The following is a 144,179-nucleotide window of genomic DNA, read 5'->3' as shown; positions in this document are numbered from 1 at the left end:
TTAAACCTGAATAAAGGTAGTTATAATAATATGAAGGCAAAACTAGGTAAAGTGAACTGGGAAACTAGATAGTAAGATAAAACAGTAGTGATACAGTGGTAAATTGTTAAGGAGAAATTTGATAACTCTCAGCAAACATGTATCCCAGTGAGAGGAAAGAATCTCTGAGAATCACGAGTTTTCCACAACTAAAGAAAGAAGTTAAATGTCAAATCAAAGGAAATACTGTATAAACGTACTATTGATAATAATACTTTAGAAAGAAGGCTGGTCAGATTTTATGAGCCATAAAAACCTTACAAAACAAAATAAAGAGAGATAAACATCAAAAATAGAAATGGCCATTGTCAATTCAATGGTGGCCACTATATTTTTCAACTTCTGAAAACTTTTACTTAAAGTAGATGAAGAGATCCACCTTCTGGAATAATATTAGGTATCCTGGTCAAGTCAACCTCTACAGTAGGCATAGAAGGATACTGGAAATGATTACATAAAAATCAAACTTAGAAGTTTGTATTATTTTAAATATTTCTATCACTTTATGTGTGAAATTAACAATCCACAATATTAACAATTATTCAGTATGAATGAGTAAGAAAGTTTCTTGAGTTACAAAAATATTTCCTCGTGGAAACACACGCCAATCTAAAATATATATATGTGTAAAAATACCCGGTATAATATGTATTTGAGAGTTTGAAAGCAGAGGACAGAACTAGGTCATTCAGGCTGATTTTACTGATCAGCTGGAAAATGGTTGATTTGTTTACTAACTTTCTCCATCATTTGCACGTCCCTAATATTCTGAATTAACAAGAATCGAGTATTGCTGAAAACAGACGTTCTGTTGAAGCTTTCATCTTGCATTCATCTGGGAGAACACAAGAATGTCAAATAGCAAACAACTGAAAACTGCATGAGAAAATGGTACTGGTTGTTTGCTACAGCGAATGCACCATACTCTTCCCCATTTTTAAAATTTAATTCAAAAAACCTACAATGGCTGGTCAGGTTCCATTTGTCTACAGAAGACAGACTTCTGTCTGTGAATATACATAACTTCAAGTAACAGTACTTTAGCCACATTATAACAAAAACAGAAGTTGCTGGACAAGCTAAGCAGGTCTGGCAGTATCTGTGCAGAGAAATCAAAGTTAACATTTCAGGTCCAGTGACCCTTCCTCAGGATAGTTTTTACTCAATTTTTATTTAGCCACATTATAAACCTGATTGATAATTAATCCATCTCAGTTTGACATTTTCAATTGACATAACCCTAATTATTTTTGGGGGAGAAGTAAAAATATCCCCTAACATTGCCTGGAACAGCCTATTTCTAATTTTAAGATTTTGTTTCAAAATCCTGTACTTCTCCAGCAGAGGAAACAGTTTCTGCCTATCTACCCTGTCACATCCTTCACAAGGCTCATACATCTCAATTATATCACCCCTAGCTTCTAAATGCAAAGGAACACATGTCTCAGTTTTGTGAACGTTGAATCCACAGAATATAACAGGTATAAATTAATGCTGCTGTCAGCCCAAGTTCAATGTATTTTTCCTTTGAGAACAGACCACTAAACCCTGCAAATCCAGTCAATGATTCTTTCAGCTCAACTCAAATTAATCAGTTCTCAACTTTTTATAGCTCTCCATCAAGGGTCCATTCTTCAAAAGGTCTTTTTGGCAGGTGGATAATGCTTACATTTCAAACTCATTCTTTAAAAATGACTTTATGAAAATGTGTGCTCTCAATGTTTATTTTCACTCTTCTTTAATATTTAATGATGCTTACATATGGCTTCTAAATTGATCTGGAACTTTGCTTCAGGATTTTTATTGAGTGATCATGTTTCACATTCAGATGTACTTCAATGGCGACCATGAGACTTTGGAAAACTCATTAGAGTTCAGGCAGCAGGTTCCCGATTTAATATTCTACTCGTAGCCACACTGACGGATAAACAGCCGTAAAGCAAGTAAGTTCTCACCCCATTACGTCGCTACAACCTTTCCTTCAAATCCTCAAAATAGGTAACCACTGCTACTTTAAGCGAGTGAAATTGAATTGTTGTGAACATACGTGGGATGTCAATAATCACATCGCATGTTGAACTATCAACATCCCACACAATGCACACACCGTTCAATCATTCAGAAATATCAGGTGCCTGTCCTTTTCAAATGATATAAACTTCAAATGATGACTTTGCCAGGCCAAAGCACAATTCAGCAAGTGCCAATAGCAAGGAGAGAAATCCCAAAAATAGGCCCTTGATGATTTTCAGGACTTTGAACTAAGCTTGGAGGAAATATATCTGAGCTGGAAATTGAGTTTAAGTCTTCATGTGGCTTGCTGTCTTTTTTAATAGTCTAATTCAAATAGTCTAATCAGGGAGTTTTGCTTGCACATCCCTGATTTCCATCGCCCTGCTGGTGGTAGCTACATTTTCAGGTGTTCTGACATTCTGGAATTCCCTCCCTTAATCTTTTTATCTCCCTTCCCCGTGTCTCTTTTTGAATTTGCTCCTTAAAAATTGACCAAACTTTTGATTAGCTCTACTAATACCTCCTTGTGTGAAATTCTGTTCGGTATCTGTTCTGTTGGGATGTTTTATTTTTGTTGGAGACTGAGTTCCAGCAAGTCTGAGAAAGTACTCCAAGAAAGAATACTTGGTCACTGTAAACTTCTGCAAAATCGAGTTGCGGATGGTGTAACGCTTGTACTTTTAAAAAATAAGCAGTCCTGGTGATTCTGCTGCTTTATGATCCTAAAGAGGGCAGACAATCTCACTGTTTGGATTTATTCCAAATCAAAGGCTTTTCAATGGAGCCTGCATTAGGCTGAACTGTGTTGAATTGTCTTTCCACATTTGAACAGATTTATGAAAAAATATACATGGCAATAAAAAGTAGCAACAAGGACTCTTATTAAAAAAAAATGAACACTTGAAAGAGGATGTTGTAAATGAAATCTATTTTCAAGATTGTAATTTATCAATTTCAGAATGTTTTCTTGAGATTCAACAAGGCTTTCATCCCTTGGTCAACCTCCAACCTCCCCATGTTACACTTGAGCATTGTAATTTCAGTTACTAATTTGAAATTAAATAGATCTTAAATAAAAAGCTTTTGGATTGATGCAACAATTTAACTGATTTGTTCACTAATCTCCTTACTGAAGGCACTCTGCTGTTCTTATGTGGTCTAGCCTGTGTCTCTAGTCCACAAAAATGTGCTTGAATCTTAGTTTTCCTCTAAAATATCATAGCAAGCTACTCAGTTGTATGAAACGGCTCCAAAAATATATAAGAATTAAACTGAACAGTTCACATGGCATTATGCTAGCCATTGGATTCAGATACAACAAAGGAACACTCAGTGGATACATCCCTGCAAAATCCTCCTCACTAATATCTGGGAATTGCAGCAAATTGGAAGAGATGAGACAAGCAAACTCATTGAATCATGAGTAAAAATGTCCCAGACACTTCCATCACTGGGCATGTCTTTCACTGTCAAGACGTACCCTTCCAGAGGTTTGGCATAATGGTCTACAGTTGGGAGGGAATCCTCAACATTGATACTGGATGTGAAGTGTCATTGTATTAAGTCAAACATGGAAACCACCATCTCATGTCTAAGAGCCGAGGCATTGAAATAATACGCCTCTGTGCTCTGGAATCTTTGATTTTGGAATTGGTGTATTGGTTACCACGTGGATCATGCTGATACGTGGGTCCATGCATGCAGGTAGACCTATGACAGGGGATCTTATTTTATTATCTTAAAAGGTTTCAGTTGTCCCTTTGGAAGAGTCAGATTGATATTTAAGATTTATAATCACAATACATGGTCCGTCAAACCCATTGTAAGTATTTAGCTTGTCAAGTAAAGACTGCACCAGATTGTACGGGTCTTCTGGGTATATCTCATGTAAAATGGGTAAATATATGATATTGACTTTTATACTTAACCAGAATTGCACGTTCCTTTTGATGCATGTCACTTGAATGGAGGTAGAACCGTCAGCCTTTCTCACAATGCCCATGTGCTGTGTCAAATTCTCACGTGCACTTTCTGTCTCGGGTCTGCAAGTTGAACCATTGCATTACCTCTCGGACTTCAGTGACTTGCTAGTATGCCTGTATGGAAGTTCAGAAACAGCTTTGGCATTGTTCCTTGGTTGTCTTCTTCACAAGCTATTGTGGAGTGGTATGTGGTACTTTGGGTATCTCTGAGCGCTTGAATGTCTTCATATTTTAGCCTAAATATCCTCCTATAGAACATAGCTTGTGCAAGTCACAAAATGCAGCACAGTGTTTAAGTGGGTCAGACAATCTGCATTTTGTCAAGAACTGGATATTTTACTGACCTTGTTGACAGCTGAAATAGTCATCGCAGAATCAAGCACAAGTAGGCGTTGCTGTCCTGCTATAATTGCTATGAACTTGTACCCTTTTTCTCATAGAACATGAGTGGTGTAATCCTTTCCTTTATTCAGAAATGCCTTTCAGAAAGGCTTGATAGGGGTGACGGCAATGATCAGTTCTATCAGGCTTTTGATGCATCAATATCTATATATGTATTGGTTGATACTTTCACCTGGATGTTGAGAGATCTTTGAGGTGAATTGAAGCATATGTATTCTGAAGTGTACTCTGACCATGAGGTGATCTCCTAGAATTTCAAAAGTCTTCTCTGGACCTTTGCGGTCATCTCTCAAAATACTGGAGGATTTGATTTTTCTTATTCCTTCATTCCCCAAAGTGATTCCTGACTGGGAGAACTCAGTCAGTCTGGATTGGGAACAGCATCTCCACACCATCACACTGAACACGAGGGCCCCGCAGGGCTGTGTGCTCAGTTCACTGCTGTTCACCCTGCTGACACATGGCTGTGCAGTGATGCATAACTCGAATCATACCATTAAATTTGCTGATGATACGACTGTAGTGGATCTCATCAGCATGAACAATGAGTCAGCGTACAGGGAAGAGGTACAGTGGCTAATGGACTGGTGCAGATCCAACAATCTGTCTCTGAACGTGGACAAGACAAAAAAGATGGTTGTTGAGTTCCGGAGGGCATGGAGTGACCGCTCTCTGCTGGACATCGACGGCTCCCCCATGCAGATCCTGAAGAGCACCAAATGTCTGAATGTCCACCTGGTGGGGAATCTCACCTCGGCCCTCAACACCAGCTCCACAGCCAACAAAGCCTGGCACTGTCTCTATGTTCTGCACAGGTTGAGGAAAGCCCACCTCCCATTCCCCATCCTCACCACATTCTACAGAGGGTTCATTGAGAGTACCCTGAGCTGCTGCATCACTGAATGGTTCGGGAATTGCACCCAATCATAAAATCCTACAACAGATAATGAGGACAACTGAGGGGATCATCGTGGTCTCTCTTCCCTCCATTACAGACACTTACACCACACACTGCCTCTGAAAGGCTAAGAGCATTATGGAAGATCCCACACACCCCTCACTCAAACTCTTCTCCCTCCTGCCAACTGGCAGAAGGTGCTGGAGCATTCGGTCTCTCATGGCCAGACTGTGCAACAGTTTCTTCCCCCAAGTCATCAGGCTCCTTAACACTGCATGATCAGACTCTTTCCCATCTGAAATTCTTTGCATGACTTTGAATTGCTGCTAGAAACATGTCTAATATTTATCATTCTTCTGTTACACTGTGACTTGCATATTTTGCACTTCTTACATACTTAATGCCATGTACAAGCATATAGTCTGTGTTGTCCATGTAGCACCCTCTGACCTGGAGGAACACTGTCTCGTTTTTACTGTATCAGTTGTATATGGTAGAAATGACAAATAAGAGCTACTCTACTCTATTGATAAGAAGTTTGAAAGCCTAAATCTCTTTGTCAATTATTTGTTGTTCTAAGAAGAAAAATTTGACTCTTTCTTCAAATAACTGGAGTTCAAAGAGAATGTTGTTGGAACGTCAATCCATGTTTAGATGTTCGCTTTTCATCCTTGCTGTTTCACATGCTTTTAAATTTCCAGGTGAATCCTCTTTGTCTTTAGCTTCTGTTATCCTTTTGCTTCTGCTAGTTATCCTTTTGCTTCTGCTAGTTATCCTTTTTTTTCTGCTAGTTATCCTTTTGCTTCTGCTAGTTATCCTTTTTTTTCTGCTAGTTATCCTTTTTTTTCTGCTAGTTATCCTTTTGCTTCTGCTAGTTATCCTTTTGCTTCTGCTAGTTATCCTTTTTTTTCTCTTGGTCTCTTTATTGATACCTTAGATGTTTCAGCTTTAAGAGTAGCAGACTGGTACCTGTGGGCGATGACTGGGCCCAAAACGAATGAGTTGTGAAGCCACATGCATTTTAAAAAATTTTCATGCTGATTTTGAAAAGCAAGTTGGTGAAATTGATCAACGTCTGGAGATAGGTCAGGTTCTTCTGACATGCAAAACCTTTGTAGCTTGTGTGTTTATTCTGTATTTTGCTCTTTTTCTTTCTAGACTCTCTAGAGGTTGCTTCTAGACTTTCAGCACCTTTTAAAAGCCGCGATTGTAAATCAAATTTTCAGTGACCTCTTTTGTTTAAGGAGAGATTGTTAAATGCAAATGTGTCTTGCTGCAGTGCAGTTTTGGAAAAAATGACACTGGATCAATAGTCTTTGCTATATCCAGTTGGCTCAGATTTCTTGGTATCACATGGAGTGATATCCCAACACAGCCCTGCCACATTGAGAGAGCCCTATCTGGATATGATAAAAGACTGGAAATGGGAAGAGGCCTGGATTGACCACTTCAGTTGCCCTATCACCTACCCTACCATTGCTAAAATGCAAGAAAAAGAAATGGGGCTGGGACCCAGAATCCGCTGCAGATTTACAAATCCCCTGCCTGCCGTCCCGGTCCCAGGGCACAGGAGAAAATATAAAATTCCAGCGCATAAGTTACCTTCAGTTCCATGAGCAGTCATAATACTGAAAACAAAATAAAATGCAGGAAAACACAGCAGGCCAGGCAGCATCCATGGAGAGAGAGCAAGCTAACATCCTGAGTCTAGATGATTCTTCATCAGAGCTCCTCCAGTTATAATGCTGGTTCGGCTGGTCTGATTGTATGCAATGCTTTTACACTCAATACTGAGTTGCAAAAGACCATGTTCAAGAAATTATGGAATATAGTGGCTGTATTCAAAGGATGAATACTTTTAGTCTAATCTGTTCTCAAATTATTTCCAGCTAAATGTCAGTAAACAATCAGTAATCACTATGACCCTATTTCTGATATCAACTCTAAAACATCATAAATGTCTTTCCCAATTCTTCTTTAACATCCGGAATGTGGCAAAATTCCATGAGACATTTGTCACTGGGGCTCATTGCTCAGCAGAATGGTGAGCAGACACCACCATCTAGTGGCCACTTTGAGGTTAGCAGAGCTTCTTGTTTCAGGATTTGGAAATGCCCGGTGTTAGACAAAGTTAAAAATCACACAATACCAGGTTATAGTCCAACAGATTTAATTGGAAGCACACCAGCTTTCGGAACGTCGCTCCTTCATCAGGTGATAGTGGAGGACTCAATCCTAAAACACAGAATTTATCCCAAAATTTGCAGTGATGTAACTGAAATTATACATTGAAAAATACTTTGATTGTCTGTTGAGTCTCTCATCTATTTGATAGTTTCACTTCTTTCATGTGTAAATCACAAAACCTTTTTTTTAAAAGTTGCATTCTCGGGTTAGCTGTTAACAATGGTGATAGCTAGACAATATGTTGAAGGTGTTGGCCCCCTGTGTTCTCTGTCTATGACCTGATGTTTAGATTGGTTCTAATCTAAAAAGCGAGACAACAGAGTTTGACATAAATTCATGCAAATTTTTGAGCTCAGGGTTCTACATGAATTCATGCAGTTTTTGAGCAAAGTACAATGTAACCCTGCAAGTACAAATTCACCCCACAAAATATATGTGTGCATGTGGGTCTTTGTGTGTGTGTGTGTGTGTCTGTCTGTCTGGGTTGGGGGTTGTGAGTGTGAGAGAGAGTGTGTGTGTGTGTAGTGAGCGTAGAGTGTCTTAAGTCTGTGAGGGGGTGCATGTGTGAATGTGTGTGCGTGTCTGTGGTGGGGGTTGTGAGTGTCTGTGGAGAGAGTGTATGTGTGTGCATGAGTGTAGAGTGGCCTAATTCTCTGAAAGGATGCCTGTGTGAGTGTGGGAGCGTGTGTGTCTGTAAGGGTGTGTGTGAGTGTCTGTGTAAATGTGTGTCCGTGTGTATGTGTGTATAGGAGTGCCTGTGTGTGTGTGAGTGAGTGTGTGTGTGAGTGAGTGTGTGTGTGTAGGACTATCTGTGTGTGTGTATAGTGCAATGGTGGTCACCTGTAATGTGACACAAACCCAAGGTCTCGGTTGAGGCCCTCCCTATGGGTACCAAACTTAGCTATCAGCCTCTGCTCGGCCACTTTTCGCTGTTGCCTGTCCCGAAGTTCACCTTGGAGGATGGTCACCTGAAGGTCTGGGGTCGAATGTCCTAGACCACTGAAGTGTTCTCCAACTGGGAGGGAACATATTTGTCTGTTGATTGTTGTGCGATGCCCATTCATCCGTTGTTGTAGCCTTTGCTCGGTTTCCCCAATGTACCATGCCTCCAGGCATCCTTGCCTGCAACATATAAGATAGACAACGTTGGCTGAGTCACATGAGTACCTGCCATGTACAAGGTGGGAGGTGTCCTCCACGTGTAATGGTGGTATCTATGTCCACACTCTGACACGTCTTGCAGCGTCTACCATGACAGGGTTGTATGGAGTTGTCCTGAGAGCCAGGCAGTTTGCTACAAATGACGATCTGTTTGAGGTTTGGCGGTTGTTTAAAGGCAAGTAGTGGAGGTGTGGGGGAAGGTCTTGGTGAGGTGCTCATCCTCATTGATAATGTGTTGCAGGTCACGAAGAACAAGGTGTAGTTTTTCAGCTCCTGGGAAATACTGAACAACGAAGTGTGAATGCACACGGTTTCAGGACGAGGGACTAAGTTAGATAGATACCCCAGAAAGACTGAGGGGGTGACGATATGCAATTACTTCATGCCTGCTTAATTTAATGGCAGCATTAGCCAACCTTTATGTTGTCTGTTCATTAGTGTGATTGTTAATGTGCACTCAGCATTGACTGCTCAGTTCATCAACTGCATACAGGGGGCCCAATATTGTTAATTACTAACACCACTTAAAGTAAACCTGCAATACTTAAAGCTGGCCTGCAATTCTTAAAGGGGAGGTTTATTCTAGCCTCTGAAGCTGTTGTGATATTTGACTAATGTTGAATGTCAAAGAATATTGGGCAAACACTGTTAGAGAACATCTGTCCAACCATGGAGGTCTAAGTGCATGATGTGGAACAAAAGATAAATGGGCTACATCTGGTGGGTGGGTTGCAGTAAGCCGTTTAGATCCCCAGTGGGAATGGATAGTTAAGCAAATAATGCCAGAAGGGTTGCTGCTGTTTGTGGTGTTGTAACAAGTTCAATTATCTCAATGATTTGAGGATCTCATCTTTAAATGCCATATCCCACCATTGCAACACAAGCCTCATTCACCGCTCAGTTCACCATAACCCTCCCTATCACTCAGTGACAACCAATTCCTGACAATTAATCTCTTATGTAACATTCTTACTCCCACACACATAACATTTGGCAAATCATGCACCTTCATTTCTCAGCTTACGTATACTGCTTACGTTAATCAACTGTGACAGGCATATCGCTCATTTTGCACAACATTCATTCACTCACTTCCTTGTAGGACCAGAGGCAGCAGAAACTAACCAGGCAGGGACAGGCTTGCTTGCTCATTCTAAACCCCATGAAAGGGGACAGTCTTAGCTATTTTGGGAAGGAGCATCACTGAAACAATGGCTATCAGCTACTGAAGATGCAGTTAGCCTTTTTCTGCTGTTCTACTTCCCACTCAACCCACAATCTCTTTCAATTTACAAGCTGCAGAGGGTATTAAAATCCACATTGTACTTTCCACTCTTCCCCCGCTCCAACCTTATGCTTGCTTTTTTGACTGGAAATGACAACCCTGCCAGACGCAGGAGGAGAACAATGGGAAGGATGATGTCAGACTATTAGAGGATTGTATTGCAGTCGCTGATTCCCTTCAGACCAGGGAACATGCTGTGAGCCTTCGGACATCTGTCCTAATCGAAGTCCACCACCATCGTAAGCGTCCATTCCTTCACCCCTCCCCCGCCCCCCCCCCCCCACCCCCTCAATCTTTCAAATCATGTGTAATCTTCACATCATTTTGCTTCCTTAGTGTAGATAAATACAAAGTATTCATTTAATGCTTTGGCTCTGTCCAATTTCTGCATGAAGATTTGCTTTGGGCCCTGCAGAACTCAATGCTTTCCTAAGCTAACCTTCTACACTTCACATATTTTGACATATTTTTGGATACAATGTAATCTTGCCTGTTAATTCCTTCTCATAACCCTTCTTTGCAACCACAGAACACTTCCAATTCACTCCTCTACTTTGCCCAATATCCCTCATTATTAAATTGAATCTTGCTCCTGACACTTGTCATAAACCTCCTTTAGCTGCTGTATTTTAAGTTTATTTCCTTTGATTTTTATGACATCTTGAAAAATGTCCAGATTACAGAGGAGGAAGTGCTGGATGTCTTGAAACGGTTAAAAGTGGATAAATCCCCAGGACCTGATCAGGCGTACCTGAGAACTCTGTGGGAAGCTAGAGAAGTGATTGCTGGGCCTCTTGCTGAGATATTTGTATCATCGATAGTCACAGGTGAAGTGCCGGAAGACTGGAGGTTGGCTAACATGGTACCACTGTTTAAGAAAGATGGTAAAGACAAGCCAGGGAACTATAGACTGGCGAGCCTGACCTCAGTGGTGGTCAAGTTGTTGGAGGGTATCCTGAGGGACAAGATTTACATGTATTTGGAAAGGCAAGGACTGATTAGGGATAGTCAACACGGCTTTTTCTTAATGACTTGGATGAGGAGACTGAAGGATGGGTCAGCAAGTTTGCAGACGACACAAAGGTTGGAGGTGTCGTTGACAGTATAGAGGGCTGTTGTAGGCTGCAGCATGACATTGACAGGATGCAGAGATGGGCTGAGAGGTGGAGTTCAACCTGGATAAATGTGAGGTGATGCATTTTGGAAGGTCGAACTTGAAAGTTGAGTACAGGATTATACAGGATTATATTGGGGAGACAGGCCGCCAACTTGCGGAATGTTTCAGAGAACACCTCTGGGACACCCGGACCAACCAACCGAACCACCCCGTGGCTCAACACTTTAAGTCTCCCTCCCAACCCACCAAGGACATGCAGGTCCTTGGACTCCTCCATCGGCAGACCTTAGCAACATGACGGTTGGAGGAAGAGCGCCTCATCTGCCGCCTAGGAACCCTCCAACCACAAGGGATGAACTCAGATTTCTCCAGTTTCCTCATTTCCCCTCCCCCCCACCTTGTCTCAGTCCCAACCCCCGAACTCAGCACCACCTTCCTAACCTGCAATCTTCTTCCTGACCTCTCCGCCTCCACCCCCACTCTGGCCTATCACCCTCACCTTAACCTCCTTCCACCTATCGTTTCCAACGCCTCTCCCCCAAGTCCCTCCTCCCTACCTTTTATCTTAGCCTGCTTGGCACACTTTCCTCATTCCTGAAGAAGGGCTCATGCCCGAAATGTCGATTCTCCTGCTCCTTGGATGGTGCCTGATCTGCTGTGCTTTTTCAGCAACACATTTTCAGTACAGGATAAATGACAGGATTCTTGCCAGTGTGGAGGAACAGTGGGATCTTGGTGTGCAGGTACGTAGATCCCTTAAAATTGCCTCTCAGGTGGACAAGGTTTTTAAGAAAGCATATGGTGGTTTGGCTTTCATGAACAGGGGGATTGAGTTTAAGAGCCGTGAGATCTTGTTGCAGCTCTATAAAACTTTGGTTAGACCGCACTTGGAATACTGTGTCCAGTTCTGGTCGCCTTATTATAGGAAAGATGTGGATGCTTTGGAGAGGGTTCAGAGGAGGTTTACCAGGATGCTGCCTGGAATGGAGGCCTCATTTCATGTAGAGAGGTTGACTGAGCTCAGACTTTTTTCATTGGAAAAAAGAAGGAGGAGAGGGGACCTAATTGAGGTGTACAAGATAAGGAGAGGCATAGATAGAGTTCATAACCAGAGACTCTTTCCCAGGGCAGAAATTGTTAACATGAGGGGTCATAGTTTTAAGCTGTTTGGTGGAATGTATAGAGGGGATATCAGAGGCGGGTTCTTTATACAGAAATTTGTGTGAGCATTGAATGCGTTGCCAGCAGCAGTTGTGGGAACAAGGTCATTGCGGACATTTAAGAGACTGCTGGACATGCATATGGTCACAGAAATTTGAGGGTATGTACATTAGGTTTACCGTACATGAAGATCAATGGTCGGCACAACATCGTGGGCTGAAGGGCCTGTTCTGTGCTGTACTGTTCTATGTTCTATGTTCTACAGAGGGTGGTGTGGAGGGTTGTTTTTCAGGCTGGAAACCTGTGACCAGTGGAGTGCCACAAGGATCGGTGCTGGGTCCTCTACTTTTTGTCATTTGCATAAATGATTTGAATGCGAGCATAAGAGCATAGTTAGTAAGTTTGCAGATGACACCAAAATTGGAGGTGTAATGTACAGCGAAGAGGGTTACCTCAGATTACAACTGGATCTGGACCAGATGGGTCAATGGGCTGAGAAGTGGCAGATGGAGTTTACTTCAGATAAATGCGAGGTGCTGCATTTTGGGAAAGCAAATCTTAGCAGGACTTATACACTTAATGGTAAGGTCCTAGGGAATGTTGTTGAACAAAGGGACCTTGGAGTGAAGGTTCATAGCTCCTTGAAAGTGGAGTCGCAGGTAGATAGGATAGTGAAGAAGGTGTTTGATATGCTTTCCTTTATTGGTCAGAGCATTGAGTACAGTAGTTGGGAGGTCATGTTGTGGCTGTACAGGACATTAGTTAGGCCACTGTTGGAATATTGCATGCAATTCTGGTCTCCTTCCTATTAGAAAGATGTTATGAAACTTGAAAGGGTTCCGAAAAGATTTCCAAGGATGTTGCCAGGGTTGGAGGATTTGAGTTATAGGGAGACGCTGAACAGGCTGGGGCTATTTTCCCTGGAGGATCGGAAGCTGAGGGGTGACCTTATAGAGGTTTACAAAATTATGAGGGGCATGGATAGGATAAATAGACAAAGTATTTTCCCTGGGGTCGGGGAGTCCAGAACTAGAGGGCATAGGTTTAGGGTGACAGGGAAAGATATAAAGGAGACCTAAGGGGCAACTTTTTCACGCAGAGGGTGATACGTGTATGGAATGAGCTGCCAGAGGATGTGGTGGAGGCTGGTACAATTGCAACATTTAAGAGGCATTTGGATGGGTAAATGAATAGGAAGGGTTTGGAGGGATATGGGCCAGGTGGCAGGTGGGACTAGATTGGGTTGGGATATCTGTTCAGCATGGACAGGTTGGACACTATGACTCTATGACATTTAGATGCTATGTCATTTTGTTTCTAAGCGATACACCTGGATTTTATTGAACCAGCTGAATACTCTATGATACTCTGTTATTACAGCATTGCAACTCCTTTTCCAATCTATATATGCTGGGCTCCTTCGTAACCATTGAAATGAGTTCCTCTGCAGTTACTTTGATATTGTCCTTTTTTTTCCCACATCTGCTAAGAAACTGAATCATGTTGTGGTTGCCATTAACTACCTGACGTCTTTCAGTAGCACATTTCACTTGGCTTACCTCATTTTATCCAGTGTTAAAGTGAAACAATGTTAAATGAAGTGACTTTAAGTGAGGATTGAATTGTTACCTTTCCCTAGATTATTTAACTATGGATGCGGTCTCTGACTTTAATTATGAAAGTGGAGTAGACAGGATAGTGAAGAAGGTGTTTGGTATGCTTGCCTTTATTGGTCAGTGCATTGAGTATGGGAGGTCATGTTGCGGCTGTACAAGACATAGGTTAGGCAACTTTTGGAATAATATGTGAAACTTGAAAGGGTTCAGAAAAGATTTACAAGGATATTGCCAGGGTTGGAGGATTTGAGCTATAGGGAGGGGCTGAACAGGCTGGGACTGTTTTCCCTGGAGCGTCGGAGGCTGAGGGGTGACTTTTTGAGACATATAAAATCATGAGGGGCATGGATAGGATAAGTAGACAAGATCTTATCCCCAGGGTAGGGGAGTCCAAAACTAGAGGGCTTAAGTTTAAGGTAAGAGGGGAAAGATTTAAAAGGGACCTAAGGGGCAACCTTTTCACTCAGAGGGTGGTGAGTATATGGAATGAGCTGCCAGAGGAGGTGGTGAAGACGGATACAAATACAACAGGGTGGGTATATGGAATGGAAGGGTTTAGAGGGGTGTGGGCCAAATGCTGGCAAATGGGACTAGATTTATATCAGATGCCTGGTCGGCATACCGAGTTGGACAGAATGGTCTGTTTCTGTGCTGTATGGCTCTATGCCCACTCCCTAACACTCCCTAACTGACCTTGAACTGAATGGCTTACTAGCCTATTCCAGTGGCAGCTAAGAGTCAACCACATCATGTATAGGCCGGGCTCGAAAAGAATGGTGGGCTTATTTCCCTGAAGGACGTTAGTGAATCAGATGAGCTTTGACAACATGTAAATGGTTTCTAAACGCACCATGACTGAGTTGAGCTCTACATTCCAGTTTGATTAAATTCCATTAGCTGTTGTGATAAGGTTTGAACCCACATCACCAGAGCACTAGTCCGGTGACAGTAACAAGATACTGCCCCTCCCCAAACGTCTGACCTGCCTTTCATGAGAGAAGATTCAAGTTCAATTATGGTGCCTCTGGTATTCAACATATCCAACATACTTGTCATGACAAGTCAAAGAACACCTGTAAGAAGTATTAACATTCTTTGGTATGTTTTAGACTCTCTCGATTCATCCTTTCTGGGAACAGAAGCCACAATTGTGCTTCAGAACACTAAAACACTCAATGTAAACCTCAGGGAGTTGCAGTTCCAGAATGATTCAATGATTCAAGCAACTAATCTTGAAGTTGAATACTGGTTCAAGTGTCACCTAAATCATCAAGCTCCATTTACCATTTAAATTTTAAACCTTAGTTGCGTATCTACATCATTCTCTCAAGAATAGTGGATAAAATACTCTAACTGTTGGCTCTAAGCCTTGGCAGTTGGCATGTACATACTTGTGTACAATTAGTACAATTAATTTTGTGATTCAGCTCAGGGAATCCAACAAAGCAGTGAGACCGGTTCTGACTGAAGTATAGGTTGTTAATATGATCTTCACATTTGATGCAGTAGTAGATACCTTTATGACTGAACCCTGTGATGGATTTTTGTGATTGCCTGGAAAGATCTTGTAATAAATAAATATTTAGGCCATAGAGTCAAAGAAGCTTATATCATGGGAATAAAGAGTCCATTTGGTTCATTGTGTCTGTGTTGGCCATCAAGAAGCACCTACCTACTCTCGTCCCATTTTCCAGCATTTGGTCTTGTGTACCATAACTCTTCAAGTGATCATCAAAATATTTTGCTAAAATTTTGTGATTGTTCCTGCCTCCACCATCTTTTCCAATTGCGAGTTCCAGGTACCATCCTTTTGGTGAAAAAATTCCTCCTTAAATCTGCTCTAAACCTCCTGCATTTTACCTGAAATCTTCACCCTGCCACCCACCCCACCCCCAATCATTGATCACTGTACTAAGTGGTTTATTCGTATTGAGTCTATCCATGCCCTTCATAACTTTGTGCATCTCTATCAGGTCCCCCTGCAGCCTTTTGTGCTCCAATGCCAGTCTATCCAATGTCTCATCACTCCAGCCAAGGCAATATCCTGTGAATCTCCTCTGGACTCTCTCGAGTTCAATCACATCTTTCTTATAGTCAGGCGACAAGAATTGCGCACAGTATTGCAGCTGTAGCCGAACTAATGTGAGAAACAGCTTCATTGTAACCGCCTTACTCTTGGATTCAATGCCTTGACTAATAAAGACAAGTATCTCATTTGTGATCTTAACCATCTTACCCACCTTTCCAATTGCCTTCAAAGCTCCATGAAGGTGCACACCAAGTCCCTCTGATCCTCAGTACTTCCTCGGGTCCTCCCATTCATCCTGTTCTACTTCGTCTGGCTAGTCCTTCCAAGATACATGACCTCGTACATTTCAGGATTAAATACCATCTTGCCATTGTTCAGCCCATCAAATTATCCTGTCATCTAAGGCATTCCTGTTTGCTATTTACCACATCACCAACTTTTGTGTCTCCTGCAAATGCACTCATTAAACCTCTTACCTTCATGTCTAGATCATGAATGTGCTCAACAAACAGCAGGAGGCCCAGCACTGAAACAGCCGTTGTAAATTGTTCAGATGTATCACATTCCCCTTCCCTGATTGCTATTGCTTTCCTCTATCATGAATACAGATGGAAAGTACTCATTTGAAACCTCACTGATGTCATCCAGCTCCACTCACAGTTTACTACTCAGATCCCTAATGGGGTTTGTATTTTCTCTGGTTATCCCCTTGGTCCTAATGTACTGACCTTTGGATTCCCCTTTGTTTTGCTCACCAGTGGTTTTTCAGGTCCCATCTTTGCTTCCCCAATTTATTTTTTGTTAAGTAACGGCCCTGCATTTCCTCAAGGCCTTCTGGTGTTCCAAGTCCTTTGTAGCTACCATGTGCTTCCTTTTTTTTCTTATCCAAACCTGTTCAGTCCTTAATATCCAGGGTTCTCTGGAATTTTCCGTCCCACTCTCCATCTTTATGAAAACATGTTGGACCCTGTACTTGTACTGATTGCTTTTTGAAAGACTCGTCCCACACCAACATAGATATATAGGTGCTCCCAGCCCTCCTTGGCCACATGCTGACCTCTCACATTAAAATCAGCTTACCTCAAGTTCAAAACCTTTATTTCTCGCAAGGCTCCCTGCAGTAAAATAAATCCCTTTCAAGCTTGCTAGGTTCCCTTGTGGCTTAATTGAAGAGTACATTCTACCTGCCAAACAGACTTGGCTTTCCATCTGCATTTGTCTGTGGATCACCCACTGCTGTATCTCCGCTCTATATTCCAGTCCCTTGCCAAGTTAGCTTAACCCCACCAACCCCCCACATAAGGATGGTGATCACGTTCCAGTTCTGATGCAATCTGTCTGACTTGTTCCACCTTTCCCACAAACAGAGTCAGCGCTCCTAGAATCTAAACCTTTCCCTCCTGCTTTCTGTTCTATCTGCCTATTCCTATACTCACTACCACATGGCACTGGGAGCAATCCAGAGATTACAAACTTCAATGTCTTGCTTTTCGATCTGTAATCTAGCTCCCTAAGTTCAGGAACTTATGCTTCTTTCTACTTGTGTCATTGACCCCAGTGTGAACCACGACCTCTGACTGTCTGTCTTCCCCATTCAGAAATGTCCCCAGGGAGGAGTCACACCATCCTGGAGTCAGGTCTGTGGCTGCCTATCTGTGCCCCTCACTGTGGAGTCACCTACCACTGCAGCTCTTCCTCTCTGTCAACTCCCTCCTTGTTCAACAGGGATGTGGCTGCACTTCCCAAAGGAATCATCACTCTCACTGTTTTCCCACACTGAAAATCCATTCCTGAGTGAGGTGCAGTCTGGATTTTTTCTAACTACCTGTATGCCTCCCTTTCCTGACTGATGGGTCACCTTGTTACTTTCCTGACTGCACTCCCTCATGTGCTCTCCACATAATTCTCCCCCTCACAGATGCACTCCAGCCAATGCTCAAGCTCCAAATCTCAGTGCTGAAGCCAAGTTCAAAGGGTCAGCCTTCCTGCACCACCATTGCTGACTTAAATCAGCCATAACATACCATTAACCATACAACATCTCCCAGCACCAAACAGCAGATCTGAAATGACTTCCATTCTGTCAAGGTTCCAATTAAAAGTGACCTCTGATGCCAACTGTTGAATGGCTGCACCAATGGTGATATGTTTGGGAAGTAAATAGATTTCTACAAACTAAAGGTGTTAAAGGCTACAGGGAAGACAAGGGTATGGTGTTGAGATAGAGGACCAGCTACAATGATATTCAATGGCACAGCAGACTAAATGGGCTGAATGGCCTATTGTTGTTCCTAACCTACGAGCTGCCATGCCTTGCGCACAAGAGTTGCCAGATCATACTGCAGTGATATCAAACCCTTGTTCGATTCCATTTGGAATATTGTGCGCAGTTTTGGTCACCTCACTACTGGAAGGACGTGGAAGCTTTGGAGAGAAGGTTAACCAGGATGTTGCCTGCTCTCGAGGGCATTGGCGATGAGGAAAAGTTAAAAGGACTAGGATTGTTTTCACTGGAAAGATGGTGGCTGGGAGGAGACTTGATAGAGGTCTATCAAATTATGAGAGGCATAGATGGAGTGGCTAGCCAGAGGTTTTGTCTCAGGGTTGAAGTTTCAATTACAAAGGGGCTCAAGGGGGAAAAGTTTAAGGGAGACGTGTGAGGGAAGTACTTCACCCAGAGAGTGGTAGGAGCCTGGAACGCACTGACAGAAGAGGAGGTGGAAGCAGGCACACTGGCAACAGTTAAGACGCATCGGATGGTTACATGAATAGGGAAGGAACACAGGGATAGGGACTGAATAAGGACAGAAGGTTTGTTTTAGTTTAGTAAGGGCATGGTGATCGGCACAGGTTTGGAGGGCCGAAGGGCCTGTTCCTGTGCTCTACTTCTCTTTTGTTCTTTTTTGTTTGCTCTTGACTCTTATGTACTCGAGAACTCCCTTCTTTCCATCTCCTTGTCAGGACCTCAGGCCAATAGAGTCAAGCCCAGTCTGGTCCCACTTCACTGTGAGCTGATGTGCCAATCACAGCCAGAGCTGATAAAAGGGGGGTTGTCCCAGATACCAACAAAATGAGGGAGCAACAGCAATCTGTGGAAGATAATGATGAGGATCAGGATATAGAACAGGCGGGCCATTCCAAGAAAGCATGACACAGCACTGTGCCACTGAACCTGAGAGACCTGAGATAACCTCATCACCACTCGCTTCTATGATGCATGAGCTGAGTTTGAACTTGGTGTAGTTGCGAAACTTTCTGTTAGAAACTGGTAAACAACCCTTGGTTAGTGTCAAGGGCATGTAGACCTTGTTATATTTACAATCCTTGAACCATTGTATTGCTGAAAGAATATCTCGTGACCCACTCGATTGCACGTTTGATATCTGCGGTTCATTTCAATTATCCAAAAATAAAATGACTCACCGAATGCTCGGGAAAACAGCATCATCATGAAACAGTGAACTTAGGTCCTCTAGTACTGGATTCTGGTGGCTCTTAAGGCATCCATCAGGCTATGGTATTCAAGAATTGTACAGTGAAATCCTTCATGATAGGCATGAGAGGAATCCTAAGGAATCCCCCTTTGATTCTTCTATCATCCATAACCCTTCAATGCTTCAGTGTGTGCACAGACTGTTATGTTACCCTGAAATGCTTGAGCATCCTGGATGACAACACCGAATCTGGATGAAGACAGGGCTTTGTACAGCTTTGTTCATCAGAGCTGTGAGGGATCGGAGCTGCCCATGATAATTGTAGAATGATGTGTGCAGGCCAGGCCTCAGCACGACCTCTGCTCTCTGGGGTTAGCCACAGCGTTGCCCACATTTCAGTGCAACACTTTCTCTGCAGTCATCAACATGAACACCTCAAGGATTCCTGATGTCTGAGGTCACCTGCAGTCAAGGAGTTGGCTGCTTGTAAGAAATGAACCCTACTTGGCCTTACAATGCCCTTGGGATGTCTACAGAGGCTACCCATCTCTCACATAACTACATCCAACAGCAAAGTCTACATCGCAACAATCATTTTAATTGTGCAAGCGGATTTATGTTTATAAAAGTGAAAGATTATTCACTAGGATGTTTCACCTGAGCCATTAGTAAATGTCCTTCCTCTGCCTCCCACTGCATCAACATGCAGGCTGGAATTCCTGCAGCTGGAGTACAGGGAGCCCTCCCTGTGTTGGCCCAATTGCTGTAGAAGACTTGGGCTACCAACCTCTGCTTCCTCTGAGCCTCGAGGGAGGGTGAACCTCCTGGCCAGAGGAGGGCTCACCCTCCTCAGCTTGAACTTGAGTAGGATTTGGGACTGCAGGCGGTGGGGGCGAGGGGGGTGTGGGAGTTGGAGTGGTCAGAGTACAGTTGCAGATACTTCAGGAGTGTCCTGAGAGGAACCCCCCCACTGGGGATGCCTGGGTGTTGCCCCTCCGACCTCTGTGTGTCTTCTGGCACCAGCCTTTCTCTCTCTGCAAGGGGGGAACACCTGGAATGAGGTCAATGTCTTTGGGCTCCCTCTCTCTTTGCCATTGACACTGACCACCTGTGGCCACAGTAATGGAATACAATGCCTTGTGTGTACCTGGCAGGGTGTTGGACCTGGATCTCCATGGTGAGCGCCAACCTCTCCATGGATATAGCCAAACACAGATGAGCCAGAATCAGCGCAGTACAGATAACATTGGGTGGTCTCCTCCACCCTCCCACCCAGTTTACTGTCTGCCTCTGACCACCCTGCCTGTTGTCCCTGTGTCTGACTATACATTTTGCCCTGACACCATGGGCTGAGCAGATGCCTTGCTGAGTGTCAGAGATCTGGGGCAGTGTTAGCTTGACCAACTGCTGAGATGTGTCCTGAATATACACACTAACTGGGGGAGGCTGTTGCACACACAAGGCTTTAAAGGGCACCTTCTGAGGGCTCAGCGTCTTCTTGCTCAGAGGAAACATGCAGGTTGAGTCCGTGATTAAAAAAGCAAATGCAATGTTGTCTCTTATCTCAAGAGGGTTGGAATATAAAAGCAGAGATGTGCTACTGAGACTTTATAAAGCTCTGGTTAGGCCCCATTTGGAGTACCGTGTCCAGTTTTGGTCCCCACACCTCAGGAAGGACATACTGGCACTGGAACATGCCCAGCAGAGATTCACACGGATGATCCCTGGAATGGTAGGTCTAACATATGAGGAACGGCTGAGGATCCTGGGATTGTATTCATTCGAGTTTAGAAAATTAAGGGGAGACTTAATAGAGACGTACAAGATAATACATGGCTTGGAAAGGGTGGACGCTAGGAAATTGTTCCCATTAGGCGAGGAGGCTAGGACCCGTGGACACAGCCTTAGAATTAGAGGGGGTCAATTCAGAACAGAAATGCGGAGACATTTCTTCAGCCAGAGAGTGGTGGGCCTGTGGAATTCATTGCCACAGAGTGCAGTGGAGGCCGGGACGCTAAATGTCTTCAAGGCCGAGATTGATAGATTCTTGTTGTCTCGAGGAATTAAGGGCTACAGGGAGAACGCTGGTAAGTGGAGTTGAAATGCCCATCAGCCATGATTGAATGGCGGAGTGGACTCGATGGGCCAAATGGCCTTACTTCCACTCCTATGTCTTATGGTCTTAAACAGTGGAGCTGAGCATCTCTGGCACTGGTCTTTTCTTGGTGGAGATTTATTAGGTGCCTGCATACAAGAAAAAGAGAGAACCAAATGCCTGGGAAGGAGCAAGTTGTGCAGATTGAGAATGGGTTCAGGTTGGTGGCAAGGGGAAGACAAATACCGCACTGCAGGTTGAAGCTTGCTGGTTGCTTGGTGACTGAGGTCACTCATTTGTTACCTCGGCAACCCTGTCCTCATGTGACTAGATCTTTCATCGTTAATCCTGCAAAGGGTGTGGAGCCACCACTGCCCATCCCCTGGTAGCAACCCGACACCAGGTCAATCCTGCATCTCTCAGGGGTCGTGGGCCAATGTAGCAGAGAGGGATTGAGTTTGATTGGAAGAGCAGTTAGAGGTGATGTAGGAACAGGAGAGACAGTGAGGTGTCTCCAGTGAGTGAGTAGGAAACACAGAGGGCAGGGATGGTAACTCGCTTGGGAGGATAAGAGTAGAGTAGTCATTTATTGTCACGTGTATTTTTAAATATATAGTGAAAAGTGTTTAAGTCGCCATACCATGATGCCTGTATTAACAACAGAAGGAGTAATTAAGAAAAGATATTTAACAGGTTTAAGACATAGGTAAAAACAATGACTGCAGATGCTGGAAACCAGATTCCGGATCAGTGGTGCTGGAAGAGCACAGCGGTGCAGGCAGCATCCAAAATGCAGCGAAATCAACGTTTCGGGCAAAAGCCCTTAATCAAGAAGGAAGTTTCCAGCATCTGCAGTCATTGGTTTTACCGAGTTGATTTTAACCCTACTGCAAATCCTCTTGCAAGGATGCCTGCCTTGAAGAAGTTTTCCTCCTCTCTCTACAAGAATCTCAGGAAGTCCCTTTCCCACTGCAACTCCCAGGTTTAAGACATAGTCCATCTTAGTTCAATTTCAGGCCCTTGAGTTTGACAGTGCTGCTGCAAGCCTGCCTCGCTGGGCCTCTGGAATACTGAGCCTGTGGAATACTGGGTGTGTGGAATACTGGGCCTCTGGAATACTGGGCTCTAGAATACTGGGCCTGTGGAATACTGGGCCTCTGGAATACCGGGCCTGTGGAATACTGGGCCTCTGGAATACTGGGCCTGTGGAATACTGGGCCTGTGGAATACTGGACCTGTGGAATACTGGACCTGTGGAATACTGGGCCTGTGGAATACTGGGCCTGTGGAATACTGGGCCTGTGGAATACTGGACCTGTGGAATACTGGGCCTGTGGAATACCGGGCCTGTGGAATACTGGGCCTCTGTAATACTGAACCTGTGGAATACTGGGCCTGTGGAATACTGGGCCTGTGGAATACTGGACCTGTGGAATACTGGGCCTGTGGAATACTGGGCCTGTGGAATACTGGGCTCTAGAATACTGGACCTGTGGAATACTGGGCCTGTGGAATACTGGGCCTCTGGAATACTGGGCCTGTGGAATACTGGGTCTGTGGAATACTGGACCTGTGGAATACTGGGCCTGTGGAATACTGGACCTGTGGAATACCGGGCCTGTGGAATACTGGGCCTCTGTAATACTGAACCTGTGGAATACTGGGCGTGGAATACTGGGCCTGTGGAATACTGGGCTCTAGAATACTGGGCCTGTGGAATACTGGACCTGTGGAATACTGGGCCTGTGGAATACTGGGCCTGTGGAATACTGGGCTCTAGAATACTGGACCTGTGGAATACTGGGCCTGTGGAATACTGGGCCTCTGGAATACTGGGCCTGTGGAATACTGGGCCTGTGGAATACTGGGTCTGTGGAATACTGGACCTGTGGAATACTGGGCCTGTGGAATACTGGGCCTGTGGAATACTGGGCTCTAGAATACTGGGCCTGTGGAATACTGGGCCTCTGTAATACTGGACCTGTGAAATACTGGGCCTCTAGAATACTGGACCTGTGGAATACTGGGCCTCAGGAATACTGGGCCTCTAGAATACTGGGCCTGTGGAATACTGGGCTATAGAATACTGGGCCTGTGGAATACTGGGCCTCTAGAATTCTGGACCTGTGGAATACTGGGTCTGGAATACTGGGCCTCTGGAATACAGGGCCTGTGGAATACTGGGCCTCTAGAATACTGGGCCTGTGGAAAACTGGGTCTGGAATACTGGGCCTGTGGAATACCGGGCCTGTGGAATACTGGGTCTGGAATACTGGGCTCTAGAATACTGGGCCTGTGGAATACTGGGCCTGTGGAATACTGGACCTGTGGAATACTGGGCCTCTGTAATACTGGACCTGTGGAATACTGGGCCTGTGGAATACTGGACCTGTGGAATACTGGGCCTGTGGAATACTGGGCTCTAGAATACTGGGCCTGTGGAATACTGGGCCTGTGGAATACTGGACCTGTGGAATACCGGGCCTGTGGAATACTGGGCCTCTGTAATACTGAACCTGTGGAATACTGGGCCTGTGGAATACTGGGCTCTAGAATACTGGGCCTGTGGAATACTGGACCTGTGGAATACTGGGCCTGTGGAATACTGGGCCTGTGGAATACTGGGCTCTAGAATACTGGACCTGTGGAATACTGGGCCTGTGGAATACTGGGCCTCTGGAATACTGGGCCTCTGGAATACTGGGCCTGTGGAATACTGGGTCTGTGGAATACTGGACCTGTAGAATACTGGGCCTGTGGAATACTGGGCCTGTGGAATACTGGGCTCTAGAATACTGGACCTGTGGAATACTGGGCCTGTGGAATACTGGGCCTGTGGAATACTGGGTCTGGAATACTGGACCTGTGGAATACCGGGCCTGTGGAATACTGGGTCTGGAATACTGGACCTGTGGAATACCGGGCCTGTGGAATACTGGATCTGGAATACTGGGCTCTAGAATACTGGGCCTGTGGAATACTGGGCCTCTGGAATACTGGACCTCTAGAATACTGGACCTGTGGAATACTGGGTCTGGAATACTGGGCCTGTGGAATACCAGGCCTGTGGAATACTGGGTCTGGAATACTGGGCTCTAGAATACTGGGCCTGTGGAATACTGGGTCTGTGGAATACTGGGCCTCTAGAATACTGGACCTGTGGAATACTGGGCCTCTGGAATACTGGACCTGTGGAATACTGGGCTCTAGAATACTGGGCCTGTGGATTACTGGGTCTGGAATACTGGACCTGTGGAATACTGGGCCTCTGTAATACTGGACCTGTGGAATACTGGGCCTCTAGAATACTGGACCTGTGGAATACTGGGTCTGGAATACTGGGCCTGTGGAATACTGGGCCTCTGTAATACTGGACCTCTGGAATACTGGGCCTCTAGAATACTGGACCTGTGGAATACTGGGTCTGGAATACTGGGCCTGTGGAATACTGGGCCTCTGTAATACTGGGCCTGTGGAATACTGGGTCTGGAATACTGGGCCTGTGGAATACTGGGTCTGGAATACTGGGCTCTAGAATACTGGGCCTGTGGAATACTGGGCCTCTGGAATACTGGACCTCTAGAATACTGGACCTGTGGAATACTGGGCTCTAGAATACTGGACCTGTGGAATACTGGGCCTGTGGAATACTGGGCCTCTAGAATACTGGACCTGTGGAATACTGGGCCTGTGGAATACTGGGCCTCTAGAATACTGGACCTGTGGAATACTGGGCTCTAGAACACTGGGCCTGTGGAATACCGGGCCTCTGGAATACTGGGCCTGTGGAATACTGGGCTCTAGAATACTGGGCCTGTGGAATACTGGGCCTCTGGAATACTGGACCTCTAGAATACTGGACCTGTGGAATACTGGGCTCTAGAATACTGGACCTGTGGAATACTGGGCCTGTGGAATACTGGGCCTCTAGAATACTGGACCTGTGGAATACTGGGCCTGTGGAATACTGGGCCTGTGGAATACTGGGCCTCTAGAATACTGGACCTGTGGAATACTGGGCTCTAGAATACTGGGCCTGTGGAATACCGGGCCTCTGGAATACTGGGCCTGTGGAATACTGGGCCTCTAGAATACTGGACCTGTGGAATACTGGGCTCTAGAATAGTGGGCCTGTAGAATACTGGGCCTGTGGAATACTGGGCCTGTGGAATACTGGGCTCTAGAATACTGGACCTGTGGAATACTGGGTCTGGAATACTGGGCCTGTGGAATACTGGGCCTCTGTAATACTGGGCCTGTGGAATACTGGGTCTGGAATACTGGGCCTGTGGAATACTGGGTCTGGAATACTGGGCTCTAGAATACTGGGCCTGTGGAATACTGGGCCTCTGGAATACTGGACCTCTAGAATACTGGACCTGTGGAATACTGGGCTCTAGAATACTGGACCTGTGGAATACTGGGCCTGTGGAATACTGGGCTCTAGAATACTGGACCTGTGGAATACTGGGCCTCTAGAATACTGGGCCTGTGGAATACTGGGCTCTAGAATACTGGGCCTCTGTAATACTGGACCTGTGGAATACTGGGCCTCTAGAATACTGGACCTGTGGAATACTGGACCTGTGGAATACTGCGCTTGTGGAATACTGGACCTCAGGAATACCAGGCTTCTGGAATACTGGGCCTCTGGAATACTGGGCCACAAGACCTGGCAGGACCAATCTCAATGTTGGTCCCGGGAAAGGAGACATTGCTAAAAGACCCCAAAGCATTCCCAGGCCACTGGATACCAGACTGAAACCACTTCAATGCCAAAGCTCCCAGTGACCTCCACTGATGTCGTAACCAATGTGGGGTCCCCGTGCTTACCCCTCCTCCATCGCAATTCCAGAGTCCCTTTTCCAGGCTTACCAGCTGCCTTCCCACTGTCCTCCAGCTCCTGCTCCAGGCTTACCGGACCCCAACGAAGACACCGTCATCCTGTCTTACAAATGCCACCCCAAAAAATAATAAAAGAAGAAATGAAGAGAAAAAAAATAAAAAAAGACAAAATAAAAAGCGGACAGAGTGAATGGGCCAGAGGAGCCCGGACACTGCCTAGTCCACCACTGCTATCCAAGGTGGATGTAATGCATGCAATACTGAGGATTGTAGTCTCTGAGAGTTGGTGTGATGTGATTGCACTGGGAGGTTTAGAGTGAGTGCTGGCCATGCGATGGAAGATGGCGCCAATCTGTTTCCTGAGTGCCAAATCTCATTAACCATCTTGCTACACTGTTTGGCATTCTGCTTCATTAAAGGATAGTTCCAGGCTGACGGTGTCCTGCTGTAGCAAACATCTACAAATAAAAAGGACTTCCCTCCTCTCCAGTACCCCACTCAGCTCTGGCCTCTGGGTCTTTGCCCATGGAGTGGATGGTGAGCTGGACCATCTAGTAATGGTTGAGCAGTACATTGGTGGGGGGCAATTCTTGGTGAGCAGTGACTGAAGCGGTGAGCAGCTGAGCTTTTGGATGGCGTCTAATGCCGGAAGATTCCAACTATATGGCTGTGCAAATGCTCAAGGGTGGCAACCAAGAGCAATGCTGCACAATCAATCCGGGAAATCGCCAAGAGAATTCTCCACACGTTGGAGTCAGACCAATGCAGTGAATATTATTTTGCTTGTTGGATGTCAGTCAGCTCAGCTTGAGGCCATCTCTGTCGGAGCTCCTCAGGGGGACTGACCTAGGCCCAACCATCTTTAGCTGCTTCATCAATGAGTTTCCTTCTGTTGTAAGGTGGGGATGTTTGCCGTTGATTGTACAATGTTCATCACCAATAACCAATCACCAATCATCTCCTTAGATACTGAAGGAATCCTACATAGCAAGATTTGGAAAATATAAAGGTTTGAGCTGTCAAATAGCAAATAACATTCATGCCACACAATTGGCAGGCAATGATCACCTCCAGCAAAAGAAAATCTTACTTTTGCCTCTTGACATTCAATGACACTAACATTGGTAAATTTTTAAAATTAATTCAAGGGATGTGGACTTCACTGGCTGGACCAATATTTATTTCCCTTCACTAGCTGCCCTTGAGAAGAGTTGCCTTCTTGAAACATAGAAATATAGAAGATAGGGAAAGAGGAGGCCATTCAGCCCTTTGCCCCTGCTCTGCCACCATGATCATGGATGATCGTCCAACTCAATAGCCCAAACCTCCTTTCTCCCCAGAACCTTTGATCCCATTCACTCTGTTATATCTAGCCGCCTCTTGAATGCATTCAGTTTTTACATCAACTACATCCTGTGGTAATGAACAACTACTGCGTCCATTTGTTAAAGGTAGATCTACAATGCTGTTATGCAGGGATTCTCAGTATTTGACATAGCGACAGTGAAGGAACCATGGTATAGTTTCAAGTTAGGATGGTGAGTGTCCTCGAGGGGACTGTTCAAGTGGCAGTTTTCCCACACGTCTGCTGCTTTTGTCTTTCTAGGTGGGTATGGAGAGGGGTAGATCAGAAGACCTCCTTGTGCGCCTGTTCTTGGGCTTGGCCAAATTGGCTACTAACAGGCCCAGGCAGCAGAATAGAACATAGAATATCGAGCAACACAGCACAAAACAGGCTCTTCACCCCTCGATGTTGGGCTGACCTGTGAACTTATCTAAGCTCATTCCCCTACACTATCCCATCATCATCCATGTGCTTATCCAAGGATTGTTTAAATCTCCCTTATGTGGTTGAGTTAACTACATTGGCAGGCAGGGCATTCTATGCCCTTACCAGTCTCTGAGGAAAGAACCTGCCTCTAACATCTATCACTCCTCAATTTGTGGTTATGCCTCTGGTAGTCAATCCCTATACCAATAAAACCTAACACACTGTATACCTTCTTAACAGCACTATCAACCTGGGTGGCAACTTTCAGGGAGCTATGTACATGGACTCCAAGATCCCTTTGCACATCCACACTCCCAAGAATCTTTCCATTGACCCAATATTCTGCCTTCCTGCTATTCTTCCCAAAGTGAATCACCTCACATTTAGCTGCATTGAACTCCATTTGCCACCTCTCAGCCCAATTCTGCAATTTATCCAAGTCCCCCTGCAACATTCTTCCACACTGTCCAGTACTTCACCAACTTTAGTTTCATCTGCAAACTTACTAACCCATCCACCTATATCTGTGTCTAAGTCATTTATAAAAATGACAAATAGCAATGGTCCCAAAACAGATCCTAGTAATCGGAATCCAGGCTGAATATTATTCATCAACCACCACCCGCTGCCTTCTTTCAGAAAGCCAGTTTCTAATCTAAACTGCTAAATCACCCTCAATCCCAGGCCTCTGCATTTTCTCCAACAGTCTACCATGTGGAACCTTATCAAAGGTTTCATTGAAGTCCAAGTATACCACATCAACTGCCCTACCCTCATCTACATGCTTGGTCACCTTCTCAAAAACCTCAGTGAGGTTTGTGAAACATGACCTGCTTGATGAAACCATGTTGACTATCTGAAATCAAATTGTTGCTTGCTAAATGATTATAAATCCTATCTCTTATAATCCTTTCCAAAACTTTTCCTACAACAGAAGTAAGGCTCACTGGTCTATAATTACATGGGTCATCTCTACTGCCCTTCTTGAACAAGGGCATAACATTTGCAAACCTCCAGTCCTCTGGTATTAAACCTGTAGACAATGGGGACTCAAAGATCAAAACCAAAGGCTCCCTAGCTTCCCAGCAAATCCTCAGATAAATCCCATCCGGCCCAGGGGACTTGTCTAGTTTCACTCCTTCTAGAATTGATAACACCTCTTTGTAACTAACCTCGATCCTTTCTAGTCTAATATCTCGTATCTCATTCTTCCCCTCTCCAATATTTTCCTTTTCCTGAGTGAAAACCAATGAGAAATATTTGTTTGGCACCTCTCCGGTCTCCACAGGTTCACACACAACTTCCCACTTCTGTCTTTGACTGGCCCTATTCCTACCCTAATCATCCTTTTATTCCTCACATACCTATAGAAAGCTTTAGGGTTCTCCTTTATTCTATTTGCTAAAGACTGCTCATGTCCTCTCTATGGTTTTCTGAACTCTCTCTTTAAATTCTTCCTCGCTGATCTGTAACTCTCCATCTCCTCATCTGAACCATCATGTCTCATCGTCACATAAACCTCCTTCTTCTTCTTAACAAAAGGTGCAATTTCTGTAGTAAACCACGGTTCCTTTACCCTATCACATCCTCCCTGCCTGACAGGGACATACCTATCAAGGACACGCAATATCTGTTCCTTAAACCAGCTCCACATTTCAATTAACCCCATTTTGCTACCCCATTCTATGCAACTTAAGTCTTGCCTAATCGCATTATAATTGCCCTTGCCCCATCGATAACTCTTGCCCTGGGGCATGTACCTATCCTTTTCCATCACTAGACTAAATGTGACTGCCTTGGATGAGGAAGATGTCTTTGTGTCAGACAGACTGCATTGCTTTCATGCTTACATCTTAGCTGAGCATGTGGTGTCTACTGATACTCCTCAGATCTTCTGTCATTGGTGGGCACCACATCGGTTGCATTCTCTCCATGTTAACTGATGTCTTTATTCAGATGCAGTAAACTTCTTTTGGGATTTTGATTTTGTTACCGTTGCAGGGGGCTGTTTAAACTAAATTTGTTTAAGTTGTTCATTTGGAAAAGCAGAATCCAGGATGCCTTTTAGTTCCTGAAATTATATTCATATAAATGTACATCCTTTTCAGTAATATGAAAATAGCATCACAAGTACATTTCAGAATATTGGCCGAATATTAGTATCAGACAGATAGAGCTATAGAGCTAAATTCATGAACAAATCTAGCATTACACCAATGCTGGTATAATAAAGTAATTTCCAACAGCATGGTTTATTTTTTAATAGGCTAGAAATACATTGAGTGATTAATATCAACATGAAATTCATCTTCATAAACTGGGGTAAAGCATTTTGACTTCCATGTCATTGAACATCACAAACAGAAATAACCAGAATAAAGGGAGAACGTTCATTTTTTAAATAAACTGATGCCATCAAAACAAAAAGGAGGGGAATTTGAAATAAGCTGGCAGGTGATGCTGTAATAAAACTTTGTTGGAAAATGGAATGCACAGAGATTAATGTTCAAAGGTTAAAAGAAACCCTATGACTCTTAACACTTGCTGATGAGTTTGTCAGATTAGTTCAACTGTCTGACACTGGTAAAGTCTAATACATATGAAGCAATGACATGCATCTGTTACCTATCCCATCAGGAGTCAACTTTATCTTGGTGAATGTAGACAGAAATGTATGTCTTTATATAGATTTTTCTATTCTTCTATGTATGCAGGTTTGAAAGAGATAGAAGGACCTTTCAATTAACTTGGAGCCTGGGAATAACCGCAGCTTACAATGTGTGTGAAAGGCTTTACAATTACAGTTGGCAACAGTTAAACATTGTGTATTAAAATAATTGTTAGATCAGATCAGTTGGTAAAATAAATAACAAAGGAGACAAAGGCAGTCTGGTCATGTCATTTTAATTCAGCATTAACTGCAACCACAATAAGTTGTCTTTATACAGTGCCTTTAACATAATAAATTGCCCCAAGCAATTCATGAGCACATTAGCAAGCAAAATATGAATCCCAGCCACATGAGGGGCAATGGCCAAAAGTTTTATTCAAGACAGGAGTGTCTTAAAGGAGAGCAATAGTCACTGAACTCACTGATTGCAAATTTTAAATTGAGATCAGATTGATGCCTGAGATTGATAGAAAGTGCCAAAATTAAATTAAGGTAAGACTTTTTCAACAGCTGTCAAGGGAAAAGTCACTCCATTGGATAGATTAAAGTCAATATTCTTGATGTGGAGGTGTTGGTTTTGGACTGGGCTGGACAAAGTTAAAAATCACAAAATACCATGTGGTTTATTTGGAAGCACTAGTGTTTGGAGTGCTACTCTTTTATCAGGTAGCTGTCAATATTCCTGTAATTCATAATGTTGCTAGTATTTATAGGATATTGTTCTTATGTAATAACTAAACTGGTTGGTCTGGTCATCCTCTGGACCTAGATGATCTGATCTGGCTTCGTATCCCTATTTTCAACTCAGATCAGACCAAAGCCTGTCCCTTTATCTTCACAAAATTCTTCAGACCCAACATCTGATGCAGGATCCATCCCAACTGATGCAGTTCAGCATGGGCAACATCAGAGGCAATCTTTACAGAGGCCAAGCCTTATTCATATTGCACCAGCTACCATATTCCAGTGAGTAAATGCAGGTTAAAGGTCACAAGGGTTCACTGACAGCTGCTGAGAGAAGAGAAGAGCATATACTCAGTGAATGAGGAGTTAGCAATGGGAGATGGATGAGGGCCTTGGCTGGCATGTGGGTTACAGGTAGTGTTGTCAATCGGTGAGACTGTAGGGGGCAGATGGGCAAGGGTGTGGGTGACAGTTGGGTAAGGGTGGCAGATGGGTGGGTGAGAGTTTAGGTGATGAGAAAGCAATTGTGAGAGTATGGTGGCAGGTGGGTGAAGGTGTAAGGTGTCCAACGTGGGTGGAGTACTGATAGCTAGTGTAGGATTTGGGTGCCTGGTGTAGGTGCAGGAACAGTCGGGTTGGAGAAGGTTGGTGAGAGGGGGATGTACTGTATGGGTTGAGAAAATGTTTAGGTATGAGTGGGACATCGGGTTTCAGTGCTGGATTGGTGAGGGGGATGCAGTTTGGGGGTGCGACTAATTATATGGTTGGCCAGGAATTAGAGCAGCTTTTAATTTCTCTAACTTTTCCTGGTTAACAATTCAGGTAAGTGAATCAGACCTTTTGAAGTTAGAGTTAGGGGCATTTTCACAGAGTTCCAGATTTCAGGTGGGAGTTTGAACGCAGCCAGAACATCAGGATTGCTGTGGGATCCCAGTCGCATCTATCAGGTACACCCAAGTCCCCAAAATGGCCTGACAGAGGAAGACCTGAGCTGTGTGGTTAACCTTCAGAGAGGTACAAGAGATGAAGTCTGTAAAATTGCCAGCTACTCAAAGCACCTTTCAATTCTACATCAGTTCACCATCTACACTGACAGTTGTGATCTATACCTGTGCATTTTAACTTTTGATGTCTGAGTATTGGGGCTGGTTAGCTCAGTTGGTTAGAATATTAGAGTGAGGTTGAGGATAACCCCACAGTGTAGGTTTGGTTTTTGTTTTTGCCTGAGGTAGGCTTGGGATCTGCTTCCTCACCCGATCCTTGAGAATGGAAATCATGACAGACTGTGACTGACAAATATGTCCATAACACGGCTCAGAGTGAAGCGGCAATTACCCTTTGAACAGTTTACATGTGAGATCAGGAGAGCTGTACGTCTACAACTTCTGGAACCTTCTATCACTCCAGTTTCTGATTTTAAGGTCACAGAATTAAATATCCCAAGCAAAAAGAAAAACTCCTATAATTTTTACCATGAAATTATATAAAAGAACTAGAATGAGATGAAGAGCTAAGGACTGAGGAATGAAGAGTCGGATTTTTGATGTGAAATCTTATCCTCCTCTACTCCCAAAATCCAATGAACGCTCCTCAATATTGACATTTGATGGATCTGAATGATGTATATATCAGAAAAGTTCAGCTGGTTTGAAATCAATAATCCGGTACAGTTCTGTCTATCTTCCAGTGGCCCCCAATTGAAGAGACACCAACATGATGGCTCGTTTGTTCATTCCTAACTTTTCAGAACTTGTCTCACAAGAAGTCTGATAATGGTCCACAAGGCAGGATATAATTTTGTCCTCATTAACGATCCACATTTGATTCTATGGATTTCCTGGTTAATTTTTATATCGTGCTTTGGTGCAAGCCTTCATTGTTGACTTGGCTTTAGCTCTTTCCTTTGTTAATTGACTGTTGATAGATTTTGAAGACACCTGTTAGACAACTATTGGGCTATTTCTTCCACAACTTTACCAGCTCAAGTGCTTAGACCATGTGAAGTAGGAACTGGAGTAGGCCATTCGCCCCATCAAGTTCTGCCATTCAATAGGATCATGGCTGATCTGACCACATTGCTCATGTCATAGAGTTATAAATCTGCACAGCACACAAACAGATCCTTTAGTCCAAAGCATCCTGACCAGATATCCTAAATAAATCTAGTCCCATTTGCCAGCACTTAGCCCATATGCCTCCAAACCCTTCCTAATCATATACCCATCCAGATGCCTTTTAAATGCTGTAATTGTACCAGCCTCCATCACTTCCTCTGGCAGCTCATTCCATTCACGTACCACCCTCTGCATGAAAATGTTGCCCCTTAGGTCCCTTCTACATCTTTCCCCTCTCACCCTAAACCTATGCCCTCTAGATTTGGACTCCCCCACCCCAGGGAAAATACCTTGTCTATTTACCCTATCCATGCCCCTCATGATTTTATAAACCTCTATAAGGTCACCCCTCAGCCTCCAATGCTCCAGAGAAAACAGGCCCAACCTATTCCGCCTCTCCCTATAGCTCAAATCCTCCAACCCTGGCAACATCCTTGTGAATCTTTTCTGAACCCTTTCAAGTTTCACAACAAACTTCTGATAGCAGGGAGACTAGATGTCCACATTCCCATCCCTCACCCCCCCCCGCCATAATCCTGGATCCATCTTAATCTTAATCAGCATCAAGACTTTCACTGTTGTTGACATGACAATGTGTGAGTCTGTGCTTGAATACAACTTGGAATTGTCTCTGTAATCCCCTAATAAAAACTCCTCTAAAAATTCCATTTTGATCCAGAAACACTGGAAGCTGAGGGTGGCTAAATGCTGGAACGTGAACTTTTACAGCGATTGGAAATGATGATAAAAATAGTTGATGTAAATTTTTATTGTTTGCTGCCTAATGTAGCCTTGCATATGTGGAACATGGTAAGTAAAATCTAAAGAGCAGTTTTGAGCACCCTTGCAGAAACTACCTCATAATCCTTCCTTTCAGATTAATTTAAAATGAAATCCTTGGGTCATCCTTGTCAGCCTTCCCATTTCACTCCACTGTTAATAAAGACAACCATCATGGACATCACTCTTTAAAACCTGGTCAGTTATTTTGCAGGGCACTTCACTTAGACGATGATAGACACCTTCCCGCTGAAGGCAAACCCCACTCTCTCACCACCCAACGCCTGGAGGAAGAACGCCTCATCTTCCACCTCGGAACACTTCAACACCAGGGCATCAATGTGGACTTCATCAGTTTCCTCATTTTCCCTCCCCCCACCTTATCCCTGTTCCAAACTTCCAACTCAGCACCATCCTCATGACCTGTCTCACCTGTCAATCTTCCTTCCCACCTATCTGCTCCACCCTCCTTTCCGACCTATCACCTTTGCCCCTTCATCCATCCGCCTATTGCCTTCTACCTAGCTCCACCCCCTCCCATTTATCTCTTCACCCCCTGAGGCTTCCAGCCTCATTCCTAATGAAGGGCTCCTGCCTGAAACATTGATTTTCCTGCTCCTCGGATGCTGCCTGACCTGCTGAGCATTTCCAGCACCACTCTAATCTTGACCTTCCTGCTGAAGACAACAGCTTTGCTGAACTGAATAGACACCATCAGCTGTGCCTTGAGTCCTGCGAGCAACTTAGCAGAAATTCTTGGCCCTGCCATTCCATTACTATCATTTCGAAACTAATAGGTGCAAACCATCGCTTTGTGATCAAAGAAAAGACCTGCAATGAGATCAACAATGGAGATACGTGACTTCTTAAATTCCACTAGGTGTCACCTTTGTGAAGTGGATATATTCCAGTTGTTCATGGTTACTGTCCCCAGACCAACAAATTTTGAATTTAATACAGAAATGTAAAAGTAGGTTATCAGGCCCCCAGGCCTGTTCTGTCTTCCTATTAGATTATGTCTGCATTGTATCCACAAACATTCTCCCCATCTCGTTTCTATACTTACCAAAAGTAATCTACTTTCAGTCTTCAGTGGGATTGGGATATTTCACTGAGGTGAGGTGGGTGAGGGTAGAAAGTGATTAGTAATTAATTAACGGCATTTAAAAACCAGTTAGGGTTTATGGTGAGAAGCCGATTAGAGAGGTTCCCCCACTTCCACCACCCTTCGAGTGGGTGCGCTAGTCCTGTTTGCGCTCCCTTGTGGGGCTGTGCTGCTGAGTGTAATTTTTGTTTAGAGGTTTAAAATGTTGTTTGAAATATTGAGAAGCCCTGCCTCAAGATGGAGGCTCTTCCACACTCACCTGAAATAAAAAGCTCCAAGACCTGATACTCTGCATCCTAAAGGTATGGAAAGAAGTGCCTGGAAAGCCAGTGGATTCATGAATTGTAATCTTCCAAAATTCCCTAGATTCTGCAAAGGTCCCAGTGACTGGAAAGCTGCAAATGTAAGATCTCCATTCAAGAAAGAAGGGAAACCGAGAACAGGAAGCTATCGGCAAGTTAACTGAAAATCAGTCAATGGAAAATGCTGGAATTAGTTTTCGAAAAACTCTTTCTGGGGATATTAGTGTCACTGGCTGGACCAACATATTTAGTGTTTAGTTGCCCTTGAGAAAGTGGTGTTTACCAAACAGAAAAAACTAACAATCCACTTGAGGAGCTGTTCTCTTTCTTTTTAAAGATATTTTTATTAGAAATTTAACATTTTTACAAGTTTACAAAAATAAACAAAACTCTCAAATGCGAACATTGATATACAATTAAATCAAATATACAATAGTCAAAATTTAACAAAGGAAACAAAAAATACCGAAATAGAAAAAAAAACAAAACTCAACTTTCTACTAATCTAACCTACAACTAACCAGAGTGTATACTTAAGTCTCTTACGTGCTCAGAATGTATTAACATCAAATGTAATAAAACCCGTATTCGTGCGGGATTCCTCTCCTAAGGGGCCCCGGAGCAGCCAGGTTTGTAATCTCCATTAAATAAAAGCTCTTGTTAGGATGGCCGAAATATCTGCATTTATGTAATTCAAGAAGGGCTGCCATATTTTATGAAATACTTCAGTCTTTCGGTGCACCATATTTGTAAGGAGGTCAAGGGGAATACATTCCATAATTAATCTGTGCCAATTTGAAAGTCCAGGGGGTCCCTCAGCCACCCAGTTCACCAAAATATTTTTCCTTGCACAGAAAGAGAGAATAGAAAATAGTCTCTTCCCGTGCATGTCCAGGGAGAGAAAGTTCGAAAAGCCCAAAAGGAGAGATATAGGGTCCACTCTAATTTCCGTTCCTAAAATTTCTGTCAGGGTACTTGCTACTTTAGTCCAATATCTACGGATCTTATGACAAGTCCATAGGCAATGTACAAGAGTGCCCACCTCTATTTTGCATTTGGGACACATTGGAGATGCTCCTGCCTTAAATTTTGCCAATCGAGCCGGTGCTATATGGGCCCTATGAAGTATCTTCAGCTGGATAGCCTGGGTTCTGTTACAGATAGTAATTCTTCTAGCATTTTCCCAAATATCATTCCACATTTCTATAGAGATTTCTAATCCCAAATCCTGATCCCATGTTTTAAGCAGATTGTCCATATCTCCCGATACTTCATCATGTAGTAAATGATAAATAGTACTGACGGAGGATACCCCCACTGGTCGTAGGACATTACATTCTCTATCTGATTTATAAAGACTATCTAATAACGTAGTCTTCTTCTGTATATAATCTCAAATTTGTAAGTATCGAAAGAGGTCTCCATTAGGTAATCCGAATTTCTGACGCAGCTGTTCAAAAGACATCAGGACCCCATCTTTAAATAGGTCCCCTAAACATGAGATATCCCTGGATCTCCAGAGTTTAAAAGTGGCATCTGTAAACCCCGGTTGGAATCCCCATGCTCGTACTATCGGTGCACAGGGGGATGTTTTATGTAAATTACCCTCATATTGCCGCATTATATTCCAAGCATTAATTGTGTTTAGTATTATGGGGTTTTTACAGTGATCTGTAATGATTTTCCTCTTGTCTGAAAATAAGAGGTTAATAAGTGGATATTTTACTTGAGAGGCCTCGATGGCCAGCCAGATTGATTGTGGATCAGACAAGACCCAATCAGCTATGTAACTTAATAGGGAACTTAACTGATATTTCCTAAAGTCTGGGAAGTCCAGTCCTCCCCTTGCCTGTGGAAGCTGTAGCTTCTTCAGCTTAATGAGGGGCCAGATAAAGGAACCCAGCCAGCCATATAATTTACAAAGAGCCATCCTCGGCAGCATCACCGGGAGCATTCTCATAGGATATAGGAGACGGGGCAGGACATTCATTTTAATTCGTGCTATTCTACCCAACCAGGAATTGCCTTATCCTTTCCAGTAATTGCACAAAATTAGCCCTATACAACTGACCAAATACTGGAGTAATAAAAATACCTAAATATGAGAAACCCTCCAGGGACCAACGAAAGGGAAAAAGGGATCCATCCATTATGTAGGGTGTCATAGCCAGGCCACCCATTGGCATAACCTCCGATTTTGAAAAATTAATTTTATAGCCTGAGAATGCACTAAATGTATTAATAACTTGGATTAGAAGAGGTACGGGCATTAGAGGATTACTGAGGAATAAAAGAACATCATCTGCATAAAGGGTAATTTTATGTTTACCTGTACCAATCCTCAGGGCCGTTATATTAGGATCAGTCTGTATAGCTTCTGCTAGTGGTTCAATTATTAGTGTAAATAATAATGGCGAGAGAGGACATCCTTGACGGCAGCCCCTACCCACACTGAAGCTATCCGAACCTAATCCGTTGGTAACCACAACTGCTTTGGGATCACTATACAATGTTGAGACCCATTTGGTGAACACCTGTCCAACGCCAAACCTTTCCAATGTGTAAGACAAATATGACCATTCAACTCTGTCGAATGCCTTTTCCGCGTCAAATGAAACTACTACTCCTGGTATCTTTCCCTGATGACAGGCTTGAATCATATTCAAAACCCTTCTAATATTATTGGATTATCTACGGCCCTTAATAAATCCCGTCTGATCCTCCTTTATAATATGTGGCAGTCCCCTTTCTAGACTCAGTGCTAACATTTTAGAGAGGATTTTAAAATCCACATTTAGCAAGGATATCGGTCTTCTGGATCTTTTCCTTTTTTAAGGATAAGAGAGATATTTGCCTCTTTCAGCGAAGGCGGGAGACAGCCCTGACTATATGCATAGTTATACATGTCCATAAGTGGATCAGCCAATATTTCCGAAAATTCTTTATAGAATTCAGCTTGTAAACCATCTGGGCCCGGTGCCTTTCCGCTCTGGAGTTGCCTAATTGCATCGAGTATTTCTTGGACTGTTAGAAGAGCATTTAGGGCCGATATCTGTTCCGGAGTTAGGCCCGGAAAGGTCAAATTTTTTAAAAATGACTGCACCCTCCTAGTCCTATCTTCACAATCCTGCGATTTATATAACTCAGAATAAAATTCTCTAAAGATCGCATTAATCTTTTTATGATCATGAGTCAAAATACCTGTACTTTCCTTGATAGACGTAATAGTCTGAGGGGCCTTCTTTTTCTTTGCAAGAAATGCTAAGTATCTACCCGGTTTGTCGCCATATTCATATAACCTTTGTTTTGCAAATAATATTTCCCTCTTAGCCGTTTGAGTAAGCGTAGTGTTTAGAGCTGTCCTAAGAGCCATAATCCTTTGCAATTTTATAATAGAAGGTCTATCAGCGTATGCTGTTTCAGCTGCTCTGAAGCATGCTTCGAGCAGGCGCTGTTGTTCTCCCTTCAATTTTTTCTAGGTCGCTGAGTAGGAGATGATCAAACCTCGTGCGTAAGCTTTGATGGTCTCCCACATCATTGATGGGTTGCTAGCCGTACCTGAATTAATTTCTAAAAAAGTTTTAAATTCTTAGGAGAAGTACTTTACAAATTTACTATCTTTTATCAGGAAGGGGTCCATACGCCAATGCCGAGCGGATGTCCCATTGTTCCTCACCTTAGTTTCCATATATACAGCAGCGTGGTCGGAAATTGCTATAGTACCTATTTTACAGGATGATATGGAATTTAAAAAAATCGAGGGGGCAAAAAACATATCAATTCTAGTATGACATTTATGTGGATTAGAGTAGAAAGAAAAATCTCTGCCCTATGGATGAAGACATCTCCATACATCTACCAATCCTAATTCTTTATTCAGATCCTCCAGTTGTCTTGATCTGGGAGATACTCTGGCAGCACTCTTGGGAATCCTATCTATTTCCGGATCCATAATACACTTAAAGTCTCCCCCTATAATTGTATGACGGGCACCAAAGGCCATCAATTTTGAAAAAGCTTCCGTTATAAATTTAAAGAGGTGTGCCGGGGGGCAGTACAAATTTAAAATCCCATATTCCTCTCCATTTATGAGGGCTTTAATCAAAATATATTGTCCAGATTCGTCTTTTATCTGATTTAGGATTTTGAAAGGGAAATTCTTCCGAACAAGAATAACAACTCCCCTGCTTTTTGAGCTAAAAGAAGAAAAAAAGGCCTGTTCAAATCCACCCTGTCGTAATTTTATCCGACAGGTGTGTCTCCTGTAGGATAGCTATATCAACTCTTTCTTTCTTAAGATTTGATAATATTTTCTTCCTTTTGACTGGCGAATTACTCCCCTTGATATTCCAGGTGCACCACTTTACCGACTGATAAACCATAATCATCTGGGCAAATCCGAGACCCATCGGGAGGGGAAACCCTATCTGGAACATCCCGAGCATAGAGCATATAAAATTTACAAAGATAAAAGGCTAATACACTCACAACAGTGTAATAAAAAACTATTTCTAAATAAAAAAAATATAAAACGTACCTTCTCTCCTCAGGGCCTAGTGGAGGCCATGCCACCAGAGCATGCCACTGAGGTCTGAGGCTGCAACACAGGATGAACCAGTCTCAGCTGCCTGCAAGAACCCATAGGTCAATGGCCTTCTTAATTTTGCCAGTATAATTGCCCCCATTGTCTCTCTGGTACGTCACACTATCTCTGCTGTACACAGTTCCTACCAAGATGTGTGCTCTACCAGTCTCAGTATTGCCTGCGATGTCTTCCCCACTCACTCTCACCCACCCCAGCCCCTGATGCCACTAACCCTGCTCTGCCTTCTCACAGACTGGGACACCTCCCCACCTGCACCAACAGTAATAGCTGTACCACCCACTTTCGTCTTCCAGGATATCTTCCTCTGTCTCATTGCAGGAAGCAAACAGCCCACATTAATGCAGAAAGAGTCAAGCTAGATGGTGGGCTGTGAGGTATTCAGTTTCTTACCCCCGATATATAGACGATCCTGTCTCCAACCAGACCAAGTGGCTGACTGCCTGTTTCAAATGATCTAGACTGGTATCAGAGACTAGGAGATGGACTTGTTCATTCCCAATCTTCATGTGTGAGTCTTGACATTTTGTTCAAATGTGGAACATCACAGTTGGACCCAGTCCTGTTCTTGTCTGATGTTTGTTTGTGCATGTTCTGCAGGACTTCCCCATCAAGTACAGAATTTTATCCATTCTCCTGCCTTGAGTGGATTGTTCTAAAGGACAATAGTGCCAGTCTTAGCTCTACCTGGAATCCGCTAACTCTGACAGAACAGGAGGAGAGCCTTATCTGTGAGACACAATTACTTCCTGGCTAGACTTAACTCCTCAATAGGAGGAGTATGGTTACTATCTCAACACTGGCCTGTGACAGGTTGTGACCTAATGCTGGAATGATTTTCTTGTGAATTCTTTAAAATTTCAAAAATGAAGCTGGAACAATATTCCTCCTGTTCTGGCAAGTGATGCACATTCATTGAAAAGAACAATATCTGTGACATTTATGTTTCTCATTCCTGCCATCTTATAGTTTTTATAATTCGAGCTGGTCAGGTGTGTTATGACACATCTCTAGTGCAAATGAGACTTGAAGCCAGGCTTTCTGACTCAGAGGTAGGGACACTACCACTGCACCACAAGAACCTCCCTGTTATCATATATACTATGGACCCTCTGTGGTGCAATGGGGATGGGCTGACCATCAAGGGACCAGGAGAGACTGACCAAGCTCCTATCAGATGCTTGTACAATCTGGAGACAGGCAGCTTTATACCTCATCCCTTTCTGGACTGGGTTTGAATCCATGTTTTAGATGCAACAGGCAAATATGTTACTTCATTGCACTAACCAATTTCTAGATCAGTCATTGGTCTTTTCACACAGTCTACGTTCTTTCACTCACTGTTTCAATTAGTGTCCTTTTGTTCCCAATCTCTCATGGTTATTTTCTTAGTTGACTTTATTTTCTGCACATCAGTTTTATAGTTAGACCAGGTCATCTTGTTGACTGATTGACACAAGGTGAGTTCACTTGTCACAAAGAGGAATCTTCCATGGAGTGACAATTGCTGATGGGTTGCCAGCCTACTCCTTTGATCTTAACCTTGGAGCTTCCTATGAAGTGCTCAGGTTTCTGAATGGAGCCTCATGAGAAGTGTGGTGTGTACTGTTCTGGCAATCTGTCAGTGCAGAGCAGGACCAGTGCTGCAGGCCAAACCACTCTGTACTACTTGACTCTGGGGTAAGAAAGTCCTGAAGGCACTTTGACAAGTTTGGCAGAGAAGATAAACAAAGTAGATGAGGGCTAACATGGGAAATAAATGAATGAGATAGTAGGGTGGCAGATGAGTGAGGGGTTAATTTGATGGAGACATTGATGGGGGATACAGAGGGTCAGGTTCATGGTGGGTGGGAGCAGGGTGCCAGGGAGTGGTCAGATTAGTGGGTGCAGGGTCAGATCTGGTCAGAGGGGTGAATTGGAGTTATTGGTTTAGGGAGTGTCAGGATCAGCGGATGTTGGGTCAGGGTCTTAACAGGTTGTGTGGGGGGGGGGGGGGGGGGGTTCTGTTGTGTATGGTCGGGGGAAATAAGGGTTTGGTTGGACTGCCTGATAGCTGGTTCTGGTTTACATTGGAGGTAGCGGGCTCAAGTACATGGGTCAGTTCAGGCGCATGCTGCGGGGTATTGGAGTTTGGGGAGGAGTCACAGGTGATTTGGAGACTAGGGGGTTTAGTTCCATAGTTATCTTGGAGTCAGAGCAGGTTATAAAATCTCTAATGTTTCCTGAGTAACAATCCGGGTAACCTTCCAATTTTGATTTTAGATGGATGAGTCTAAGCAGGAACGTCTAGTCCTGGTCAAATAGATAATAGCTGATGGAAGGCAGTGAGTTATCACGACAGACTGTGACAAAGCTGGCAAACCAGACATGATTCAGTGGATTCATTATTGTGTTACTGTATATCAATAAGTGTTTTTATTATCGACATTATGAAACTGGTGTAATACAGAATGATAGGATGCTGGTTCATGGTTGTGAGTCTTTAATCTCAAACTGACAGGGTAAGGTCAGAGATCACCCCATGACATTGCTGGGCCATCAGAAGGTTTTCTTTTTCATCTCCCTCCTGTTATAACTGAAGGGTGGGAGGAGACTGACCTGGTGCTGTTGAGCTTGAAAGATGACCACTGCAGTGGGGAAACCTGGAAGATCCCAGAATGTTCCTGGCAGGGAAGAATACTTCTGCCACTGGTGAGTGGAAGGTCGCATGAGAATTGTTCATTGTGTGTGTGTGTTTGGGTGGGGGGGGGGAGAATGCATGAGGTGAGCAGTGGAGAATAGCATGAAATACCTCACCAAACTCAAGACTCCCTGAAGTCAACACAGTTAATTTTAGGGAAAATTCCATCTCTTAACTCTGTCTCCCTCTCCATAGTTAAAAAAATCACACAAGTTATAGTTCAACAGGTTTAGTTGGAAGCACTAGCTTTCAGAGCATTGCTCCTTCATCAGGTAGCTGCGAAAGTGAGGACTGTGGATGCTGGAGATTATAGAGTCAAGAGTGTGGTCCTGGAAAAGCACAGCAAGTCAGGCAGCACCAAAGGAGCAGAAGAATCAACATTTCGGGCAAAAGCCCTTCATCAGGAATGCTCCTCAGATGCTGCTTGACTTGCTATGCTTTTCCAGCACCACTGTAACCCTGTCTCTAATCTCCAGCATCTGCATTCCTCACTTTTGCCATCATCAATTGAGTCATTCAACCCTATAAACATTCTGCTCACCATCCTCCACCACATCCTGACTCACAAGGGAGAAAAACATTCCCTACAAAAATCTCAAAATGTAAAAAGAAAACTAGGGTAAGAATGCAGTCATATTAATTATGAAATGTAAAGTTGTTCTCCACAAATGAAGTACTTCTGATTTTAGAACATGTTTCTGTAGGCTCAGATCCATACTGTTTAAAATTCATTCACAGGCTGCGGGCTTAGCTGGCTTGGCCAGCAATTGTTGCCCATCCCTAATACCCGTCAGATAGTGATGGCTGCTGTCCTTGGGATGTAGAGACCTCCACAATGGTATTAGTGGGCAAGACCCAGTGACAGTGAAGAGACGGTGATGCTACTGTGCTATACAATAATGTACATGTCACAAATGTCAATTAGCAAATAAACTATTTATTATTATTTAGCAAACATGATACAAGATGAAGCTTTGATTCAGTTCAAGAAATAAAATATTTCAGTTTGCTCCATGTGTTGAGACAGATGACATCTGTGTTCATTTTTGATATTCTCTTTATGGTGAGTGAGGGCAGGGTTCTGTGATAGCTGGAAGTCAAGGTGGTCAAACGTGACGTTAGAATTTGTACTTAATTGAGCCCATGCATGATCAGAGGAATTTTTCCAAATGCTCTAAAAAATCCCCAGTAAAACACCAATTTAAAACATTGTTTTTCTAGTGCAGAGAAAGAAACACTAAATGCTCAGGATCCAGATTTTAAAAAGATCTGATATTATGGAATTACACAGTTGTCTCAACAACTGAGAAAACAAAAACAGCCAGACATTGACGTACTCTAAAACACCATCAAAAACTGGTTCAGTCATCCATTTCCAGGCACTGCATGTCAACAGTAATGTGCCTGAGACATTCTGAGGGTATCTTTGTATCTAAATGCAATTACGTTTGCTCTTGCTTTGACATTCACATTTCAGATGCCAACAGACTTGTATATTTCCAACATTTTCTGCTTTTATTTCACACTCTCAGGAGGAGGTATCTGTATTATATGAACCACGTGGAATTGTTTAGTGACTCGAATAACTTCTCGAAATAAAAAGGAAGAAGGAAGCTGCAAATATTTCAGGGTGAAGGTGGCAGCTTGTGCACATGTCGATGAAGTATCTCTATGAGACTCACAGTGAGGCAATAAATTAATAACATTAGCAACAAGTTACGAGCGTTGTGATAAAGTAGCAGACAGATAATGCTGGTAAATTTTTATTCATATAAACAGAACATGATTATATTAAGATGAAGGTTGAGCTATACGATATACATGAAAGGCATCGAAGGTTTGCATTTGTTAAGGCACAATGTAAAAACCATTCCATATCTAAAAATAAATATATATTTCTGGTCATTTAATGGAAAGGCACTAATGGATACAGTTAAAGCATAAGCAGCATTCTAGGAACTAAATATACCTTTTGCTGATTAATTTTTTTTGCTGTAGCCATTAATCATAATAAAAGTAAAAGTTAAATCCATCAAGCAACTTTGGAAGCGTACCTTATTATTTATCAAAAGGCAGTTGATGTGAAACTCAAATTGAAAAGTTTCTTCATTTGGTTCGGATTTCGGAATGAACCTAAGCATGGATTTTGTCGATACTGGAAATCACATATAAACAGCAGTCAGTTTATTCTCCCATTCTCATGTTCTTTCTTGACTTTGCCCCCATACAGATTTGCTGCCTCACCTTACCAAGAAGGACACATGCAAATTCAGTGAAATGCCCAGTTTTCACTTGTCACAAAGTAAAATGTTTCACAATTGTTTTACATTTGCATGACGTGTAATCAAGCTGACTGAAACCCTGGGAGAGTGAGCAGGAGTGATGAATCTGTACCATAAAGGTTGCTGAATTTCCAGCTGATGCTGATAGAATCTAAAGTGTCAATGCTCTGATGGGTAGAAAGTTTTATTTGGTTTACGTCTGATGTTATTCATTGTGTGCATATTGCAATGCTTTAGTATGCTGGGAGCAAAAATAACTTCCTTCCCCGTGCCACAGTGTTTTAAATATGATTTTAATTTTAAAAAATCAATGCTTTTATTTATTGTGGCAGCGTTAGAAGACAGCATTGTTAGCAGGTTACATGGAGTCACAGCTTATAAGTGCATGCCCCAGTCTCCTGTTAAGAATTTAAATCCAAATGGTTGGGGGGAGGGACTTTTTTTTAAAATTAGGCATTCAGTTCTGATTGGAAAAATTCTGATTTAAAGGCGTCTTGTTACCTGTGTCAATGGTTTTGTCTATTTTGTTATTTTGTCTGCACCTTTCTCCGGCAGTAAATTGCAAAGTCAACATTTATCAAATGGACTACAGGGCAAAGGCTATTAAGAGAAAGAATTATTTACAGTTGAAGGAGGGGAAATAGCGCAATCCTCAAAATCCATGCTCAGAAAAGGATTTTCTTCCATTTTCTCTGGAATTCTAAAAGGTATAATTATCAAGCGAAAGGACCTTTAGGTAAAGCAATTATGAAAATATAAAATAACTTCAAAGAATCTCAGATAGTGAAGATTAAATTCTGCATTAAGTGTGTTATTTGTAGAGCATGCCAGGGAATAAAATGACTTGTATACTTGCTACAAAGTTTACTGTTCACACATTCGACACAAGATTACAAGGAACCTGGCAACAATCTGACCCTTTAAACGTAGATTGCACTAAAAAATGTCCTGTCTCACAGTAGTTGGTCAACATTTGAGGTAATTCTGTTTTGTGCAAACCACCACCAGGAAACAGTGTTGCACTCACCCATTTTGAGCAGGATCCCTGTATAATATTAAAACATCTCAAATTATTCCCATTTATGCTTGACTGCGACTTGATATATGAAGTTAATGGCTACAGCAATGCACCAAAAAAGGTTCACATTTATTGAATGCAATAAGTGAAGAATAAATAGCATTTAGACAATTGCCACGTACAATAACCTATTTTCCCAGCTAGGTTTTCATCCTGCCATAGATTAATACAGCACAGAAACGGGCCTTTCAGTCCAACCAGTCCATGCTGAACATAATCCCAAACTAAACTAGTCCCACCTGCCTGCTTCTGGCCCATATCCCTCCAAACTTTTCCTATTCATGTACTTATCCAAATGTCTTTTTAATGTTGCAATTGTGCCCACATTCACCACTTCCTCAAGAAGTTCATGCCACACCCTTGGTGTCAAAAATCTGCCCCTTGTATCTTTTTAAAATCTCTCTCCTCTCATGCCCTAGTCTTGAAATCCCCAATCCTAGGGAAAAGACACCTACCTTATCTATATCCTTCATGATTTCATAAACTTCTATAAGGTCACCTCTCAACCTCCTACACTCCAGCCATTTGGAAACCAATTATTAATAACTGTAAATCAAATTCGATCGAAATGTAATGTAAAGAAGAAAAACTGCAAGTAAAAGCTGCTGCTTCATGCTTTAATCATTCTTCTCCAGTGAGGAATAGTATTCGGTCAGTACCCTCCAAGCTTTGGGAGCCATGAAGCCGTCTGGTGGATTTTTATTTTCACGAGCAAGCTGTCGCATACGAGTGCCAGAGATGAAATCAAAGCTTTGGTGTCTAAAATAAATAATCAGGAGATACGTTAGGCAAACTTAGCATTTCAAATTCTCATCATATGGCAGTCAAACTAATTGACCCCCAATGAACTGTAATTACGAACTAGCAACACTGAAGCAGTGATAGTGAACTGGTGATAGTGAATTACTAGCCCATTTTACACTCTGCTTGATGCTCTTTTCCCATTGTGAGACATGGGCAGCTGATCTGCTTTCACCTATTGTGCAAAATGAATTCTACTGCAATAAATTCAGACCATCTTTTACAAGAACTTAAGAAATAAAGGAGCAGATGACGTAGTACATCCTGCTCCAACAGTCAATATGATCAAGGAATTCATCTCCACACCATATCCCTGGAATCCCTGAGAGATTATCTATCCTGCTGTCAGAAAACTGCTCAGTTCATCATTGAATACAAGATACTTTGATATTTTCAAAATTAAATGACTCTAGGTTTTAGTCATAATTTTGATCTTACATGGTGTGAGATTAGTTGAGATTCTTGGCCTTGGGATGAAGTTAGTAAATATAAACTTCAGTCTTAGATTAGTGTCAACATTCTTGCCTTGGAGCCAGAAATGTTTGATTTTAAGCTCGTCTCAAAGACAAGCAAATATTTGAGGTTGACATTTGAATACCACATTGTCTGAGGTGATATCATCCAACTGAGATTTTGAACAGATGTCCTGACGGGGTAAGTGTGGGACAATTCTAAGGCATTATTCAAGGAGGAAAGCTCTGTTGTGGTCAATATTTACCTCAACCGAAAAAGGAAATATACATCGGAGGGACATTAGTATGACTACGTGAAACTGCATTTATGAGGTGATGATTAGAGACATCCTGAGAAAATGAGAGGTGTTAATGCTATCTCTGTCTTTAATCTTGAGTATGTTGATAGAAGCTATGCAGTGGAGTTAAATGTTTTCCGCAGGAAGATGGAGAGAGGCAGCTCATCCTCAGCCAATTATATGGACATCCTAATGTAACTCTGAGTGATATTAGCTAAGCCATGTGAGTAAAACTCTCACCGCTTGAGGGTGGGTTTGAACCCCATTCCAGAGATTTGAACATAAAAGCTAGATTTTGAGGCTTTGGTGTTGTGTTGAGTTGTTGGTGAAAGGTTAAACTGAGGCTCTGCCTACTCTGTTGGGTAGATGTCAAAGAACCCATGACACTATTTTGAAACAGGGATGGCATGTTCTCTCCTTTGTCCTGGCTAATCTTATCCCTCAGAAAGATTAACAAACATGGATTATCTGATGATAGTCCCATTGCTGCTGTAGAAACTAACTCATGCAAATTGGCTGCCACATTCTTTTGCATGACTGCAATTTAAAAATATTGAATTGGTCTCACAGTGCTATGAAACAACCTGAGCACATCAAAAATATTCTTTATAAATACAAAATGTCTTTCTTCAGGCCAGATTTTATTCCAGAAGCATAGAAAATGGGAGTAGGAGTAGGCCAATCAGCCCATTGAGCCTAGACCACCATTCAGTATGAACATGGCTGATCATCCAACTCAGTTGCCACTTTTAATCCCTTTAGCCCTAAGAAATATATCTAACTCCTTCTTGAAAACATTCAATGTTTTGGCCTTTCTATGGCAGAGAATTGTACAGGTATTTCTGTGCAAGAGAATTGAAAGAGGTTTATCAAAGGTTGCTATTTATATACAGAATTCCACATTTTTATCAACACCAAAATCAGTGGTACTGATTTCCTCCGGCAAAATAGAGAAAACATGAGCAGTTTCTGGGTCCAAAATGGAGTCTTTTATCTATCACACATGGAATGTATTGTCCGATTCAGCCATAAGTTCCTAGGTCATCAAAATGGCTTTCTGAAATTTATTTCCACATATTGAATGTCGCTCTAACACTGTCAATACTTTATGTCATAATGGAGAGGAACACACCTAGGTAAAAAGGTGTAACATATTTACAAGTAAGGTTTTTCTGGAGAGTCACATACCCTCTAAAATCATCTCTCTGCCTCAGAGGACAGTTGACAAGCAGGAGGGTGGAAGAACACAGCAAGCCAGACAGCAACAAGAGGGGAAGAAGTCAACGTTTCAGGTGCAAACCTTCTTCAGGATGGGGGTGGTTGTAAGGGCAGCTGCAGATATAGGGGGTGGGGAGGGTTTTGGGTAGGGAAAGGGGCGGGATGGTGAGCACAGGTAGAGGGTACGACCTGTTTGGTCAATGGGCAGGATGAATCCGGTTGGTAGCAGGAAGGAAGGGTTGGTCAAAGAAATGGAAGGGGAGGGGCTGGAAGGTGAGTAAGGGGGATGGGAAGGGAGGTTTTTTGTCTCTTGGAAGACAATAGAGGAAGGGTCATCGCATATCTTTCAGGCAGAGGTGGATAGATTATTTTAAGGGGAAGGGAAACACAGTTGGGGGCGAAGGGGAATGTAGAAACTGACACCCAATCAATCCAGCCATGATGTTATTGAATGGCAGAGGGGCCCAATGGTCCACTTCAGCACTGACTTCATCTGCTTGTGTCAGTTACAAATCCAACTCCCATATTGGTCTCTCGGAGAGTAGATGTTAAGACAGAATCGCACAACTGTTACAGTGTAGGAGGAGGACACTCAACTCATCATGTCTGTTTTGGCTTTCCAAATGAGCACTATGCTGTTCTCCTTCCATTTCTCTATAATCCCGCACATTTCCTCCATTCAAATGATCACCTAATGATTAATGATAATAATGAATAATAACCGAAAGAGGGCAGCAAATCTTTGCAATATTCCACCACTGGGGGCTGTGGAAGTACTGTTACTGAGTCTCCACAAAATGAAGATTGATAGAGCTTGGGGGAAACACAGAATAGCAAGGGTGCAAAGTGTATTCTGGATTAGGAATTGCAATCACGAAGAGTGACTTGGCAGCACCACCACTGACTTGAAACTGGATCAGATAGCGAAGATCATATCCCCGAATGAATAATTTTTTTGAAAAACTATTGACATTAAAACTAAAGTGAAGGAAAACGTGGAAGTAGATGATCAACCATGATTTAGAAAGGCAAAGTATGGGCTACTCCTGCTGCCATGTCCCCTTTTATTTGGATGGCTAAATGCTCCATCCATCCAGAAGCTCAAGAAATTCAAACATTGTCACCATTGCCATAGGGTCATACAGCACAGAAACAGACTCTGCAGTCTAACTTTTCCACGTGAACCAAGTTTCTCAAACTAAACCAGTCCCACCTGCCTGCATTTGGCTCATATTCCTCTAAGCCTTTCCTATTCATGTATCTGTCAAAATGTCTTTTAAACCTTGTAACTGTACCTGCATCTGCCACTTCCTCTGGCAGTTTATTCCACGTATGAACTACTTTCTGCATGAAAACGTTGTCCCTCAGATCCATTTTAAATCTTTCTCCTCTCACCTTGAAATTGAACTTGGAGACAAGAGCGTGGTGCTGGAAAAGCACAGCAGGTCAGGCAACAACTCCCCTATCCTAGGGAAAAACCTATGCCCCTCATGACTTTATAAACTTCTATAAGGTTACCCCTAAACCTCCTACGCTCCAGTGAAGGAAGTTCCATCCTATCTAGCCCCTCATTATAACTCAAACTCTCGAGTCCTGTCAACATCCTGGTAAATCTTTTCTGAACCCTCTCCAATTTTGATAATATCCTTCCTATAGCAAGATGACCAGAACTGTACACAGTATTCCAAAAGAGGCCTCACCAATTTCCTGTACAATCAACATGACATCCCAACTCCTCTATTCAATGGTCTGACCAATGAAGACAAGTGTGTTAATGATATAGTTATAATTTGGTGGCAAGTGTTACGCTTTGAATGCTTTCTCTTCTTTCTCTGGATTTATTGAGTGTTAGCTATATTGTGGTGACAGAGGATCTTGAGATTGACCAGCAACGGTTGCAACACCAGGGATTCAAAGGCTGATCTGTCACAGTTCCTTAAGTTTGATTTATCAGGTTTGAAGGTTGTCCTTATAACTTCTTACCTTTCTGTGTCATAGAAGTCCATGCATTTCTTATCCTTATTGTATGCAGCAACTCTGAAGGGTATGATTTCCACAGAGGTTAGCCCTGGAGCCATGCTCAGAACCTTGCCTCCATGTGTTGGCTCGTACAGGTCTTTTTTAGTCACAGGATGTGGCATGCCAGCAGGGTCACGGCCAACAATGTAGAAATTGGCTCCAGCAATCATTCGAGACCTGCAGTGCCATTGAACCTGCGAACAAACAGCACAGTTATCAAATAGATGAAGGACAGTGACTGTCAATAAGATCCTAGTGGCAATTATCCAACCAACCAAGTGACTAGCATTTGTGCCAAAGCACTTAGCAGGGAGCGAATTTCCAGGGATCTGTCCCACCCCTCACTTCAATGTAAATGCCATGGTCACTGTTATTTATGTTGGGGAAGAGTGAGTCTTACTGGGGCCAAACAGTTTACTATTGTCACTTTTCCATTAGCAATTAGTCTGCTGGAAAAGCAGCACCTGCCAGTCCCACTACTATTGAGGATCTGGCTCTGATATGCACTACAGCAGCATGGGGTTACCTGGGGAGAGGCGGTGAAGGAAGAATAGGCATCATCCTGTTTTGATGTGTGGACTTTGTGTACCTAGCTATCCAGATGGTGATGCTGAACAGCAGTTCTAACTTTTGGCTTATTATTGCTTCGATGAGGAGCTTCCTTCCCATTCTGTGGCATACTTTCACGAAAATGTAGCAAAACTCCCATTCACAAGTGTAAATCAGAGAGGTGAAGTGAGCCAATCCCCACAGAGTGTATAAAATGTGCCTATCATACATCCTGCCCCATACCAGCAAGAGGAATATCAGGGAACCTATAGAATTGGAAGGCTGGATCTCTGGAGATGAAAGCAGAGAGGCACTGACTGATGTTCCTTTCCCATAGCCACAGGCAATGAGCAACATCATGAAATATTCCAACCCTCCTCCCTCTCCTGCATTAAGGAAGGAGGCAGCTCACAGAGGACTGATAAGCTGTAGCAAACCTTGCAGTGCCCCAGTACATCAATGATAAAGTCAGACTGTACAATTAATCCACTGTTAGCGCAGGACAGCAGGGCACTGGAGTTGTATAGATGGGAAACAAATGATGTATTACTATCAATCATATATCATGCTGTTGAATATCATTCTATCTTGGGTTAAGAATCAGGATCACACAGGAAGTGACCCACATAAGTAGGTACAGGCAGACTTTGAGAGTTTGCTTTCCTACTAGAAGACCCTGATCTCCCATGTTGCACTATTCCTCAGCAGTAAAGGCTCATAAAATTATCTCTTAAGCCTGTGTTAAGGAGGGCTCAAATGTTCAATTCAAATCTGCAACCATCTTGTCAGTCTTATTTGCAGGTACGTTTGTTAGCTTTTTGTTAAGAGGGCAATTTTTTAAATTCTTTAACAGGCTGTGGGCATCACTGACTTGGGTAGTATTTATTGCACATCTGTAATTTGCCCAGAGGACAGTTAAGAGTCAACCACATTGCTGTGGGTGTGGAGTCACGTGTAGGGGACACAGGCAAGGCTGGCAGTTTATTTCGCTAAAGGATATTAGTGAACCAGGTGGATTTTCTGACAATTGACAATGAAGTCATGGTCATCATTAGGCCCCTAATTCCAGGATTTGTTTTGTTGTTGGATTCAAGTTCTACTATCTGCCGTGGTGGGATTTGAACCTGGGTCCCCAGAGTGTTATCTGGGCCTCTGGATTAACAGTCCAGCAATAAGAGCACTAGACCCATCACCAACTCTCCCCTCTCCCCCCACCTTGCTCTTTTAAGCTTGCTCTTAGGCTGCAGTTATGTAGCTTACTAGCTATCATTAAGTGCTCAGCTAATTCATCTGCTTTAGGAAGGAGCTCACTTTTCAAATGCAAAAGAAGTCTTAGTGATGTGCATAAAACACAGATTACAAACTGAAGGTCCAATTTATGAGTGTGTTGTACGTGGACCACCTATTTGTACCACCATGGGTTGCCCTTAAAAGGAGACATTGAACAAAAGTGTACAAAAGCTTAAACTTTTAATTATCCAGTCACATGAGAAACAAATGGCTCCTCTTGGCTTCAGAAAAATAATCTGGCTGGTTGTCAGCCAGTGTGGGATCCTTCCTTCATGAAATTTAAATATTTAAATTTGACCCTATATCTTTACATTTTTTTTCTGTTCCAGTTACCCTTCTCTGAAAGATATTTGAGAGGCTGCATTGTTTAAATTGAACATTACATCTATAGTTATGAGAAAGGCCAGCAAGTGAAATATTCATATTATAGTCAACTTTCAGTGACCTTGGGCATGGTCCAGTTCACAATAATGTATAGTGTAGCGGGACTGACTGATTGTTACTTTTTATCTTACTCAAAAAGATAATTAAGCCTGGAAGTACCGTAAATCTTCAATCTGTCTCTGCTGCTGTTCAGTTATCCATTTACTCTTTAATTAAGTTGATTGACAGTTTGTAATCTAAAGCATTAGCGATATATTGTTCCTTCTATTGCCTTCCAAAGTCAGAGATCAGCTGAATGTAAGGAAAGAAGAAAGATCTTACGTTTATATTGTGTTTCTTATAACCTCAGAATGTCTGAGGATGTTTTCCAACTGTGACGGCAGCGATATGCCCAGCACTCAATAACAAGAGTTGAACTCATATGTTTGCTGTAAATCAGCTAGGAAATGAGCATTGGAGTCAACAGTGTGGCAGTCCTCACTTTCTCCCAGGAAATGAGTATTGCACATTAAAAAAAAGAGATAGGATGAAGCAGCTTGTAGTCTTGTAATCATCAAGTGGCCATGTATTTTTCACTAGCAGAATGCTGCTGTCATGCTGAAAGAACATTCTGCCTTACCACACAATTGGTTAATGTAGAATATGAATTTCAGTGCCGCTATGATGCCAGGTGTAGCTCACTTGCATATGCTAGAAGGTAGATATATTCGAACACAAGGACTTGTCTTTTGCAAGCAAATAGAAGTTGTGCCTTTTTTGAGTTAAGTAAAAGCATGGAAGACAATAGCTCTCCATGGCAACACATCAACTAATCAGAGCTACTTTTAAATTTGGCTTTCTTGCATAAGTTCTAGGGCAGCACGGTGGCTGAGTGGTTAGCACTGCTGCCTCACAGCGCAAGGCAGTCGGACTCCATTCCACCCTCAGGTCACTGTCTGTGTGAAGTTTGCACATTCTCCCAGTGTCTGCGTATGTTTCCTTCGGGTGCTACAGTTTCCTCCCACAGTCCAAAGATGTGCAGTTTCAGCGGACTGACCATGCTAAATTGTCCGTAGTGTCCAGCAATGTGTAGGTTAGCTATGGGAAACACAGGGTTACAGGGAAATGGGGGATGGGTCTGACTGGGTAATTCTTCAGATGATTGGTGTAGACTCGATAGGCTGAATGATCTGCTTCCACACTTAGGGATTCTATGATGAATACATGACAAAAAGTTTCAATGGTTTGTATCTTTCCTCAGCGATACTCAAGTGTTGCATTTCAAGAATTCACCTGGACATGAAAACATGTGATCGAGTTCAGAGGGAGATGAGGCTGAGACACAGGAAACACTGGATCCACCAAAACATTTCGAGTGAAGACGCAAAAAATGCAAAAGCTTTGCCACTTCCAAAACAGATGAAGTAGCCCAGGCATCTCCCTAATACAGACCAATTAAACTGGTTCCAAAAGTTCTACTGTGGCAAAGTAACATTGAGAACAATGAAATCTAACATTGTTACTTTTCCTTGTTCTAACAGTTTACTGAGAGATGAACTTTTAGAACGCTCTGCCAAGTGACAGGGCTAATCAAATCATCATCATTTTGAAATTTGTAGATTACTTTTAACATTCCACCAATGACGTTGATCACGAATTGCTTAAAACAAATAACGTGTTCATCTCCTCCCCCTGCTTAGATAAAAAGGTGAAACATGATTCATCAGAGACGTCTGTAAATTCACTAGATGCCATTCCAGCAGGATTAGACTGGCAAAGGATCAGTCACTATAATTGCGGGCTTTCACTTTCCAGTGAATAGTAAAACTCTTCATAGTCACTGAAGTGGCAGATGGAGTTTAATTCAGATAAATGTGAGGTGCTCATTTTGGGAAAGCAAATCTTAGCAGGACTTATACACTTAATGGTAAGGTCCTGGGGAGTGTTGCTAAACAAACAGACCTTGGAGTGCAGGTTCATAGTTTCTTGAAAGTAGAGTCGCAGGTAGATAGGATAGTGAAAAATGCATTTGATGTGCTTTCCTTTATTGGTCAGAGTACTGAGTACAGGGGTTGGGAGGTCATGTTGCGGCTGTATAAGACATTGGTTAGGACTGTTGGAATATTGCGTGCAATTCTGATCTCCTTCCTACCAGAAAGATGTTGTGAAACTTGAAAGGGTTCAGAAAAGGTTTACAAGGATGTTGTCAGGGTTGGAGGATCTGAGCTACAGGGAGAGGCTGAACAAGCTGGGGCTGTTTTCCCTGGAGCGTTAGAGACTGAGGGTTGGCCTTATAGGGGTTTACAAAATTATGAGGGGCATGGATAGGATAAATAGACAAAGTCTTTTCCCTGGGGTTGGGGAGTCCAGAACTAGAGGGCATAGGTTTAGGGTGAGGGAGAAAGATATAAAAGAGACCTAAGGGGCAACTTTTTCACGCAGAGGGTGGTACGTGTATGGAATGAGCTGCCAGAGGATGTGGTGGAGGCTGGTACAATTGCAACAGTTAAGAGGCACCTGGATGGGTATATGAATAGGAAGGGTTTGGAGGGATATGGGCTGGGTGTTGGCAGGTGGGACTAGATTGGGTTGGGATATCTGGTCGGCATGGACAGGTTGGACTGAAGGGTCTGTTTCCACGTTGTACATCTCTATGACTATAAGACTCTAAATACTAGTGATTTAAATGCTGACTGTGTGTGTGTTTCCAAACTGGATTTTCCTGAAGTGAATTCCTGCTTTTCTGTCCAGTAATTTAGTTTGATGACACTGTAGTTTCTTGACTTTTTAAAAAAAAATTAGTAGTTGCTACAAGATAACTCAAGGCTAATAGAGGTTATAAAGTCCTGAGCGGCATAGATAATGTGACAAGCAATGGTTCTTTTCTGAGGGTATGGGAGATCAAAACTCAGGAGCATATTTTTAAGAGGAGAAACGTTTGAAAAGGACATAAGGAGCAACTTCTTTACTCAGGGAATAGTTTGTGTATGGAATGAACTGCCAGAGGAAGTGGTGGATGCAAATACAGTTATAGCACCTGAAAGACATTTGGATAAGTACATGAATAGGAAAGTTTTGGAGGGATATGGACCAGGAACAGGCAGGTGGGACTAGTATAGTTTGGGAACATGGTTGGCATGGACTGGTTAGGGCGAAGGTTCTGTTTCCATGCTGTATGACTCTATGACTACTAATATTCTTAGGACCAGCATCCCATTTCTACCTTTCAGATACTTGCATTTGTACAAAGCTCTGTTGCTTGTATTTTAAGCTGCTTCCATTCATTGTTTACTGACCCACACTAACTCCCAAAAACTCCATTTAAAAATTCTTAACCTTGATTATTTCAAGGCCTCAACCTCCATTTCTCATTAAACTTAGTTCTATATCCCTCTGGGAATTCTCCATTCTTTCAATTTTGGCCCATTGTACATTCTTCACACACAGTTGGTGGTTCTGTCCCAAGTCCTGGGTTCAGGAATGCACTCCCGAAACATTGTTCACTTCTTTCTCCTTATTTAGGACCCTCCTTAAAACCTAACCTCTGACCAAGCTTTTTGTCACTATTCCCACCATCAGTGCTGTGAAGCACCTTGTGAGGTCTATAGTAAAGGTGCCATGTAAATGTTGTAAGTAGCACGTTGTGTTGGGAGTGATTGATTACAGAGCCAAGCCTGCGCTCTGACTGTGATCCAAGTTTGAGTTTACCAGCTCCTCTTCAGTGGGTCAAGCATCTACCTCGAGAGCTCCTCTGGATGTTGAGAATAATCCTGTGCCAGAAAATATGGGCATGCGGGGCACTCTCAGCTAAAGTGGGGCTAATGGGGGGCAGATGAGAGAGGCTGCCTACCTTTGGGCAGAAACGCTATCTGTTCTCCTCCATGATGAACCACCTCAGCTTTCTGCCTTTATATAGAACCTTTAACATAATAAAACATCCCATGGCAATTCATAGGAGGAGTATTGAACAGAGGGGCTGAGGGGATGGCATGCTAACATGACTCAGCAAGCACTGATGGATGGCTCAAGGGATTTGGTGTGCATTAGGATCAAGACAGGGTAAGTGCCACCATCTTCTCTCTAAGTGCTCATACTCACTCTCCCTCTGCTACTGTATCTACCTTGTACCAAGGCTCATGCCCTTCCATGCTCACTACTGCCTGCAACATCTTCCCTCACTCATTGTCACCCAACTAACAACATCAACTCTGCATTTCCTTGGTGCTGCCTACTCGCTCAGGACATGACCCATCTGCATTAACAATAATAGCTGTAATACTCATTCCCATTCCACAGAGCAGAATAGAACAGCAAGACTCAAGACGGGCAGTGGGCTGCCCAACATCTTGTCCTCAACCAGCATCCTGACTGTGACCACCCAGAGTTAGGTCTGGACTGGTATCAGAGGGTACCCTTGACTTACTGTTGGGAACCAAAGATGAAGACTGCCCCCTTTCATTTGACTGGAGCCTGCAAACTGCTATGACAAGCTACCTGGCTTTGTGTCTGTGGGAAACAGCACAGCAAAATAGCAGGAACCTTGCAACAGGCCAACATGGCACGGTGTTGTTGCCTTCACTGCTGGTCTTGAGGGGAAGAGGAAGTCCCACTCTCACTTCCACACTGCTCACCCGAAAAGCATGGTGCTGATTACCCCCTGTCTGCCATGTCAGTGGCAAATGTCAGGAATCATGCATTGTGGCTCCAGATTAATAGTGCTCACCTGGGTTTTTAAAGATAGTGCGGATGCAGGGCATATTGGTAAATTCTGAGATATCTGCTGAGTTGTGAATTGTTCCAGCAATGTTTGTGATAAGATGGGATGGAAATGGGATGTGAGAAATGGCATAGGGATGGGAAAGGTAATGAATGAGGCAAGTTTGGTAAGATACAGTGAAATACCTTGCGAGGACTCTTGGTGACCAACTGTTCAATAAGCACAACACAAAAGACAAATAAAAACATAAAATTCACCTCATTATTTCCAGTGCTTGTCATAACTCTTCACACTGCAATAGTGCTCACTTTCATCGATCTCAGTTGATCCTCATAATACCTGTATCTTTATAAATGTGATTTATAAAAATACCACTTTAGCTTCACATCATAAGGAGCTGGTTAGGAACTTTCAAAGTGCCCAACCACTTGGTGGAGAGTTGAGGGATGGGTCACAGAAAAACTTTAGCAAAAGAATTAGCAGAAATGGAATTGCTTCCATTTTTCATAGGAAAGCAACAAGGAAATTCAAACCATACTAAATGAGTTAATGTCCAAAGCTCCTCGCAGCTGAGTGGTCATAACTTGCCTGTTTACACCATGCCTTTGAAGTTTGACTTACCTCGGTTGGTCCAGCATACATCATGGGTGATGGGAAGATGGCTACAATGGTTGACTGTGGGTCCAACACCCCCTCTTCCAGAACTGCCGCATGTTGCTTCATGCGCCAGTCCAGTGGCACATCGTCATCTTTGGTCCAGCCGCCAAGCGGGTGCAGCAGCAGCACAGGCCGCTTGTAGCCTCGCTCCAGAAGGCGACGTTTAGTGTCCTGCATCAGTAGAGCATGGCCATTGTGAACAGGGTTACGGAGCTGGAATGCAAAAACGGCATCTGCAACAAAGACAAGAATGGATCACACTTCCATTACCAAGGAACGAATTACTGGCTATTTTATTGCAATTATTTGACATGACTAATAGATCATGATTTTTTAAATTCATCCTTCACAAGTTGGTAAGTTATTTTCTTCCCATTTGAAGTGCAATATCTCTATAACATGGATTGATATCGTGCCTTTAAAGTACCAGCTTGCATGCAAATTTAATCAAATAAACTTCCAGTTGACCTGAAAAGTAGAGGTAGATTTCAATCTCATAGACCAAAAGTACAGTCTATTTATTGCTTCCACTATCAGCTGCACTTTGTGGATTCTCCAAATCTAATGACAGAAGCAATCCTCTGAAGCAGACTACATTTACAAATCAATGTGAAATCAGTAACGCCATGTTTTTGTACAGAAATACAGGCAAAGCAGTTAAATCATTGTGAAAAAGCAACCTCAAGTTTACCCAAAAAAAATGTGATCTTACTACTTTCAAAATGGTTCCAAATGTCCACTCTGACATTTTGATGCAACTGTTAACTAAAGCTTATAGAGAGAAACAACAAGTAGCAACGTATATTTATAACACCTTTTACTGAGTAAAATGTTTCAAAGGAGTCTTCTATGACTAAACATGAATATGTGTAATAAGAGTCAAATAAGGAATTTTTAAACCAGGTGATCCAAGATCAAAATGGTAGAGTCATAGTCACAGAGACACACAGCATGGAAATAGATCCTTTGGACCAACTCGCCCATGTCAACCATAATCCATAGTGGGCGGTACGGTGGCACAGTGGTTAGCACTGCTGCCTCACAGCGCCTGTAGACCCGGGTTCAATTCCCGACTCAGGCGACTGACTGTGTGGAGTTTGCACGTTCTCCCCGTGTCTGCGTGGGTTTCCTCCGGGTGCTCCGGTTTCCTCCCACAGTCCAAAGATGTGCGGGTCAGGTGAATTGGCCAAGCTAAATTGCCCGTAGTGTTAGGTAAGGGGTAAATGTAGGGGTATGGGTGGGTTGCGCTTCGGCGGGTCGGTGTGGACTTGTTGGGCCGAAGGGCCTGTTTCCACACTGTAAGTCTAATCTAATCCCAAACTAAACCAGTCCCACCTGCCTGTTCGTGGCTAATATCTCTCCAAACATTTCTTATTCATGTACTTACTCAAATGTCTTTTAAACATTGTAACTGAACCCACATCCACCATATCCTCTGGAAATTCATTCCACACATAGAACCACTCTCTGGGTAAAAACATTGCCCCTCATTTCTTGTATAAATCTTTCTCCTCTCACCTTAAGTATGCTCGCTAGTCTTTAAATCCTCACCCTAGGGAAAAGACACCTGCCATTCTCCTTTTCTATGTCCCTCATGACTTTATAAACCATGATGAGATCACCCTCAACCTTCTACACCCCAGCGCAACAAAATCCCAGCCTACCCAGCCTTATAACTCAAAGCTTCCATTCCTGGCTACATTCTGGCAAATCCAGGTTTCATGGATATTTTAAAAGAAAGAATGCCAGTTAGTGAGGTAGGGAGGTGCAGGGAGAGAATTCCCAAGCTTCGGGATATCTAACTGAAGATACAGCCCCCCCCATGGTGGAATGATTAAAATTGGGAGTGGACAGGAGGTTCAAATTAGGAAAGTGCAGATCTCTCAGAGGGTTGTGAGGCTGGAGGAGAATACTGAGATTGTGAGCAGTGAGATGACAATCAAGATGAGAATAATGAAATCAAGGCATTGGTTGACTATGAGCTGAAAATGTGTTGCTGGAAAAGCGCAGCAGGTCAGGCAGCATCCAAGGAACAGGAAATTCGACATTTTGGGCATAAGCCCTTCATGGTTGACTATGAGCCAATGTAAGTCTATGAGCACAGAGACAATGGGGAAACAGGACTTGGTGAGAGTTAAGAAGCAGAGTTTGGGATGACCACAAGTTTACAGAGAATGGGATTTGGGAGACCAGGCAGAAGAAAATTAGAATAATCAAACCTGGAGCTAACAGAGACAATGGATTCACAAGAGGTTCAGCAACAGATGAGTAAAAACATAGGGCAAGTCAGTGATGACATGATGCTGGAAGTGGCTGTCTTGTGATATGAGAATGCATTGGGTTTAAGCCAGTTAACTGCCTTAATCTCAGAATGTCACTGAGCAAAGTGAATGAAGATCAAAATGGGATCCAAACCAGTGGCTGCAGTCTCATCATTGTTTAATTGGAGGAAATTTTCTCCTGGTCTGATATTGGACAATCCAGTAGAAGCACACCGGCCTATAACACAGGAAACTATCTGGTCCTCACTACAGGCTCCTTGCCAGTGCAATTTGAAACTGATCCTATTGCCTTTCCCCTTCCCATGTCTTGTATCATCCCCATTTCAAAGACTTAGCCACTTTTGTCTTCAGTGGTGCAAGGATCCAATACCGATAAAAAGCATCTCATACTCCTACATATCTCCGCATAAAGGAATTTCCCTCTTTCCAACACTCAGGGAACCCTCATCACTATCAAAAACATTTTAAAACTTCTCCCCAGTCTGTACAATAATAATCTACAGACAGAGTTTACAGTAAGATTTCACTGCTGGAATCCATTAAAATTCTGTACTTGTTACATGATTAGTAGAAATATTAACGATATTGAAAGAGTATAGCCTGGACACAAAACCCCATTTTTGTAGGAGATCTAAGATCCACCATTCAAAAATGGGTAAAGTAGTTTATCTTTGTTGGCCCTACATGGAATAAGGACCAAAGGCAGAACATGGAAGTGCTGGTTAGGTTAGAGTGATTTATCACAGAAGGGACTGGAGATGGCTGAAGGAGCCAGGCTGGCTTGGCACAGACAATAATGGAGTGAATTCACTCGGTTCTTTCATTAACACTGAGCTAAGGAATGGAAATCTAATAGCAGTACAGAAATTATACCAGCATTCATGTCCTTAAACTTCTGCTTGAGTTCCTGAGGGGTTAGACGATACTGATCCAGGCCATCATTCCATCGAATCCTCTCCAGGACCTGAAGGTCACCTCCAACAAGCCAGTCTCCACTTTCCATCACCATCTGAAATAGGTATTATTGAAGTAACGTTTAGAAATGAGCTTTATTTCAAATAACTTGCCACTAACTCCAGACAGGGATCACCCGGCACTTATCTGTAAAACATAACACTTTAGAAACGGTCTTCTGCCTGACGAACTTTTGTTACCGCAAAAAACAAGACCGTTGACCAAGACAGTGTAATTTAGAACCCACTGGAATGTTTGGCCAGGTTTAGGGTTAGTGGCATGGCTCATTAAAAGATGCTTACTTGTGTTGCCTAGTTCTCCTAGACTCAGGTGTGTCCTTGCGATTGGCATCACAGAGAGGGGCAGCACCTGCCCCTGAATTGGATCCCTCAACACACACTGGCACTCACTGCAGGGGAGTATCACTGGCTGCCAACTCTGGCTTGATCTCTGGAGGTTCCACAACTGGGCGACCTTTCTTGGTTCTCACCAGAGACCAACGAATCACCTTTCCCAGTCCCAGCAGCTTTCCCACCTCATCCATTTCCAATATTATTAAAACTAACAATCCCACAATAATGGAGGAACTACAATTGGAGGCGCTCAAGTGGCTGGAACTGAAGGAGTGTGAGGTCTTAGTCACAGAGATAGGGAGGGGTGAGACCACATTATTTTTAACTTCCCTGTTTTTCTCCTGGGTGACTTGCAGCATTTTCTAGGTGAAAGAGCTTACATTCAGGCAGACATTAGGGTCAGGTCCAGGAGGGCTGGAGCCTGGAATTCAGACACTTGTCCTTTCGCATTGAAGCTGAACTCTCAGTAACAAACAATCCTGCACTTCAGATTGTTTTTTCTCTTTACTCATTCACAGGATGAAGGCATCACTAGCTAGGCTGGTATTTAATGCCCATTCCTAATTGCCTACAGGGTAGTTCAGACTCTACCACATTGCTGGAGTCACATGTAGGCCAGAACGAGTAAGGATGGCAGTTTCCTTCCCAGAAGCACATTAGTGAACCAGATGAGTTTTTCCAACAATCGACAATGGATTTATGGTCATCATTAGACTCTTAATTCCAGATATTTATTCAATTTAAATTCCATCATCTATCATGAAGGGTTTCAAATCTGGATCCCCAGAATGTTATATGGATCTCTGGATTAACAGTCCTGTGATAATACCATTAGGTCATCACCTCTCTCAAAACACTTCTATAATATCGAAATGAAAGACCATCAGATAGAAATGGCCACGCATATAGCGGATGGAGCCTATACAAGTCTGGAAAGGAACCAAACACTTTCTATATCATTAGCTTATTCAAAGTCACTAAATCTTTACGTTTTAACACATTCTATACACAGTAGAGATACAGCTAGGGGATAGTGTGAGGGTTAGGGGTTAGTGAAAGTTCAGGGGTTTAGGGGTCACAGTGTGAGGTTTAGGGTCAGTGTGAGGTTATGGGTTTAGGGTCAGTGTGAGTCTATGAGTTTAGGGCCAGTGTGAGGCTATGAGTTTAGGGCCAGTGTGAGGTTATGGGTTCAGGTCAGTGTGATGCTCAAAATTAGTCTGTGGGCAGGACCCTCTCCCTTGCGTTGTACATGATCTAGAGGTGACCTTCCAAAACCCGGTCTCACTCCTCCCTATTTCTGTGACTAAAATCTACACACCCCATTCAGTTCCAGCCTCCAAGTTTGGTTGCTCCACTGTTGGCAGCCATGCAGTAAACTACAAGTCTCAGTATTTTCCCTTAAACCTTTCGTGAGTGAGCTTCGTCATGTGTTGCAATCTCCTGATGTGAGTTGGTACCAAATTGTGACATTGTTCCTCCGAAGTGCCTTGGGATATTTTGTAATGTTAAAGCTGCTGTAAGAATGCAAATTTCTGCTGTTTAAGTTTGGGGGGCAGAATGATGTTATAGGTTAGCATGAGGTTTACGGGTCAGAGCTCTGTACAAGTGGGGGTTCGCTGTGGAGGTGGGATCAGGGTGAGGATGGAAGTTCAGTGTCAGGGTGAAGTTAAGTGTTGCTAGCTTGTTTCCCAAATCAGGTAGTGACTTAACAACCAATGACCCACACAACCAGCAGCATCACATACCTTAATGTAGGGATGTTTCTCGCAGGTTGTTCCCCATTGTCGTGCACAGCGTTCCTCTTTTCTGTGTGGATAAAATTCTGGGTTTTGAAGTATGGCCACTCTCTGTCCTGAGTAGACGAGGGAAAAGGCTGAGCAACACGCCAAGCGCTCCTTGTCTTCTGTGCTTACCGGCAGGACAATTGGAATAGTCAGATTGATAACTCCACCTACGGACAACATGCTCAGTTACCCTTCAGGTAGAATCTTTTACCGCAAAACAACAGCTCCGACTATCACTATTTTAGTGATACAGAAATGTCATTATCCCTCAAGCCTGCAATTACTTGACGGCTGATCTGTCTCTTAGCCCGATTTACCCATCGTCACTCCATTCTGCTTCATAGACTTACCCAGTCACCTAAACTCCACAATTTACAGGCTGCTGGGGATGGAATTCCTGAATTAATACTATTCTGTGTGAATAAGCACCTCCTAATTTTCCTCCAAAGTGTCCTTGGTCTAATTTTAAGACTAAACTCACCCCAGCCCCTACCCCCAATGCTGTTTGTGATACTCTTGCCAGGGGAGATAGTTTCAGTCAATCCACCCTATCAAAACTTTTACACATTTTGGTCTGATCATCCCCATTCTTCTGTACTCCAGGAGATACCAACCAGATTGTGTAACATGTTCTTAAACTTGCATCCTGAGGCTGACCAAGAGTCAGGCATAATAAATTATGCATCATTTAATCTTGAATAATTGGGAATTAATGTTTTCTGTTCTAATGCAATGGTACAGTTCACTTTCAGCCACAGGAGGCCAGATGTTAAATCTGGTGGGAGTCATGCAGTTGGGAGACCGTGGAGTCCACCGTGATGTGACGTATGGGAGAGAACTCCCACCTGAACTGGCAGAGAGCATTAGCTGATAATGTATCCCATCTGTCCCTGCAGCCTTGTAGCAAACTGTCATTTTATCCAGTGAGCAGGCAAATCTTCAGACAACAATGCGGGGGCCTCATTTAAAAACGTAAACAATTTTCTGACATTTTTCTTGGATCTTGACTGTACTTTAAATATTTATTCAAGTTTTTTTTTCGTAAATCCACATAACTTTTACGACTTTTTGTTACTTTGAAGACTGTTTGAATCACATTAAAGCTGCTCTAACATTACAAATGATGATGCAAACAAAATGTTGTGCAATCTAACTCCTTCAATTCCTTCTCCCGATCATTCCTTCCCACATAAATGTTCATATCATTACAGTCATATCATTTTGCTGTGCAACAAAAGGGTTAAAACTTGACTTAAGCTAGTTCACAGATTTTGAAAACAAATTAGTCTAATACAAGAGTGAGATTTTAAATCATTTAAAACAAATTCAATTTGACTCTTAAAATGTCAGTTGTGGCCCACTTGACGTGTTGGCACATTGGACAACCATAAAACGGCATGAAGCAATCTTCCTTCCATTTTGTTATGTTAACATGTGACAATGTTCAAATTGTGCCTTTTGCAACTTCTCCCAATTTCACACATCATAAATGATCTGATGGCCCATTTGACAGACATACTGGTCAGTTAGCTCAGTTGGCTAGAAGCTGATTTGCAATGTAGTGCAACACCAACAGATGGGTTCATTCCCACACTGGGTGAGGTTACTATGAAGGATTCTCCTTCTGGACTCATCCCCTCACTTGGGTTGTGCTGATCCCCAGGTTAAATTACCACCCGTTGTCTCTCTCTAATGAAAGAGCAGGACTAAGGTGACGTTTTTTTTTTATTCTTGCCATTACACTGATCAATCACATTGTCTTGGGAATTTCAAAGAATCAATATTTTTTTTCCATTAATTCATAGATGTGACCATTGCTGACCATTTTTTTCTGACCATCCCTGATTGGCCTTGGGAGGATACCAGTAAGCTAATGTCTTGATCTATTGCAGACCATGGGGTCCAGGTACCTAAGGTGGAATCTTATATGGTCTGAGTGATGACGAATGTATGGGAGAACCCAGTGACAAGTGCAGTGAGAAGCAACTTGATGTCAAGATCACCTTGTTGCATATTTTACTCTTTTCTCAAGTAATTTGGCAAGGTTTTCATTAGAGGGGGGTGGGATGTCAATTGACAGTCATTAAAACTTGTTAAACACCTTGTTACGACAGCCCACCTCTTCAATATCCAGTCTCTTATCTGACCGAAATCACTAAACAAGCTCGATGCTGGGGCAACTTGAGAAGGAAACCAGCGCAGGTAACTGGTAGACCCAGTTTACTGCTTGCTCCAAACAACAAACATGGTGGAAACTGGGCACCAACATGGGCACCAGCCACCTGCATCCCACTTCCATGGAGATTAGCACCTGACCTGTGCCAGCTTGTAAGAACCCTCAAGACACATCTCTGATCCACTTACAGAAAGCTTGTGCATTTCAATGGTGTACCCACAACTCTCATTGCCATGCTGTGGCAAGGACACTGTGTGCTCAGGGACCACCCCCACCCCCAGCTTAGGGACTTTACCAGGCTACATCTCCAGACTCTTCACTCACTGTCGGAACTTTCACTCACTCCGAGCCTACCTGGATGTAAACAGCACTCCTGCCTCACTTTGCCCCCTCTGCTGGAGATCCCAGGCTCGCAGTGCTGTGTCCTGCAGGGCCATTGAGTACAGACACAAAGCCAGAAGCCTGACATGGTTGTCAGTCATATCCAGGCAGATAGCCTTTGCTCAGGGGTTCCTGACACACTAAGTCAAGAGTTGCATCCAATACCAGTTCAGGCACTACTTGGAGTGGACAGAGTCAGGATGTTCTCTTTACGAGGGGACCAATGATTTGCAGCATATCACCCAGTTTTCATCTTTAGTTTGTAAAATAGAGAAAGAAAACCCAATAGGCCGCATGGTGACCAACCCTCCAAAAAACCCGATGCAACTTGGACTTAGCCAAAAGATTCAGCCCCATAGGGAGGAGTTTCACAAATTTGATCCAATTTGCTGGAGTTACGCTTATCCAGGTAAGTGGAGAGTATTTCATTTCACTCCTCATTTGTACCTTGTAGGCAGGCTTTTGGGAATCAGGAGTTGTGTTACTCTCTGCAGAACTCCCTGTTCTGGGACTGCAACCAGCTGAGAGAGAAAGTTTCCCTCATTCCCACGAACTTCAATTTGGCTAGGATTTGTGATGGCTGGTTAAGATGCACCTTGATTTCAAGTTATCCACTCTCACTTCATCTCTGGAGCTCAGCTCTTGTGCCCATGTTTGGACCAAGGCTGTAAATAGATCAATATCTGAATGAATGGTCATACTAGGAACAAACTGAGCATTGGTCTGTAGGTTATCCTGAGTAAGGAAACATTGATAGCCCTGCTTAAGTCTGATGGAGCAGCCTGTGTGGAAAAGGAACATCTGGATAATTTCCAAATTGCCAGGAAAGTGCTTGTATTGAAGCAGGACTGAACAGCTTAGCTAGGGAGCAGCAAGTTGCAAAGCACAAGCCTTCAGTAACATTGCTGGAATATAATCAGGGGCCCATAGCCTTTTCAGTATCTAGTGCCTGTAGCCAGTCCTTGATATCACAAAGAGTGAATTGGCTGCACTCTAGGATCTGTAGTACTAGACCTGAGGAGAAAACAAATGTGGATCTTTATTTCTAGCTTTCAGCCTTGTCTTTTGCAAGGTGCTGGTGAGCCTGCCCCTGGAACACTATGAGCAGTGTGGTCCCCTTATTTAAGGAAAGGTATCAGTTCATTGGAGGTAGTTCAGAGAAGGTGCACCAGGATGATCCCCATCTGGTGGGGCTGTCTTATGAGCTAAGGTTAAACAAATTGGGACTCTACTCACTGGAATTTAGATGATTTCAGTGAAGCATATAGGATTCCTAAGGAGCTTGACGGGGTTCCCCCTCAGGGAAGAGTCTTGGACTAGACGGCATACTCTCAGATTAAAGGGGTGCCAATATAAGACTGGTACGAGGAGGAATTTCTTCTCTCAGAGTTTTGACCGCCTTTGGTACTCCTTGCTGCAGAGTGCTGCGGTGGTTGTGTCTTTGTGTATACTTAAGGCTGAGAGAGATAGATTTGTGATCTGGAAGGCCTACTCCTGTTCCTATTCCTTATGGTACAAGCAGCCTGGGAGAATAATTATAGAGATATTTAAAAAAAATCATGTGCTTTTGTTAGCCATTTTCAATGTCCATCTGGCTGTGAGGGACTGTTAGAGACAGCAGCTTCTGCGATGAAGTCAGTTATCATACACACAATCACAGCTAGCAAATTGATTTTACTGCTAGAACTCATGAAAGCGATTGCTATGATTCCAGCTTGTATTTATCACATTGTCATTGGAAAAGCCAGCAGCAGAGTTAAACTTTACTGTCTGGAATTCTGTCTCTAAGCCCTTTGCAAACCTGCACCTATTAAAAAGTAAAAGTCTCAAAATCACTTCCTCAGCCAGGGTTTGGGTCACTGCTCACCTCCCTGACTCAGAGGATCAGGAAGGGAGAAATTATTTTTCTTATTTAAAACTCAGTTGGTTCACTGATGCCCTGACCAATCAAGCTTACATATTGTGCCAATCCAAAATTACATGGTCGATCCTTAAAGCTCTCTGAAGTATCTATTCAGACTCTCAATTATAAATTCATTCAAAAGACCCACCAGCAACTTAACAGTGGCAATGACTGCAGTCAGAGATGTTGCCGTCGAAGAAAGTCACTGCACTAGTCATTTGGGGCAAGGAATTCGAATGCTACCAATCCCAAGTTTCCTGTTGCTTGCCACTTCAACACCCCACTGTGTTCCCTGGCCAATAATTCTGTCCAAGTCTTGCTGCAGTGCTCCAGTGAGGCTCATTGCAAGCTGGAAGAACAGCATCTCATTTTCTACTTGCAGACCCTCCAACCTTCAGGACTCAATATCAAGTTCAGTAATTTTAGAAACTGAACACCACCTTCCATGTATTGTACCCACTCCACACCCAGGTCCTATCAATGACATGGGCTGTTTTTAGCACAGCCAAACCATTTCACCCACTCATTGTCCCCATGAGCAGTTTTATATCAACCATCCCTCCAACTGCCTAACTTTCTTTCTCTGTCTCAGGGCTCCTTCTCTATCCATGCGCTCACTTCCTCAACCATGCCTCCACCCACTCCAACACCTGTCATCAGCATAAATACCTCCTTTCTCTAGCTACTATCAGTTCTGAAGAAAGGTCACTGGACTAGAAATGTTCAATCTGCTTTCTCTCCACAGATGTTGCCAGATCTGCTGAGTTTCTCCAGTTTTATTTCTTTCAAATCTTCAACGTATACAGTTCTTTATTTAATTTTTGTAAGTAATCTCTCTTCTTAAATAATAAGTCCATGAAGATGTCTTCACTATTTCGTAAAGGGAAATGCCTTTGGTTTCAAAAAGATTTGTTATTGTCTTGACAGCTGGCAACAGTACATTGGCAACTTGGTGAAATATGTGATCCATATAAGAAGATTGGCTGAAAGAAGAAAGAGCTGGGAAGTTATAAAATATCAATCATTGAACACCCAAAAACACATCAGAATGAATTAATTATATTTGAAACATGTTATTTGGCAAATGTGCAACCAATTAGCATGTAACAAAATCATATATAAAAAGAAGATTTCCCCGTCCATGTTGACACATTTTACATTCCTATCTGACTAAATGAAAGCTAGTTGTTTGCAGTTGTGACTGATCCTTAACTTCTCTGTCATTGCAATTTATGTATCAATGCCATTATTGTTTTACCCAATACTTTATTTGGAAGTCTTTAGTTTGAATGTTTTAACTACCAGCTTTTCAAAAGCGTGCTTTGCCCGATAATGAATTATTGCTTTTGGTTCAACACACATCCCAGCTAATTTATTTCTGAAAGATTAGGTTTTCATGGATGAAAGTTACAGTTTGTACTTTCTTTCACAATTGAGTATAATGCTTTGTTCCTAAAAAACATTTGTTTAAAACTTATCACTGATTTCAAGCTAACCACGACTTCATATTTCACTAATAATAATGAGCTTGTAGATACAAAAAAAACTTTAAAAAGTTAGATATAATGATGGAGAAAAATCTCAGGAATGTTGAGAATTGTTTTGGTTAAGCATATTATGGTAAATGTATCATACTGTGACTTATGCTATAACTTCCAGTCAGTTTCTAATCAGAAAGTTAGGTAGTCATACAACTAAGGAAGGCCACTGGAATCTCTGCGTAGGCTTGGTTAGGACCAGGGGACAGGAGAGAAGGGGATGTTTGGAGGAAACCGCAGAGATTTTCTCATGTGTTCCCCATATCTGCTGAACCTCCCTTTTTGTCCTCTAACGTGTCATGCATTGAATTACTAATCACTCAAAACCAGCTCCACTGAGCAGACATCATTATTGGCCCAAAACCAAACAACTGTTCCACTTGGAACTTGGTCACAGCAGGAGACTCCAGAAGGGCAGGGAAATACTTTACAGATGTCTTCCAAACATCACTGAAAGATCAAGCACACTTTCCGACTCATGGAAGTCTCTGGCTTTTGACTGATCAATATGAAACAGATACATTTGGGAAGGCTCCAACTTATAGACAGACTGGATATAGGTAAAGTAAGGCATCAGTATGAGTGCACAAACCTATGAACAACTGATAAGAGGTAGGAGCAGCAACACACAATTCAGCCCATTGACTCCACTCTGCCATTCAATGAGATAATGGCTGATCTGATCATACTCCCCTCCAGTTTCTTGTTTTTTCCCTGTCACCCTTGATACCCTTAATGATTAAAAATCTGTCTATTTCAGGCTTAAACATACTTAATGACTCAGCTTCTACATTCTCTGCACTAAAGAATGACAAAAAATTGACAAACTTCAGAGAATAAATATTTCTTTTCCTCTTTCTTAAAAGTGTGACCACTTATTCTGAGATTATACCCTCTGGTCTTAGACTCTCTAACAAGTGGAAACAAACAGTCTGCATTTACCCTGTTAAGCCCCAACAGAATCTTGTATTTTTCAAAGAGATTCATTCTCATTCTTCTAAATTCCATTGAGTACATGCCTAACTTACTCAACCTCTCCTCATAAGGCAGCCTATCCATACTTGGGATCAAACTACTAAACCTTCTCTGGACTGCTTCCATAACCAAGATATTTTTCCTTAGGTAAAGGGACCAAAACTGATCACAGTATTCCAGCTGTGGTGCCTTATAAAGTTTTGGAAAGACTTCTAAGCCAATGAACTTGTATACTAGCTTTTTGTAACATAGATGGGGAACCCCAAATCCCTCTGTGCTATAGGTTTCTGCAGTCTCTCTCTACTTCAACAATATTCAGCTCCATTATTCTTCCTGCCAAAATGCATAGCCCCAAGTGTTCCCACATTATATTCCTTCTGGCAAGTTTTCACCCACTCACTTACACTGTCTATATCCCTGTTCCATCCTCAGCTCTTGCACTTCCTACCGTTTTTTTGTGTCATCCATAAACCTGGCTATAGTACATTCACATTCCTCATCCAAGCCATCAGTTGTGGCCCCAGCAATAATTCCTGTGGCACGTCACTAGCTACAGGCTGCCATCCTGAAAATGTCCCCTTTATCCTAACTCTCTGTCTTCTACTAGCTAGCCAATCTTTATCCATGTCAATATACCACCTTGAACACCATGGTCTCTCAGTTTATTAAGAAGTTTAATGTGCGGTACATTTTGAAACACGTTTTGGAAATCCAAATATATTACATTCACTGCTTTCCCCTTATCTATCCCATCCACCTATCTCTCTACGCATCACCTGCTCTGCATGGGGGAGAGCCTGTAGGTTGTGCTGAGAAACCATCAAATGGAGCTGACGAAGCAAGTGATTCATAATCCTGAGGGATTGCTGAGGAAAGAGAATTCAAATGAGGGTTCTTCACCCAGGCAGTAATGAGAATGAGGAACTTGCTATTGTATGCAATAGTTGATGGAATAGTATTGACATTATTTAAGGGAAAGATAAACACAGAGAGGGAAAAGTAAAGTTTTGCTGATTGGGTTAAATGAAGAGAAATTGTAGGTTACTGAGGTGCAGCATTAATACCATCAAGGAAGTTATGGGCCAAATGGCCTACCTCCATGCCATCTATTTTGTGTAATTTGATGTATAACTTGCTGAAGATGATACCATTATCTCACAGTACTGCTTCCTCATTTATGTAACCCACCTCAGCAACAGCAAAAGCTGGCAATCGAAAGTTGCATTGATAACTTTATTCTGCAATATTTCACCTTCTGTGGTGAGTGCAGAAAGGCCAGCAATGGGTAAAAAAAACTGTTTGAGACATTGCAATGTGCAGATAGTGTAATTGGTGGCAAGTGTGATGGGGAGCATAGTTACATTGCTGGTTGTTATGTGCTCAAGTAAATACCTTTACAGCTTGCTCTCAGCATTTCCTGCTGAACAGTGCGATGCATCCACTCTTTGCTAATCTCCCACAGAATCACAACAATTTACTAAGCTCTTGCCTTGTGATACGAAATTCGACGTTTTGGGCCAGAGCCCTTCATCATTCCTGATGAAGGGCTCTGGCCCGAAACGTCGAATTTCCTGTTCCTTGGATGCTGCCTAACCTGCTGTGCTTTAACCAGCAACACATTTTCAGCTCTGATCTCCAGCATCTGCAGACCTCACTTTTTACTCTTGCCTTGTGATATCCATGTGCTACGCAATCTCTTTGCTCTGTTGTCACTCAAATTAATGTCCTGCCTTCACAAGCCATACAAATGGAATTACCAGCTCTGCTTGGTTTCATCATGTGACCTTCCTTCCAGTGAAAGTCTTTTCTCCATCCAACAAGATTTTGACACTGGATTGAGTTGGATATTGAATTCTAGTGTTCACAATATAGGAGACCATTCCACCCAATACAACAGCTGTACTTCTTCAACTTAAATCATTTACTCTCATCTTAATTCCAGCCCTTTCCACATATTCATTTATTTTTCCATAGTTTCAAATATGTATTCAATTCTCTTTTAATCATTTTAAACCATTAATGCACAGTAGCGTAGCCTGTGTTAAAGTGTGACTTCTAGATTAGACTCTTTTAATCTGCTTCTTCTGTTCTTTATTACACTGAGTACACAGCTTTAGTTTTTGATGTACCAGTCGATGGAAACAACCTCTACCCTCTCAAAACCTTTCATAAATTCATAAACTGCTATTAGGCTATTTCTGCTCTGTTACAGAAAACAGTTACAATTTTCCAAATTTTTTCCATAACTATATTTTCAAATAGTTCTACTCTTCTCAGGTTCATTTTTGTTGTATCTATTCCATGGGTTTAATAGTCTTTCAATAATGTTGTGTCCAGCAACTCAGACAATAAACCTGGAGGCTAACCATTGACTTGTATAAAGCCAATGTGTCTTTCTTGTCTGTTATAATAACTGCTCCCACATATGAAACCTAGAAAATCTTTGTGCTTTGTGAATGTTTTTATCAGTCTTGGTTTAGATCATTAAAGATTTTTCCATCTACTCCCTAGTTCTCCACTTTAGTATGAGTCATAGGTGTCAGCTGTGGCTCACAGGCTCTCGCATTGGCCTTAGAAGTTTGCATTGTAAAGTTCTACACCAGAAAAATGAAAACTGTAACATTCTAAAGCTGTTCTGGGGGACTGCTGCACTGCTAGAGGTCCATTCTTTTGGATGAGATGTTTAACCAGGATTTCAACTCCCTCCTGGATGATTGTAAATGATTCCATGGCAACATATCAGCAGTACAGCAATGGAATTATCTCGTTTTCCTGGCCAATACTAATTGCTCAACCAACTCCATTAAAGTTACTTTTCCTTTACTGATTGTGCAACATTGTCTGCAAGTAGACTGGAATATTGTCGACATAACAGCAACAATTACATTTTTACAACACTTCACTGGTAATGAATTGACTTAGGATGTCCTGAGATCATGACAAATGCTTTATGCATCCCTTTTTCTTTTAACATTTAGGATGCTATCTTTTCCAGCATTCAGTGTGTTTTTATGCATTTAATACTTAGCTCCCAACTTCCACTGAGCAATGTGTTCTGGTCCTCTTTCTCATAGTTTACCACCATCCCCAACTTGATGCCATTTCCGCACTCGGTAGTGTCATTCCTATTGTGTCTTTCGGAAAATCATTCATAGAAATAGAAAGATAAGCCATCACAGCACTGATCCCTTGAGAGGCATCAAAAGTTAAATCAAAACCACACACAAATCCACTGTCAGTTTTCAGATTGCTTGATAGTCTTGATTCATGCAGTTAAATTCTCCAACAGCATGTGTCTTCATCTTTGCAACAGTGGCTTGTTAAACACCTGCTAATTCTTCACTTCAAGAACTGATGGTGCAGGGAGGAACTGATCAGACACTCTACTTCTTGCAAAGATCATTGTGCAATGAAATCTGTGAGCTTGACTGCTGATCTATAGCCCTAATTTAATTTTTCTTTCAATATTGGTAAATAAAAACGAAACAGAATCCTCGGAAAACTTCAAATAGTATGGAAGTTAACTGTAGCAGTATACTGGCAGTTACAGTGGCATTCAGCAATTCTTACCATCTAACAGAGTCCCAAAATGTAGAACCTGCAGGAACTCTCTTTCCCTCATGAAGCCTGATAAGGGAGTGGCCCAACCTTCAGACAAGACCTGCACCCATTGGAGATCCAACTATAGACAAAACAAATGTGCAATTAGCTCACTGTATTTACAACAAATATTAACATAATGATTTCAATTTCTTCTAGTCATATGTATTCAGAGGTAGATTTAGTACCAGAATTTGTCACAATATCTAAAGTAAGTTTTAAATAATGAAATTCATTCACTCTCATTTGAATAACATTATGTCTCCTGCCTCCTTTTTAAGTGCTTTATAGTTGATGTTAATGTGAACACTGGCTGAAATTTACTTGTTCTATGACACTAGTTCATAAGGTGACCTGCATTTTTTCAACTTCTAATTAGATTTAATTGGATATGGATACAGGGTTGAACACTTCATTGCAAATTCTGTTAACAAATGTGTTTCCTAATGTTAAAGTGATTTGGGGTGGCACAGTGGCTCTGTGGTTAGCACTGCTACGTACAGTGCCAGGGAGCTGAGTTCAATTCCTGCCTTGGGCGACTGTGTGGAGTTTACACATGCTTCCCGTGTCTGCGTGAGTTTCCTCCAGATACTCTGGTTTCCTCCCACAGTCCAAAGATGTTGCAGGTTAGATGAATTGGCCATGCCAAATTGCCCACAGTGTTAGGTGCATTAGTTAGGGATAAATATAGGGTGGGGAATAGGTTGCTCTTCAGAGGATCAGTATGAACTTTTTGGGCTACAGGGCCTGTTTCCACACTGTAGGGAATCTAATTTAATTACCTATTGAGTAAAGGGGCTTACTTTGATTGGATTATGTGAATAGTTAACTATTATTACTTGTTAATTGTTGTTTATTTCATCAGTTAATTGGCTAATTCAGTGGTGAATTTTTCAATAAAGAAGGGCTATTTTTCTCCAGTAACAGAAGGTAATTCAAGAAGGGGAGAGAGTAGACTGTAGTTTACCCTGAAGACTGAAATGCAAATAAACATTTGCGGAAGGGTGGCACAGTGGCACAGTGGTTAGCACTGCTGCCTCACAGCGCCAGAGACCTGGGTTCAATTCCCGCCTCAGGTGACTGACTGTGTGGAGTTTGCACATTCTCCCCGTGTCTGCGTGGGTTTCCTCCGGGTGCTCTGGTTTCCTCCCACAGTCCAAAGATGTGTAGGTTAGGTGAATTGGCCATGCTAAATTGCCCGTAGTGTTAGGTGAAGGGGTAAATGTCGTGGAATGGGTCTGCGTAGGTTGCGGGTTGGTGTGGGTTTGTTGGGCTGAAGAGCCTGTTTCCACACTGTAAGTAATCTAATCTAATCTTAAAAAAAAGGCAGATTGTCTCCTGTTTCAGTAAATGGATGACTGAGGTATAACAATATTCTTCAAAACTGAAGCCCCCTTGTTTTCTACAAAATGCCTGTTTTAAACAATCTGGTCTATAATGGTCCGATACTTGTACATGCCATAATGGTAACCACAATCTTAGGCCTTTCAAAATACTTCAAACATGCAGATAGTGACACAGTTAAATCACACAGTTATAGGAGAGAGTTGGAAGAAAGCAACATGGCTTCTTCCTGTTGCACAATATTAACAGTTACCATGCAGGTATCGGACATCAGTAAATGTTCAATCACTTCTTGTGAAAAATTCTTTGCATTTTGATCACATGCAGGCAAATGGAATTAGTTTAGAATGACATCATGGTCAGCACAGACATGGTGGCCCATTCCTGTGCTACACTGTTCTGTGTTCTAATGTACATCTGCTTTTTGTTGAACTGCATTGTTAGGTAAGAGAAGAATGTTAAGGGTGGAATAAAGCAAAAGGTACCTGTGTTATCTGCAGTGTGGGCAGAACTTCGGCAGCAGCACATGCCAAGTCCAGCTTGTTTTCAAACACAAAGAGTTCCTTCACTTCTTCATTTGCGGCTGGAGGTACAATGCCCTTTGAGTAACAATAAATACATTAGCTCTATACTCTGCTGGCTTGCCTCCTAGAAACTATGAATGTAACACATAATTAATTTTCATTTCAGAATGGGTTCCAAAGAGAGTCCATCTAATAAAAACAGAAACTGCTGGAAAAGCTGACCAGATCTGTGCAGAGAATCAGAGTTAACATTTCAGGTCCAGTAATCCTTCCTCAGAGCCATTCTGAAAAAGGGCCACTGGACTCAAAATGCTAACTCTGATTTCTCCCCATAGATGCTGCCAGACCTGCTGAGATTTTCCAGCAGTTTCTGTTTTATGTGTCTATACTTCCAGCATTTGCAATTTGTTTGTGTTTTTTTAAAATTCAGTCCATCTAATGTTGTTCATTAAACTGTTCACAGTTTAACTATCAGAACGAATAACTAGTGTATGGATCCAAACTAACATCACCACAGTGGCATCTGCTGTCTCAGAATTTATATAAACAAAAATTCTAGGTTCTAGCTCGAAATCCAAACTGCACTCTCATGACTCAAGGCCACAATCACAGCATCTCATCTGTAGCAGGGAGTTCTAGATATTCCTCACTGCTTACAGATACCTGAACTCTTTCTCTCCACTGATGCGTATGAACTGTCCTCCTCCCCATTCACTCTCTAACTACTTTCACTTCATGTTTGTTATAAAATGAATTGGTTCTTTTTAGAACTGGAAGTGAAGACCTTTTACCCATTCATGAGTAACTACCAGAAAACTATCGCTTACAGTCCTGGGCTCCATCCTGCATGCGGATTGATTTTGAAATGCAGCGGTCCAAATAAGCTCCCCTTTCTTCGATATCCAAGTTGAGAAATCTGCCAGGCCTTTCTCTACTACTCATTACTAGAAACCCATTTTACACTAATTCACTAGTTGGGATTTCTATACTTACAACTAGGGCCTGAGTTATTTGCTCACCATGAAAGCTTGATGCTGAAATAAGGCATTTCAAAATCATCCTGTAAGGTAATGGCTACTTTGGTCTGATTATTTCCGGCTTATATTGTACAAACCCATGACGGGTCTAAGGCTGTCAGTTTCAATCCTGAATAGTGTCCCATCTACCTCAGGTTGCCCTGGAAGGATAATGTATCTCAGAAAGGTTGAGCAAATTGTGACATATACAGCAGCAACACAGTTAAAAATCACACTACACCAGGTTATAGTCCAACAGATTTAATTGGAAGCACACTAGCTTTCGGAGTGACGCTCCTTCATCAGGTGATTGGAGCATCGCTCCGAAAGCTAGTGTGCTTCCAATTAAACCTGTTGGACTATAACCTGGTGTTGTGTGATTTTTAACTTTGTACACCCCAGTCCAACACTGGCATCTCCAAATCAGAGCAGCAACGCAGGAAGTGTTTGCCACTAACTGCTGTTGCTGCTGTCAAGCCAAATAAATGTTCTGCCTATACCCCACATGAGTAATGTGGCACATGAATGAGTGTCATGATTCTGCAATTGGAAAGCACCTGCCAAACAATCCCAAGTGTGCTAAGAATTACACTGACAATTTATGAATGATAGTTGGACTGACAATCCTGCGCACTTCTGCGGATTGAAATCTAAGCACATATTAATGTACAAAACCCTGTACAGAAAAACAAATGTACACGCATTGGACCTGCCTCACTTTAACACAATAAGTAATAGCTATTCTTTGATTCAATCCTAAGGGCAATTCCTTGATTGGTCACAGCCAATCTGCCAACTTTAAACATGAACAAAGTTCAGTGTTTAACTGTCAATCATCATTTACTAATGCAATCTCCATGGCAACACTGCTACCAATCACATTCATTTGTCAACTGATCAGTATTCTCTCCTCATACAAGGTAACACCTTATTCCCCTTTACATTGATATTATTGGGATTATCCTGATGATTTCAAGGTTAAATACTTCAATGAAATGTGTGTTTTTCAGCAATACGCAAGTTCATATTACCAAGAAACAATTTGAAATACTAAATTGTTGTTTGCTCTAAACTGCTCCACATTCAAAGGAAGGAAACTAAAAGTAATTAATTCTTTAACAACTTTTTTGCAATTTTTATTGGAACAAATTTTATCACTGAGTCTATTATTGATCATGGTGATGAGGGAACTATCTGAAACTGCATTTGCTTGACTTACTACAAACAGTTCTCAGTCTGTTGAGGAATTGAACCCACATTTGGTGAATAATATTTAACTTAGAAAAATATTGTGCTGTTCATTTCGGTGTGGGATCATGTTCAAGTAATGACCAAAATTAGTGAGTGGCAAAAATAGCCTCTTTATTCAGTAACTGCAGTAGTTCAGGGCGGCAATAGAATCCCGAAATATAGTTTTTGCAGTAGCCTCTTTATACACAGTTTTTACATATATTAAAATTCCATTGCTATGGTATTATGTTGTTTTATCTATAGTACACAAAGGTCTGAGGGGCTTCTGTCCTGAGAGACAGGAGTTGGGTTAAAACGGGTGCTAACTGCTAACTCCTGATGGGATTAAGAGTGTCTGTCCAGTCTGCTTGCATAATTAAGAGGTGTTAGTCCTTTTTGTCTTTTAGGTTAGTAAATGTTAGTAAAAAATACTAGGTCTATATGCTGTAAATAAGTTAGAACTTGTACCTGTACTTCATAAATGAATAAAGGGTATTAAACTGATTACCACAGCTGGGATGTGAGATTTGTTTACTATTTGCCAACCTGAGTTTCATTCATGCATGCAATTTCACATAAACCCTGTTTTGACAGTTAGTTTAGTCTATCTTGCAATAGTAAAATACACTACAGAACGTGGTTTCATGAATGAATGAATGAAACCGTGTTATATTAAAGAACGGGTTAATAAAGGGTTATGAATAAATGAATTCAGTATTAATGAATATAGTGAGCTGATGAGCAGGTTAGCAAAGATAACCTATAACACAATATCTGACATCAGCCAGAGTAATTGGTTTGGTTTTGACTGCCAAAGCGGGTCAGAATTTTTGCTTTTATTTCCTTACATTGCCTTGGATTTTCACATTTCTAGGTGGATCCCATGGTTTTGGATGGGGTCAGGAAAGTAAAATACAGAGCAACGAGCTTCATAGCAAAGACTAGATGGACCAAGGGATCTTTTCCTGTCTTATCATTATTTGTGTGTTTTCAGAAATATCAACAAAAAAGTTCACTCTGAAACAGCTGTTGACTTGTAAGCTGCTATTTCATTTTCAGAAAGCTAGATATAATTTTCAACAATACCGAGACATTTTACCTACCCTCTCTTCTAAAAGCTCAACCAGTTGTTGGATACATTCATTCACAGATGTGAGGTTTGTTTTCAGCACCAGGTCTGAACTTTCTGGCTTCTCATATTCTGAATCAATGCCGGTAAATCCTAAACAAATGAATAAAAGAAACTGAGTAAAGCAGTGGACTCCGTGACTTGAAGACATGCATATGCAAATCCCTAAGCTGTTAGCAGACTTGTTATTGACCTAAGACACTTTCAAACAAAATAGCTTATCCAACATTATATAACATCAACCATTCATCTACTCCAAAAGCCCAATGGATTACAAGGTCACTGGTGTACCATTACATAAACCAAAAGTGCCCATGTGCTGAGTTAGCTGTCTGAATCAGGGCATTAGGACAAAGCAAGACAATCTAACTTGGAGACACTTGGCCAGGGGACACGTGTTTCTGTTCTCAATTTGTACCCAGAGTGAAAGTGAGTTAAAAGCACCATCAGCATTTCATTGTGATCCCCGCAGCAATTTAAGAAGTCTTTGTGTGCTTGCATCAATGAGCCCAGGTCACATCCTGGCCCCAGAAGTGGAGTACAGAGGATGATGCACTTCTGAGATAGTCTAGAAAGCTCAGGAGTCTCATACTTTATATTTCACCTATTAACTTTAAAAAGACAGAACATGCAACTCCTCTGTTTACATCTGGAGTGATAAGACCTGAGCTCCATTCATGATCCTTGAAAAAAAAAGCTGAGGGCTAATTTAGTAGGGGAAGTGTTTCCTGGGTAGAAGATGTTTCCATTTGTGGAGCCAGCTAAATGCAAGAGTAGAATTTTAAATTTTTACGTTAGAATTCTGAGGACATGTATTTGCGGTTGGTGTGGTGGAAGGGTTTTTGGGGAGTATGTTGCCAAATTCTACAATTGGTTTTCTTGCCACCTACTTCCCAATCCCTGATCTCCTTGCAATTCTATGGCCAAAATGACGAGCCTAAGGGTGACCCATACACCCTGTCCCCCATTTAGGCTCTTAAGAGATAAATTACAGGTCACTTAAGGGACACTCAACGTTGGCCATAAATCTTTATTTAGCAGGAATAGGTTGGTGACTAGGATGGGAGGCGGACACTCAGGAGGTTAGAGGGAAAGGGAGTGGAGTTATTTCTGCTTCATAGGCTCCCTTTTCCAATTAGAGTCCAACGCCCACCACTCTATCATGCCAAGCTCTACTTCGTGGAGGTTACCACCATCCACTCCCCAACTCCTTTGCAACAATGTTCCTCACCCTGTCACATTCCAGCAGTGTCTTCTGTCTTGGTCCCAGTGGAAGGCGCTTAGCTATTCTTTTCTTGGACTAGATACAGTTTCAGTATGACCATCAGCCCGAATGTGGTACTGGGACCAGAGAGCTGGGAGATTGCAGTGGGATGAGTGACATATCAGCCATAATCCAATAATGGAGCAGATAGGCTGAATGGCCTAATTCTGTTTCTATGTCTGATGGTCTTTTTGGTGCAGAAAATCCTGCCACTCTGCCCCAGGGCCATTAAAGTAGGATAGTCACTAAGAAATCCTGCCAGGATTTTAGGAGAAATCTTTTAGTCCAGAGAGTGTTTAGAAAATGGAACTCACTGCCATATGGACAGGCTGAGGTCAATAGTACAGATCCACTTCATGAATATTTAGAATTATCCATGAGGGTGGAAGGGCCGTTAAGGCATACTGTGAGACGGAGTGGGCAAGTGGAGACATGTGAAGCATAAACAAGGTTAGAGTGGTGCTGGAAAAGCACAGCAAGTCAGGCAGCATCTGAGGACCAGGAAAATCGATGTTTCGGGCAAAAGCCCTTCATCAGGAATCAACAACCTGATGAAGGGCTTTTGCCCAAAACGTCGTTTTTCCTACTCCTCGGATGCTGCCTCATTTGTGGTGCTTTTCCAGCACCACTCTAACCTTGACTCTAATCTCCAGCATCTCAGTACCCACTTCTGCCTAGTGAAGCATAAACAGTTGGGCTAATTAACCCATACTGAAAATCCAGGTTTGGAAAATTTGAGCATTCATGCTTGTGCATTACGGTAATGGGGCAGCAGAGTGAACTTGTCCCTTTGGACATTAAACTGGAATGGCCATTTCCTCACAAATAGTTGTCTAAGATTTGCATTGTCTCTGCTCAAAGTTCAAAATCAGTGCAACTTTGACTGCAGTTGTTTAATGTTCCTGCATTCTCTTTGCAAAGCCACTGCAAGGTCATGCTGTAGATTAGATGTAAAATACCAATACATTTTTTTACATGTCTTACGGACAGCCAAATTAAATGAACATTGTTTCACTGCACAAAATGGGGCTGCGTGTATACTGTACAGATACTCTTGAAACTCTTCACTTAACTGATAACCATCAACAATCCTCAAAGCCATAATTTTCAGTAGTAGAGAAAGGTCTCACAGCTATCAGAAAATATTGAGTCAATAGTATTATCACAACAGCTCTTCATTGATAGTATGAGATTGATACCTTTGATTTCTCCTGCTCTAGCCTTCTTATAGAGACCTTTCACATCACGACTTTCACAGATATCTAAAGGAGCATCGACAAAGACTTCAAAAAATGGAAGTCTGGACGTTTCATGAATTTTTCTTGCTTTTTCACGATCCTGAAGATGGAAACGAATATACCAAATTAATACTGTTTATTTGTGATAGTTATCAGAGGCCACTGACGCTGTCTTGTGATCCAGTCAGCCCAGGAAGTAACTATATTGTGCTGAAGTCAATGCAAAGCAAATTATCCAGATAATAAATCAGGTTGTTTTAATTGTACTCCATGGTTTAGCATAACATTGCCCTTCTCAGTATTTCAAATATATGGTTTAAGTGGTCTTTGTTAAAACATGTCCTGTTAACAATACACAGCAACACTTGGAGTCAGCAGCAAATGTTCTGTCTGATAATCTCTATGGATGTATTTTATACATATCTTCAGCTTTTCATAATAACACATTAATATAAGAGCTGGTGAGGGCTTCAATAATTAAAACACCCATTATAGTGAGCACGGTAATGAAGGCATCAAATGAGGTGTCTCCCCCCTAAATGACCTTGACTGAAACATTTGAAAATAATATCTTAAAGATCAATTTGCTTCTTTCTGCATTGGCATTTAACAATTAGAGAGAAGCTTGGACATTAGGTTCTTTTAAGTTGACAGTTCTGAACAGTTAAATGTACTTATTCATCCAATAATTACATCTCTTGTTGTTAACAATCATTTATCAAGTCTGAAATTCAGGAAGTAAGGGTCAATGGATTGGATGTACCCAGCATTTATTAAAATATTTCTAAAAAATGTTGGTTTTTCAAACAGAAAGGTAGATTTTAGAAACATACCATTTTTCGATAGAAACTTATTAACTTTTTTATTCATTCACAGGATTTGGGCAACATTGGCTAGGTCAACAGTTATTGTCCATTAATTGTCCAGAGGAAGTTAACAGACAACCAGATTGCTGGGAGTCTGGAGTCACAGGTCAACCCGAGCAGTTAAAGACATCAGCTTCCCTTCCATGAAGAACATTAGTGAATCAGAAGGGTGCTTTAAACAACCAACAACAATTTCATGATTTTCATAAGACTCTTAACTCCAGGTTGTTACTGAATTCAAATTCTACCATCTGTTATGGCAGGATCTGAAGCCAGGTCCTCTGAACATTCCCTGGGTCATCTTTGGATTAGTAAACTAGTGATAATACTACTAGGCCATTATGTCTCTTGTATCTTCCATGTAAAAGGTACTTTGTTGTATTGGTAATTAACTTTCCAATGTACAATAGCTGTATATGGAGGAGTTCAGTATATCTGGAGCTTTCAAAAGGTGTACCACTTCTCTCTCCTACTCTCCTGTTTTTTGAGCCTCAGACCCAAACATTCCTCTTTGATTAAGAGGTTGGATAAACCTATTCTGCAGGCAACTCCATAGCACCATAAAATGTTGCGTCTTCATTTATTTCCAGGATGTGAATTTCTTGAGAGATTCCTTTCCAGCAGGCATTTTCCTTCCTCTCAAAATGTTTGGCCAATAGCAACAGTTTACAGGAAATTCATGCAGGTTGTTAAATTTCAGATTCAAAAGCATAATGCTGACATGTTGAATTAGACATTGTTTTAAGAGGAAGATGGTCAGCAATCTCAATATATATATAATTAACTCGGTTGTCTGGAGGATGGAGACCAAAATGAACTTACATAATAGAGCATGTCATTTTCTTCTGTCATGCTCACCCCTCACGAATGTACAAGTTAAATGTGAGTTTACAAAGGCTAAACCCAAAAGAGGAATTTCACTGGAAAAGAACATGGAGTTGACTTTTTCTTTCCTGCTGGCACACAGGGAACTACAACTGTCGAAACTAATCTTGTCTGGTCGAGGCTTTTTGAAGTCACTTAAATACAAATACCCTCTCTGAATATATTCCTGAGACATAATTTTTGTTTATATTTGTGCATGAGATCAGGGTTAGGTCAGCATTTATTGCCTGTCCCTAATTGTCCAGACGGCAGCTATGAGTCAACCACGTTGCTGTAGGTCCGGAGTCACGTGTAGGGCAGGTCAGGCCAGGTAAGAATGGCAGATTTCCCTTCCTACAGGACGTTAAATGAAATGGCAATATCTTGAGCCCAGAACAAATGTAAGAGAGAATGCGTGGAATCCTGAAGCCAAATGCATACCAATTCTGTAAATCCAATCTTTTCTTGAGTGCGAGTTTATCTGTGCAACTGGGTATGGTCATGTACACATTTGGCTGCTAATTTATTAACATTTCTCTTTCTTTGAAAGCTTACAAGAAAATGTGGCACACAAACAGAAGTTGCTGGTAAAGCTCAGCAGGTCTGGCAACATCCGTGAAGCAAAATCAGAGTTAATGTTTCTGAGGAACAGTCACTGGACCTGAAATGTTAACTCTGATTTTCCTTTACGGATGCTGCCAGACCTGCTGAGCTTTTCCAGCAATTTCTGTCTTTGTTTCTGATTTACAGCATTCGCAGTTCTTTCACTGTTTCAGAAGACCTGTCTGTTATCTGCTTCTGGAAATTATGGAACTCAGGGGTTAAAGATTTGTTTTAAAACGCATTGACTTCAGTCAATCAAGACATGGAAGAAAAGCTAGCTAGGTCTCTCGTGTCTAGAACACTTCTGTCCAATGAGCTTACCTTTGAAAAGGGAGAGATGAAACTAGTGATGCAGACAAGACCAGCATCTGCAAACAGTTTGGCCACCTCAGCAATACGCCGGATATTCTCCTCACGGTCTTCAGAGGTGAACCCCAGGTTTTTATTCAGTCCTTGTCTGATATTATCACCATCCAAAGAGTAACAAGGAATACCGTGGGTTACCAAGTACTCCTCCAGTGCAAATCCAATGGTGGTCTTTCCAGCACCCGATAGACCTGAACAGGAAGTACTGATGTCAATGAGATGGAATGAGCTTTCTAAAATTCCCAAAGGAAAGATCCACAAGTATAATCACCATGTCTATATCACCATGGGGTGGCATGGTGGCTCATTGGTTAGCATTGCTGTCTCACGGTGCCAGGGACCTGAGCATGATTCCAGCCTCGGGTGACTGTCTGTGTGGAGTTTGCGCATTTTCCCTGTATCTGTGTGAGTTTCTTCCCACAGATGTGCAGGTTAGGTGGATTGACCATAGTATTCAGGGATGTGTAGGTTAGATGCGTTAGTCAGGAATAAATGTAGAGCAATAGGGTGGGGAAATGGGATTGGGTGGGAAACTCTTTGGAGGGCTTGTGTGGACTTATTAGGGAGATGGACCTGTTTCCACAGTGTAGGGATTATATGATTCTATATCACTCCACATGTTTACTATAAAAGCCAATGGTGCCAGCACCATTCTCCTTCCTATTAAATTGATTCTCACTTTTATTACAATCTGAAATTACCTGTCCTCCCTTTCTAGTTTTGGTGCTGCAGGCCTGAGCTGTAATTTCAGGAGCACAACACTGCAAGTACTGTATAAACTGATTGGAAGAGTACAGGGCACTTTGTGTCTTGGACATTGTAAGATTAATTAAAGTGAAGAATGTGACATCTTTATCTTAGTTATGTTGATGAAAAATCATATGTGCTCAGAAATAGTCATAGACAATTAAAACAGAAGATGCTGGACAGACTCAGCAGGGCTTGGTACCAGTGGAGACAGAAACAGAATTACCATGGAGTGCAATATAACCTCCCTTTGGAATCCTAGTCTTGGACAATGCATTACCTGTCAGCCAGACTGTACAACCACGGAATCCACTACGGGTGCCAACTATTTGGCCTCTCTTGTTTCGACTCACGTGATGGGACTGGTAAACCACATTGGTGGATTTGTGAATTTCCTGTAAGGGAAAAAAAGTGTTACACATCAGCAATTTTCTGACAGGACAGTTTAGTAGCAATACAACCAGTTTTCCAGAATTACTACATATTAGAAGACTAACAAAGAGAAAGTAAATGAAAATTTTACTCGTGCCGAAATAAAGCAAAGGCACAATCATGAGGCACATTCTTTGATGAATGATACTGGGAAAAGAATGGTTGAAGACTTCTGTTTGTTTAAACTTGTCCTAGCTGATTAACAAAAACAGGATGCAGTCATTTAGGAGATACCATTACCATATGTTTACATACTAAAACTAATCTGCAATCGTAAAACAGGAATGTTGGATGCTTACCAACTTCAGTGTAAAACACATGCAGATCTACAATCTCCCAACACAAACATTAAGCGTTCACATAAAATCTTAAAAAACATCAAGGGCCGCAGTTAAAGAGTCAACCACGTTGCAATGGCTCTGGAGTTCATGAGTTGACAAGACAAAAGGAAGGTCAGCAGATTTCCTTCCCTAAAGGATATGAATGAACCAGTTTTTTTAAAAGAAAGGTTTGACAATGATGTCATGGTCACCATTAGATTTCTGATCTATTCCAGATATTTTCTTTACATTTAATTTCACCATCTGCATTGGCAGGATTTGAACTCATTCCCCAGTACATTAACACTGGATTCTGGATTACTAGCTCCAATGATATTAACACTGCACCATTGCCTCCAGTAAATTAAGCCAAATTGTTGGCACATGTAATGGTTTCCATGGTTGCACTGTCTGGCTGACAACAAATATGTTATCAAAGACTAGGGTTCTGAAGAAGTGACATATTGGACTTAAAAGATTAATTCTGGAGACCTGCAGTGATGTTAAGAAGCGAATTCCAGGATGTTGATCCAGTGACAGTACTATAAGGGTAAATACGATGCTGCAAGACAGGATATGAGGAGCATAAGTTGGGAGCATAGGCTGTCAGGGAAGGATGTCATTGAAATGTGGAACTTTTTCAAGGAACAGATACGACGTGTCCTTAATATGTATGTACCTGTCAGGCAGGAAAGAGATGGTTGTGTGAGGGAACCTTGGTTGACGAGGGAGGTTGAATGTCTAGTAAGGAGGAAGAAGGAGGCTTACATAAGGTTGAGGAAACAAGGTTCAGACAGAGCGTTGGAGGGACACAGGATAGCCAGGAGGGAGCTGAAGAAAGGGATTTGGAGAGCTAAGAGAGGGCATGAAAAATCTTTGGCGGGTAGGATCAAGGTTAACCCCAAGGCCTTTTATGCGTATGTGAGAAACATGAGAATGACGAGAATGAGGGTAGACCCGATCAAGGACAGTAGTGGGAGACTGTGTATTGAGTCAGAAGAGATAGGAGAGGTCTTGAATGAGTACTTTTCTTCAGTATTTACAAATGAGAGGGACCGTATTGATGAAGAGAAGAGTATGAAACGGACTGGTAAGCTAGAGGAGATACTTGTTAGGAAGGAAGATGCGTTGGGAATTTTGAAAAACTTGAGGATAGGCAAGTCCCTGGGCCTGATGGGATATATCCTAGGATTTTGTGGGAAGCAAGAGAGGAAATTGCAGAGCCGTTGGCAATGATCTTTTCGTCTTCACTGTCAAGGGAGTGGTACCAGGGAACTGGAGAATGGCGAATGTTGTGCCTCTGTTCAAAAAAGGGAATAGGGATAACCCTGGGAATTACAGGCCAGTTAGTCTTACTTCGGTGGTAGGCAAAGTAATGGAAAGGGTACTGAGGGATAGGATTTATGAGTATCTGGAAAGACTCTGCTTGATTAGGGACAGCCAGCACGGATTTGTGAGGGTAGGTCTTGCCTTACAAGTCTTATTGAATTCTTTGAGGAGGTGACCAAGCATGCGGATGAGGGTAGAGCAGTGGATGTAGTGTACATGGATTTTAGTAAGGCATTTGATAAGATTCCCCATGGTAGGCTTATGCAGAAAGTCAGGAGGCATGGGATAGTGGGAAATTTGGCCAGTTGGATAGAGAGCTGGCTAACCAGTCGAAGTCAGAGAGTGGTGGTAGATGGTAAATATTCAGCCTGGAGCCCAGTTACAAGTGAAGTTCCACAGGGATCAGTTCTGGGTCCTCTGCTGTTTGTAATTTTTATTAATGACTTGGATGAGGGAGTCGAAGGGTGGGTCAGTAAATTTGCAGACGATACGAAGATAGGTGGCGTTGTGGATAGTGAGGAGGGCTGTTGTCAGCTGCAAAGGGACTTAAATATGATGCAGAGCTGGGCTGAGGAGTGCAGATGGAGTTCAACCCTGTCAAGTGTGAGGTTGTCCATTTTGGAAGGACAAATAAGAATGCGGAATACAGGGTTAATGGTAGGGTACTTAGTAAGGTGGAGGAGCAGAGGGATCTTAGGGTCATAGCTCTTTGAAAGTTGCCACTCAGGTGGATAGAGCTTGTAAGAAGGCCTATGGTGTATTAGTGTTCATTAGCAGAGGGATTGAATTCAAGAGTCGTGAGGTGATGTTGCAACTGTATAGGACCTTGGTAAGGCCACATTTGGAGTACTGTGTGTAGTTCTGGTCGCCTCACTTTAGGAAAGATGTGGAAGCTTTGGAGAGGGTGCAGAGGAGATTTACCAAGCTGTTGTCTGGAATGGAGAATAGGTCATTCAAAGATAGGTTGAGAGTGCTAGGCCTTTTCTCATTGGAACGGCGAAGGATGAGGGGTGACTTGATAGAGGTTTATAAGATGATCAGGGGAATAGATAGAGTAGACAGTCACTTTTTCCCTGGGTACAACAGAGTGTTACAAGGGGACATAAATTTAAGGTGAAGGGTGGAAGGTATAGGGGGGATGTCAGGGGTAGGTTCTTTACCCAGAGAGTGGTGGGGGCATGGAATGCACTGCCTGTGGGAGTGGCAGAGTCAGAAACATTGGTGACCTTTGTGCGGCAATTGGATAGGTATATGGATAGGTGCTTAAGCTAGGACAAATGTTCGGCACAACATCGTGGGCCGAAGGGCCTGTTCTGTGCTGTATTGTTCTATGTTCTATACTTCCAAGACAGGATGGCACGTGGCTTTGGGGGAAACATGCAGATGGTGGTGCATCCATGTATCGGCTTGTCTTGTCCTTCTGGATGGTAGACGTTATGGGGTTGGAAGGTGCAGTCTAAAGGAGGATTGATGAATTACTTTGTTGCATCTTGTAAATGGCACATTCTGCTGTCACTGTGCATTGGTGGTGAAGTGACTGAATGTTGATGGTGCGGATGAGGTGCAAATCAAGCAGGCTGCATTCTCCGGGATCGTGTTGAGCTTTTGGAGCATAATTGATGCTGCACTCAACCAGACAACTGCAGCATATTCCATCACACTCCTGACTTATGCCTTCTAGATAGTTGACAGGTTTTGGAGAGACAGGAAATGAGTACCTCACTGCAAAATTCCTATCATTTGACCTGTTTTTGAAGCCACAATATGTATATGACTGGTCCAGTTCAGTTTCTGGTCACAGAATAGAGCCTTACTACTTGATAGTGGGGGAGGTGGATTGCTTCAGTATTTGAGGAGTTGCTGAACATTCTCTAATCATTAGTGAACATTCCCACTTCTGACTTTAAGTTGAGGGAAGGCTATTGATAAAATAACTGAAGCTGGCTGGGCCTAGGACACTACCCTAAGGAACTCTTGCAGTCATATTATCTGACCGAGATGAGTGACCTCCAACAAACCACAACCATCTTCCTTTGTGCCATGTATGACTCCAGCCTGTGGAGAGTTTTCCCTTGATTCATAGAACATGGAAAATAGGAGCAGTCATAGGCTACTTGATCCTTTGAGCTTACAATCCTGGCTAGTCAACCAACTCAGTACTCTGTCTGCACTTTTTCCCCACAACCTTTGATCTGAAGATATAGCCCTAAGAACTATATCTAATTCAGTCGTGAAAACATTCAATACATTGGCCTCAACCACTTTTTGTGGTTGTGAATTCCACAGACTCACCACAACATGGGTGAAGACATTTATCTTAGTCTCCATCTTAAATGGTCTCCTCCTTATCCTTAGAATCTGATCCCTGGTCCTGGAACCCCTGCTCATTGAGAACATTCTTCCTGCATTTACCCTGTTTAAAGTCTCCACTGGTTGGAATCATACATGGCACAAAAGGTTGTGGTTTGCTGGACATCTCAGTCGGACAGTATGATTGCAAGAGTTCCTTAGGATAGTGTTCTCGGCCCAACCAGCTTCAGTTATTTTATCAATAGCTTTCCTTCAACTTAAAGTCAGAAGTGGGGATGTTCACTAATGATTAGACAATGTTCAGCATCATTTGCAACTTCAAATACTGAAGCAGTCCACATCCCCAATATCAAGGGTTATGATTCTGTACTTTGACCAGAAACTGAACTGGACTAGAATTTCATAGGTTGCCATGAGATCTCCACTCCTTCTAAACCTGGTAAATATAGTTATAATAGATTTAGTCTATTGAAACGTCAGCCCTGACATCCCAGCAATCAGTCTGGTAAACCTTTGTTGCACTCCTTCTAATGCCCTCCCTCAGATAAGAGCAAAATTGTATACAATACACCAGATTTGGTCTCACCAAAGTCCTGTGCAATCAGGAAGACATTCCTGTTTCTATACTTGAATCATTTTGCTATGAATACCAACATACCATTTGCCTTCTTCACTACCTACAGCACCTGCATGCTTACTTTCAACAGCTAATGTACAAGGACGTCCAGGACTTATTGTCCTGCCTCCTTGCCATCCAGAACATAATCTGCCTTCCTGCTTTTGCTACCAAAATGGATAACCTCATATTTATTCACATTATATTTCATCCACCATGCATCACCCATTCCCATTGACTCCAGTTTTGCTAGATTTCCAGGATATTATACAGGGTCAAATGCTGTCTTAAGGTGAAGTGCAGTCACTCTCACCTCTCCTCTGGAGTTCAGCTCTGCTGTCCATGTGTGGACCAAGGCTGAAGTGAGGTGAGGAGCTGAGTGGCAATGCAAAAACACAATGTGAACGTCTCTAAGCACTTGCTTTGCAAGTAGCTTTTGATAGCACTGCTGTTGACTCCTTCTATCATGTTGTTGATGATTCAAAGTAGACTTATTGGTTGCTAATTGCTGGTTTGGATTTTTCCAACTTTTCACGCACAAGACATTCTTGGACAATGTTACACATTGTTGGGTACATGCCAATGTTGTAGCTGGACTGGAACAGTTTGGCTCAGGGTGTGACCAGTTCTGCAACTCAGGCCTTTAGTACTATTACCAGAATGCTGCCACAGCCCTTAGCCTTTGCAGTATCCAGTGCCTTCAACCATTTCTTCATATCACTGCAGTGAGTTGAATTGGCTGAAGACTGGTATCTGTGATATTGGGGACCACTGGAGAAGGTTGAGATGGATCATTCACCCGGTTGACTACACTTCAAAGATAAATTGATTGCTTTTGAAATAGAAACCAAAGACATGGGTAAAACATTTTGGATAAGGAATGATTTTTCAACATACATTGTGGCACCATTCAATCAAGCTTATTTGTTATTCAATAATCACATCCTGAAGCAACAGGACCTATGGCTAATTATGAGATTCTTTCATAATGAAAAAGATCTTTCAATAACATCGTATTTCTGCACTAACTCCTCCCTTTTGCATTTGGGCTCTACCACAATGCAGTTCTTAAAGCCTTGCCTTGCCTTCAGGCTGCTGCTTTCTTAACCAACTATTAGTGGTGCTTATCAAATCAAACTCAAACATGGAATCATTAAATTCTTCTTACAGCATTCCTCGAGTAAATCTCACTTCCCTCTGCTCCTCCCAATATATACTGCAAGAGAACACGGGAGATATTGGTGCAATCACAGTCTGGGTGAAACATGGTGCAAAATATAAAACAGTCATGGAGAAGGATATCCATCTGAATTCCTGGACAGCTTAATGCTGTGTTCACTTGTACAACAAGCTTGTTTTCATGCAAAATTTGTTGTGCAGGAAATGATCGTCATATATTTCTATAAAGCAACAGTACGTCAGCTTCAAAAGTAATTCCCTGGTTGTGAATTGGGCTTTTAGAAGCTGTGAAATTTGTTATATAAATATAAGCTTTATTTGGTATGACTACTTAATTTGACAGCTCTCAATAGAATTCTTATATTTCTTATTGTAGCAATCAATAAGTGATGGAATAATACCCATAGGTAGCATTTTGCTCCTTATGTTGAATGATGGAAGTGCTAACAAGATAATGAGTATTGCATTTGTATTGCATCACTGCTCGAGGGGTTTAAAGACTACCATGATTAAAAATGAAGGCAATAAAGAAATTTAAAGGTTTTTTAAAATAGGCCAGTGGAAGATTTACAATGTATTGAAATTTGTAGTCAGCACTGGATGATGTACTGGGACATTTCATTCTGTATTGTCCGTTATGAGCCTGTCATATATGAGTTTTGAATGAGTTAGAGTTTGAGATGCCAGGTTATCTTAACTAATGCAATCGCCTATGAAATGTGCACTGCATGTTATTCCATGAACATAGAGTCATAGAGATGTACAGCATGGAAACAGACCCTTCGGTCCAACCCTCCATGCCGACTATATATCCTAACCCAATCTAGCCCCACTTGCCAGCATCTGGCCCCTAACCCTCCAAACTCTTCCTATTCATAGACCCATCCAGATGCTTTTTAAATGTTGCAATTGCACTAGCCTCAACCACTTCCTCTGGCAGCTCATTCCACAGACATACCACCCTCTGCATGAAGAAGTTGCCCCTTAGGTCTCTTTTATATCTTTCTTCTCTCACCCTAAACCTATGCCCTCTAGCTCTGGAAGCCCCCAGCCCCAGAAAAAGACTTTGTCTATTTACCTATCCATGCCTCTCATTACTTCATAAACCTCTATATGGTCATCCCTCAGCCTCCGACGTTCATGGGAAAACAGCCCCAGCCTGTTCAGCCTCTCCTTATCGCTCAAATCCTCCACCCCAGCCACATCCTTGTAAATTTTTTCTGAACCATTTCAAGTTTCGCAACATCGTTCAATAGATGTTGCCATTAAGAGAAATGGGAGTGGCCTGGAATGGAGGGAACTGGTAAATAGGATACAGTTTGTCAATAATTTTAAGTTACCATAACACAAATTACGCAATTTTTAAAGGTATAATGCAGAGTTACTTCAGCTCTCCTGTGGAAAATGTGTGATTTAGATATATGCAAAAATTGCTGTTGTTTTTAGTAAACGTTTTCACACCCACATACTACCATTGAGTAATCTATCTACGACTTTATGGTGGTATGTGGGCATGAAGGAATTTAATTATCAACTAGGTCAGCCTTATTCAAACCCTGATTTTAAAATCAAATGCCACAGTGTTTGTCAAAGTTCAGATGACTAAAATCCTCTTGGAAGGTTAATGGGAGTTTGTTTATATGTTGGGGTTTAATGACACCAGCAATCGTAATTACTGACTGTGCATGCTCACCTTTAGATTTTCTTATTCTGCGCATGTACAATAAAGAAAATGCAAAATTTTGTTCTAAACAGTCTACTTGACACTTCTTTACATTTATCAATATATTCTTTCATGCAATTCTTTTCATTGTTACGCATTGCCAGTTTTTAACGTGTCTTGGGTGTTAGCAGACAAAGTTGAAATATTAAAGCATTAGCCATGTCTGAGCAAATTTGCAAAAATTTAGTTAAAAGCTTCTCTAGTTCAAAGGAGAGCTAACTAAAATCAGATGTAAGAATAGTTTCTCCAGGATGAGGAGTTTATTCAGAGTTGTTAAGGGAATATGTTAGCTCAGTGTAATCAGTGCAGTTTGTGAAAGCAGCTAGACCAGGAATGCTTGGTTAGAAATTGGCATTGGTTATTTGAAGCTGAGAAAGCCTAAAGACTCAGTTGTATGAGTCAAAGAAAATGGCCTCATAGCTCACAGTATTGGAACTGAAAAGAAGCAGTTAACTCAACCTACAGGTTTGATAGGGAGGAAAATCTCACTGGCTTTTGATTAATGTAAAACGATGGTGTTGGGGGAATGGATTAAATTTAGTTTTGCCAGATGTTGGAACTGTTTTAAATTATGTTAAATATGGATATCTTAGTTTGTTTCTGTTTTCTTTTTCTTTCATTTACATCATATACGTCTGTTTTGCAGCCTGGCTTCGTGCTTATAGCTCAATGAAAGACCACCACATTAAGTTAAGCAAAAAAAGAAATCCATTAAGCTATATTTCATTCTAGGATCTGACTTGTCCAGTAGTAACATTAGCTGGGATCATAACTTCATATGAAAGATCATTTACTCATATCATGCTTGTGACTTCAAGCTGAAGTCTTCACTAGTTTAGGGGCTGTTTCTCCTTGACGTTTGGAATCTAATCATTGTTATTCCATTGACAAACAAATACAAAATGACATTTTTGATTGATTGAATCTAACTATCAAATAAAATGTGGCAAGCCAATACACTCTGGACACGGGATATAAATCTATCTTAAGTGTCTTGCTTTAGTTAGTTGTAGAAGGTAAGAAAAGACATCTTTCTCTCCAGGATCTCTGCATTCCTCAATTCTTATCTCTTCCATATTCCCAGTTTCTTTTGCCCCACCACTGGCAGCCATGGATTTAACATACTTGGCTAATCCTCAATACCTCATTCTTTTTTTAAGACATGCCTTCAGCTTGCTTGCTAACCAAGCTTTTGACCACCTGACCGAGTATCTCCTTACGTGTCTGATAATACTCATCATTATTCCTGATGAAGGGCTTATGCTCGAAACGTCGAATTCTCTATTCCTGAGATGCTGCCTGGCCTGCTGTGCTTTGACCAGCAACACATTTGCAGCTGTGATCTCCAGCATCTGCAGACCTCATTTTTTACTTAAGCACTTTGGGGCATTGTACATGCACTGCAATGGTAGCTATTATTACTTTACCTAATTTCTTAATCATTGTTAGTGAAGTTTGTGCTAATTACATTTTCAGAAATTGTTCTGGTCTGTTTCATTTATGAAACCAATTGTCTGCATGCCTTGTTGTAGCAATCCCTAGCTGCAGACAACATATTGATAGAAAATAGTGCCAAATAAGAGTGAAACGGCAGACTGAAAAGATGTGAGTGAGTGAGAGCTCAGTTTTCAATGAGCAAAGTGGAGATTGGTATCACTGTGATAATTTCAGAAATCCAAAAAGGTGAAGCTGGGGAACAATGCATTGGTTAAACAAGAGGCACTTCACAGTAGGAACAAAGCGAGGGCATTCATTCAACAGTCTCTGAAAACATAAGACAGTTTTCACAAAGGGACTGTATGAATAGAGGCTGATACTTAAGTCATTTAGAAAGTTTGATCTTACACTGTGCCATTGTTTTACAATCTTGAAATTTCAGGTCTACAACTGTGCATATTGTTAATTTGAGCATTATAAAATCTAGGTCATAGCTCACTGTAAATCGAGTCCTTTGCATGACAAATGATAGGGTGATAAAATAAAAGCTGTAATAAGTAACAACTGGAACTAGGATATCACACCAATTTCACTCTGGCGAAGATTAAATGGAACTGAATTACCACTTCCATCATTGAAACAATAACTTTTCACATCAGAGTATAATTTCATGAAATTGCTCCTTTTTATAAATTCAGCTCAACATGTACGACATTCCACAGTGATTAATTTTACATTTGGGAAACATTTTATGTGATTGCACCAACTTTAATGGGAACACTAACTCTAAATGAACAACCCAGTCTAATTTTTTCCAAAAGTAGTACTCCTACCAAAGTTTCTGGTGATTAGATATAACTAAGTGGAGACAAAAAAATTCAAAGCATGTTATGTTTCGGCAGCAAGCAAACAAAAATAATTTTTGCATCTTTTCTATCTACCAGCTATACCATTAGGTTAGAAGGGGAATTGAAATCTCATTTAGAAACTGGTTTACAATATTGTCTCGAGGTTATTTAACCTTCACAATATTCTTGAGCTTAAATGTGTGCATTTTATTAAATATAATGGATGGCTAAACAAATATTCATACTACCCATGGAACAATGTTAATTTGGAAGAGTCAAAATATGGAATGAATATCAAGTGCTAATAACAACATGCAAAGGCTCAATGAGGTTGATAGGATGGGGATAAGATGCACCACAATGGGAAGGTAGAATGTGTGGGGAGTGAAAGAGGGGCACTGGAAATGTTAAAGAAAGAGAGATTTTGAATCAGTTCATCAATATTTCACACCAAGTGGTAAGACAATGTATTGTGATGGCATTGAAAGGATATTTCAGAGGACATGGACACATACATTAGGAGCATTTCCGAACTGACAGACAGACTGCTGCGACCACTAGGACTCATAACAGCACACAAACCAACAGCCACTCTCAGACAACAACTCACCAGGATGATGGACCCGATACCCAGCATGAGCAAATCCAAAGAAGTGTACAAAATTCCATGCAAAGACTGCACAAAACACTACATAGGACAAACAGAAAGACAGCTAACAACCTGCATCCACGAACACCAACTAGCCACGAAACGACACGACCAGCTATCCTTAGTAGCCACACACATAGACGACAAACAACATGATTTCGACTGGGACAACACTACTATTATAGCGCAAGCCAAACAGAGAACAGCCAGGGAATTCCTAGAGGCATGGCACTCATCCACAGATTCAATCAATAAGCACATCGACCTGGACCCAATATACCGACCACTGCAGCGGACAGCAACTGACAACCGGAAACGGCAGAGACAAGCCACTATAAATGCTGAAGGAAACATGACAGAAGCGCTTCATAGGAGGCTCCCAAGCACTGAGGATGTCACCTAGAAAGGGGACAAAATGTTTGCAACAAAAACTCCCAGCTCGGCGAACAGAACCACGACAACGAGCACTCGAGCTACAAATCTTCTCCCAAACTTTGAACATGGACACAGCCAGAAGATCAGTCTTTGATGTGGGCCAGAAGGAATGGAGGTGCAGAAGCGATTGAGAATTGAGTAAGTGAGTAATTCGGGTGGATGCTCAGCTGGAAATGATTAGCAAGGTGGGGCATGCTTTGGAAGCAATTTTAGGATGAAGACAGAATTCCAGATTTGGCTCGAAACTACAGGACTAGCAAACATAGTGGGAATGCGTGGTGTCAGTTCAGAGGTTCAAAAGCCAGTTCAACACAACTTGAGTCTGCTAGTTGGACTGCATTTTCTGGTGTATACCAGTGGGCTAAGAATTCCATGTGTAGTATGGTCTGTGTCTGAGCACTAGCGTGCCATAAAGGACACAGTTGAAGAACTACTCCAGGTGTCCCCTGTGTTGCAGGTCAATTATCTCTCTCTTTTATGAGTGCTAGCAGTCACCTTGTTAACTAACCAAACAAAAGGAGACAGGACAGCAAAGGGACTGTCACCCTGAATGCTGGAATTCAGTAGAACAACAGAAACTCAACTCACCTGCAAAACTCAATCTTGAAAATGTTCAACTACCAATGTCAATTCTATTAGTAATCTTTATTGCAGCTGTTAAAATATTCAATTACCTACTCTTCATGAACTATTCAGACACCGATTTGTATATTTTCTTTAACCATTGTTGTTTTGGAGTCACCACCAATTTCAAATCTGAGTGTTGCACATTAATTCTTCTTATGTTTAATAACTAATAACCTCACTCTTTGTTAATGCAAGAAAATATGTTGAAATTATCCCCTTTAAAAGCATTAGTTCAATTGGGTCTGAGAGAACACAATCCACAAGGGAGGGCTCTATTTTAAAATTAATGTTTTTGCAACAAAGCGAGTGGTTGGGTGAATGAAGGGCAGTCAGTTTGTTTCTCCTCACCTGACAGGTCAATGATTCAGGGTATCCTGTCTGGACCTGGAGCAATTTGGGGAACTTTGTCCAGGGACTGGACATGACAAATTGAGAGCTTGTCTGGGATTCCAGAAGAAAAAGCAGTCAGGTTTCCTGATGGATTCTGTACAGAGTTGAAATTTCAGGTCAGGTTTGGATACATTGCTGAGTTTATGCACCATCAAACAAGCTGCATGGAGGCTGATAGAGTCAGGAGCACAGTTCATTGCTGAGTACTGACAGGGTGACTTTCATTGAGCTGATACTGAATGTTTAGAAGATTTGCTTCATTCAAGATGACTCTGGCAATAAAGTAGCAAACTGAATGTTCTCCATACGCTCAAATATCTAACGCAGACTTGAGAAGAGGGAGATGCCTGCTGTACTGAGGCAGCAATAGCTGGAGGGCTTTCAGGATACATGGTAGTAAAATGAGGAAAGACAATGGCCTTTCACCAGACTATTAATTCAGAGACCCAGGTAATGTTCTGAGGACCCAGGTATGAATCCTGCAGCGGCAGATGGTGGAATTTGAATTCAATAAAAATCTGGATTTAACAATCCAGCGACAACCATTGTCCATTGTTGGGAAAACCCATCTGATTCACGAATGTCCTTAGGGAATGAAGTTGCCATCCTTACCCGGTCTGACTTACATGTGACTCCAGACCCACAGCAATGTGGTTGACTCTCAACTGCCCTCTGGGCAATTAAGGATGGGCAATAAATGCTGGTCTGACCAGTGATGCCTTCATCCCATGAATGAAAGAAAATAGTATTTTAGCAGACTAACATAGGGTGGTGGTTCAGGAAATGATGTTGAGTTCTCTTTCAGGGAAAGCAAAAGGAAATGGATGGATACAGTAATGGCAAAAGTTGATCAAGTTGATAAAGCATAGTTGCAAAATTAGTAGTTTCCTAGTCTGCATACTAGTTCTATTCTAATGTGAAAATGTGGTGGAGAGTTGCAAGCGTGAAACAAGCCAACATATTCAACCCCCAGCTGGGAACCCACTGAATCCCGAGTGCTAATTGTGAAGTTGTATTATTTTCCTGGTATTAACCACCTGTATGTGAGACTACATTAAACATAACCCTGATATACACACTGAAAATCCTTTCTCTCTGTCTTCAGCAAGGGCCCTACTTTAGAAGCGACTTAACCTGAACCTGTTTTGGTTGAGTTTCAATCCACGTGGCAAACTGACTCCTCACCTCGATCAAAGTTGGCAAGCAATCCCAGAAGAATGATGAAGTTGGCTGATATGGAAATACAGTCACTTCTGCTATAATGTATGTTTCTTCAATGCGAATTGGCTTTAACGTGATTGAAGAATTTAAACCGTTATTTGTAAAACGCGAACTTTCCCCACCTGTACTGGCGATAATGCAGTTCTGGCCCCATTAGTTTAAATGGTACGGCTACTGCGTGATTTTGTTATAACGCATGATCGCATAAAAATGGACCGATTGCGTTATATCAGAACTGACTGTATTCACCTTGCTGCAACAGTGGATACTGTTGAGAGCTAGACCAAGTTGAAAATGTGTTGCTGGTTAAAGCACAGCAAGTTAGGCAGCATCCAAGGAACAGGAAATTCGACGTTTCGGGCATAAGCACTTCATCAGGCTTATGCCCGAAACGTCGAATTTCCTGTTCCTTGGATGCTGCCTAACCTGCTGTGCTTTAACCAGCAACACATTTTCAACTGTGATCTCCAGCATCTGCAGACCCCATTTTTTACCCGAGAGCTAGACCAAGGCAGGTTAAGTGGAGATCAGTCAAGTTGTGCCAGATATGTCTCCATGGAGACATATATGCCAATTACTTTTATTGGACTCACCTTGCAGGAAGCCAACAGGCCAGGTTGAGCAGCAATTTTACATGTTCTAGTCGTGAGTTTTAATTTGGTTCACAGATCTCAAAACTCCAACACAGTGATGACTTGTTCCTCCTATTTAATACTGAGTTCTCACCCAATTAGCCCTTCAATAAAACATAACCAGTACCTCCTCCCCTTCAATCGGACTCAGACATTCCTGCCTTTGGGATTATAACAAGGTACATCTCAAACAGCCTCACAACAGCTACTATTCCACTCAAACCTCACTGCACTAAGATGAACAGTTCAATTTCCTATATGAGCAACCTTCAAGACCTTTATAAAGCAGAAAAAGGAAATGTTGCATACCTCAGCACTAATCTCCTTAGTTTTAATAGGCATACGTTTAGTACAAAAGCATAGTCCATATATCAAGAGTATTCGTTATTAGTCTGTACTAAAGATTACATTTATGCTTATTTACTTTATTATGGCTGAAAAATTAATTTGCGATATTTTCCTAGTTATTTATAACCGGAACCTAACTCATGGACAAAGCCTTTCTGATTTTACTTTTATCAATGAGCCTGTTGCAAAATATCAATTAAACCTTTTTTCTGAGGGGAGCAGTGTTCTATCGGCCAGAATTCACGATGATTTGGACAATCTAGGCCCTTTACATTTGAAAACCTCAGAGATGGTTGAGTCACAGAATCAGCTTCCCTTGTGGGAAAATTATAAAGCAAGTCTTTCAGGAAAAGCAACCAGCAGAAAATGCCAGTGAAGGACTTAATAAAAAACACCCATTGCAAAAACAAAGTTAAATGTGCAGGCATTCCCCTCTTTACAGAGTTAGCCAGAATTGCAGTCATTACTTCACTGACAGTCCTTGTTGACCTAGTCTGCTGATCTCATTTTAAACAGTTTGACACTTTGGTGTGCCAGGTGTCTGAAACACTAAAGCAGTGTTTGAAAGTTTTTTTTAAAGAAGAAAAACTGGTGCTGATGCTTTCAGCTCTGAGTGTAATCCAATACTCTGCAATACTGAATACTTGCACTGTTCACACGACGTGGTCACCAGATTCTGAAATCTCACTTTTCTCAAGTGCTGTTCAGTTTTGTTGTGAAGGTTAAAAAGAAAACCAAAGGCTGGCACGATGGTCAGTAACTACAATACAGTCCACAATGGTCTGCTGCACCCAGTTTCTGAAGAAGGGCTTATGCCCGAAACGTCGAATCTCCTGTTCCTTGGATGCTGCCTGACCTGCTGCGCTTTTCCAGCAACACATTTTCAGCTCTGATCTCCAGCATCTGCAGTTCTCACTTTCTCCTCGAAGATGCACCCAGTTCCTATCTACTATACTGGAGTGGCAGTCAGGTACTGTCTGCGTTGTAGCACCCAATGCAGCTGGGTTCTGTCATGCAAAAGGAGAGCTTCCTCCTTCACAATGTCCTTATGCTGCTGCTCCTCCTCAGAAGACTGCTCCCATTCCCCTGGTTCCTTCAGCATCTATCGCCATCACCATGTTACCTGCTCCAATTGTGCAGAGCACCCCACCCCAGGATGCTGCAGCACATTCTGTCCAGACCATCCTGGTGGGCCCCCCCAACCTCCAGACCTGTCCAAGCAGTGGGACGCCATCTTCAGCAGCTCCATTGTCTACTCCACATGGCCCTGATCAGGGCACGGGCAGCATTTTGTTGGTGTCTGCATCAGCCTCGGGGGTGCTCAATGGTGTCATGGGCCATGGGCACAGTGGGTATCCCTTACTCCAGCTTCGTAAGGCCCGTGGACTCCCTCAAACACACCGGGTAGACAAGAGTGCTCCAGAATGTAGGGGTGGTGACAGGTGCCAGGATAGCAGGTTACACACCTTCAAGAATGGTAACATAGAATCATAATAGTGTGGACACTGGCCATTTGGCCCATCTTGTGTAGACCGGTCTTCTAAAGAAAATCCCATCCAGATCCAGCCCTGTGTTTCCCATGGCCAATCGAACTAACTTGTACATCTTTGGACTGTGAGAGGGAACTCACACAAACAGGGGGAAGAATGTGCAAACTGCACACTTCTTTTTTATTTCAAAAATATACTTTATTCATAAAATATTTTGATGATCTGTACAATTGGTCATGCCATACATACGTAAACATTCCATTTCTTTGCATACAGAGGCAGAGTAATCATTCATATATACAGGTCTGTACAATTATCGTCCACATATTTAGCAAGGGGGTCAGCGGAGCCCCCTTACTGCGTCGGCCCCCTATGCTTAGGCCGGCAGACGTTACATGGTGGTCTTTCCTCACCATACCTTGTCGGCAGCTGCCCCAAGCTTCAACGCGTCCCTCAACACGTAGTCCTGGACCTTGGAATGTGCCAATCACCCAAGGCTGGAATTGAACCCAGGTCCCTGGTGCTGTGAGGAAGCAGCGCTAAGCACTGAGCCACTGTGCCACCCACTTCTTTGGAAAATCCTCACTTGTAACTCAATCCCAAAGCATTTCATCATTTAGGAAAAAAGACCCTGATGTGTCCCTTTTTAGACCCAAAACAGATGGTGACATTTTCTTGTCTTCAAATCACTTAGTGATGCAGCTCAAACTTTGAATGTAAATTTATGCAAAAGTAAAATGATGACTCAAACCAATGGGGAAAGATTACAGAGCTAAAGTGCTTATTCGGTTTCCCTCACTGTTATATGCTGTCAAAACTGCTTGGTATTTCCACTACTGTGTGCGTTTTAACTTCAGATTTAAAGCAGCTACAATATTCTACAATTCAACCAAAACCTGCTGGCTGCTTTGGCAATAAAAAAAAACTCAGGCTCTGACCTAGAGGAAAACTCCAATTCAAGGGGGCATCCAGTCAGCTTAGACTAGATTCCCTACTGTATGGAAACAGGCCCCTCAGCCCAACAAGTCCACACCGACCCTCCAACAAGCAACCCACACCCCATCTAACACTATGGTTAGTATAACCATACTATGGGCAATTTAGCACAGCCAATTCACCTGGCCTGTACATCTTTGGATGTGGGAGGAAACCCACACAACACAGGGAGAATGTGCAAACTCCACACAGACAGTCACCCAAGGAGGGAATCAAACCCAAGTCCATGGTGCTGTGAGGTAGCAGTGCTAACCACCAAGCCATTGGGCCCCCTAGGTTGATCCTCAGAATGAAATAAAGGCATGTTAAGACCACATTTCTGAACCAGATTAGAACGCGATCCTCGGTTGTGGGGTGGAGTAGGGGATCTATATAATCAAAGGGTTAAACCTTTGCTTAAGATCCTTTCACACAGCTGGACTTTGGGAAACACTTGTGAATTCATTAGCATGTTATGAATACTCATTAAGACCCAGCCCACTGGAAACATGTTCATCTTGTTAGCTAAAAATGGGAAACATGCATATTCACAAACCTGACTATACATACGAGGCATGTACATAGACTGCTTCCTTCAAGCTCTGATCAGTACAAACTCCTTCCATTTCTTGATTCCTTCAGAATTGAGTTGTGAAGACTACACACTAATCAGCTGATATGAAGTCTCAGCCATACACATTCTTGCTTGTTGTAGTTAAATGCTTAAGGATAAGAGGTAAAGCCTGAGCAAAGAAGCCAGCCACACCAACTGGCACCAGTAAACCCAACCAGAGCAAGTAGGTGGGGCTCAAATGAAGAAAGGGTCTGAAATGAAAAGGATGCTCCCTAGGAAAGGAGTTTTAGGAGAATAGCTTCACAGAAAGGGGTAGCTGAATGGAATGGCACAGGAGGAAATGGAACTTAAAGGGTGTTGTGTGGATATTGGAAGGAAGATGGGAACAAACTGGGATGCACAGGAGAGAATCAAAAAGTGATGAGGTAAGGGAGACAGGAAGGGTAGGAAGGGCACATTAAGGGTGGGGAACACAACAGAGGAATTAGGCATGCTGGGGAATAAGTGAATTGAATAAGTGGTAGTGTAAGGCTAAGGGGAAAATCTGGGAGGGAGTGGGCTCAGAGAGAAGAGTAGGAACACCAGGGGAGATAGTGAAAGGCTTGTCAGTCATGGGAGACTGAAGAAGGACAGAGGGGACTCCAGAGGGAAGGAGAAAGCCTACCTACATTTATGAGGGGAACACTACATTGCACAGGGGAGGGCAGAGGGAGAATGACTCAAAGGAAAAGTTCACACCCAGTATTTTCTCTAAAACAGCTCACAAAAGGAGGCCTCACAGAGAACACACAGTTCAAATGGCAGGGACCCATTTGGATATGGTGCAACAGAGCACTAACGCACCTAAGGGAATTGAAACAAACTGAAAAATACTATTGCACAGCTCTGGGTTAAGAGCTTAGTAGTGAAGATAAGCACTCACCACAAAAGTAATATGAATAAGCTTTTCCAACCCCAAACACTGATATCCCCACCATGCCCTAGGACTTATTTAACTGGAAGTAATAGGCCACCTAAGAATCTCCAGCTGTGGTGATGGTGCCTGGCTTGGCCATTCCATTGGAACATTTTCTTGACCCCAAGTTTTGCAGACTGGCACACTCCAAGGTCCAGGACTACGTGCTGAGAAACACACTAAAGCTTGGGGCAGCTTCCCTCCAGGTTCAATGGGAAAAGACCGTTGTCTAAGGTCTTTCTGCTGAAGGGCCTGAGCAGTTATCAGACCCTCTCTTTGTCTCAATGTAAGCAAACAGTATCCTGCATAAGTGGGCAATGATAGTTTTGCAACTATCAAATTTCATTGTTTATTTTTCCTTTATATGCTAAAGACTGTGTACAGAACTGCTTTAGTACATAAAGATTATTCATAACAAATTAAGTATATTTTTGCAATTTAAAAAAAATGCAGGAACTTTCCCAGACCCATGTATCAGAAAGTTAAGGACATGGGGGTGAAACTATTATACAGGCTGCAGATTCCAGGGTTGAAGGTCTGTATCACAGGGGATAATGCAGGCCACTGAGAACTGGATTGAGCTAATGGAAAGCAATGCAAAGATCGTGGCCAGGAACAGAATGAGGAAAAGGATAACCACTCATGGGACATAGACAATCCACCTCTCCATGTAGAGGGATTTGTAGGGCAGACTGTCATCCAACACATGGGCTGCCTGATGAAGGCACAGAAGTCAGATTGGCATCTCAAATGGAAAATGCTGCAATGTCATCAGCTTTACTTAGATTAAAAGGAGGAGGAAGAGGCAGCTGAACAATGCCAACAGAACCAGAAACACTAGACTTGGGGCTAAAGCTGCGAATGAGCTAGTAGCAGCTGAAGACAGGAATGAAGCTTAATTCAGAAGTCTTCAGAGCGATGGGTCCCAGTCACCTGTAAATGAGGGAAGGGCAGTGCTGGAGGTGGCATTGCAAGATGAGGGAAACTGTCATCTACATGTGCTGCCTCTGGTAGGTAGATCTGGAGCTGCGTGGGTTGGGAGGCAGCACAATGACACTGAGGATTACGGTGGCTATGAACGTTCTTGCTCTGGGTTCCTTTCAAATCTCAAGTGGAGTCATCTGTAGCATCTCCCAATTGTCAAGCCACAAATGCATTCATGAGTTAATTGATACCATTCACAGGAAAGCGACAGTTTGTCCAGTTCGCCTCAGACCCAGATAGCCAGAGATGTGGGAATAGCACCTATCGCTGGCTCTTCAAAAAATTATTGTTAACACCATATCCAGGGCTGGCTAGTGGATGACAAGGGCACTTCCGCAAGATGTAACGATCCCAGTGTCCAGCCCTCAGACTGATACTGAACAGTGCTACAATGCTAACCATACACCTACTATGACCGTCACTGGACAGGTGACTGGTCTGTTGAAGATGTGCTTCTGTTTTCTGGACTTCTCAGGAGGAGTATTCCAGTACAAACTGACCACGATGTCCAGAATGGTGGTTGTTTGCTGTGACCCACACAACCTCACTCAACAATGGGTCATAACTTGAAAGAGAGGGAAACGGACCAGCCAGGGAGGAAGGCAATTCTGAGGAAGAGGTTAAAGGAGCCACCGCTGATGATGAAGACAATCGTCAAGTCACAGCAATAGTGAGATGAGGCAGAAAGTCCTGAGAGAATTTCAGAGCAGTGAGATCTTAGGACGAACACCTTTGCATTAAGGAATGTGCCCAATTAGCAATCTAGAACATATAGAACAGCACAGCATAGGAACAGGTCCTTCAGGCCACAATGTCTGTGCTGACCGTGATCTAGGCAAAGCTAATCCCATTTGCCTGCATTTCACAGAAAGGAATCCCTACAGTGTGGAACAGGCCCAACAAGTCCACACCCAGACCTATTCCCCAAACCTATTAATCTACATTTACCCCTAACTAATGGGCCTAACTGAACACTATGGGCAATTTAGCATGGCTAATTCACTTAACCTGCACATCTTTGGATTGTGGGAGGAAACCCATGCAGACACAGGGCAAACTCCACACAGACAGGCGCCTGAGACTGGAATTGAACCTGGGTCACTGGTGCTGTGCGGCAGCAGTGCTTACCACTGAGCCACTGCTGTGGTCTTTATCCCTCAATTCTCTCTGTCTGTTCGTGTGTCTATCTAAATTCTTCTTAAAATATAAGTTATTAATTATGCAGAGCTGTGCCTACCCTGAAGGGAATGCTTGACTTATGCCTTAAAATCATTTTGTTTTTGCATTTATTGGACACAAATTTGTTGCCTTTGAATTTTCTGTTCAGTTTCTTGGACGGTACATCAGTATGGAGTGACGCAGGATCACGTGGGAGTCAAATCTTGATTTGCAAGGGGCATATGCCTGTCACTGAGATACCAAGGGACTAAACTATGTTGACTGACTTCCAGAATCCACCCACTGAGCGTAGCATCCAGTAGCTTTCCAGAGGTTGTGCTCCTCCAAGAACAGAAGTCACATGACACCAGGTTACAGTCCAAACAGGTTTATTTGAAATCATAAGATTTCAAAGCGTTGCCCCTTCATCAGGTGAAATGAAGAAAAGAATACAGGCAGAAAATTTATAGGCAGAGACATCAAAAGATCATATAAATGGTCTGAGTGGAGTGTTGAATAACACTCAACAGTGATCTTGGGTTCATCTCACGCTACATGTAATCTCACTATACCGTTCTGTATTTGTAAAATTTTCCTTATTGTCCTGTTTTAACACCATCACTTTGATACCTTGTTATGATCTCTCTACCTTACCTAGTTTGTACAGTTTTGGATTACTTGTTACTTTGGTTTGACCCTCGGCATATACCTACCATGTTATTCCAGCCGTTTGATTTGTCTCTGGTTAATATTTTGTCATTTTCTCTCTGCCTCAATTAATGAAATTATAGATTATCGCCCTCACTTAGTATTCACTGTCTGACAGTTTACTCACACTGTCTGACACTTTTGATCACCTGCAGAGACTTACTATTACCATGCCATTCACACCATCTGTGCGACCTTTGGATCTCTCTGCCAATAAATTCTGTACTTGTGTGATTTTCTTTACTTCACCTGACAAAAGGGGCAGCGCTCCGAAAGCTTGTGATTTCAAATAAACCTGTTGGGACTATAACCTGATGTTATGTGACTTCTGACCTTGTCCACCCCAGTCCATCACCGGCACCTCCACATCATTCCTCCAAGAGTACGGCAGTGAATGTGACGCTCAGAGCTCTTTACAATGCTGCACATGATTTGCAATGTGAGCATGTGCGATGGTCAATACCCCATTACAGTATGTATGATTATTTAATGATTAATGATTATTATAAATGATCGCATAAATAGATCATCACTGGCAAGAATGGAGCTGCTAAGCAACCAAAAATGAGACTTTTGCATTAATGTAAAATTGCCACGGAGTGCAGTGGAGGCTGAGACGTAAATACCTTCAAGGCAGAGATTGATAAATTCTTGATCTCGCAAGGAATTAAGGGTTACGGGGAGAATGCGGATGAGTGGAGTTGAATTGCCCAACAGCCATGATTAAATGGCAGAGTGGACTTGATGGGCCGAATGGCCTTACTTCCACTCTTATGTTTTATAATCAGAAGCTTTAAACATATTGCATGAGCACAGGGCTATTATACAAATTGCTACAAGCATGTAAAGTATAATGTTGATACTCACACATCCAAAGTAACTTCAAGGCTGTTTCTTGCCCTGTGACTCTGACTTAGTGCCACTTCAGTAGCCCCGCTGAGCTTGAGGAAGTTTCCTGGCTGCTTTGCCAACTTGGCTCAGACACCTTGGCAGGCACACCATAGGGGCACAAGTCCCAGAGGGTGTCTCCTGGTGCAACTACCTCGGCCTGAGTTGATAGAGGTATTTGAGTCCCAGGTAGAAGGGAAATGGTGCAGCATTTCCTCCTCAATTTAGGCTCGCAATAACACCCTGCTATTCCTCTAGAGGTGGCTAAAGTCCGTTGCACCACCTGACTGTCCCTTGTGAATGAAACCATCTGTGGCTTGAGCAATGGAGTGTACATACCCAGAACACAATGATTATTCTGCTGCACCAGACCGTCCAAGATGGCTGCCAACACTCGGGTGTCATCAGACAGAGCATGGGCAGACCTTCTGCTCCACATGACTCTTGGCAGCTCTGCCAGATCTCCACTTGCTTGTCTGGGCATCTCCATCGGCTCCAAAAGCTCATTCTCTGCAATGGACTTGGCAGGAGCATGTTATTCAGCAGAGAGTCAGAGGCCTCAGTCTCTTCATCCTATAGCTGTGTGTCACATCAGTACTGTGCCCACCAGAAGGTGACCCTGAGCCTACTCTAGATAAATCACTGTGTAAGTGTCTTTATGCTGGTGGAAGGTGCAGAGACGATCTTGGCAGTGTGACCTTTGAGGCTGTTCCCTCTCAGAAGGGCTGATAAAGATGTACCTCAGGGCTGGGCCCATCTTCTTTTGGTTCTGGTCCAGGAGTTGGATCCAGAGGCTGCGTAGAGAAACATCAAAATCTGTTATAGTCACGATCTGTCACCCTTACCCCTGACACAAGGTTTTATTGAGATGCTGCTGCGTGATGTACAGCAAATGGAAGCTTCCTCACTAGAAGGCTGATGTATCCAATCTCCTATTCAACACACTCCCCTTGTTTGATTGTCTTCTTCCCTAAGGGATCAGGAGCCTAATGTTAGGCATGCCATCTTCCCCTCTTGGTGCATTCCATGTGTGTGCTCTTCTGCAGAAAGAGAGACGTGTTAAGAGACTTTAGCATGAACACTTCCCTTGCATTCCAGGGCACAGGGAGTGATGTCAATCCCCAGAATTATGACTGTTGTGTGCTTTTGTACTAAAATTAATGTGGTATGGGGATGACAGGAGTTAATGCATTCTGCATGGTAGATGATTCAGTGTCATCAAAGAGCTGGAGCTGATGTAAATCTGCAAAGTACGGAATGAAATATGTGCGTATACCTGAGAACACTGTGAGGTGTTCAACCTGAAGACACCTCTCGTCCATAGAAACTTTTGGTGCAAAACGAGAAGATGGGAATGTTGTAGTTGTGGTGGAAGGTGGTAATGAATGTGAGATGCTGAGTGTTAGAGCTCCCTTTATTTTTAAAGGACGAATTCCAGCTGAGGCAAATGGGACCAGTTTAGTTTGGTTTGGGAAACTTGGTCGGTGTGGACAATTTGAGCCATGAGGTCATATTGCTGCTGTACAAGACTCTGGTGTGGCCGCAGTTGGAGTATTGCGTACATTTCTGGTCGCCGTATTATAGGAAGGATATGGAAACTTTGGAAAGGATGCAGAGGAGATTTAGCTGGATATTGCCTAGTATGGAGGGCAGGTCTTATGAGGAAAGGCTGAGGGACTTGAGGCTGTTATCATTAGAGAGAAGGAGGTTAAGAGGTGATTTAATCGAGGCATACAAGACGATCAGAGGATTAGGTAAGATGGATAGTGAGACCCTTTTTCCTTGGATCGTGATGGCTAGCACGAGGGGACATAGCTTTAAATTCAGGGTGATAGATATAGGACAAATGTCAGGCATACGTTCTTTACTCAGAGATTAGTAAGGGCTTGGAATGCCCTGCCTGCAACAGTAGTAGACACACCAACACTAAGGGCATTTAAATGGTCACTGGATAATGACCATTTTATGGATGATAATGGAATAATGTAGGTTAGATGGGCTTTAGATTGTTGCACCGATCTGTGAAACTATCGAGGACCAAAGGGCCTGTCTTGCACTGTAATGTACTGTGTCTGTTTCTGTGCTGTGTGACTATGTGTGAGAGACATTTCCACTGTTGTGCAAGTAATGGTACAATGGTAGCTGCCATGAAGTGACAGACAGCTGCAGGAGATGTCTGGCACCTAAACCACTGCTGAAATAGTCCTGTCCATTAGCAAGCTTGTAATGCTAACTCAAACTCATAGGGACATGGAGCGGTGAGTAGACAGTGGCACACACCCCAGCAGAGAACAGCAGATCATTCACCATCCGGCAGCATTGGTTCTCTGGAACTATCTACAGGCGCTGACCTATTCATCAACCACTGTCCAGGCTTTCTTTCTCAGTCAGGTTGGTCTCCTGTTACTATCCTGGGGGGAAGAAACATTTCCCTTCTCTTCTGGACAGCCTTCAAGAGAACCTCACAGGAGGCATTGCTGAATCTTGCTGTTTGTTGTTGGTTTGACATACAGTGGGGTGGTTGACAGAGTCTGAATAATGCTCCAGGGTTGCAGAGGATAAAATGCTGTTTGGGTGCCTTTGGGATACAAAATCTGGAAGATGAAGGTCCCGATAGATGGCAGAATTTCCTGCCTTCCCATAAAATTAGTCATTTTACCCATGCATGATTATTCCAAGAGCTGAGAAGAATATTAGTCCTTGAGAATATCCAACTGATCCTGAAGAAGTACGTCCACTTAAGTCTCAAAATAACAAGGTTCCTCCCAATGTGTCGTACAAGCCTTTTGTGTGAAAACTCTACAATGCCTGAATGTTCAACTGGAAATAATGTTGTAATCTTCATGAATGTTCCGATTGCTAAGTATTGGAAGGTCCCCCATAATTGTAATTTCTTGAACAATTTTGAAAGCTTTGTAACATGACCTGTCATTTAAATAACGTGCTTGCCCAATATTTCTAGCCAACTAAAACTGCCACTCGCTATTTTCTGCAGCTTATCCGAATTCTTTTTGTCCTTAACCAATGTCTATGCTTGCATTATCTGCTGCTATATCTGTAAGCGTGCTTGGACCAAAATAGTTTAAGAAATTCAACAGTCCATATCCCTCAACAGTTGAAAAATAAAATAATTTCAGTCATGCTCCATTGATTGAAATCTTTTTATTATTTATACACACAGGGTGAGAGCATCACTGGCTAGGCCAAGGTTTATTATTTATCCCTAATTCACCAGAGGGGGTTTAAGAGTCAACCACATTACTGTGGGTCTGAAGTCATATGTAGACCAGACCAGGTAAGGAAGGCAGCTTCCCTGCCTGAAAGACATTAGTGATGGCTAAAGATGGCTTTTTCCAAACTAAAGCACCCTATTGACAATTGTTTCACAGTCATCATCAGATTCTTAATTCCAAATATTTATTGAATCTTAATTCCACCATCAGCTTTTGCAGAATTTGAAGCTGGGTACCCAGAATATTACCTGGGTCACTAGATTAACAGTCCAGTGATAATACCGTGAGGGCGATCACCTCCCTTATTGATCAAAGGGACACAAAAGAAGGAAGACATTCCAGTCCAGGGTGAAGGCAGTATCACGCTGTTTGATATGCTGTCCTTTTGGATAACTACTGAACTGAAGTCCTATTTGTGTGATCAGGCTGAGGGAAAAAAATCCCATGGCAACGTTTGAAAAAGAACAGGGGTGATCTGGCCAATCTTTAGCTCTGAACAAATGTCACTAAGAACACATTGTACCATGTCATTCATAAACATCTCATCACATTTGTGGAGACATACTGTGTGCATTATCGTGGCCCAATTTTATCAACCAAACTTTGGATGCACTTTCTCCTTTTGCTTAATTCAAACAGCATAAAGGTCTCTCCCATTCATTAGGCTGTGCAACAGAAGAATGACATTGCACTTTTAGATATGTCAATACTTTTAAGGTTTTTGATCCATTTAGATTACATCAGTCCATTTCCCTTTAGCCTTAGCATAATTACCTAGTATATACTTTCTAACTTTGTTATCACCTTTTAAAATAGTTAATTTACAGTTGCCTAGTTATCTCTGCATTGATTGATCTTTGAACCTCTCTCCTTTATATCTAGCATGTTAATTATTTACTAATGTTGTGTGGTTGCACCCATGGGATTTTCAAATGAATAGAACAGAATTCTGAATGTGTATGTGGTGTAATACACGACAGACGTCATTCCACTATACATGGAGGATTCTTAATTCATTCATAATGTGAAATGAAGTTGCAAATTCATTAAATTCTTGGAAACTGCATCAAAATGGCAACATGGTTATCTTTGATTATTCTGCTTGTGACAATGCTGCTCCTTGAACAAGGTTATGTTGCCCTTGTTTCTTTTCTAGAGGAATAGTAAAGGCAGAAGTTCCGATGTGTCTGGATTTATCTATGTGAAGATGATTAAGTGTTTTCTTTTAAAGCATTTGTACAATGAAAGGGGAGTGGCCAGTTCACCTAGTTCATGTTTGGTTTGGTTTGGTTTTAACAAACTGTTTTAGATGTGAGACCAGTGGTCAAAGAAACAGCTCCATGCTGATCCAGACTCTCACTGACATCTCTCTCCTGTAGGAACCTGCGCTTGATCTCACCTTTTTTTGCTAAGATAGTGTTTATGGGGATGTTGCAAGTATTTGGAACAATTCTTTGTTAGGTTGCGTTTTCCTGCCGGTTGGGTTTTCAAATAGTTATGTGATTCTAAATTTGGTTTTCTTTTGTCTGTATGCAAATAAATTCTGTCTTGTTTAAAACTGAGTGGTTGGGCCAGCTGCATTTCTCCTGGAATATCCACTGTACTCCTGCTTAAAACAACTAGAAAAGTTAAGGTCTGGGCTACCTTCTTGAAATGTTTTGAGGGAGTCTGGCCTAGTCCATAACATGCTCAATAGTTAAATGGAGGCTTCTTTAGGGACAAAGGTCATATTTTGGTGTGTGTGTGTGTGTGTGTGTGTGTGTACCTGTTTCTTCAAGATAAGGCTGTTATCTTGAAAATCGAAGTCAGGCTTGTGTAGACATGTATATATGCAAACACCATTAATATCATTTTATTTAACGTACGCAAACATCAAGGTGGAGAAAAATGAGCAATATGAGAAAAATGAAGATATTTGAGTTAAAGTTCATTTCGGCAGCAATAAGACCAGCTGATTCATTGTCTGCTATAAACAAACAGGGGGTGTACATAGATGGGTGTGTAGGTGTGTGATTGCATTGGGTATGGGGGTGGTGTATGCAGCATGTTTTTGTATAGCCGCCTGGTTTCTGATATGGAGTGTTCCACACTAACATGATTATCATGACCCTCCCGAGTTAATCAGGCTCATTTGCTACAAAGCACTCCAAATAAAGGGACTATAAAAAATACTTAGTTCAGAGTTTTCCAAAGGGAAGTGACACACCAAACTGATCGCGATGAGTTCATTCATTGGTTAGACTAATGAAAATGTAGCTACCATAATCCTCCAATTAAAAAGAATTTTCTTTGCATTAAACCTTGATCGTTACATGAGCTAATACTGTACTGCACTTGGAAGATTGCGGGAGTGGTTAGGAAACAAAAAGTCAAATAGTTTTGAAATTATTGCAGTGCAGAAAGCTGGGAGAGAAATGAATCATTTGCTTCTCCCAATTGAGGGCTATTTTTAATCAACATTTGAAGAAAATGTAGCATTCTAGAAGTCTTCTTCTGGGTTGCCATGGAGAAATATGTAGGTGGTGGAAGAACCAATGACAATTAGGACGCTAAAATTGCTCTGAATTTCTGGAATGACTTATTATTAGCAATAGCGTTTCCACCTCCTATACATTGCACATTGCATTCTTATTGTCCAATGGTTGCTAATTATACACCACACTTCTCTGCATCGTCAATGAGAGGTAGCCAAGTGCAGCCAGTCAAGGATTTAAACCCATTATTAGGCACCATGCTCCTGTTGACAGAATCTAACTGGCCCCTGCTCTTTCCTGATTTTATTGATTCATTATAAACATTACCAACACATCACTTAGATCACCACTCAAACTCAAGGGAATACAATCCACGTTTGTGCAACAAATCCTCACCTTTTTGCAAATTACATTACTCAGATGTGGAATGTGAGCAGCCAACATTTATTGCCTATTCCTAACTGCTTTTAAATGGGTGGTAATGGGCAGTTGCCTTGAGCTACGACAATCTACATGGTGGAGGCATATAGTTTTGCAATTTTAGTCCAGCAACCATGAAGACACATTGATCTTTTCAAGTCAGGACTGTGTGCGACTCTTACAGTGGTGTCGTTCTCAATAGTCTGCATCCATTGTCCTTCTAGTTGACAGAGATTACAGCTATGCTAGTTGCTTATGTAAAGATCTTAGTGAGTTTCTGCAGAGCATCTTTATTTAAAATAGTGAGTGGGGGTTGTTGAGCGTGAGAAAGTGAGGACTGCAGATGCTGGAGATCAGTGTCAAAGAGTGTGGCGCTAGAAAAGCACAGCTGATCAGGCAGCATCTGAGGGGCAGGAGAGTTGACATTTTGGGCATAAGCCTTTCATCAGGAATGAGGCTTGTGGGCCAAGGGGGCTGAAAGATAAATGGGAGGAGGTGGTGGGGCTGGGGGGGAAAGTAGCTGAAAATGCGAATAGGTAGATGAAGGTTGGGGTGAAAGTGATGAGTCGGAGAGGAGGGTGAAGGATAGGTGGGAAGGAAGATGGACAGGTAGGCCTGTTTAAGAGGCTGGTGGCAAGTTGGAAGATTGGGCCTGAGATAAGGTGGGAATGGGGAAATGAGGAAACTGGTGAAATCCACATTGGAGGGTCTCAAGGCAGAAGATGAAGTGTTCTTCCTCCAGGCATCGGGTGGTTCGGGTTTGGTGATGGAGGAGACCCAGGACTTGCATGTCCTTGGAGGGGGAGTTAAAGTGTTCAGCCACGGGGCAGTGGGGTTGGTTAGTGCAGGTGTCCCAGAGATGTTCTCTGAAACGATCTGCAAGTTGGCGTCCTGTCTCCCTAAGTTAGAGGAGACTACATTGGGGGCAGTGGATCCAGTGAATGACATGTGGAAGTACCGGTAAATTTTATACCAGATGAGGAAGAATCCTTTGGGGCCTTGGATGGAGGTGAGGGGTGAGGTGTGGGGGCAGGTTTTGTACTTTCTGCAGCGGCAGGGAAAGATGCCGGAAATGGAGGGTAGGTTAGTTGGGGGGGGGGGTGGTTTCGGGGGAGAGGTTGGGTGGCCCTGACAAGGGAGACGTGGAGGGGGTGGTCTCTCCGAAACACAGATGGGGGTGGGGAGGGACATACACCTCTGGTGGTGAGGTCTGTTTGTAGTAGGCGGAAATGGCGGAGCTGTTGACTATGTAGGCTAATGAATAATGTCTGGCTTCTTGAGAGTTCTTGGAACTGCATTCATTCAAGAAGTGGAGAGAATAAAATCACTCTCCTGTGCACTACAGTTGGTGGAATGACTTTGCGGAATCAGGTGGCAGGTACCTAACCTCAAGCAGCTTTTGAAGTCACAGCATTTAGGTGACTCGGCGGTTAAGCTTCTGATCAACTGTGATCACCAGGATGTTTTACAGTGATGGATTCAGCACCAATAATGCCACTGAATGTTAAACAGAGATAATCAGTCCCTTGTGCAAAGTGGCAATTGCATGACATTCACATGGCATGAATGTTATCAGCTGGTTGTTGCTCAGGTCTTGTTGCTGATTTACTTTGGTTGGAAGGTCATTGATGAAGCAGCTTGAGATGTTTGAACCTAGAACACTGTCCTGATGAACACCCGTAGAAACAAGTACTATTTTCTTTTGTGCTTGGCATGACTCTCACCAATGGAGGGTCCACCTGCCCCTCCATCACCCCAATGCCAATAAACTTCAATCTTTCTGGGGCTCCTTGAGCCACACTTTGTTCCAGGTAAGGGAGTGATCAACTGTTGGATGGGATTATTATGACTTGCAATTTGAAAGCCAGTCACCTCATAGCTACTGCCTTTTCTATACATAGAAATGGGTGGGCAAGCTGTTGCCTTATCACAAGCTACTATCAGTTTAAGCTTTGAGATCTGTCTGAACTGTGCATTGTGTCTACATTGTTGACAGCGGATTCTACAACAGGAGGAGCCTTTGAATCTCTACAGCAATGTCTTCAAAAGGAAGAGGAACATTTTAATTGTTTTTGGAAACTTCACCCTAGTTGAGAACTGAAAACTTGCAAATTAAAAGAGGATCAGGATACCGGCCATTAGCTAACACTTGCCTGCAAATTTAGAATTTGGCTAATTTTGTCTATCTAGATTCTGAATCTGCAATTGCGTGTGCGTACTTAGAGTCCATGTGTTGCAGTTTGGGACTCAGATGAGCCATCCATTTTTTTTAACTGTGGACAGCTGAAGAGTATTAGATTTAACTTTTCACCTTGATAAAAACATAAGAAAACCTTCTGGCTCTCTCTTGCTTGCATTCCTGCTGTATACCTGCTGCAGCATTGGAGTGAAACCCACTTAAACATGAAGAACAGCACCTCATTTCTGATTAGGAATTTTATAACGATCTGGAGTCGGCACTGCGTTCAGCTCCTCCAAACCATGAACTCTGTGTTCCATTTTGATATTTTATCCATACTCCAAACACACCACTACGACCAAGTGTTTGCATTTTGATTTCATATTTTTACTTTCAGTCAAAGCTGATCTTTACTCTGCTATTAACACTTTGAACCATTGCTCTCTTTCTTCATACACCTGGTATTACTCCCTTTGATCTATGATCTCTAATCCCCCTCATTGTCTTAACATTTCCCTTACCTGCTTTTGCGATACCCCTTTCCATCCCTCTACAGTTCCAATGAAGAGTAATTTTGCCCTCAAAACACCAATTCTGGTCCTCACTCCACAGATGCTGTCAGACCGAGTTTATCTAGCACCTTATGCTTTTATTCAAGAAAATCTGACTGCCCAAATTCTTTACAACCAACACAACAAACAGTTAAATACATATACTGGATTGGCAAATCCACCTTCTAAATTCATGCACACCTTGTACAATTGAAAAAGGATTAAAGATTTGTTTTGAAAAACAAGAGTCACCAGGTTGCTTTTATGCTTTCAGTTGTGGTTGGTACTGCTCCGAGTGAATGAGTCTGGCTTAGTTACCCAAGTGACTGACATTATAGTGATAGTAATTCAGGGCTATACTGCACAATGTAGTAAAATACAATCCTACAGCCAACTTCCAATGCTGGAAACTCCCCTTCTCCACTTGCGGAGAGACACAACCAGTGCCACATATTCTGAAAGCTTGTCCTGTCCACAATGGCTAACTAATCATCTTAAACTCAGCAAGTTATGAGGCTATTGCTTGGCTTCAGGCAGGTTTTAATCGTCTTTGACGTGAGTACATTAGAGAACCTTCCAGGGCCCTCTGGTGGTATTGTATCCAGCCTGAATTCAGTACCTCAATATGGGCTGCAAAGAGAGGGATGTGAACTCCACTTAGTAATTAGAAATTATGGCATACTGTGTAAATGTTCGGCTTAATTTAAAAAAGGATATAAATGAGCTAGGAACAGTTCGAGGAGAGAAGATTATTCTCCTGCTACCCAGTAAGAAGAAAGATTGGACAGGCTGGCCCTGCATCCAGTGGAGTTGAGAAGAATGAGAGGTGACAGTATTGACACACACACAGGTCATTGAGGACTCGACAGGTTAGGTGCCGAAAGCATGTGTCTCCTTTGGGAGTTGTGAGAACTAAAGGGCACAGTTTAACAAAAGGGGTCTCCCATTAACACAGAGACAAGCATTGTTTTTCCTCTCAAGATGCTCGTGAGTCTTTGATACACCCTTTCCCACTGCAGTAGAGAAGAGATTTCAAAAAACAGATTGTCGATGGGAATATGGATTTGGGGCCACAATTGGGTCAGCAACAAGTAGTGAAGGTAAAGACAATGACTGCAGATGCTGGAAACCAGATTCTGGATTAGTGGTGCTGGAAGAGCACAGCACCACTGATGAAGGGCTTTTGCCCGAAATGTCGCTTTTGCTGCTCGTTGGATGCTGCTTGAAATGCTGTGCTCTTCCAGCACCACTCATCTAGAACAAGTAGTAAAGTTCCATTGAGGGGCCCAATGGCCTCCTGCTGCTGCTGCTGCTGCTAATTTGTATCCTCGGATCATAAGAATACATCTCTGTGGGTGTTTCCAAATTTTCAATCAAGTGTTTAAATCTGAACGACCAGTTCAAAAAGAGATGGGTGTTCTCTTTCTCAGCAATAAGGCAGATCAAAGAATTGAAAAACCACAGTTAGACAGCATCTTCAGCTCTCAAAGAAATGCTTTATCACCATATGGAATGCTCTTTTAAACCATGTTGTGTACTTGCAGAAGCTGAATTAAAATCTATTTCCCTCCTTCTTACCAAGGCATGTTAGAATGGAAACACTGTACACACATTTCAGCTGTGGGCTGATAAAATGCACTCGAGAAACTAACTAGAGCATGTTACAACCGTAGATCTGAATAGCACATTGTAAAGGGTAAAACTTCCTTGACAAGTGTTTTTTCACCAGACAGGAGACCTGTCTGCTTCACCACAATGATACACTGTCCATACTGACTGTTGACAACCAGCACTGCCTCACATTTAAAAAAAAACTATAGGTTAAGCATAGTTTCTTTTCCCCTTATAAAAGTACTTCATTTTTTCCCTTGATTAGTCCCCTTGTCAGGAGGTAGCTAACCACCAGCCAACCTCTACTTGGTATCCATGGAAAGAAATACCAAAAGTCCCAACATCACTGGGGAATAGGTCTGATTTCACCCTGAACTGTGAAAGGTTTGCATTCATGAATGAGCCACTATTCATAAGGCACAATCAATGTTTGTTGCAGTGTGCATGGGAATACAAATTACACCCTACATAGAACAGACAAGCACAATCTGTGCATAGAAATTATTCCAAATAGCAACTTTGTGTTGATAATACCAGCCTAGGTAATGGACACCGACACATTCTTAACGAAGTACTGACCTATTCAGATCAGTGGCTGTACTGAACAAGGTACAGTATTAATCAACTTTCAGAAACGAATGTTGCTCTGTTGTGTATTTTGACATCAACACTATTCTGCTATTCTTAAATATATTCACATTTAATGTATTGAAAGTCTATTCAAACCAACATAAACACATTCACATTAAAACAACTTGACTATCCCTGTATTCACACTGCGTTATCATAAATATATATGGTACACATAAGTCCTCTGTTATACTCAGATGCATCCTCCAAAAAAGTTGCCAATTTCTTTTTCCTGTCTCAGCTCCCAGTCTAGAACAACCCGAGGCAGGCTGTTGCTGAAGACCTGTGGGTCCGGTGCGCCTTCACTGGAGCACGCTGGCACTTCGTAAACAAAGCTGAACGGAGAATAACTGTCTGAGAGCTCCACAAACCGAAGAACTTTCAGCAGAACGCCTTGCCACATCCGGCAGCTGAACGGGAATACCCCCTCCCGCCCCAAATAAAACAAATACTCTCCCATTGTCTTACCGTGCGCAGCTTCTTGTTGCCTGACATGTTGGGATGAGGAGCGGTTTGGACACAATCTCTCTTCCTCTCCCTACCAGTCCCCACTGTGTGTCTGTATCTGTGTCGGTGTGTGTATGTATGTATATGTATGTGTGTGTGTGCCTGTCTTGATGGAGCAGGCTGGTTGGAGAGATGGAAGCTCTGTTGGCTTTTTAAATCACCCAGGCACGTAGCATTGCCCTCTCAGCAGCCCCAGAGCCACAATCTGCATATTCACACCAGCCACGTCATTGCCGGCTGTGCTGAAACACAGGAAACCAGTTGCTCATCTAGTTGGAAAAGAGCGAGGGGGAGAAAAAAAAAGAGGAAGAGGGCTGCTTTTCAAAGACGTCTTCAGAAAGCTGAGCAATAATCTGTTTGGCTGAGGTGGAAAAATCACAAAGAACACCCCCCGGGAAGCAGTGGAAATTCATGTTGAATCCCAGAACAAGGACTTGTGCATTTTACTGAACTTAATTTTTCTCGCATGCAGGCTGCCCTTCAAAGGTTTGCCAAGGGAACTCTACTTGCCAAAGACGTTTAGTGGTCTGACTTCTCCTGTCTACCTCAGAACAGTGCTCTAGTATGATCAAGACTTCATTTCCAAGTGTTCCTTTAGAGAAAAAAAACTTGTTTCTTCCCTCATACCATTTCGTGTGAAGTGAGTCATATGTCAGACTGGGAGGAATATGCACCCAGTTCTCCCACTGAATTTTTTAATAAGCCATTCATTCATGAGATGTGGGCATCACTGACTCGGCCAGCATTTATTGCCCATCCCTAATTGCCCAGAGGGCAGATAAGTGTCAACTGCATTGCCCTGGGTCTGGAGTCACATGTAGTCTAGACTAGGTAAGGATGGCAGTTTCCTTCCCTAAAAGACATTAGTAAACCAGATGGGTTTTTCCAACAATCAGCAATAGATTCTTGGTTATTGTTAGATCCTTAATTACAGATTTTTGAAAATTGAATTCAAATTCCAATATCAGCCATGGCAGGATTTGATCCCTGGTCCCCAGAATATTACCTGGACCAACCTCCTCTATTTGGAATAATAAATAATGACAACTTATTGCATTTGATTAAGCCCCATTCAAAGCACCAAGTATACACTGGAATTGGATTTAATTGAATTTATTGTCATGTGTACCGAGGCACAGTGAAAACCTTTGTCTTGTGAGCAATACAGGCAGATAACAGAGTTAAATAGCATAGATAGAAAATAATAGGTAAACAGCAGCAAAAACAAAAACACAGGTACGGGTGAAAATATGCTATTAATTTTAAAGAGTGTAGAACGATTGTGGGGAATAGGGAAATTAAATCTGCAAGCAGGAGCTCGCAAGCAGTTGACCATATTGTCTCCAGCTAATTCCTCACCCTCCTTTCGCTGTCCCCCCCCATCTTCTTCAGCCCTCTTCCACAAAGTTCATCTCTACAATCAGGTCAGCACCCACGTCGCTCAAAAGGACAGAGAGCTGTTTTATTCAGTGAAGTGCTGTGTGATCATTTTCTAATTAAAGGCAATATGAAGATTGCTGTCTGCACAGCTAGTTTATTTGGGCCTGTGCAAAACAAAACAGGCAAAATAAACAGAAATTGCTGGAAAAGCTCAGCAGGTCTGGCAGCAACTGTGGAAAGAATTCAGAGTCAACGTTTTGGGTTCTGTGACCCAATAGAACAATAGTGGACTTCAGTAAGGTTTTCGATAAGGTTCCCCATAGTAGACTGGTTAGTAAGACATGGAATACAGGAGAATTAGCCATTTTGATACAGGACTGGCTCGTATGTATAAGACAGGGAGTGGTGGTGGAGGGTTGCTTTTCAGACTGGAGGCCTGTGACCAGTAGTATGCCATAACGATTGGTGCTTGGTCCACTGCTTTTTGACTTTTATATAAATTATTTGGCTGTGAGCATAAGAGGTACAGTTAGTAAGTTTGCAGATGACAGCAAAATTGGAGGTGTAGTGGACAGAGAAGAAGGTTACCTCAGAGTACAATGAGATCTTGATCAGCTGGGCCAATGGGCTGAGGAAGGCAGATGGAGTTTAATTTAGGTAAATGTGAAGGTGAATAAGATGTTTGATATGCTTGCCTTTATTGGTCAAAGGTTTGAGTAGAGGAGTTGAGAAGCCTTGCTGCAGCTGTACAGGACATTGGTGAGGCACTTTTGGAACATTGTGTGCAATTCTAGTCTTCCTACAGGAAGGATGCTGTGAGACTTGAAAGGGTTCAGAAAAGATTTACAAGGATGTTGCCAGGGTTGGAGGATTTGAGCTACAGGGAGAAGCTGAATAGGCTGGGGCTGTTTACCCTGGAACATCGGAGGCTGAGGGGTGACCTTATAGAGGTTTGTAAAATCATGAGGGGTATGGATAGGATAAATAGACAAGGTCGTTTCCTTGGAGTGGGGAAGTTCAGAACTATCCAACCATTGGGGTGGGGTGGCTCAGAGGTTAGCACTGCTGCCTCACAGCGCCAGGGACCCAGGCTGGATTCCAGCCTCGTGTGAATGTCTGTAAAGGGTTTGCACATTCTCCCCATATCTGCATTGGTTTCCTCCAGGTGCTCCAGTTTCCTCCCACAGTCCAGGTTAGGTGAATTGGCCAAACTAAACTGCCCAAGCTAAATTGCCCATAGTATTCAGGGATGTGCAAGTCAGGTGCATTAGTCAGGAGCTATATAGGGGAATGGGTCTGGGTGGGATGCTCTTTAGAGGATCAGGGTGGACTTATTGGGCCTAATGTCCTGTTTCCACAGTGTAGAAATTCTAATTAACTAGAGGACATAGGTTTAAAGTGAGAGCGGAAAGATTTAAAATAGACCTAAGGGGCAACGTTTTCACACAGAAGGTAGTGTGTGTATGGAATGAGTTGCCAGAGAAAGTGCTGGAGGCTGGTACAATTACAACATTTAAAAGGTATCTGGATGGGAATATGAATGGGAAGGGTTTAGAGGGATTTCGGCCAAATGCTGACAAATGGGACTAGATTAATTTAGGATATCTGGTTGACATGGACAAGCTGAACTGATGGGTCTCTTTCCATTCCATTCATCCCTGAAAGGGGCTGTTAAAAATCATTCAACTTCATCATATTTTATACATGAGGAAACAAACTTTGGAGGGGAACTTGTGGGGAGTGAAAAGAAAGTGTTTACAAGATGTTTACAAGCAAGTGTTTGGATAGCTCAATTTTGCCAAATGCAAATCTTCATTACTTCAATCACAGACAGCACAGAGGAGGCCATCAGCTCATCATATTTAAATTCGCCCAACAAATGAACATTTCAGTTAATTCTCCAGCCCTCTCCTCATAACCCTGCACATTGTGTCTTTTCCATAAACGAATTCATTTCTAAATGAATCAGTTGAAATCACTTCCACCTCAGTCATTCCGACCCAGTTCCTCAGTGCTGGAAAGGACATTGTATCTCATTCTATTTTTGCTTCTTTTGCCAATTACAATTACAGGTCAAATCAAAGCGGTAATATCTCAAAAGAATAGTTACAGTCTTAGGGAATAATTGAAGAGGCTGTTGCAAGGCAGAAATTAAAGAAAGAATTCATTCTTCAGTGTGGCACTGGGCTGCTGTAGGGCTCAGCACCATTTAGCAAAAAATTGGGTTTGAAATTTCTCTGGCAAGTTTAAATGGTGCTTTGTTTAAATTGGGAGGTGCTTAAGCCAAATGGTGATGTGATATCTATCAGAACCTGTGAGATTGTTCTTTTGAACAATTAAAAGTCAAATTAGGGTCAGAATAATTGTTTTGAACAGAACAGCAATTGCTTGTGACACGATTACTTTCGAAACATGTATCAAGGCTACTTGAAATTGAGAAATACTGTTGGAATCAAATCAGGCAGGGCTAAAATTTCATCTAAAATTTATTAAGAAACAAATTGTATGTTAGTAGGGCAGCAAGAGGGATTTTTAAACTTTAAAAGAACCTTCAAATAGTTCATGTTAAAAAAAACCCTTATAGCTTCTCTTGTTCCTTTTACTCAATTCAGATGTTCACTTAGCATTTCATTGAAGTGGCAGGATTCTACAAGTAGGTCCCTCGATTACATCAGAGCCACCTGATGATGCAACACTTATAAGGCTTGCTTTCTAAACTTGCTTTACTTTGAGAACCAGGATCTGAATGTAATCTCTTAATTCATATTTTACAGCAGAAATTGTTTTTAGGGCATAGCAGATTGTGTAGAAATCGAATTCAGAAACTGGCCATTCAATCAAACTGGTCTATGCTGACATTTACATTCCACATAATAAACCTGGAAATTTTGACATTAGAACATTCAACAGTCCACCACTTGTATTGATTTGTAGTAATCAGAGCACAGGAGTATTAGTGAACCATCATTGACATATTTACTCAAAAGCAACCTTTTAGCTATCATTAGGTAAGAAAAATCGCAATCAGCTGAATAAAGGCAAAATACTGCTGGTGCTGGAAATCTGAAACAAACACAGAGAATGCTGGAGAAACTCAGCAGGTCTGGCAGCCTCTGTGGAGAGAGAAACAGAGTTAAAATTTGCCTCTGGTATGACTCTTCTTCAGAATTGATCATACTTCTTCTCCAGTATGATCAGTACATGATCAATATGATCTGAGATTCTGAAGAAGAGTCATACCAGATTTAAATGTTAACTCTTTCTCTCTCACACCGAAGTTGCTGAAAGACCTAATGAGTTTCTCCAGCATTCTATATGCTTGTGGCAGTCGATTTGCATAATTTATCATCAAATGAAATCACACAATGTTCAACGAATGCCTTTTATGTGGTGTGTTTGCCATGCTGCTGACATCTACTGTCGATGCTAAGTTAATGTTACATGTTTCACACTCCTACCTCTGGCAGATTCTGACTGACCAGCTTGACAAGCTGCCTGTCCATGTGTTTGTGCAAAAGGGCAAATCAGTATGGCAGTACTGATAACCTTTGGCTCTGGCTGAGGTGCCAATGTGGTGACAGGCATGACATGGCAAAGTAGGTGCTAAGTGGGCAAGCAAGAATCCCTGAGTGGCAGCCTCATCCAATCTGTGAGCTGGGTGCCTGTCCCTGCACATAGTGTCTTCGTTGCAGCCTTTCAATTTTAGTTAACAGTGGGTCTTCCTGAGCTACAAACAAGTAACTACTTGGAGAGGTGCCATGATGGTTGAGAGATGTTGGCAAATGCTGGATGTCAATAACTGTGGATGAGGGAACGAGTGCGGCTGATGCCCATGGATCGTGCCATGAAGTGCTATTTAGTGCTGAGGAACATGGAGGTCTTTCACAGCCTGACTGAAGTCATGAAGTACCCTCTCTGACTTCCATATTGAAGCTAATTGGAGGATTCTAAATAATCATAAAAGACATTACTTGAACATTGTGTGATTTCATTTGATGATAAATTATGCAAATCAACTGCCACAAGCATATAGAATGCTGGAGAAACTCATTAGGTCTTTCAGCATCTTCGGTGTGAGAGAGAAAGAGTTAGCATTTAAGTCTGGTATGACTCTTCTTCAGAATCTCAGCTCATATTGATCATGTATTGATCATATTGGAGAAGAAGTATGGTTCATTTGATGCACCTAGTAAATTAAGAAGCTGGAAATTAATGTGATGAGCATTGCTGTTAACAAAATTTAACAATCTCTAGTACACCTGAATTGAAAACTATTTGCTGCCTTGCGAGGAACTCACCTCGCCGCTCTGCAACAGCGTAAAGGATGGCGTGAAATGTCCCCAACCTCACCTCATTTCCCACCCGAGTCTGCCAGAAACCTCACCTCAGCCCTCGTTCCTCAGATCCCTGTAAGATCCAGCTGACAATGCTTGTGATCACAGCAAGATGTGAAATGGTTTCAGGAATCAATTCACATCAATAATGTCATGCCACGATTTTTTTGCAATACCCCAGCTGATGCTATATGCTGTAGAAGCATTGCATATATTGTTAATCAGAGGGTTAACACATAAGACAACGAGAGAACAAACATGACCCAACCTACTCCAACTTTTCTTTCCAATGATGAGTTTTGTCTCACCTCATCAATTCTGATCAATCCCAATGAGATGCCTTGACCAATCATGTCATGAAGGCAGTAGTTCACCGGATTCCTGCCATAGCCATTTCATATCCCTCCTTTTCAGAATCTAAGTGGTTCCTCTGAGACTGACATACGGGGAAGCGGAAGGATGAATACAAGGATCAACAAATCTTTTCACAAGGTGGTGTGAGGGGTTGGATATATTCCAATTCCTCTTACTCACTCAGGGGACTGGAAAAAATGCAACTTTCAGGAAGATGAGGTTTACCACAGCAGGAAATACGACATTCAGTTAAAACATTTAAAAGCAACAAAGTGATAATTTAAATGAGTAATTATTAAGAATTATTGAAAGGTGCTAATCAGTTCAGCAAATTAATAAAATCTTTTTTGCCTTTTTGTTTAAGATGCAGAGCTACAACTAGGAAAAGACAAGGTCCCAAGTCCTGATCACTGGGGAAGATGCTGCTGATTCAGGCTGGACTGACTTAAGGAGTTGGGTTTAAATAACACTGACCTCGGTTCACTTCTGCTGGGGCACAGTGCAAGCTCACACTGGTGGAATTCACATGGAAATACAGATCAGAAATCACTACCTCCCCGGTCTGCTTTGTGGATGTTTTTTTTGTGAGGGTTGTGAGGGAGGAGAAGGATGTGGAGAGTGGAGGGTGGGAAGATGCCTGCTGACTCCCACTTGCTTGGACAATCCTGCAACCAGTCATTCATTCAGTCAATCAATCCATTCGCCCAAATCACCAATTCACCTCACCCGCCTTCCACCATGAATTTCTCGTTCCCTAATAACACACACAGACACCAACCCCTCCCTCCTCCCATCACTCACAATCACTCCACCTCCATGGCTACACAGTTCCTCCTCCTATGTCACCAATTCTCCACTCTGAATCTTTCACTCCAACTACGTCAATCACAACCCCACCAGTCACTACCTCCCCAATCACTCTCCATATCCCTTCCCCATATCATACAAGAGCTTGGGTTCCACACAACACTTATGATCACTGAGATACAGTTTCTATAGATATTGACTCTCACTGTGGAATGGCTGTCACATGTATTGACTCTCACTGGGATATGGGTTTCACAGCCATTGATTCTCACTGGGATATAGGTCCCACACGCATTGACTGTCACTAGGGTATGACTTCCAAATGCATCGACTATCACTTGGAAATGGGTTCCACATTCATTAACTCTCACAGGGGTATGGTTCAACACTCATTGACTCTCACTGGGGTACAGGTTCCGCACACATTGACTCTCACTGGGGTACAGGTTTCGCACACATTGACTCTGACTGGGGTACAGGTTCCACATAAATTGACTCTTACTGGAGTATGGGTTTCACATACACTAACTCTCGCTGGAATATGGGTTTCATTCGCATTGACTCTCACTGGGGTATGGGTTCCGCCCACGTTAACTCTCTCTGGAGTATAGGTTTCAAACACGATGACTTTCACTGGAGTAAGGGTTCCACATGCATTGACACTCACTGGGGTATGGATTCCACACGCATTGACTCTCACTAGATTGTGGGTTCCACATGCATTAACTCTCACTGGGGTACGAGTGCCACACGCATTGACTCTGACTAGAGTATGAGTTCTGCAAACATTGGCTCTCTTAACATAAGGGTTCCATATGGAGTGACTCCCACTGCTATCAAGGTCCCACCATGAGGTGCAGTTACAACAGGTCACGTGGGATACCATGAATGAGAGAATGAATTGAGTGAGGATGGGGGAGTGTAAATGAGAGATTGGGTGTGCGTGGGATGGGATATAGGCTATGGATCAGTCTGTGGGTGGGGTGGAATAATGATCACTTTATGTCTAATCATCGCTTTTGATACTGAGTTATCACTTTTGATGACTAATGGTTACTTTTCTTTGCTCGTGATCACCTCCTTCTGCCTTATTTCCTTTTAAACCTCAGATAAAAAACCTCAAACTTTTATCACTAAACTTTTCATTGAAAGTAAATTTTTTATAGTGTAATACATCAATGCATGACAACAGCCTAAGGGTACTTGTAAACTTAAATTGCCATATCATTACAGGTTGTCTCTGACCTTTGAGTTTTCTTCACCTATTGTTTGGGGAGCTTATTGACTTTGAAATACCTGTCGAAAGAATTTGGATGGAACTTAAAGGGTGCAACAAAATTATAGAAAATCATTAGATCCACTGTATGATTTAAACACCTGCATGAACACAAACAGAGAAATATTTGTGGCTGTGAGCACCACAGTGGGTGAAATATTCAGAGCTGAAATGTTGGTTAAAGATGGTGGAAAAAGTATCTGGGGAAAGTGAGTGCATCAATAGAAATCATTATCTGTGATGAACTCACCTTTGACAGCCTTTCCTCAGCTTAGCTGGAGAAAGTGCAGGTTTGGACTCATAATATTCATAACATTTATGTTCCATTCTTATATTACCACTAACTGGTTGCAGACCTGATTCCCATGTTTATAGAGCTCTAGTCAAACTCCATTTGGAAGATCAGGAGCAGCCTTTGAGCCCCAAGATCTAAGAAAGGACAGGTTGGCTTTGGAGGGAGTCCAGACGAGCTTTACAGGAATGTTCATGTAGGCTTGTCATATGAGGAGTGGCTGAGGATTGTGGGTCTGTACTTGATGGTGTTTAGAAGGATGGGTGGGGGAATATCTAATTGAAACTTACAGGGTACTGAAAGGCCTGGATAGAGGGTCCATGAAGAAGATATTTCTACTAGTAGGTGAGACTAGGACCCAAGAACACAGGCTCAGAGTGAAGGGGCAACTCTTTAGAAATGAGATGAGGAGGAATTTCTTCAGCTAGAGAGTGATTAATCTGTGGAACCTATTGAGGCAGAAGGCTGGGAAGGCCAAGACATTCAGAATTTTTAAGACAGAAATGGGAGGCTCTTGATTGGTAAGATAATCAAAGCTTACAGAGTGAAGGGCTGAAAATGTGTTGCTGGAAAAGCACAACAGGTCAGGCAGCACCCAAGGAGCAGGAGAATCGATGTTTCGGGCATGAGCCCTTCTTCCCGATCTTCCAGCATCTGCAGTCCTCACTTTCTCCTTACAGAGAGAAGGCAAGGAAGGGAATTGAGAAACATATCAGCAAAGATTGAATGGCAGAGAAAACTCAATGGGCTAAATGGCCCAATTCTGTTCCTATAATGGCAAGGTCCAGGGGAATGTTGTTGAGCAAGAGATTCAGAGTTCCTTGAAAGAGGAATCACAGGTAGATAGGATAGTGAAGAAGGCATTTAGAATGATTTCCTTTATTGGTTAGCACACTGAATCATAGAATCCCTTCAGTGTGGAAACAGGCCCTTCAGCCCAACAAGTCCACACTGACCCTCCAAAGAGTAACCCACCCAGACCCATTCCCCTACCCTATTATCCTCTATTTCCCCCGACTAATGCGCCTAACCCACACGTGTCTGAACACTATGGGCAATTTAGCATGGTCAATTCACCTAACCTGCACATCTTTGGAATGTGGAAAGAAACCGGAGCACCTGGAGGAAACTCATGCAGACATGGGGAGAACGTGCAAACTCCACACAGAGAGTTGCCTGAATTTGGAATTGAACCAGGGTCGCTGGCACTGTGAGGCAGCAGTGCTAACCACTGAGCCACCATGCCACCCCGCATTGATTACAGGGGTTGGATGGTCATGTTGTGACTGTAAAGCACATTGCTTAGGCTACTGTTGGAATACTGTGTGCAATTCTGGCCTCCCTATTTTAGGAATGATATTGTGAAACTTGAAAACGTTCAGAAAATATTTACAAGGATGTTGCCAGGGTTTGAGGGTTTGAGCTATAGGGAAAGACTGAATAAGCTGGGCTGTTTTCCCTGGAGTGTCAGAGGCTGAGGCGTAACCTTACAGAGGTTTATAAAATCATGAGGGGCATGGATAGGGTAAATAGACAAGGACTTTAACCAGGGTGGGGGAGTCCAAAACTAGAGTGCATAGGTTTAGGATGAGAGGGGAAAGGTTTAAAAGGGACTGAAGGGGCAGCTTTTTCACACAGAGGGTGGTGCATGTATGGAATGAGCTGCCAGAGGAAGTGGTGGAGGCTGATCAAATTACAACATTTAAAAGGTATCTGGATAGATATGTGAATAGGAAGGGTTTAGAGGGATATGGGCTAAATGCTGGCAAATGGGACTGGATTTATTTAGGATATCTGGTTGGCATGGATGAATTGGACTGAAGGGTCTGTTTCCATGCTGTGTATCTCTATGACTCTATAACTGCATATCTTATGGTCTCATAGCCAAATAGATTTCTGACCAAATGCAGAGTCCACCCAGACAATGGAAAAGTCAATGTATTGTGTGGAAGGAAAACACAGTCAATGTCTTTATCTCAACCAGTTCTGACATTCCAAAGCTTATCTAATGCATTACAACACCACCTTATACTTATTATTACCACCTTTAACACAATGAAACATCCCAAGATGCTTCACAGGATCGTTATAGAACAAAATATGACACACCTTCCAAATCCACGATGACTTCCATCTGGAATAACAGGGGCAGGGGATATATGGGAACACCACAAGCTCCAAGCTCACCTCCAACACATTCACTATCCTGAGTTGGAAACACTTTGCCGTTCCTTCACTAGTGCTGGGTCAAAATCCTGGAATTCCCTTCCTAAGGCAATTGTGAATCTACAGCACATGGACTGCAGCAGTTCAACAAGGCAACTAAGATGGTCAATAAATGTTGACTACATTTACAGCCAATGATGACTACATCCCATAAGTGAATTTTAAAAAATCAATAAATAGGTTATGCAGCCAATGCAAAAATACCTCAAGTCAACACCATATTCAATTAATTAATTCACTTTGTTCCATCTTGGACAATTATTTCAAATTTCTAAGAGAAAATTTCACCCCCAAAGCTGCCAGTACAGTGGGCTAAGATGGATGTATAAAGATGGTCATGGATTGCTACACTTTCCAAGGTTGGATTTGCTCATTTTGATTTGTTCTATTACTTCATTTCCTTCAACCCGTACAGAGCTCTTGCCTACATCGAAAATCTCAACATTGCATTAAAGGGAAGCTGTTCCATATTAAGGATCTTTTCTTATATACTGAAATACCAAGACACTTTTTTTTCCATCTGGAATGTGTACTTTAAATTTAGCTTATAGATAAAAATACATTCACAGCAATAGTTTAGTTCTGTAATTACGCAATTCTGTAATTCTTAAATGTATTAGTTACACTGTCTTGTTAAATCACTATGGTAACATTACCCATTTTAAATACATGAACTCATTCACATATATGCTTTTAATCTATTGCTTGAAATAACTATTGATTTTTTTCTTCTGTGGGAGTATGAACTTCCAGTGGGTGCAGGTACTGTTACAACATTTAAAAGATATTTAGATAAGTTCATGAAAAAGGAATGTTTGGAGGGATATGGGCCAAGTGCAGGCAGGTGGGACTTGGGATTGTGGTCAGCATGGACTGGTTGGACTGAAGAGTCTATTTCCATGCTATATGACTGTATGATTCTATAAACAATCTGATAGCTCACATCGAAGAAAACATATGTGGTCTGATAGCCTTTACAGAGACATGGCTGCAAGGTGACGCAGATTATTTTGGGATTTTGAGGTATAAATGACTTCAAGAAGAGTAGATTGGTGGAAAGGTATCATACTTAATCTAAGGTGGCATTTGTCTAATAGAAATGACCTTGGTTTAGGAGATTAGGATGTAGAATTGGTTTGTGGAGGTAAGGAACAGGAGCAGAAATAAGTCACTAATGGGAACGTTCTATAGGTCAACTAACAGTAACCACAAGGTATGAAAATGTACACAAGAAGAAAAAGGAACAGCAATAATGAGTGATTTTAGGGTAAAAAATGAGGTCTGCAGATGCTGGAGATCACAGTTGAAAATGTGTTGCTGGTTAAAGCACAGCAGGTCAGGCAGCATCCAAGGAATAGGAAATTCGACATTTCGGGCATAAACGTCGAATTTCCTGTTCCTTGGATGCTGCCTGACCTGCTGTGCTTTAACCAGCAACACATTTTCAACAATGAGTGATTTTAGCCTGGTACAAGCTGGAAAAATCAGATTGGCACTGACAGTTTGAATGAAGGGTTCATAGAATACAGTCAAGATAATTTATTAGCAGCACACCATGTACCCAACCAAAGAGTAGGTTGGATTTAGTATTGTGGCATGCAAGGATTAATTAATTACCTCAGAGTAAAGTTGCCTCAAGTTAGCAGTGACCATAATATAATGGAGTTTTTTAATCCAGCTTGAAAAAGGAGAAAAGTGGCTCCAAGAATAATATTTTTGAACATAGAACAGTACAGCACAGTACAGGCCCTTTAGCCCATGATGTTGTGCTGAGCACTGATCTCAATCTAAGATCAACCTAACCCACACACCCCTCAATTTACTGTTGTCCATGTGCTTGTCCAGCAGTCGCTTAAATGTCCCTAATGTCCTACCTTTGACATTGCATTCCACCACCCACCACTCTCTGAATAAAGAACCTTCCACGGGCATCCCCCCATAACTTCTCCAATCACCTTAAAATTATGACCCCTCATGACAGCCATTTCTGCCCTGGGGAAAAGTCTCTGGCTATCTACTCCATCTATGCCTCTCATTACCTTGTATACTTTTATCAAGTCACCTCTCTTCTTCTTCTCTTCAGTGTGAAAAGCCCAAGCTCACTCAACCTCTCTTCATAAGACAAGCCCTCCAATCCAGGCAGCATCCTGGTCAATCTCCTCCGCACCGTCTCTAGAGCCTCTATGTCCTTCCTATAGAGAGGCAACCAGAACTGGACACAGTTCCAAGTGTGATCTAACCAGGATTTTATAGAACTGCAGCAAACCCTCGCAGCTCTTAAACTCAATTCCCCTATTAATGAAAGCCAAAACACCATACACCTTCTTAATAACCTTGTCAACTCAGGTGGCAATTTTGGTGGATTGAGGTACGTAAACTTGACGATCTCGCTGTTCCTCCACACTGCCAAGAATCCTATCTTTAACCATTCAGCATTCAAATTTGACCTTCCAAAATGAATCACTTTGCATTTATCCAGGTTGAGCTCCATCTACCACTTCTCAACCCAATTCTGCATCCTGTCAATGCCTTGTTGTAGCCTGAAATGGCTCTCAACACTATCCATAACACCGCCGACCTTTGTGTCATTGGCAAACTTACTAATCCACCCTTCCACTTCTTCATCCAAGTCATTTATAAAAACTGCAAACAGCAGAGGCCCAAGAACAGATCCCTGTGGGACATCACTGGTCACTGACCCCCAGGCAGAATACTTTCCATCCACTACCAATTGTTGGCTTCTTTTGTCCAGCCAATTCTGCATCCAGACAGCTAAATTCCCCTGCATCCCAAAACTCCTAACCTTCTGAATGAGCCTACCTTGGGGAACTTTATCAAATGCCTTAGTGAAATCCATATACAGCACATCCACTGCTTGACCTTCATCAACATGCCTCATCACATCCTCAAAGAACTCAATAAGGCTTGTGAGGCATGACCTGCTCCTCATAAAGCCATGATGACTATCTTTAATCATACTATGTTTTTTCCAAATAGTCCTAAATCCTACCTCTCAGAATCCTTTCCAGTACCTTGCCTACCACAGATGTAAGACTGACTGGTCTGTAATTCCCAGGGATTTCCCTATTCCCTTTCTAGAACAGAGGAATAACATTCACCTCCATCCAATCATCTTGTTATACTCCCGTGGAGAGTGAGGATGCAAAGATCATCAGCAGAGGTGTGCACAATCTCATTCCTCGCTTCCTGTAGTAACCTTGGATATATCTGGTCACTGGGGACTTCTCTATCTTGATGCTTCCCTGAATCCAACACATCCACTTTCCTAATATCAGAATGTTCAAGCCTATTAACCTGGTACATGGTGTTCTCACTATCAACAAGTCCCTCTCTCTAGTGAATACAGAAGCAAAAACCCCATTTAGAGCCTCCCATTCCTCTTCAGACTCTAGGCATAAGTGTCCTCCACTATCTCTGATTGACCCTACCCTCTTTCTGATCATTCTGTTATTCCTAACGTAAGTTTAGAATGCCTTTGGGTTTTTCTTAATCCTTCCCACCAAGGCTTTTTCATGTCCCCTCAGTCCATTTTTAAGTTCTTTACTAGCTACCCTGTAACCCTCTAAAGCTGTGCCAGATTCCTGCTTCCTCAACCTTAAGTAAGCTTCTTTCTTAATCTCAATTAGAAGCTCCTCTTCTCTTGTCATCCAAAGCTCCTTTGCCTTACCATTCCCTGCCTGTCTCCGTGGGACAAAGTTATCCAACACTCGCAACAAAAGAAAAAAAAAGCCTACACAAACTACAATTCACTAAATAACTAAATCAAACAAAAAGAAACTAAATTAAACTGAGTTGAACCAAGGCAAATTAAATAAAGTTAAGTTACAACACTTAGCGCAATCCCACCAAAGCTCCCCATCACCGGGAGCATCAGTTGGCATAACTGTAATTGTTCGGAATTCTTCTTCCCAGACACAGCCTCCTGACGACACAAAGGCCCTGACTAATACAGCTGACAAGTCTGCATCTATATAGTTCAAAAAGAGCCACCATGTCCTACACAAAAGTTCCATTTTCTGGTGCACCATGCTCGTGAGGATTGGATTAGATTAGATTACTTACAGAGTGGAAACAGGCCCTGCGGCCCAACAAGTCCACACCGATCCTCCATACAGCAACCCACCCAGACCCATTACTCCTTCACCTAACACTAAGACAATTTAATGTGGCCAATTCACCTAACCTGCACATTTTTGAACTGTGGGAGGAAACTGGATCACCCGAAGGAAACCCAAGCAGACACGGGGAGAATGTGCAAACTCCACACAGACAGTTGCCTGAGGTGGGAATTGAACCCTGGTCTCTGGCACTGTGAGGCAGCAGTGCTAACCACTGAGCCACTGTGCCACCCTCCAGAATGTCCAGGGAGATGTGCTCCGTAACTGACAGTCCACACCCAGCTCATCAGAATGTTCTTCCTCACACAAAATGAAAGAATATTAAACAGTTTCTTCCCATGCGCTTCCAAAGAGGGAAGATTCGGCTGACCCAAGACAAGGGACACTGGATCTACCTTGACCTTGGTTCCCAAGACCCCTTCCAAAACCCTCGCTATAGCACCCCAATGCCTACGAAGCTTGTGGCATGACCATAAGCAATGAGTAAGAGTGCCAATATTTGTTTTACATTTGGGGCACACTGGGGACGCTCCTGTCTTAAATTTCACAAGCCGCTCCGGTGCCAAATAAACCCTGTGGAGTACCTTCAGTTGCATAGCAAATTGCAAATCAAAATCTTCCTTACGTTCTCCCAAATATCCTCCCATGCCTCTGACGAGATCTCCACCCCCAATTCCTGAGTCCAGATTCTGCACAGCTGCTCAATGACCTTCAAGACACTACCTCCTATAAATGATAGAGGGTGCTGACCGAGAGAGTACCCGTGGACCAAAGTACTCTCCTCTCCATATCCGACATACAGGGACTAACCATTAATGTAATTGTTTTCTGTATAAAGTCTCTAATCTGAAAGTAACAGAAGAAATCCCTCCTAGATAGGTCATATTTCTGTCTCAGCTGCTCGGAAGAAGCATGACTTCCAAATAAATCTCCCAAACAGGAAACTCCTCTAAACTCCCAGAGCCTAAAGCCAGAGTCTATCGATCCCGCCTGGAATTCTAACACTCCCACTATGGGGGTGAAAAGGGAAGTTTTTTTGTAAATTACCCTCACCTTGTCGCATCATTCCCCCTGCTTTAACCATGTGAAGGACAATCGGATTTCTGCAATGGTCCATAACAGTCCTCATCTTGTTCATAAGCAACAAATTAATGAGGGAGGCATTTTGTCTGGGAGGCCTCGATGTCCCGCCAGATTGACCGTGGGTCCTGGCAAGCCCAGTCAGTCACATGGGGTAATGGAAACTTAATTGATATTTCTTAAAATCTGGGAAATCCACACCTCCCATCCCCTGTGGAAGTTGCAGTTTGGCCAGTTTAGTAAGAGGTTACCTATGACGCCAGATGAAAGATCCAAGCCAACTGTTAAGCCTCCCTAGTGCTTGCCCAGGCAGCATCAAAGGGAGCATTCGCTTGGGGTATAATAAACGAGGAAGAACATTGATTTTGACCAGAGCTATTCTACCCAACCAGGATATCGGAAGATTTTACCAGTGTGGAAGGTCGTGTCTTATCTTCTCTAGCTTTATAAAGTTGCTCAAAGGCTAGGGTAATAAAAATGCCTAAATACAGGAAACCTCTCTGTGACCACCTGAAAGAGAATTGGATTCCACCCCCAAGATCGGAAACTCTAAGACCCCCCACAGGCGTGGCCTCTGTCTTCATAAGATTGATTTTATACCCCGAGAAAGAACCAAATAGATTAATCATTTGTATTAAACAAAGCACAGATATCGTTGGGTCAGTTACAAAGAGAAGAACATCATCTGCATAAAGGTTGATCTTATGTCTGCCTGATCCTACTTCTGGGCAATTATATTGGGGTCCCTCTGGATGGCCTCTGCCAACAGCTCAATCACCAATGTAAATAGTAACGGGGAATGGGGGCACCCTTGTCGGCTGCCTCTATCAATACTAAAACTGTCAGGTCTTATACCATTCATGAGAACTGCTGCCTTAGGGACACTGTATAACACTGCCACCCATCTGGCAAAGACCCCTCCAAGACCAAACCGTTCCAGGACATAAAAGTGGTACGGCCACTCCACCCAATCAAATGCATTCTCTGCATCCAGGGAGACTACCTGGATCAACCCTTGCTGGCATACCTGAACCATATTTAATACCTTTCCAATATTATTAGAAGACCTGAAACCCCTAATAAAACCTATATGGTCCTTCTTTATGATGAAGGGCAAAGCTTTCTTCAACCTCAACGTCAGCATTTTCGACGAAATTTTAAAATCCATGCTTAATAATGAAATGGGCCTGAACCAAGTACAATCCTCTGGTGATGTCCCTCTCTTGAGAATAAGAGAAATATTTGCTTCTCTCAGAGAGGGTGGGAGGTAGTCCTAACTGTACAAATAATTGTACATATCCAACATTGGTCCTGCCAGGACATTTATAAACTCCTTATAACACTCTTAAATCCATCTGGATTTACCACTCTGGAGCTGCCTGCTGCCTCCCATTTAACTTGGATTGTTAGAGAGGCATTCAAAGGAGAAGCCTGCTCTGAAATTACACCTGGGAGGTCCAAGATCTTTAAAAAGGACTCCATCTTCGTCAATCTGTCCTCACAGCCCTCTGACCAGTACAGCTTAGAGTAGAACTTTCTGAATGCTGCATTAATTTTTTTGGAATTGCAAGTGAGATTACCAGCACACTCTCTAATGGATGCTAGATTGGCGGGCATTCTTCTTTCTGACCAGGTACACTAGATATCTACCCAGTTTATCATCATACTAGACTAGCCTCTGTTTTGCAAAGGAAATTTCCCTCTTTGCTGTCTGGATGAGCGCAGCATTCAGAGTAGCCCTGAGGTCTGTAATCCACTGCAACCTGGTTACAGACAATCTGTCAAAGCTGGCCGTCTCATCTGCTTTCAGGCAAGCCTTCAGCGGATGCTGCTGCAATCCCTTCTGCTGCTTCTGGGTCGCCGAATAAGAGATAATCAAACCCTTGCATAGGCCTTGGCAGTCTCCCAGAGCACCGACAGATTACTGGCCCTACCCGAATTAATGTCCAAACAATTTTAAATTCCCGCAAAAAAATACTCAATAAACTTGCTATCCTTCAGGAGGAAAGGATCCATGCGCCAATTGGCCTTAACCTCCATGTACCCTGCCGCATGATCAGAAATGGCTATGTTCCCAATTCTGCAGGACAGCACAGAATTCAGAAAGGCAGATGGGGCAAAAAACATGTCAATCCTAGTATAGCACTTATATAGTTTAGAGAAAAAGGTGAAATCCCTACCCTCAGGATGAAAACATCTCCACACAACCACCAACCCCAACTCCCTGTTCAGGTCTACCAACTGCCTGGATTGTGGGGACATACCTGCAAGACCCCTCAGCATCCTTTGGGGCCCGTAAGTCAGTTAGAGTCTCTCCCTGTAATTGTATGACGTGCCCCAAGGGCCATAAACCTGGAAAGTGTATCCATTAAAAATTTGAAGGGGCATGCCAGGGCACAATATACATTCAAGATCTCATACTCCTCTCCACGTATTAAACCTTTAAGGATCACAAGTAGCCATATTCATCCTTAATTTGCTCTAACAGCTGAAATGGGAGATTCTTCTGGTTGAGTATACCAACTCCTCTACTTTTTGAATTAAAGGATGAGAAAAACACCCGTCCAAACCCTCCCTGTTGTAATTTAAAGTGCTCCTTATCAGTTAGATGTGTTTCTTGCAGCAAGGCTACATCGACTGTTTCTTTTCTAAGGCTTGAAAGTGTAATTTTTTTTCCTAATCGGTGAATGACTCCCCTTAATGTTCCAGGTGCACCATTTAAATGAACGGTTATCCATAGTCTGAAACAGCTCGTGACTCCCCCCGGGAGGATGAATCCCACTCATAGCATGCCAAGCGAAACAGCAAACAGTTTGTATACACTTGAAAATACAACGACCAAAACTACCAAATCGAAACTTCTAACAACTACTTCTACAATGAACCAACATACAACACAAATAAGAGGAGACTCTCCCCCTTGTCCACAGGGGGCACTCATACTACCCATCAACCCCTCCATGGCTCCTTTTAGCTGAAGCTGCACCCCAAACCCAGGCAAAACAAAGTAAAAAAGGTGATACACATCATACAACAAGAAAATTAAAAATGGGCATTCAACCGGTCCTATTCATACTTTGACCCTAGGCAATCCTGGTAAAAAAAATATAATCCTCCTGCCTCCCCCATACCCCCCCCCCCAACCAATCCAAAACTGAGAGAGAGAAACGAAAGGAAATGATAAAGGAAAGGGTGATGGGAGGGAGGAAGATGGGAGAAGAGAGATGGGTGGGGATGCTAGTCGATTCAGGCATGCATACTGTGACCTGTTGGGCTCGCTTGACCTACACCCGTGAGGCACCAGTTTCAAAAACTGTGGCAACCATTTCTCCAAGAAGCTGACCAGCTGGCCTCCTTCTTCACGTTCCAGCAGCCCGTCCAAGCAGATGTTCTTCCGACGTCCTCGATTTTTAACATCATCAACCTGCTCTACTTAGGCCAGTACCTGCTGTTCCAGAGCCTGGACCCAACCCGCCGAGGATTCTGCCACGGTTTCGGAAGCCACAATCCGCTGCTCCACCTCCACCCCGCGCTGCTCGGGACACTGGATCTCCTGGTCATGCTTCTGCAGCATGGTCGAGATCGGTTCCAGCCTGGTCTGAGTCTCCTCCCGAGTTTCACAATTTCCGAGACCAGGCTCTGCTCCACAGGTAAGTCACCTGGAACATTCACGGAGGCTGGCACCGTGGCCAAGGGTGTGTCCGTTGCTGCAGGGAGTGCCCCTGGTCCTTTTCCCTTAGTTCATTTTCCTTACTCACTTAACTTGACATACGGCAATTCTGGGGACCATAAACTACCAACTTTTACCACAATGGGAAAGAAAGGGAGGGTGAATGCACCAGTTTGTCTGGGCTCTGGTGCAGAGCTCAGCAGAACGGACCGACAGGGTCGCCGCCATCTTGGATCTCCGCTCCTCATCCTTCTAAACTACAGCGAGTACAGACCCAAATTCCTCAACTGGTCATCATATGATAGCAACAGTTTTCTTATTTAGATAATTGTAGCAAGTGTAACTAAAGTGGATGAGAAGAAAATGGGAATTAAAGGTAGATAAGAAGGAAATAGTGGATGAAATGAATAAATACTGTGCTTTTGCCTTCACTGCAGAAAATACAAACAAAACATCCCAGTGATATCTGTAAGTTAGGATGTGGAAAGAAATGAGGAAGCTGGTAAAATTTCATTCATTAGTGGAGCAGTAATGAATAAATTGATGGAACTGATAGACTTCATCCTTGAGTTTTAACGAGGTGGATAATGAGGTGATTGATGCGATGATGTTAATTTTCTAAAAGTTATGAGATTCTGGAAATGTCGCATCTCATTATAAAGTGGCAAAGATAATTCCTATATTCGAGAAGAGAGGGAGTCAGAAAACAACACCACGATCGTTCAGTGAACTTGGCATCTGTTGTGGTGAAACTATTAGAATCGAGCTTTAAGGCAGTTGTATCTGTTGAAGGACATTCATTGGAACATGTAACTTGATTTATTTTTGTTGGAAAATACTTGCTTAAGTTTAAATTAAGTGCTTGAATTAACCTTTAATCTGTACTATTCTAAGAATGACGACATTTTAACTTTCAACTTAATTTCTTTATTTTTCCACTTTATATTAAGAAGGACTGTAATGTTTAACTTTTAACTTCGTTTCTGTATTTTTCTACTTTGTATCTCAGATTTTCTACCAAAGATTTAGTACCAAGGTACTTTGTACCGAAGATGGTGCCAAGAATGTTGACGGTACATTTTTTTCCATACTCGTGTACTTCTGTACTTGAGATAACGTGACCAGAAAATCTAATTCTAATTGTTAGACAGTTAGTAAACATCACAGTAATTGTGAAAAGTCAGCAGGGTTTTATGAAATGCAGATTATTGGAATAATTTTAAGGGGCAATGTGTGCTGTGGATAAAGTGGAGCCCATTGACGCAAAGTATTTGGATTTCCAGAAGGCATTTGACAAGGTCCCACATTAACGGTTACTGTGGAACATGGGCACTCTTGGTGAAGAGGCTAACATAATAACACAGATATAAGATTGGTTAGCTGGCACTCAACTTAGTGAAGGTACGATGGCTAAATTTGCAGATGATACAAAGATAGATATGAAGGTATGTCATGAAGAGGCTACAACGTCGTTGCAGACTGACATAGGGAGGGCAGTTGAGTGGGCAAAAATCTGATGATGAAGTATAAAGTGGGAAGATCTGAATTAATTTACTTTAGCAAGAAAAATGAAAAAAGCAAAGCACAAGCAAATTGCTTAAACAACAAAAGTCTTCCTAAGTGCAGAAGGATTTGGATATTCTAGTGGAACAATCAAGTAAAGTTAGTGCATAGTTTCAGCAAGTAATGAAGAAGACTCAAGGATTGCTATCCTTTATTACAAGAAAAATTAACCATTGAAGGAAGGATGCTCTGTTTAGTAATGCAAGGTGAGATAACCTCTCAAGCACTGAGTGGAAGTTTAGTTCCTTATTTAAGGAGGGCTATAAATGCACTGGAGGCAGTTCTGAGGAGCTTTACTAGATTGATGCCTGGAATAGGTGAATCGACTTATGATGAAAGGTTAGACACACTGGGTTTGATTTTACTGGAAGTTAGAAGAATGAGGAGTGATTTGTTTGAAATGCATTTGATTCTAATTGGTCTTGGCAAAATGGACATGGAAAGGATGTTTCATCTTGCAGTTCAGTCTAGGGCCACTCTTTTAAGATTAGGGGTCATCCTTTTAGGACAATACTGAGAATGTTTCTTTCTCACAGACGATTGAGAGACTTTGGAACTCTCTGCCTCAGAAAGCAGTGGAGGAGGGGCACTGAATACTTGTAAGATGGAGGTAGCTGCATTCTTATTTGTCGAGAGAATCAAAGATTTTCAAGGGTAAATTGGAATATGGAACACAAAATATGAAGAGATAAACCACTCACCATCCTGACTTGGAAATATATTAGACTATAAGACAGAAAGATATAGGAGTGGAATTAGGTGATTTGGCTTCGGCACTCAATCGTTGATGGTATGTTTTTCAACCCCATTCTCCTGCCTTCTGCCCATAACCCTTAATCCCCTTACTAAACAAGAAACTATGTATCTTTGTCTTAAATACATTCAATGACTTGGCCCCCACAGCCCTCTGCAGCAATGAGTTCCACAGATTCACCACCCTCTGGCTGAAAAAAATTCCTCATCTCGGTTCTAATCGGTCATCCCATCACTCTGTGGCTTTGCCCTCGGGTCCTAGTCTCTCCTATTAGTGGACACATCTTTTCCACATCTATTCTATCCAGGCCTCTCAGTATTCTATCAGTCTCATTCAGATCCCCCCTCATCCTTTTAAACTCATTCGAGTACAGACCCAAATTTGTCAACTGCTCCTCATATAATTAGCTCTTCATACTTAGGAACATTCTTGTAAACTTCCTCTGAACACCCTCCAGTGCTAGAAAGGTCCTTTGTTTTACACAGGGCCCACAACTGCTCTCAATATTCCAAATGCAGTCCTCCCAGAGCCTGATACAGCATTAGTAGTACATTTCTGCTCTTGTATTCTAGTCCACTTGAAATGCATGCTAACATTGCATTTGCCTTCCTAACTGCCAACTGAATTTGCAAGCTAACCTTAACAGAATCCTAAACTAGGCCTTCCAAGTCCCTTTATGCTTCAGATTTCCAAAGTGTTTGCCATTTGGAAAATAGTCTATACCATTACTTTTGCTACCAAAGTTCATAATTGCACACTTTCCAAAATTGTATTCCATCTTCCATTTCTTTGGCTATTCTCATAGCTCTCCAAGTTCTTCTGCAGCTTACTGCTTCCTCAATGGTACCAGTCCCGCCACCCATCTTTGTATCATCTGCAAATGTCACAACAATGCCTTCAGTTCATTCATCCAGATCGTTAATGTATAACAGTGTGGTCCCAACACTGATCCCTGTGGAACTCCACTATCACTGGCTGCCATCCTAAAAATGATTCCTGTATCCCCATGCTCCATCTTCTGCTAGTCAGCCAATCCTGTACTCGTGTCAGAAACCTGCCCCGAACACCATCTTATTTAGCAGTCTCCAGTGTGGAACCTTGTCAAAGGCATTCCAGAAATCAAAATAGACAATGTCCACAAATTGACTAATTTGCTCATTACTTCCTCAAAGATGTCCAACTGATTTGTCAGGCATGATCTTCCCTTGATGAAGCTGTGCTGACTCAACCTTATTTTACTGTGCACTTCTAAGTACTCTGAAATCTCATCCTTAATAATGGACCTTTAAAATCTTACCACCAACTGAGGTCAGGGTCACCAGCCTTTGGTTTCCTGTCTTCTGCCTCCCTCCCTTCCTTCTTGAACAGGGTGTAATATTAGCCATTTTCCAGTCCAGTATTTCCTGAAAGATTACCACCAATGCCTCCATAATCTCCTCAGCTTTCCCCTTCAGCATTTTAGAAGTCCACAAATTAATTTTGGGGTGGTACATTTAAAGTCTTTTAGAGTCAATGTTAAACAAAGGGGTCATGATTTGGAGATGCCAGTGTTGGACTGGCGTGTACCAAGTTAAAAATCACACAACACCAGGTTATAGTCCAACAGGTTTAATTGGAAGCACACTAGCTTTCGGAGCAATGCTTCTTCATCAGGTGATAGTGGAGGGCTCAATCCTAACACACAGAATTTATAGCAAAAATTTACAGTGTGATGTAACTGAAATTATACATTGAAAAATTGATTGTCTGTTAAGCCTTTCATCTGTTTGAATACCATGATAGTTTCACTTCTGTCATGTGTAAATCATAAAACCTTATTTTAAAAACATTGCATTCTTGGGTTAGCTGTTAACAATGGAGACAGCTACACAATATGTTGAAAGTGTTGGCTCCCTGTGTTCTCTGTCTATGCCATAATGTTTAGATTGAATCTAACCTAAAAAGTGAGATAACGGAGCTTTACATAAATTCATGCAGTTTTTGAGCTCAGGGTTCTACATGAATGCATGCAGTTTTTGAGCAAAGTACAATGTAACCCTGCAAGTACAAATTCACCTCACAAAATGTGTGTGTGTGTGTGTGTGTGTGTCTGTCTGTTTGGGTTGGGGATTCTAAGTGTAAGAAAGTGTATGTGTGTGTGGTGAGTGCAGAGTGTCTTAAGTCAGTGAGGGGGTGCACATGTGAGTGTTGGAGTGTGTGTGTCTGTAAGGATGTGTGTGGGTGTCTGTGTGCGTGTCTGTGTGTATGTGTGTGAACGAGTGTCTGTGTATGTGTATAGTGCAATGGTGGTCACCTGTAATGTGACATGAACCCAAGGTCCCGGTTGAGACCCTCCCTATGGGTACCGAACTTAGCTATCAGCCTCTGCTCGGTCACTTTTCGCTGCTCAAACTGTCAGGAAATATATAAATGCCAGATTCATCAGCCGTACCCACAAGGTGGAGCAAAACATCACCTGTTCACAGCGCAATGCCATCCAGGCTCTCAAAACCAATCACAACATTATCATCAAACCAGTAGACAAAAGAGGAGCCATTGTCATTCAGAATAGAAAAGATTACTGCAAGGAAGTGTACCAACAACTGAACAACCAGGAACACTACAGGCAATTATCAGCTGATCCTACCAAAGAACA

The 144,179-nt window shown here is 42.4% G+C and overlaps 1 protein-coding gene across 1 annotated transcript; it reads right to left on the bottom strand.

Annotated features, from left to right (window-relative positions):
* Positions 1-43,891: 43,891 nt before the first annotated feature.
* papss2b (3'-phosphoadenosine 5'-phosphosulfate synthase 2b) lies at positions 43,892-119,884 on the bottom strand. The gene is made up of 12 exons (XM_060841877.1): positions 119,631-119,884; positions 86,117-86,231; positions 85,045-85,280; positions 82,352-82,490; positions 79,863-79,981; positions 76,475-76,588; positions 74,616-74,727; positions 64,034-64,239; positions 61,855-61,990; positions 58,664-58,932; positions 51,088-51,317; positions 43,892-47,093 (listed from the first exon to the last, which is right to left on the bottom strand). The coding sequence occupies exons 1-12, from the start codon at positions 119,655-119,657 to the stop codon at positions 46,952-46,954; spliced, it is 1,845 nt and encodes a 614-aa protein (XP_060697860.1). The 5' UTR covers positions 119,658-119,884; the 3' UTR covers positions 43,892-46,951.
* Between the last annotated feature and the right edge of the window lie 24,295 nt (positions 119,885-144,179).

This window comes from Hemiscyllium ocellatum, chromosome 22 (genome assembly GCF_020745735.1).
Source record: "Hemiscyllium ocellatum isolate sHemOce1 chromosome 22, sHemOce1.pat.X.cur, whole genome shotgun sequence".
Taxonomy (NCBI): domain Eukaryota; kingdom Metazoa; phylum Chordata; class Chondrichthyes; order Orectolobiformes; family Hemiscylliidae; genus Hemiscyllium; species Hemiscyllium ocellatum.
This window is presented reverse-complemented; position numbering and strand designations above follow the sequence as displayed.

Coding starts and splice junctions, on each gene's coding strand:
- papss2b (XM_060841877.1), bottom strand. CDS start 119,657: ATGTCAGGCAACAAGAAGCTGCGCACG. Junction 82,491..85,044: donor TCATCTCTCCCTTTTCAAAG/GTAAGCTCATTG, acceptor TTCCATCTTCAG/GATCGTGAAAAAGCAAGAAA. Junction 51,318..58,663: donor TGTATGCTGGACCAACCGAG/GTAAGTCAAACT, acceptor GTTTGTTCGCAG/GTTCAATGGCACTGCAGGTC.